The sequence below is a fragment of the Dromiciops gliroides genome, chromosome 3 (assembly GCF_019393635.1).
Source record: "Dromiciops gliroides isolate mDroGli1 chromosome 3, mDroGli1.pri, whole genome shotgun sequence".
NCBI lineage: Eukaryota > Metazoa > Chordata > Mammalia > Microbiotheria > Microbiotheriidae > Dromiciops > Dromiciops gliroides.
The window spans coordinates 407550084-407694262 of record NC_057863.1 but is presented as its reverse complement, the minus strand read 5'-3'; the positions used below and the strand labels follow the sequence as shown (position 1 = coordinate 407694262).

Sequence of the window (144179 nt, the reverse complement as noted above, 5' to 3'; positions counted from 1 at the left end):
TTCTCATCTATATTAGTCTATCTGGATTTTTTGATCATGGGAGTATAAGTAATCCAATCAGATTCTTGGATGCCAGCACCAGAAAACCAAAGGACCATGTAGCTTAGGCCAAGGGAAACCTGCATTTTGTTTGCACTTGAATCTGGACCTCTCAGACATCAATCTACCTGGCACTTGATTTTGCTAATGTGACAGGCACATAACCATTTTAGTCATGAAGAGTTTAGGGTTTGGTCATACCAGCTCCTATTCCTCTTTGCCTGTCTCTGTTGTTAACCTCTCTTCCATAAAACTTCCACTGTATTATTCATGATGTGTTTATAATGATGAAAAACATGAGTTCCAACGTTTTCTCCTTATAATTCCCATTCATACTCAACAATACATAAAACCAAATAACATGGAGTCTTAAAATTATTTAGCAACTTTAAGCTTATAGGGTGATAGGTGTTATGTAAACACAAAGTGTCTTTTTGTGATTTTTTATATTTTATAAACTAATATTTCATTTCAATGATTAATAAATGTTATCACATATAAAGGACACTTTAAAATTAAAATCCTTTGTGTTTTTAGTGTGTGGAAAAAAAGTTTATCCAAGTCCTCTTTAAATGTGTATACTCCTCAAGAGTACAATACTTGAGAAAGCAAAAAGTACTATTGGTAATTTGTAAATTTTTCTCTTTTGGCTGTCTTGTTCCTATATGCATACATTTGCAGAATGTTTAAAAAGCTGGTGTTTAATAACATTTTCATTTTATTTTGTATTTATATGGTGCCTTTACATCTTACTTTGTACTTTCAGTTTGAAATTTAATAAAACTTAGATCCCAATGACAGAAAATATTTGAGTGAAAATGAAAAAAATGACCAAGAATGTAAAATCCAAAATATTATTTTCCCAGTTCCCATTGAATTTCATGGTTGAATTAGACAACTGGCTCTGAAATATAAAATAGTCTAAGGTAGTCAACAAAAGATGTAAAATAGATGAAATGTACCTTTAATGATCTTTCTATATCTTCTTTCAAGTGTTCTCCACCCCTTTACCTATCCTTCTTACCTGTCTTCCTTCTCTCAGCTGTCTTTTAGCCTTATGATACTCCCAAGTGGCTCAGAGTCTCCTGCCTATGTCTGTTCCCAAGACTTTTCCAGTCTTCTTTGACCACTACATCAAATAATTAATATTTGAATTTACATATTTAAATGTATTTATATTTAGTTAATTAACATGTTAATTGGCATTGATTCTTTATTCTTCTACCAGATATATATTCAACGGAGTTTTCCTTTACCCAAAGAGTGACTCTGATTTGGGAATTTCAACCCTGGTGTCAGGATCCTGGGGATTTCTTTGTTTATTTTTAGAGAATCAAGCCATTTTTTATTCTAGATGTTCATAGAATGGACCTGGCATATACTCTATAGTTTTAAGTCTCCACAAGTCACATCTCATACATTTGCCAGCTCCCAACTACCAACAGACCACCCTACAAATGGTCATTCCTTCATTTTGTTGCTATCTTCCTATATGAGTACTTATAACATCTCAGTCCCTTTAACAGAGTAAATGTATGCAATGTTGAAATCTTGATATTATTATTCATTAAAAGGAAAATTCTTCCCTTCATGTCCTGGAAGTCTTTAATTGTAATTGTATAACATAAATTTTCAGGGCAGAACAAAGAAATTCCATTTCCTAACGACCTTAAATTCCATCCATATCCCTTTTGGTTATGGTAAGAGTTTCATTTTCCTGACAAGGGAGCTTCTGGTGTACTAGAAGGACCTTTTGGTCTAAAGAAGGATCTTTAATAACTAGTTGGGCAAAGAACAAAATGTTGGTATTCTTTTGAATGTGAGTAGCAAGCATTTGTTGGAGCATTTCAAATCATATGCTATGTGTAACCAAAATGTTGGAAAATGGTATTAACATATTTACTGACCTACAGGGTAATTTTGTGTCCTAATCTAGTTGGCTATAGTTTTGTATTTTTAAGGGTGAGTTAGAATTAAATTTTTTAAATAATTAATGTGCAGTTAAATTTTCCCCATTTATAACTACCGTGCAACTCAGTTTTCATGTCCTACTTTCAGTTTGTGTGGCTATAAAGATGAGGAAATTCAAATTGTGTGTCAAGCACAATGCAATTTTATATAACACTGAACTAAGAAAGCTTCATTTTTTCTTTTGAAAATATGTGGGAACTTCCATTTTAATGTATTTTTTCTCAAGTGGGATTTCCAAGGTCCCTTTATGAGACTATCTCTGGCTGAAGATTATATATGTTTGAATAAAGATGAAAATTCAAAGGTGCTTTTTTAAAAACCACATACTGTAATTATGCCAGTGGGCTAAACAGAGAACATTGGAGACAACTTGCCTGGAGGCTTTAGATCCTAGAATACCAACTCTAAGAGAGACTAAACACTGTAAACCACTCTTGGTAATGGATGGGCCAAAAATGGGACAAATGGTAAATAGCGATGAAGCATAATTGGAGATCTTCCTTCAGCATTGATTGGTGAAATGCCAACAAAAATGAGACAGTTCCAAATGACATGTTTGTGACATCAAAGAATCAGTGCTAACTTTCTATTTTGCCTGTGACAGAAGCATTTGTTAACTCAGTAGTCACCACAGGAGGTCCCTCTGTGACCAATGTCAACAGAAACATTTATTTTACTCAAAAATATATACAAATAACTTATGTGCATTTTCTCCCAGCAACTTTTATTTGTTTCTCTTAAGGGCATTTAGGTATTTCTCAAAAATAATAATGAACAAGTCACTTCAGTAATACAGATAGATTCAATCTAATTATAGTATTTGTACAAACAGTTTTTAATGTTATTCTTTTCAATTTATAACCAACCTAACTGAACACTAAACTGTTATGTGTCTACAATAGTGCTAAAGTTAATGATAATGTCAGAAATTTTTCTATGACACTCAAGTAGTGGAAGTACTCATAGATCTCCATTTGCCAAATTTTACTCATGGGAGAGAGGGAAAATGTTGTAAGAGATAGAATATTGGACTTGGATTTGGGAAATCCTGGATTCAGATCCTGCCTCAGACAATCATTAGTTGTGAGACCATGGGCAAAGACAAGTCTTTTAACTTCTCTAAGCCTCAGTCCATTCTAAGAGTTATCTACTAAGGAATCAATTGAAGGAGAGAGTTCCTTCATTAATGAAATCACAGGTCCTTGGTCTATAGATTCAAATTTAGGCATCGGACAAAGATGTGGAGTGAGATAACTAAAAATCAATAAAATACCTTGACTGATGCTTCATTTGAAAGAGTACATTTTGAAATTTACTCCCATTTTGTCACACGGGAAGATTGTTTTTAGAGTGCCACAAAATCAGAGAGAACTTAAACCATTAATCAGTTGAACCATAAACAAGAACATTAATACAGGATCTAAACACACCTATTAGCAACCAGAATTCCACAAATCTGAAGATTACTTTAATATCTTATAAATGGAATATTTTGTGAGTGAGAATCCAGATAAGACTTCCTTGAAAAAATGTTAAATGGATAAGAGGCAACTATAACAACAACTCCAGAAGACTTTGGACCTTGGTTTTTAGTTGAATTAATCAACAAACATCTACTAGATACATATTATGGACTAAGAACTATGCCTGGTTCTTTGGGTGGTGTTGGTACCAGAGAAGTATTGTATGATATCTGTACTCAAAGAGCTTATAGTCTCACTCAAGAGACAAGATTATCATTTATTAAATTTTAGTAATCTGTATGAGATAGTGTGAGATCAAATCTTGTCTCTGAGATTAGTTGAGTACCTCAGCTTCTTCATGTATAAAATGAAGGGGCTGGGCTTGTTGACTTCTAAGTTCTCTGAAAGTTGTAGATTTATGATCCAATAATAATCCATGTATGGGGGCAGCTACGTGGTTCAGTGGATCAAGCACCAACCCTGGATTCAGGAGTACCTGAGTTCAAATCTGGCCTCAGACACTTAACACTTACTAGCTATGTGACCCTGGGCAAGTCACTTAACCATCATTGCCCTAAAATAATAATAATAATAATCCATGTATGAGCAGTGTTTCTCAATTACCTCACTCAGTGGGCCAGTACTTATTTACATAATATATTTTTACCAGTGCACAATAATTTTAACATAAAAGGTTTTTACTATTGAAAACCTTTACATTTTAACTGACTTCTGAACATATTCTATTCCTTTCACTTTTTTTGTGGATCCTAGGTTCAGATCCCCAGGTCATAAAGAATTTAAGTAGCCATGGCAGGAAATTTATATATGTTCCTTATCTGTATTATAGTTTATATTAAATTCACTTAACCCTTCAACAAAATGCAAGAGTATAGAACTATTTGACAAGAAGGCAGAAGTTGGGGAAGGATTTATCTTAGAAGTGGGGCTTGAGTTGTGCTGGGTCTGACTTAGGCTAGTCTACTCATAGTTTATATTCACTGATGGAACAAAATGAGACACCCATAAGTCACTCAACATTTAGCAAAATAAGATTTACTCAGTCACAGCAAAAGGAAGATATTTAGCAAAATTAGCATTGAGGAACCCTTGAGCTGATTCAATTGAGTGAAGGTATCATCAAGATACACTAACTGACCAAGCATATGAGAGTCTCTTAAGCTCCAAAGTGAATGCTTTGTACTCAGACAATGAGGAAGTGAAATTAATATTCTAAGTCCTTAGTTCCTAGAGTTAACCAAGTCTGAGGGATGCCTTAATGCCTTCTAAGAAAAAAACCACACAACTAGCTTAACTTGCATTGGAGGAGTGTTAGAATAAATCTCCTACCACAGGTGTGGAAATGGTATGGAAGGTTTATAGAGAAGCAAGAAATAGTAATAATTTTAATTATAGCAACATCCAAAGCCAATGTCCATATTATAGTTTAATGTTTGAATATTACATATGTTTCTTACATATGTTATCTCACTTAACTCTTGCCCAAACTTAATGAGGTAGATGATATTATTGTCCCCATTGTACAGATGAGAAAATTGAGGCTGAGAGAGATTAAGTTATTTCCTCATGGAAACACAGCTGGGAAATGTCTAAGGCAGTATTTGAAATAAGTTCTTCCTGAGTCCAAGCCCAACATCGTATCTACTGAGCCATGTAGCTTCAGAGAATATTCGTGGACAGTAGAAAACTATCCTACTTGAAAAGGAAAATCTCTTTGAAGAGTAGAGGGAGATCAGGTTGGATAGGCAGAATGAGGCCAGATGATTTAGGGTCTTCAAAACCTCTTATCTGGTGCAACAATTATTTTTGATGAGAGATGCCAGTATAGTAACATTTGTGTGAAGCCCACTAAGAAATCTGACAGATGCGCTACATCAACCCTCAAATACTTTCCGCTTTATCTTGGGAACAAACACTTAAAAAGAATAAGTAGAAATGTAGAACAGTGGACTTGCTGAATGTAGCACATCTGAAACTGATTGTGTCCACAAATATAATGTCTACAATAGCATCATTTCTTTAGGAAAAGTATAAGGAGTCATCGTTGGGAAGAACATGATCCTGGAATCAGAACTGCTTTGAGTTGAATTCTTTGGGTTCCCTCCAGGGGAAATGTAGAATACTTCTCCAGGGGTTTCTTTCTGTAACAATTTTCCTAACCAGGAACATTAGAGTTTGGTAGATGCCTATTCCAATAAATGCTGAAAATGAGATAATTTTTTTTAAATTAAGAAAATAGTTCAGCTTTCAGATTGCTTCATATGCAGAACAAAAGGGTGTGCAGGAGCTTAAGGCAGAAACAGGAGGTAAGTGCTCTATGCAATTAAACAACATTTTCTTTGATTTTTATTATGGTACTATGCTAAGTTCTAGGATACATGAACAACCATGAAACTAGCTCTTGGCCTCAAAGAATTCTCTTCAGAGGATTTTGCAAGTTATATTCTATGTTCTAGGTGTGACTTAAATTAGTAGAAGAAAACTAGTTTATAAGATATTTCTTATCACAAGTTATTTAGCAGTCTGTTGCTGCTGTAGTATTATAACATCATGACAAGAACATAACACTTTAAAAAAAATAAGTATTTTTATTTAAAGTTTTCCCTCCCTTCATTCCCTCCCTCCCCTCTCTTCTCCCTTAGGCAGTAAGCAATCAGATATAGATTATGTGTGTACAATTATGTAAAACATTATCATATTAGTCATTTTGTATAAGAAAACTTCAATAAAAGAAAAAATGAAAGTGAAAAGTAACATGTTTCAGTTTGTCTTCAATCAATATCAGTTCTTTCTTTGGCAGTGAATTGTATGCTCCATCATTAGTCTTTTGGGATTGTCTTGGATCATTGTCTTGCTGAGAAAAGATGTCATTCACAGCTTCTTCATCAAACAATATTGCTGTCAGTGTGTGCAACATCCTCTTGGTTCTGCTCATTTCACTATGTATCAGTTCATACAAGTCTTTCTAGGCCTTTCTGAAATCATCCTGCTTATTATTTCTTATAGCGCAATAATATTCCATCACCATCATATACCATGGCTTATTTAGCCATTCCCCAACTGATGGGCATTCCTTTAATTTCCAATTCTTAGCCACAACAAAAAGAGCTGTTATAGGACACTCTTACAAAGAACAATTCACTAGTATATGATAAAAAGTCCCCTAAGTATGCTCTTTGTCAGAGAGTCAGAGTTACAAAAGAGACTCAGAGTTACATAGGACCACAGAGATGATCTAGTCCAACTCATACCGGGTAAAAAATAAGAAGCCTGTACAGCATACCCAACTAGTGGTCATGCAGTCTTTGCCCATTACTTTTTTGGGGTGAGGGGGCAGGGCAATGAGGGTTAAGTGACTTGCCCAGGGTCACACAGCTAGTGTCAAGTGTCTGAGACAGGATTTGAACTCAGGTCCTCCTGAATCCAGGACCACTGCTTTATCCACTGTGCCACCTAGCTTCCCCAGCCCATGACTTTCTAAGGCAATATACTCCTCTTTTGTATAGCTGTAATTGTTTGGCGTTTTTTTGTTTTGTTTTGTTGTATCTTCAATTTCTTCCCATTCACAATAGTTCTGTCTTCTGGAGTCTTGAAGGATAAAAAAAAAATCCTCTTCCATTTTTGAAGATGACTTGCATTATTCCCTGCTAAATCTCTACTTCTCTAGGTATAAAGAATATTCTTAAAATACTCTATTACTTTCAATGTCCTCCAAACTTTTGTGACCTTATCAAAATGCAGGGTCATACTGACACTGCAACCATTCATTTTTATAATGTTGATGAAATATTAGTTGGTTATCACGTCTTCACTGAGTCTTCTAGTCATGGGTGAGAAGCAAAGTCCTGTCACTATTTCACTAAGTGGAATACTAACTGATATAAAGACTATTAAAAAGGGACCTTCAAGAGTCTCATCTCATCATACAAATATCACTATCACTGATTTAAGTAAGAAAAATGCAAAGTATTGTGATAAAAGTTATTCTGAAAGTACTTCGTCATAGTCAGTAATATTTAATGTTTCTTTTGTTTACCAGCAAACAGATAACATATTTAGGCCCCAGGGTGCATGCTGTGAATGGGGTGCTTGAGCATCTGTTTCCCCAGAGAATCCAACCAGTTTCCCAATGAAGCCAGGGGCTCTAGTAAAGAGTATAAGCATTTTATCATACAACTAATTCTGATCAGCATTTCCAGATGGGAAGTGTGGATGTGGCACACAGGTTAAAATCACATTCAAGTAAAAATTAGTGGGACATTCCCTAGTATATTTATTGTCATGAAGTCGAATGCAAACAGAAGGAATGAGAGTGTTCCAATTATAAAGTCACATGAGAGGGACAAAATGATCCACTCAAAATTAGAGTAGGGAGGCAGTCATCTCTAAATATTTTTGCATCTTTCTCAGTTATAAGAAAAATGCATGTATAAGTAATATATGAATATTTATTTATAAAAATATATCTCTACTGGGGCAGCTGGGTGGTGCAGTGGATAGGGGACTGGCTCTGGATTCAGGAGTACCTCAATTCAGGTCCAGCCTCAGACACTTGATACTTACTAGCTGTGTGACCCTGGGCAAGTTACTTGGCCTCCATTGCCCCACAAAAAAACAAAACAAAACAAAACAAAACAAATATATATCTACTGCTATACTAATAATTATACACGTTTAGAAAACATATAAAATGCCAATTTTTAAATGTTGGGATAGTTTTGTTTTTTTTTTAATTATAAAGTCAATAGGGAACCATTGGAGTTTATTGAGTAAGAGTATAACCTTGTCAGGCTTGTGCTTTAGGAAAATTACTTTGGATTTGATAAATGGAACAGGTGAGAGAAAGGGATAGATTCAACAGATGTGGAAGTAGAAATGATAAGATTTGGCAACTAATTGGATATGTGGGGTGAGGGAGAGAAAGGACTTGAAGATAACTCTACAATTGTGAATCTGGGAGACTTGAAGGATCATGGTGTCTGCAATACTAATCTATATGATACGATGTAATGAGATCTGAAATCTATTGTAACCCATCCTTGCTTGTTCATTCTGTAAAATTCACTGTCAAAATGAAAAGGGAGAAGGTTGGATTCTTACTCTTCCTTCAGTGACATGGGCCACTTCCTCCTGAAGGGCACCTGAACAATCTGGAAGGTGATCTAGAAATGTAGGTGAGTTTTGGAGGGGTGCTGGATTCTTTTTAATGTTACCCACACATAAACTACTATGAATGCCTCTATAATAATTATAATAATCGTCTTGAACAACTGACTGATTGCACAAGAGAGGAATGATGTGGAGTGGATACATTTTTGGATAAGAGTAGATATCCTTATATTGCAAGTTGGAGAAATCCCCATGGTTTGCTCTCATGGAGACAGTAGTATGTGACCTATCTTTTCACCTCCAATTAGTTGATTAAACCTTTGGGAATGTTCCTGCCCCTACTTTGAAGACTACTCTGTTAGAGGATCATCATTTTAAACTGTTTTTTTTTTCTAAGACACATCAATCCTATATCATTTGACATGGGGATACTAGTGGGGCCAAAACCCAATGCTTATTGTGATGTATTTGTGATGCATTTAAATGCTAACTATCTTAAAGGAGTGAGAGATTTTGGCATAGAAATCCATTAAGCTTGGAAGGAAATAGGTTCAGGGACAAAGGAAGGTTGGGGAAGAGTCTAAGAGAGATGGCAGAATAGGTAAGGAAACAATCATAAACAAAACAAAACAAAATATTGGAGAGAGGAATGTGAAGAAAGAATAAAAAGAAAGAATAAAAACCTAGAATAAGGATGGGATTTGAGAAAAGAGTTATCACAGAGGGGAAAAAATGCATGTTTCATTTGTGCTATCATAAAGTTGAGGGAATCTTCTCTTGCACCTACTTTTCCTTACTAGGGAAGACATGGAACAAAAAAAAAAACACAAGAGGGGACAGGGTGGAGGAAAATACACAACTTACCATCATAAAGGTAAATGTGGATGGAATAATCTTATCCACGAAATGGAAGCATATCTGAGAATGAATTAGAAAGCAAAATCCAACAATGTATTGTTTACAAGAAACACTTGAAACTCAGATTCACATAAAATTAAAATGAGAAGCTATGACTAAATATATTAGTTTTCAGCTGAACTCAAAAAGGAAGAAGGTAACAGTCACAATTTCAGAAAAGGCTAGGTTAAATATGAATATGCTAAAAAAAATTAATTGGAGAAATTGCATTATGATTAAAGTAATTAATTAGCAGATTGATTAAAATAAAGAGCAAAATAGAAATTATGAAAATTAAAGAAGTTATTAATGCAATTAAAACCATTGCATTGATATTTAAACTCAGTTTTGGGGGAGTGAAAAAATGAATAAAATAAATCACTAACCTAATTTTTAAAAAGAAGAGAAAACAAACTTCATATGAAAAATCAAAAAGGAGAACTTAAAATAATTGAAGAGGAAATAAAGGAAATCTTCAAAAAAAATTGCCCAGTGATATCTTAATAAATTGATAACTTAAATTAAATAGATGAATACTTAGAAAAATGTGAAATAACCAGATTAGCAAAAACAAAAGGCAAAACAAAACACTACTACTTAAAAACAGAAAAGAAAAAGAAATTGAAGAAATCATAAATAATCTTTCAAAGGAAATAAAAAGCCCTTCAGGCAGGACCAAATTGATTTACAAGTGAATTTTATCACACATTCAAAGCATAATTTATTCCAATACTGAATGAATTGTTTGCAATAATAAGAAAACAAGGCACCCTTCCCATCTCTCTCTCCTTTCTTTTCAGGGCAATGAGGGTTAAGTGACTTGCTCAGGGTCACACAGCTAGTAAGTATCAAGCATCTTGAGACTGAACATGAACTCAGATCCTTCTGAATCCAGGGCTGGTGCCCTATCCACTGCATCACCTAGTTGCCCCTCCAATCTCTTTCTATGATACAAATATAGTCTTAATTTCTAGAACAGAGAGAGAAAAAGCAGATAAACTAATGACCAATATTCCTAATCAATAGTAACATAAATATTCAAAATAAAATTATTAGTAAATAGGTTAGAATAATGTTGAAGGATTATATATATATGATCAGACTTGGCTTATATCAGGAATGCAGGATTGCTTTAACATAAGGAGGAAAATTCATGTTAATAATAAAACTAAACTATCATTATATCAATAGATTCTCAAAAGGCTTTTGACAATAGAGATTTTAAGACTAAACTGGTCTTTCCTTAATATGACAAATAATATTTATCTAAATCAATAACATACTCTCTATAATGGAGAAAATAAAGGCTTTTTCAGTAATATCAGGGTTAAAGCAAGGATGCCTATTATCATCACTATTATTTCATATTCTCACACTGTGTTGTGTGAAAATTAAAAATATGAGAAACATAGTTTCTGGGTAATTTAATAGTTTTATTAATAGGTTGGCAGATGATTAATAAAAAGGATAGTCACTTAGCTCTCTCTCATACCAAAGATCTCTAATGACAATGGGGTCTCAGTTCATATACCCTTCTAATTGTAGAAGGTCCATGACATAGCGATCAAATGTAATTGATTCGGGGCAGCTAGGTGGTACAGTGGATAGAGCACCAGCCCTGGATTCAGGAGGACCTGAGTTCAAATCTGGCCTCAGACACTTAACACTTACTAGCTGTGTGACCCTGGGCAAGTCACTTAACCCCAACTGCCTCACTAAAAAAAAAAAGAAAGAAAGAAAAAAAATGTAATTGGTTGGGCAGCTAGGTGGGACAGTGGATAAAGCACTGGCCCTGGATTCAGGAGGACCTGGCTGCACAAATCACTTAACCCTCATTGCCCCACAACAAACAAATAAACAAATAAATAGATAGATTAATTAATTAATAAATAAACAAATGAATAAATGAATAGATAAATGAATGAATAAATAAACAAACAAATAAAATCTAATTGGTTGACATCATTTGAAGTGTCTTATCTTAAAATGAAGTCTTGGATACTGACTTTGGTCACTCAAAACTTGGTAAGAATGACATAAGAGAAAGAATGTAAGACCCCCACCCAAACTGATTAGAGCAAAATAGTTTCCATCTAGGTGTGGTTGTGCAGGTCAAATCTCATCAGTAAATTCCTTCAGCTATCCAGACAAAAGGATATGTCTCTACCCAAGGCTCCTTTATAAATTCAGGTAGGATTTTATCCAGATGAATCTTAATTTCAAGGATAAGTTTCCTTTGGAATGTGGTAGGAGATAAGGACTAAAAAACGAAGGGGAGAAATCTGGGTCCTCCAAGATTTTGGTTTTTAATAATTATTTCTCACAATTACATATGGATAGATCAAGCCAATAAAGCAAAAATGAGACTACTTAAATTAATTTACTTATTCAGTGCTGTTCTAATCAAACTACTGAAATAATATTTTATTGAACTAGAAAAAAATAGCAATTCATCTGGAGGAAAGAAAGTTCAAGAATCTTAAGTGGAAGAATGGGAAATAAAAGTGTGAAGCAAGAGGGTCTGTAAGTACCCAAAATCAGACTATACTGTAAAGCAGTAATCATTAAAATGATTTGATACTTGGGGACAGCTAGGTGGTGCAGTGGATAAAGCACCTGCCCTGTATTCAGGAGGACCTGAGTTCAAATCCATCCTCAGACACTTGACACTAGCTGTGTGACCCTGGGAAAGTCACTTAATCCTCATTACCCTGAAAAAAAAAAACAAAAGGATTTGATACTGATTTTTTTAAAAAAAGATTTATTATTAGAACAGGTTTAGGTATACACTATATAGAAGAAATCAAATACAATAATAGAGTGTTTGATTAACCCAAAGAGCCCAATTAGTGGAAGAAAGAATCAGTATATAACAAAATAATGCTATGAAATTTGGATAGCAATGTAATGAAAGTCAGATTTAGACCAATGCCTTCCATTATAAACCAAGCTCTAAATGTACATATGAATTAAATGTAAAAGGTGACATCACAAACAAATTAGAGGAGAAAGGGAGAATTTGCCTTTTTGATCCATTAAGAGGAGAAGTATTGGAGAGGATGGCACAAGATAAAACTGAAAAGCTTTTTGCAAAAAAGAAAAAAGTCAAATGTAACAAAAATTAGAATGGATACAGTTAGCTAGGAAACATTTTTGCAACATGTTTTTCAGATAAAGGTCTTATGGCCAAATAAACAAGGAAATGGTTCAAATGTATAAGACCAAGTCATTTCGCAGATAAATATAGAAATCCAAGAAATCTAAGCTATAAATATTCATATCCAAAAAATGTTCTAAAATAATTAACAATTAGGGAAATGTAACATAAAGCAAAGAGAAAATGGCAAATATTGGAGAGGATGTGTACACAAACTATTGCTAGAGATAGGAATTTTAGAAAGCACTTTGAAACTATGCCCAGAAAGTTACCTATTGTGCTTTATGCTAATGTTGCTATACCATTACTAAGTCTACACCTCAAAGAAATCAAAGAAAGAGAAAAATGATTCATATGTACAAATATATTTAGAGCAGTTCTTTTTGTGGTAGACAAAATAGGCTGACTTCCTATTGGGGAATGGCTAAACAAATTGTCATGTATCAAGTTAATAGGATATTATTATACTATAAGAACTTATAAAATGGACTATTTCAGAGAAAGCTGGAGAGATCTTTATGAACTGATTCAGAGAGAAGGAAGTAGAAATATTTATAGAACTACATATATGTGTGTATGTATGTATATACATATATGCATATATATATAAGTTCTATAAATATTTCTACTTCTCTCTGAATCAGTTCATAAATGTTTTTATATGTATATATATACATACATATATATATATATATATATATATATATATATATATATATATATATAAAATATTTAGAAAAACAACCTTTGGAATGTGTTAGAACTTTGATCAATCAAAGAAATTGCAAAACATGAATCATCAAAAATGAAAATGAAACATGGCACTGACCTCCTGACACAGAGGTGATGAGCTTAAAATGTAGAAATCTATATATACGTTTAGATATGACTAATATTGTAATTTATTTTGCTCTACTGTATAGCTTTGCATTCAGAGATTTCTTTTTCTTTTTTAATTTATTCATTTGAAGGTAGTGGGAAGGAAGGATTGAAATACTTAATTAAAAATATTTTTTTTAAAAAATGAATGAGAATTTGTTACAAATCTGTAATCTATATGACACTCTGAATGAGCCATTTCAATATAATTAAAAAGTCACAAATCTGAGACTACAATGAAGAAATTATAAATAAGTAGATTTTAGGTAGTTCTAAGAAGGAATGAATTATTTGAGCTACCCCCAAAAGGAATATGTTATCTCATAAAGTGTTGTTTTCCTTATAATTGGAAATGTTTTGCCAAAAGGCAACGCTTGCACTGGTTAGAGGAATTGTAGAAGGTTGTTGCTTTTCTATCTCTGATGGGGAATTTTGATTTCTTGACCACTATGGTCATTTCTAGCTCTATGATTTTAGGATTTTTTTTTCAGACACTTTATGCGACAGTTCTTCCTTCTATTGCCAAAGGCAGCATCACTTAACCTTTTGACTGACATGAAAATACATAACCTGGGGCAGCTAGGTGGTGCAGTGGATAAAGCACCCACCCTGAATTCAGGAGGACCTGAGTTAAAATCTGGCCTCAGAAACTTGACATTTACTAGCTGTGTGACCCTGGGAAAGTCACTTAACCATCATTGCCCTGCCCCCCAAAAAAGAAAATACATAACCTATCTTAAATTTGAAGAGGTTTATTATTCTGTCTAGTCCATCAACACTTTTGGGAAAAAAAAAAACTTGTTAAATATGCTAAGAATGGTCTCTGATAGGATTCTAAATTTAGAACTGAAAAGGGGCCTAAGAAGCCATTGAATCTAAATCTCTCCTTTTATGGGTGAGGAAATTAAATCTAGGCTCACACAGCTTATACATATTTGAATCCATATTCCAACTCAGATCTTACTGAATCCAAATCCAGTTTTCTATTATGTAAAGGCAGATCATTTAGTATTTAAGATATTATGAATTCCTTTTGATAAATACTCAGAATTAAAACCAGAACATTTATTCCACGTATACTTTTTTTAGCGTTAACAAAAAGAAAATTAAACCTATGTTTTTAATCACTCCCAAAGTGAATTCAAGAACCAGCAACTAAAAAACCTATTAATAAACATCTTTTAAATGTTAATGTATCTTTTGTCCTTTTGTAACTTAGGAAACTTTATTTGTTCAGTTGTGTCTGACTCTTTCTGATTCTGTGAAATAACTTTCCCCGGGCCTTTTTGGGAATGGTTTGCCATTTCCTTGTTTATTTTACGTAAGCTGGGGTTAAAGCGTCTTGCCCAGAGTCACACAGCTAGTATGTGTTTGAGTTTGGATTTGAACTCTGGTCTTTCTGACTTGAGACCCAGTACTCTATCCACTTTGCCACCCATCTGTCCCTATGTAGACGATAGCAATATTCAATATTTTATATTTGTTCTTTTTAAAAATTGGAGTGGTTGTTTCTACTCTATAACTGGCTTCTGCACAAATTCCATATGTTTTTTTATGTGGACACATGCTTCATCAGTACTTTGCTCTAATTCTCCAATTAGAATTTGACCTGGAACAAGCTGGGCATGAAGCAGATTTCATATCTGCAAATAATACCAGTGGGTTTAATTTCAGAGAAAACATTTGAACTTTTCTGTGAGTGATTCACACAGAGACTGTATTTCTAGCCTCGGGAAATGTTTAATTGTATGTCTTTTTAAAAAATTAATAAATGTGTGTGTGTTTCAAATGTGTCTAGGAACACTCATGATCTGTATAGTGATAGATAAAAATATAATTGCTTATGGTCAAAAGAAAAAAATTAAATTAAGCAGATGTTGTTCATGTATGCTCTATAGGTCAATTTCTTAGGGCAATCTCTTTTAGACCAGTGTTTATAGTATCAACAACACTGTGTGTTGACTAACTGTGATAGACTTGACTCTTCTCAGCAATACAATGGTCCAAGATAGTTCCAAAGGACTCATGATGGAAAATGCTCTCCAAATCCAGAAAAAAAGAATTATGGAATCGAGATGCAGATTGAACCATACTATTTCTATTTTTTTATTTTTATTTTTTGAGGCTTTTCCTTTTTGCTCTGATTCTTCTTTTACAGCATGACTAATGCAGAAATATGTTTAATGTGATTGTACATATATAACCTATATCAGATTATTTGCTGTCTTGGGGAGGGGGGAGGGAGAGAGAAAAATTTGAAACTAGAAATCTTATAGAAACAAATGTTGAAAACTCTCTCTACATGTAACTGGAAAATAATAAAATACTTTTATAAAAAAAAAAGAATAGTGTTTAGAAACCTCAAGGTAAAAGGACATGTCTGCTTAAAAGAAGAATTAATATAATGAAGATATCATATATAACTGTGGTTTGGTTTATCAAACACAAATTAAAAAGGGGATCGATCCTTTCAATTATCCAGTTAATCTCAGATGTGTAGAGAGCAAAACTAGACCATTTATGTTACTAAATCATATAAGTTTTATTACCTATACTCATCAAATAAATAGAATAATTATTAATAATAAATACTATAAGTATTAAAAACAATAATCAATAATAAGTAGCACAGTGTATAATCTAATGGGATGTTGGGTAGGAACTGGACTTGGAGTAAGGAAGACTTAAATTTGAGCTTTTCCTTAGATACTTCCTAGTTTTGTGACTCTGGACAAGGCAATGAACTTCTCAGCCTCAGTTTCCTCATCAGTAAAAATGTAATAATATGATAATAATAATAATAAGCATCAGATGAGATAATATATTTAAGGTGTTTTTCAAACTTTACAGAGATATGTGTATTTCTTATTCTTGTTCTCCTTTTCTTCCTTATTCATCTCAACTTCTTTTTATTCTTGTTCTTTTATTGTTTTTGTTCTGGTTATTTTGCTATTTCTTCTTCCTTCTTTTCCTCCTCCTTTTCCTCTTTTTCCTCATTTTGCCCATCATCCTCTTGATCCTTGTCCTTCTCTTCCTCCTCATCCTCCTTCTTCATCTTCTCTTTCCCTCTTCTTTCTCCCCTTCATAATTCTTCAAATCCTCTTAACTTATGTCATTCTCATGTTTATTTGCCCATTCCTTTTATTCCTTTAACATTTCATATATATCCAAGCCATGCTTGAGCTGTCCCTTCCTAGATCACCAGTCTACCTCAAATCTTTTTTTTGAAAGTAATAAACAGGGGTGGAGCCAAGATTGTGGAGGAAAGGCAAGTGACTTGCCTGAGCTCTCCTCAAGACCCCTCCAAATACCTTCAAATAATGCTATAAGACAATTCATGGAGCAGTAGAATCCACAAAAGGACAGGGTAAAATCATTTTCCAGTCAAAGACAACTTAGAATGTTGGCAGGAAAGGTCTGTTGTACCAGGATGAGAGTGGAGCACAGTCCAGTGCAGGCCATGCCAGCACAGACCCAACCCTAGCATAGACCCAGCACCAGTGAACCAGGCCTTGGAAGCCTCTGAATTGGCAGCTGCTTCTGGAAATCAGCCCACAGACAGTGAGGGGGTTTCCAGGGGTCTCTTTGCTGGCACTGAGGTGGGACTCTGTTGTTTTGCCAGTGCTCACATCCAGATCGCAGCCTTCGGTGCTAGTTCCAAGTAGAGGAGGAACACAAGCACACTAGAGCTTGCAGCTGCAGTGGAACAAAATACTGTTTCTGGGTTCCAAGACAGAGAAGCAGGCCTGTGGTTGCTTGCAGACAAGAGCACAAGCCAGAAGAGTAGTAAACATACCTCTCCTTAAATCATACCACCTTGGAAGAACTAAAAAATCCTAGAAGTAATCTGAAAACAGCTGCACAAATTGCTTGAAGCTGGGAAGAGTACTCCCTCTACTCTGCAAAGACTGCCCCACTTTAACAAAGAGTTAAAAGTCAAGAATTAGGCTGGTAAAATAAGCAAACAAAAAATGCTGACCCTAGAAAGTTTCTATGGTGACAAGGAAGATCAAAATACATTCTTAGAAGATGATAACAAAGTCAAAGCTTCTACATCTAAAGCTTCCAAGAAATATATGAATTGATCTCAGGCCATAGAAGGGCTCAAAAAGGACTTTGAAAGAAAGTAAAAGTGGTAGAAGAAAAAATGGAAAGAGAAATAAATGAAGGTGATGCAGGAAAAGCCAAATTGGCCAAATGGAAAAGGAGATACAAAATCTTTCTGAAGAAAAGAATTCCTTAAAAATTAGGATTGAGTAAATGGAAGCTAATGACTTTGAGAAATCAAGAAACAATAAAGCAAAACCAAGAGAATGCAAAAATAGAGTACAATGTGAAATATCTCACTGGAAAAACAACTGACCTGGAAAACAGAAAAAGGAGAGATAATTTGAAAATTATTGGAATACCTGAAAGCCATAATCATATAAAAGACTCTAGACATCATCCTCCAAGAAATTGTCAGGAAAAAAATTTCCCTGATATTCTAGAAACAGAAGGTAAAATAGAAATTGAAATAATCAACTGATCATCTCCTGAAAGAGATCCCAAAATGAAAACTTTCAGGGATATTACAGCCAAATTCTCAAGCTCCTAGGTCAAGGAGAAAATATTGCAAGCAGCCAAAAAGAAACATTTCAAGTACTGTGGAATCACAGATCTAGCAGTTTCTATATTGAAGGATTAGAAGTCTTAGTATATAATATTCTTGAGAGCAAAGGAACTGGGATTACCACTAAGAATCACCTATCCTGAAAAACTGAGTATAATCCTTCAGGGGGAAATGGGAATTCAATGAAAGAGAGGACTTTCAGCCATTCTTGATGAAAACACCTGAGCTGAATAGAAAATTTGACTTTCAAATTCAAGACCCTAGAGAAGCATGAAAAGATGAACAGGAAAAAGAAATCATAAGAGATATCAAAAGGTTAAACTGTTTACATTCCCATATGGGAAGATGATACTTGTAACTCATAAGAACTCTCTCATTATTAGGGCAGCTCAGTAGGGTATATTTAGACAGAGGGCACAGGTGTGAGTTGAATATGAAAGAAAAATAGCTTTAAAATAAAGTTAAGGGGTGAGAGATGAAATGGGGTAAAGTATTTCACTTAAAAGAAACACAAAAATAGCTTATACAGAGGAGGGAAAGATTGGGGAGGTACTGGGGAATGAGTGAACCTTATTCACTTCAGAACTGACTCAAATAGGGAATAACATATACATTCAATTGGGTATAGTAACATATCTTACCCTGTGGAAAAGTAGGAGGGGAAGGGGATAAAGGGGGGATGAAAGAAGGGAAGGCAGATTGGGGGATGGGACAGTCAGAAGCAAAACACTTTGGAGGAGGGATAGGATGAAAGAAGATGGAAAATAGAGTAAATGTCATAGGAGGGAATAGGGTTGAGGGAAATACAGTTAGCAATAGTAACTTTTAAAAAATGAAGCAATTTTTTCTGACAGGCCTCAATTCTCAAACACATAGAGAACTGAGTCAAAATTGTTAAAATAAGAGCCATTCCCCAATTGATACATGATAAAAAGATATGAAATTTTCAGATGAAATAATCAAAGCTACCTATAGCCATATTAAAAGAAAAAAACATGCTCTAACTCACTATTGATTGGAGAGATGCAGGTTAAAACAATTCTGGAGTACTACCTCATACCTCTTGGAGTGGATAATAGGACAGCAGAAGAAAATGACAAATGTTGTAGAGGATATGGGGAAAATGAGACATTAATATACTCTTGGTAAAGTTGTAAACTGATTCAAACATTCTGTAAAGTAATTTGGAACTATGGCCAAAGGGCTATAAAACCATGCATATTCTTTGACCTAGTAATATCACTAAGTTGACATCTAAAAAGAGATTTTTAAACAGTTGAATTTGAAATTGGGGAGATGCTCATCAATTGGGGAATGTCTGAACAAATTGTGGGATGCAGGGCAGCTGGATAAAGAAATAGTCCTGGATTCAGGAGGACCTGAGTTCAAATCCAGCCTCAAACACTTCACACTTACTAACTGTGTGACCCTGGGCAAGTCACTTATCCCTCATTTCCTCAAAAAAAACCACCCAACAACTTTGGGATGAGATTATGATGGAACACTATTGTGCAATAAGAAATGATGAGCAGGATGCTATCAGAAAACTTGGAAAGGCTTCCATTAGCTGATGAAAAGTGAAATGTACTGTATACAATATAACAGCAATAATATAAGATGATCTGCTGTGAATGATTTAGTGATTTTCATCAATATAATGATTTAAGAGAACTCTGAAGGACTTATGAAAAAATCTAATCCATCTCCAGAGAAAGAACTGATGGTGTCTGACTACAGATTGAAGCATAATTTTTTTTAGTTCCTTTTTCTAAAGTTTTTTGTCTGTTTTCTTTCACAACCTTACTAATGTGGAAATGTTTTTCATGACTACACATATATAACTTATATTAAATTGCTTGAGTTCTTAAGGGGGGGTTGGGGAGGGAGAAAGAGAATTTGGAACACAAAGTTTTAAAAATTGACGTTATATTTGTTTTTACATGTAATTTGGGAAAAAATAACTTTCTAACTAAAAAAATAAAGTAATAAACATTTTATTTATACTTTTGTGTTCCAATTTTGATCCCTCCTTCCCTCTCTCCCCTCTGCTCTCCTTGAGGTGGTAAGCAATCAGATAGAGGTTATACATGTATGACTATGTAAAACATTACCATGTTAGTCATTCTATATATGAAAACTTAAATAAAAGAAAAAATGAAAGGGAAAAACAGCATGTTTCAGTCTGTTTCATCAATATCAGTTCTTTCATTGATAGTCCTTTGTTATTGTCTTGGATCATCGTATTATTGAGAAAAATTAAATCTTTTACAATTCTTCATCAAATAATATTGTTGTCTCTATGCACAATGTTTTCTTGGTTCTGCTGCCTTTACTTACATCAATTCACACACGTCTTTCCAGGCCTTTCTGAAATCATGCTGCTTGTCATTTCTTATAGCACAATAATATTCCATCACCATCATATACCACAGCTTGTTTAGCCATTCCCCAATTGATGGGCATTCCTTTGATCTATCTCATCTTGATCATATATTTTCTCAGTGAAATCCTTTACATCACTCTACACTGTATTTATTATGGGATAAATGCTGTTGCTTCCTTGTCTCTCTTCATTGACCTTTTGAGTTACATGAAATTTTGATTTTTCTGTGGTGCCTCAAGATTTATAACAATTTTGTATCAATGTGAGAATGTTGAATATTATTAAAATTATTTTGTTCCTGATGAAATATTTGAATTATGAAAAGCACTATGCAATTTCCCCAAAGTAATCTAGTCTTCTCTCTTAAATCTATTCCAAGCTGTGTACAACTTGTACATTTGCAAAGCTTTCACAAATTATATATATTGATATATTCTCATCTAGCTTTAAGTCAATAATTCTATGATCCTAGAAATCCAATGGTCTGTGCATTCAATTGCTTGTCATAATTTGGACAATAGACATTTTTCTTCCATTTAGTTTTTCCTGCATTAATTTTTAGGCTAACCTCTTAGGAGTGATCATTAATCTAATTATTAATCTAATCAGGGTCTCTATGCACTTATCTACAATTGCTTCCATAAACAATAGGTTCTTTAAACACTTTTGTTAAGCATCTATTTCCCTTTTTGTATACCTCACTTGATGCCAGTCATCAGTTTAGTAAATCTTTATATCCATAAGTAAAATACCTGTGATTTTATTGGTTTAAGAGAATTCTCTACATTTGTACAAATTATGCATACCACTGCATTAGAGAGAGTTGCTAAGACTCCTACTGGTAATGTGACTTGCTTAAGGCCATAGCTAGTAAGTATGAGATTTAGGATTTCTTCCTGACTCTAAGAATAGGACTTTATTTACCATGTCCTCCCTAGAAAAGCTAATTATAATTAAATTAGAATAGTAACTGTTTCACTAGGAATTTGCACAGGGTCAATGATGACAATACTCTATTACAAAAGTTCTTAACCTGTGTTTTGTGGTCATTTAAAATAAATTTTAGTAATAACTTGTTTACTTTGCAATCCTTATCCTATTTATGCATTTGCAAAATACTATGAGAAATGGTCCATAAGCTTTACCAGATTTCCAAAGGCATTCATGACACCAAAGAAGTTAAGAACTCTTGCTTTGGAGCCTCTATGTGATGCTCTCCTTAAGGAGTGATTCTCTGTTACACTGTTTTCTATGAGAATCCTTTGCTATTTTAGTATCTAAATCCAATGAATGGAATGCACAATAAATTGACCAGAGAGAGAGAGAGAGAGAGAGAGAGAGAGAGAGAGAGAGAGAGAGAGAGGATGAAGAGATGTAATAAAATTTTAGGAATTCTTGCTAAATTTTACCTATCAAAAGGCAATTCTGAAAAACTGATTCCAGATAATTTAGCATTTTACATTGATTATTTTTAACCCTATTAACATTGAATAAATACTTTCATATATCATAAATGGCTAGTAGCCAATTATTTTTTGGCTTTCTGTAAGATCTTAGTATCTTAGAGGTTGACTATCTGCCAGGAATATGTTTGGCCAAGCCTTATTCAAGTGAGAAAGAGGATATTCATGATTATGTGACATGAATATTTAGGATACGTTAATTTGGAAAGCAAACAGACATGCACTAAAACATATGAGACAACATAAATCCTTTCAAAAATATTATTAGGAAGTCTTAATTTTGACTTCCCAATATTTTATTGGTACAATATTATAATTGTTCTTTTTTACATGAACATGCATTAGTTATTTTTTTTCTCCAAAATATTCTTTGTTACAAAATCCCATGTGAGCTAAATATAGGAATTGCCACAGGCTAATCATTACCATTTGATGAAATTATATGGGAGGGTTTCATAGTATTGGCACAGTTATTCAAATATTAAGGAGATGAAGAATCAGAAGGCTATTGTAATAGCCAAGGAATTTGATGAAGAGGACATGTACTAGAGAGGTAGTAGAGTAAGAGAAAAAAAAGGGAGTATGCAAAAAAAAATGTTGCAAAAGTAGAACTGATAGGACATGGCTTAAGAAATAGTGAGGATGACTTTTGGGGCACAACCAAAATGGCAGAGGAGAGACTATGATTCCCACGAGCTCCCAATAAACCTGTCCACTCACTCCCAAATAATGCCATAGAAAAACTCCAAAGCAGCTTAACTCACATAAGAACTGAGTGAGACTGTTTCACCCAGGAACAGATGCCTCAGAGTCTTCAGTGCCAGCAGCCTCTTCTGAGGTTCGGCTCGTGGACCAGTGAGGGGGCTTGGGAGTTGGCCAGGGTGAAGTGGCTGTAGTCTCTGCTGGAGTTGGGGTTAAGCACCTTGGTTCTGAACCAGTGAGATGAATCAAGTGGTGGTTGCCCAGTGGGGGAAGGGCATAGGCACACCAAGCTTCTGACCATAGAGAATCAGATTTCAATCAGACATCTATTTAAGGCTTGGGATGAGTCAGCAAAGAAAACAGCAGATGATAGAGAGCTTCTTTGGGGGAAAGATAGACCAGAATACACCCTCAGAAGAAGATAATAGCAAAGTCAAAGCTCCAATATCCAAAGCTTCCAAGAAAAATATAAATTGATCTAAGGCCTTGGAAGTGCTCAAAAGGGACTTTGAAGACAAAGTAGGAGAGATAGAAGGAAGATTTAGAGAGAGGGAGGAAAGAATGGAAAGAGAAATGAGAGTGATACAGGAGAATCATGAGAAAAAAGTCAACAGCTTAAAAAGTCAAATGGAAAAGGAGATACAAAAACTCACTGAAGAAAATAATTGCCTAAGAATTAGGATTGAACAAATGGAAGCTGGTGACTTTATGAGAAACCAAGACACAGTAAAGCATATCCAATTGAATGAAAAAATAGAGTGCAATATGAAATATCTACTTGGAAAAACAGATGAACTGGAAAATAGATTCAGGAGAGATTATTTGAAAATCACTGCTCTACCTGAAAATCATGACCAAGAAATTGTAAGGGAAAATTGCCCTGATATTCTAGAAGAAGAGGGTAAAATAGAAATTGAAAGAATTCACAGATCACCTCCAGATAGAGATCCCAAAAGGAAAACTCCTAGAAATATTACAGTCAAATTCCAGAGATCCTAGTCAAAGAGAAAATATTATAAGCAGCTAGACAAAAAGGAATCCAAATACTGTGGGGTCAAAGTCAGGATAACACATGATTTAGCATCTTCTACATTAAAGGACTGGAGGACCTGGAATATGATATTCTGGAGAGCAAAGGAACTGGGACTACAACCTAAAATAACCTACCCAGCAAAACTGTGTATAATGTTTCAGGGGAAAAATGGGACTTCAATGAAAAAGAGGACTTCCAGTCATTTGTGATGAAAAGACCTGAACTGAATAGAAAATTTGACTTTCAAATATAAGACCCTAGAGAAGCATAAAAAGAGGTAAACAGGGAAAAAATCATGAGGGACATTAAAAGGTTAAGCTGTTTTACATTCTTACATAAGAAGATACTACTTCCAACTCATAAGAACTCTCAGTATTAGGGCAGCTGAAAGGAATATACATAGACAGAGGGCACAGGTGTTAATTGAATGTGAAGGGTTAATATCTGTAAAGCATTTGTCCTTGTTTTTTCTGGGGCAGGCAGAAGGGGTGGCTTATGTTTGGGGCTGGGTTTGGCCTTGGGGCCTCCTGGATCCATTGTCTAGGGGTCACCTAGACAATCCATGATTACATCTTTAAAATAGAGTTAAGGAGGGGCAGCTAGGTAGCACAGTGGATAAAGCACCGGCCCTGGATTCAGGAGTACCTGAGTTCAAATCCGGCCTCAGACACTTACTAGCTGTGTGACCTTGGGCAAGTCACTTAACCCCCATTGCCCCGCAAAATAAAATAAAATAAAATAAAATAAAATAAAATAAAATAAAATAAAGTTAAGGGGTAAGAGGAGTGCACTGGAAGAAAGGGAAAGGGAGAGGTGGACTGGGGAAAAGTAGCTCACATAAAAGAAATAAGAAAAAGCTTATGGAGTGGAAGGGAAGATGGGGAAGGAGTGGGGGAGTGAGTGAGCCTTACTTTTATCAGAATTGGTTCAAAAATGGAATAACATAAACACTCAAGTGGATATAGTAATATATTTTGCCCTGAGGGAAAGTGGGAGGGGAAGGGGAAAAGACTGGGGGGAGAGGTGAAGGGAGGGACAGCAGATTGGGGCAGGGGGCAGTAAAAAGCAAAACACTTTTGAGGAGGAATAGGGTGAAAGAAGATAGAAAATGGAGTAAATATCAAGTGGAGGGAATAGGATGGAGTGTAATACAATTAACAATAGTAACTGTGAAAGAAATGATGAGCAGGATGATATCAGAAGGACATATGAAAAATGCAAACCATCAACAGAGAAAGAACTGATGGTATTTGAATACAGATTGAAGTATAATTTTATTTGTTAGTTACTCTTTCTAAAGTTATTCTATTTTCTTTCACAACTTGACTAATGTGAAGATGTTTGGCATAACTGTACAGGTATGACATTGAATTGGATGGAGGGAGGAAGAAAATTTAGAAGACAAAGCTTTAAAAAAATCAATGTGAAGAGATGATGTGCAAGTGGATTTCAGAGAAATCTAGAAGGACTCACATGAACTAATGCTGAGTAAGATGATTAGAACCAGGAAAACATTGTACACAGTATCAACAACATTGTGTGTTGATCAACTGTGATAGACTTGACTCTTCTCAGCAATACAGTGGTCCAAGATAGTTTCATAGGACTCATGATGAAAAATCCTCTCCAAATCCAAAAACAGAAAAACTAAAACTAAAAACTAAAAACAAACAAACAAACAAAAACTTGGAATCTAGATGCAGATTGAACCATACTATTTCTACTTCTTTTTGTTTTCCTTTTTTGAGGTTTTCCCTTTTGCTCTGATTCTTCTTTTGCATCATAGCTAATGTGGAGATATGCTTATAGTGTGATTGTACATACATAACCTATATCAGATTGCTTGCTGTCTTGGGGAGGAGGGAGCAAGGGGCAGGGAGGGAAGAAAATTTGCAACTGGAAATCTTATAAAAACAAATGTTGAAAACTATCTCTACATGTAACTAGAAAAAAATGTTTGGTAGAATTAAAAAAAATAAAAACATAAATGCTAAAAAAATAAAAACAAACATTAAAAAAAGAAATAGTAAGGATTTGAGTATGACAACTAATTTGTGAGCCTGAGTGACTGAGAGAATAGTGTTATCCTTTACAATAATAGGGAAGTTAGGAAGAGGGGAGAGTTTTGGGGAAAGGATAATGAGTTCAGTTTTGGACATGCTGATGTAGGTTGAGATGTCCAAGAGTTATTTTAAGATGTCTGACTGAAAGTCAGGAGAGAAATCAGGGTGGGATAAGTAGATCTGAGAATCATTGGAATTGAGATGATAATTGAATCCCTGGAAGCTGATGATAGTCTAAGATGTAGTATACCCCTAAGATAGAGGAGCAGGAATCTTTTCTTCCCTGCATTATCTGGTAGCATGCAAAGTTGACAGATAAGAACTTATGAATTGTTAAGAGACACCAAACATATTTCATCTGCATATTTAGTGTGGTAGCTCCTTAGTGACTGTGTGCTATCCAATCTGTTCTTTGACTAATCCTGGGAGTTAGTTTTAGAAGATGGTTCTTCAGTTTAATTTGTCACTTTGTCTTAGAGGTGACCGCACTGGCTTCTACTCCATTCACATTTACACTACATCCAAATTTTTTGCTATATAGGACAGTTCTACATTACAGGTAGTAAGTTGCCTCTATGTAGACTTCACTTAGTATCTTCCAATTCCAGGTCATACCAAATTGACTAAAGACTTCATATGCACTAATTAAACCTTATTTTCTAGTTGTGTGTGTATGTGTATTTGTGTATGCATATGTACATACATATACACACATATACACATATGCAAATATATGTACAGACACATACATAGATTGTGTTTTGTACCAAATTGATAATTATTGACTTTATGGTAGAGGAGATTCTTCTGGGCTCTTGAATTGTAATGGATTGATGTCCCTTCCAACACTGAAATTCTATAACTGTGTGATTCTATGTGCTCCAAAAATATTTGCTGATTTGAAATATATATGGATTTGTCTTCCTGTGATGATTGGGCTATTCTCATGTTCATTAATAGTAATGAATAGGGTGATGTTTCCTATGGGAAGAATACTAGGTATTGATTTAAACCTTGTTATCACACTTTTCTCTACAATTTGGGACTTGAACCCCACACTCTAGTGGGAGGAAAGGTAAAACATTTTTTTGAAATAAAATCAAGAGGGTTGTATATAGGGCATTAATCCCATCTCTTTGTGTGAGTGAGCACAATCTAAAGCTCCAGCAGTATCATTTAAGGATGTTTCTATTCTTTTATTCTACCAGTTCCTGCCAGAACTGCTGGGGAAACAGCTGCTACCAACTCTGTATTCATTTCCCTGTTGAGAAGCTTATATGTCAGACCAAAAGGGCTGTTGAGGTGGAAAAACTGAACCATTGCAATGAGACCTTTCAGCTGCTCCCACTCTGACTTCCCATTAGAGAGCATGAATGTAGCTTTCTCTGTTACCTTCTGCAGAAGTATTGAAAAAAAAAAAAAGGAAAAGAAATAAGGAAGGAGGGAGCTATGGACTGTTACTGCCAAGCATCCTAGAAGATGATTCCTCATTTAAGTTATATTATACCAGGGAAACAGTGTCTGTTTGGGACATAACCTTTTGATTAATATTGTTTTACTGAATTATTTCAGTGGGGTATCATAGGATCATAGATTTGGGTCATGGAATAGTGGATAGAATAGTGGGGTTGGAGTTAGGAGACACATGGGTTTGAATTTCACCTCTGGCACATTTGTGTGGCTTAATCTTCTAACCTCAGTTTCCTCATCTGTAAAATAGAAATAATAATATGTTGTAGCAAATATCTCACAAGGTTATTATGAGGATAAAAGGAGATGTCATGTAAAAGTTTTTGCAAATGTTTTTGTTGTATAGTCACTTCAGTCATGTCTGACCTTTTGTGACTGGGTTTTTCTTGGCAAAGGTACTAGAGTGCTTTGCCATTTCCTTCCCCAGACCATTTTTTTAAATGAGGAAATTGAGGCAAACGAGGTTAAATGACTAGCCCAGGGTCATACAGCTAGTAAGTATCTGAGGCCAAATTTGAATTCAGGTCTTCCTAACTCCAGACCTGGAGCTCTATCCATTGTGCCTCCTTCTTGAACTTGCAAAACTTATAATGGTATATAAGGTACACAATTTTGTGCTATCTTCCTATGAAATGTTTAAAACGGGGAATACAAAGAAAGGGGAAAACATTCCCTGCTGTCAGGGAACATAAATCCTTTAAAAAAAAAACATACATATATATATATATATATATTGAGGGGCAGCTAGATGGCGCAGTGGTTAAAGCACCGGCCCTGGATTCAGGAGTACCTGAGTTCAAATCCGGCCTCAGACACTTGACACTTACTAGTTGTGTGACCCTGGGCAAGTCACTTAACCTCTATTGCCTGCAAAAAAAATATATTTAATAGTATTTTATTTTTTTCCCCAATTGCATGTGAAGATAGTTTTCAACATTCATTTTTGTAAGACTTTAAGTTCCAAAATTTTCTACCTCCCTCCCTTCCCTCAAGGTAGTAAACAATCTGATACAAATTAATAGTGCAATCATGTTAAACATATTTCCGCATTAATCATGTTGTGAAAGAAAAATCAGAAAAAAAAAGAAAAAACCATGAGAAAGAAACAAGCAAAAAAAGTGAAAACAATATGCCTCAATCAGCATTCAGACTCCATAGTTCTTTCTTTGGATATGCATAGAGAACAGGCAGTGCCAAGTCATACAAATGGGAAGGAGAATCTCAGAAAGTAGATCAAAATGGCTGGCCTAGAGAATGTGTTTGTGTGCACGTGTGCGTGTGCGTGTGCGTGTGCGTGTGTGTGTGTGTGTGTGTGTGTGAAAGATCTTAACATCACCAATAACCACAACAATGTGGTTACTGATTTAGAGCCAGAAATCCTGGAGAATGAAGTAAAGTGGGCCATAGGAAGAACTCCTAATAATAAGACTAGTGGAGGTGATGAAATTCCAGCTGAGCTATTTAAAATCCCAAAAGATGTTGCTGATAAAGTGCTGCACTCAATGTACCAGCAACTTTGAAAAACTCAACAGTGGCCACTATTTTGGAAAAGATCAATTTATGTCCCAATCCTAAAAGGCTATGCCAAGGAATATTCAAATTACTAAATAATCATGCTCATTTCACATGCCAACAAGGATATGCTTAAGATTTTTCAAAGTAGGGTTAAGCAATATGTGAACTAATAATTACCAGAAGAGTGGGTTGGTTTTGAAGAGGTAGAAGAACTACATACCAAATTGGCAATATTCACTGAATTATGGAGAAAGCAAGGGAGTTCCAGAAAAAAAAGAACATCTACTTTTGCTGCGACTGTACTAAATCCTTTGACTGTATAGAGCAGAGCAAAATGTGGCAAGTTCTCAAAGAGATGGGAGTACTTGATCATCTTACTTGTCTCCTGAGGTACCTGTATGTGGGTCAAGAAACAACAAAAAGAACTGAACATGGACCTACTCATTGGTTTAAGATTCAAAAATGAGTATGATAGGGTCATATATTGTCAATTTATTTAACATATGCAGAGTACATCATGTGAAATATAAGGCTGAATGAATCAAAAGCCAGAATTAAGGTGGCTGGGAAAAAAATATCAACAGTTTCAAATATGCAGATGATACCACTCTGATGGCAGTAAGTGAAAAGAAATTAACCCTCTTGATGAGGGTGAAAAAGAAGAGTGTAAAAGCTGTCTTGAAGTTTAACATAAAAAACCCCAACAACCCTAAAATCTTGGCAACTCTTATCATTTCCTGGAAAATAAAGGGAAAAGATATGGAAGTAGTTTCAGATTTTATATTCTTGGGCTCTAAGATCACTGCAGACGATAACTGCAGCCATGAAATTGACACTTTCTTCTTGAAAGGAAAGGTAGGGCAAATACAGATGGCATACTAAAAAGCAGAGATATCACCTTGCTGACAAAGGTATGTGTAGGTAAAGTTGTGCTTTTTTTTCAGTAGCAATGTATGAATCTGAGAATTGGTCTATAAAGAAAGTTAAGTGCTGAAGAATTGACTCTTTTTAATTGAGGTCCTCAAGACGATTTTTGAGAGTCCCTCGGACAACAAGGAAATTAAATCGGCCAATACTTAAAGAAATTAATCTGGCTATTCACTAGAAGGTCAAAAACTGAAGCTGAAGCAAAAATACTTTGGCCTCATAATGAGAAGATAGAACTCAATGGAAAAGACCCTGATATTGGGAAAGATTGAAGGCAAAAGGAAAAGGGGATGGCAGAGGATGAGATGGACAGATAGTTCAAAGAAGTAAAAAACATAAGGCTCAACAGATTTTGGGAGGTAGTAGAAGACAGAAGGGTCGGGTGTGCTATAGTTTATGGATACATGAAGATTTCAAAATGACTGAATGACTGAAAAACAATAGACTATATAGAGGGAACAAATAAGCAGGGTCATGAGGTATTTAAAAAAAAACAGACAGAAAGTTTATTTGATCCTAGAGGTAACAGAGAGCTAATAGGATTTGAGGAAAAAAGGTAAATGAATGAGGCTCTAATACTTTAGTGAATATTCTGCATCTTGTATGTTTGTTGTCTTCTTCCCAAATTTCATCCTTATATGCCCATAGGATGACTTTGCTTAGTTGGGTCTCTTTCAAAGTTTCTTTAAACTGAATTCTTCTTCCATTGCTTCTCACTGTTTTATGAGGTGATAATTATTCATAATCTGGCATACTTCTACACAAAATCTTACAAATGAATTTATATTCTCAACCTGTGTATACTTTGCCTGCCACATCTCATCAAATTTCTAGAATCTTTTGGCTTCTTCATTAGAAACACTGATTCTTATCATTTATACCTTTCAATGGAACTATTATAATGAATGTCATTTCCCCCCTTCCATTTTACATTTTTTTTCGCATCAATAACTTGACTAGATCAGGTTAAATTTGTTTTAAATACATACCGTATCTTTTGGTCATTTTTTTCTTTAGTGTTGCTAATTTTTATCTTTCTTCTAACAAGTTAGTGGTCTGATTGTATACAAACAACTAATGGAGGGATAACTCCCACTTAAGTAATGAATCATCTCCCATATGTTAAAATATAATTTCTTGGAGGATGGAGTGTTTTTTGGTTCCAACCGTGTCTAATGCTTCCTGATTCTCCTATAGAAAATATATTTGTGAGATATATGTGTATACATGTATGTATATATACATATATATGCATCTATATATTATGCATGTGTGTATATATACACATGTATGCATGTATATATGTATATATTATGCATGTATGTATAAGGCTTGAAGCTTCTGTTTAATGTATAAGCTATGGCCTCCTCTCATTCATTCACTCTAACTATGTTTTCCTTTTCAGTTTCTCAAAGTTTCCATTCCTCATACTTGTATTCAAAATTGTTTGCCAGCCAATACCTAGCATATCCTGTCTATGACATCAGAGATGAGAAACCAATCAGACACAACTGAGGGAAAAGATTCTCCCCTCCCTATATAGCTTATGATCTTTATCTCCCTAGGAAGCTTCCTGTTGTAAAGGTGATTGTAAGATAGGGATTAAATCACTGAAATGAGGAATGTCAGAGTTTGGCAGAGCTCAGTGTGACAAAACCAATAGTGATATCTTTAAAAGATTATTGTTAGGGGCAGCTAGGTGGCTCAGTGGATAGAGCACTGGCCCTGGAGTCAGGGGGACCTGAGTTCAAATCCAACCTCAGACACTTGACACTTACTAGCTGTGTGACCCTAAGCAAGTCACTTAACCCCAATTGCCTCACCAAAAAAAAAAAAAAAAAAGATTATTGTTGACTTCCTTTCTCCTCCTGTTGTGGCCCAAACAACCACATCAGATGCTCCAGCTCTCAGATCCCTTTGGCAAATGAGACCTTGTTATATCTATCCTCTTCTACTTTAGTAACTGAGACGTAGTTTTCTTCATCCCTTCTGAGGATTAAAATCCAGCTAAATTCTTTGCCCTAAACCATTCTCTTTTTATTGGTCCTCTCACCTATAATTCTGCCCCTGTGTGTTTTGTCTTAACGGTATAGCCACCTCTCTTTTGAACTACAACTGGGCTTCACCCTAAGTTAATACATCTAGTGCACCTAGCACATAGCAGGTGCTATATATTTAAATGTGTTTGGTTTTAACTATTTTCTCCTGCCTTCCTTTTCATTGAAGCCCTTTTTGGAGTGCTTCAATCCTTTCTTTTTATGAGTCAGGGTTATTTTAGACAATAATTAAGTTTAGGAATTTATCAGATTCTTCTTTTCATATTACCTCTTGTATTTGGTGACAACTATCCTAAAAATGACTAATTTATGATAAGATAATCACAATATCTTGGGGGAAAAGAGAAACTAGCCATAGGAAGAAAATGTGTGAATCCTAAGGAAGATTATTGAGGGATGTTCTTTGTTGTTAATAATGATTTTGGAAGACTGAATATGAGATAGAATTCTCTTTTGGTCTTTGTCTCCAATAGTGATTCTATTAGCTCTCTGGATGGTATTGAGGCCTGTGGTCTTAAGAGCAGGTAGTAGTAGGAAAAGAAGTTACCAGCACCTATCTTATCTCGTAATATCCAATCAGCCTTGTTAATCACACTTCATCAGTCCTCTCCACCCCTCTGAGGAGAGGAAAAAGGACTGATATTTCCGCAGACATCTCTTCACTTTCCACTTGACTTCTCCAACAACACTCATTTTAGACTTCCTTGGCTTCGCACTATGGTCTCCTTCTGGGCGCCTGCTTTCTTTTGATTGGGGGGGAGTATTATTTTCCTCTGTTAGATTGTAAGTTCCTTTAGTGCAGGGGTTATCTTTCTTTTTGTGTTTTAGGCTCACTGCTTAATATGGTGCTTGGCACAGAGTAAGGGCTTAATGAATGTTTATTAACTAGTGACTACCGTAGACTCAGAAGTTACTCTTCCCAAGTCTTTGAAACTTTGAGGTATAGAGGTGGGAAATGGTAATAGCTCATTCATATACAAATAGTTCACTACCTTTTTTATACTTAAGTTGTCCTCTAATATGCATTAGGGAAGCCTTATACTTTTTTTTAGTTCTAAGGCTTTTCAAAAATCATATTTCAACTTTATTACAAAATCATAAAGCACAACTCTTTAACAAATAATACACATTTGGACTTGCTTTGATACCCACTAGAAGTCGGAGAGAATCTCAATGTCAGTCATCTCAAGCAGTTCAGAAACTTTCAAAAGACTCAAATTCATACAAGGTAATGAAGCATTCATTTCTTTGCAGCTTTTTCTTAGTTTGGATCCATCTATACCACTAGAGTGTGAACCAGTCATAGAAGATATTAGCTGAATGGAATGGTTAGGGAAAGGATTCCCCTTAGCAAGCAGAAATATGTTGTCTTTAGAACAAGGAACCTAAAAATATACAACTATTTCACTTGGGTTGAAAGGAGTATTAACACAATTTTTTGAAATAGGAAGAGAGCTTCCCAACAATATAGACTTATAAAGGAAAGTAGCAAATGTTGCATTAATTACATAGGTCAGCCAAAAAGGAATCAGAGTATTTCAAGAAAGTTTAATTTTTATCTCTTATTAGTTTGACTAATATCTTGGGGAATGGCTTTGATAGTTGTTCATTGAGTGAAAAGACAATACTGTAAACCTTTGTTTAAGGACTGGTAACTTTCATTTCATATATTTATATCAAGCAATGTCATTTCATTTACTAGGATAATTTTGAAGCTCTAAAAGGTCCTAAATCATTGAAACATCTATATGCATTCATAAATAGAGACATAGAAATATATCTCTGTATAGAGATCAAGTATCATGGAACACATTGCAACAGTGAGTTTTGTTTGTCCTACAAGAATTGACTAATATCATAGTATATGTTGTTTTAATATGGAGAATTTTATCAAATTCTTCCTACAATTTCTCTCTCTTTCTCTGCAATTAATTTTGGCACATAAACTATAAGCTTCATTTCCTTTTGTGATGGTCTTTATGCAAATAATTATCTTAAGTACTTATGTATGAGATGATCAAATCTCTCATTAAATGAGGTGTCTTTTTTGACTTTGGAAGCATAATAAAGCTAACTCTACCAGCTATTTCTTTTTTTTCTCCTGTCAGTCAATCTTCTGCTACTTTCTTTTTACCTTCTTGTCAACATTTATAGAAAAATGATCAAAATGGATGAAATTCAGTTTTTTCTAGTAGGATGCTACTGTTGACTTTGTAATTTTTCTATATGTTTTCAAAACTGTGATAATTAATATGCTGTGACCCCTTTCTTCATTCTTCTATCGTCACCACATTGACAGAAAGGTACTAAATACACCCAAAGACCATTATATTTTTGTTGATATGACTGGTTTATCTAGCTGAAGAATGCATCACTAAGTGTTCAGTCAACTGTTTATGAACCTCTGTGCATTTACCCATGCCTTTCTTTGTTTTTGTTTTTGTCTTTTGGCAGGGCAATGGGGGTTAAGTGACTTGCCCAGGGTCACACAGCTAGTAAGTGTCAAGTGTCTGAGGCTGGATTTGAACTCAGGTACTCCTGAATCCAGGGCCAGCGCCTTAACCACTGCGCCATCTAGCTGCCCCCCTACCCATGCCTTTCTTAAAGAAGCAGAAATAGTTTGACCATATTTGAAACTTTTCCAGTATGACTGAATAAGTCCCTCAATTACTTGGTGCTCTTGGCATTTCTCTAAGACTATTATTTGAAGAGAAGATATTACCTATGTTGGTTGAAGGAATTTTATCATCCAAGAGTTCCCCATACCAATGAAATCATTAGTATAGTTGATATTTTATGGCTTCTATGAAGTAGATAGATGACATAATGGACAGAGTGCTGGACCTGGAGTCAGGAATATCTGAGTTTAATTCCCTTCTCAGACACTCAGTAGCTGTCTGACAAGTCAGTTAATGTCAATGAGCCTCAGAATGGGTATAAGAATGGCATCTACCTCACAGGTTTGTTGTGAGGATGTATTGATGCTGAGCTGACTATAAAACCTAGATGCTAGGAAATCTGGACTTCCAAACATTTGGACTCCCATTCTCTTGAACTTTATGACCTCATAAGTTCAGAGCCTCCAATCCCATTGCCTCAATTGGGGTTGTGGGTGGGGTTCCAAAACAAAACAAACAAACACAGAGGATAAGGACCAAGTTGCATTTCATTAGGCTACATGTGGTGGGCATGACGTAAGGCCCATCTCCTTACAATATTGTCTCTTACTAGACACCATCAGCAAAGGAGATAAAAGAATATACTGAAATTGAGCAGCTGAACAGACTGAGGGTCTAGTGTCTTTTTAAAGAGGCCCCTAGTTCTGACTACTTAGTTATTAAAAAGACTTCTCCTAATCTTGTGGGCAGCAGACGAGAAGCAGTTACAGAATATCTACTCATGCTTCAAGGTTTCTCCAAGGTATTTATATATAATTATAACTCTTTCAGAAGAAGGTTTGTCTCTCCTCCTATATAGGGAGATACTGTCAGAGGAACTCTGGACATGCCATATTCTCTGTTACACATGATTTCCTGAAATATGATATTCAAGATATTTATTTCATTGTATTTTTCTGGGAGGTCAATAGTTCCCCCCATTGTTTCAAGGCAATTTGTCCTTAATTTTTTTGATTAGTAGAAATCAGAAGTATTTTATTTTTGCTGTCTTTTGATTTTTTTTGGCAATACCTATTAAGCTTCAATTCAGCTTTTATACTCTTATTTCACCCTCATCAAGAGGGCTTCTTAATTCCTCCTTACTTTCTGCCATTAGAGTGGTATTCTCTGCATATCTGAGATTGTTGATATTCTCCCGATGGCCTTAATTTCAGCTTTTGATTTGTCCAGACTATCATTTTACACAACATATTCTGCATATAAGTTAAATCAGGTGACAATGTACAGTCTTGTTATACTTCTTTTCGAATCTTAAACCAATTGGTTATTCCATGTTTAATTCTGTTTCTTCTTGACCTACAGGTTCTTCAGAAGACAAGTAAGATTCTGTGCTACTCCTATTTCTTGCCACTTTTTGTTGTGATCCACAGTCAAAGGCTTTAGTATAGTCACTGAAACAGAATTAAATGTTTTTTTTTTTCCTTCTGCATAATCCAGTTAATGTTGACAATTTGGTTTCTAGTTCTTCTGCCTCTTTGAAAACCAGCTTGCATTGCTGGTAATTCTCAGTTCACATATTTCTGAAGTCTAACTTCCAGATTTAGGATTGGGATATAAACTAAACTTTTCTAATACAATGGTCACTATTGAGTTGTTCAAATTTGCTGGCATATTGAGTGCAATACTTTAACAGCATCATCTTTTAGGATTTCAAAAAGCTCAGCTGGAATTCCATAACCTTCTTAGCCTCATTGTTCATAATGTTTCCTAAGGCCCTCTTTACTTCATTCTGCAGAATGTATGACTTTAGGTCAGTAACCACACCATATGGTTTTCAGTGATGTTAAGATTTTTTTGTATAGTTGTTCTGTGTATTCTTGCCACCACTTCTTATTCTTTTCTACTTCTGGTAAGTCTCTACCATTTTTGTCTTTTATCATGTCCATTTTTACATGAAACATTTTCTTCATAGGTCTAATTTTCTTGAAGAGATTGCTTGTCTTTTCCATTTTTTGTGTTTTTTTTTTCTATTTCTTTCCATGGCTAATTTAAGACAGCCTTCCTATCTCTCCTTGTTATTCTCTGGAATTCTGCAATCAGTTGGTTATATTTTTCCCTTCCTTCTTTCCCTTTCCTTTTCCTTATTTCCTTATCTATTTGTGAAGCCTACCAGAGATGCATTTTGTTTTCTTTTTTTCCCTGAGTTTGTTTTTGTTGTTATTGCAGCCTCCTGTGCAGTATTGCAAAACTCTGTCTACAATTCTTCAGGCACTTTTACTACTACACATCCAATTCCTACATCTAATCTATTCATCACCTCTACTTCATATTCATGATGGATGTTATTTAGGCCATACGGATATGCTCTTCCCTATTTTTTTCAATTTAACTCTATATTTTTCAATAAGAAGTTCATGGTCTCAGCTGCAGTCAGTTCCAGGTCCTCTGACTATCTAGATCTCCACTTTTGGTTGCAGAATATATAATTAATTTGATTTTTATATTGTCTGCCTTGTGATATTCATATATCCATATATGGAGTCATTTTTGAGTTGAAAAAGAATGTTTGCTTTGACCAGAAAGTTGTTTTTTGGGTTTTGTTTGTTTGTTTGTTTTTAGGCAATCACAGTTAAGTGACTTGCCCAGGATCACCCAGCTAGTGTCTGAAGCTAGATTTGAACTGAGGTCCTCCTGACTTGAGGGCTGTCAGTAAGTTGTTCCCTCTGCCATTAAAAACTGAGTTGTCTTTGCAAAACTCTATTGGTTTCTGTCTTGCTTCATTTTGTACTCCAGGGCTAAAGTTGCCTGTTATCCAATTACCTTTTGATTTCCTATTTTAGCAGTCTAATCTTCTATAATGAAAGTGACATTCTTTTCATGTGTGTGGGTGGGAGGGTGTTATTTCTAGAGGACATTGTAGATTTTTGAATTGAGCAACTTTGCTTTGTATTAGTGATTGGGACATTGGCATATTACTATAATGTTGAATAGTTTGTCTTGGACGCAAACATATTCTATCATTTTTGAGATAATATCCCAGGACTGCTTTTCTAGCCCTTTATTGACTATGAAGGCTATTCTATTTCTTCTAAGGGATTCTTTCCCCCAGTAGTCTTTATAATAAACATGTGAATTAAATTTACCTATTCCCAAAATTTCAATGTTTAAACTTTCTATCTCCTGTTTGACGATATCCAATTTCATAGGTCTTACATTCCAGGTTCCTATGCAATATTGACCTTTATAGCATGAGACTTTCCTTTTATCACCAGACACACCCACAGCTAAGTTTTCTTTTAGTTTTGACTCAGCTACTTCATTTTTTCTGTATCTACTTTTAGTTGTCCTCCACTTATCCCCAGTAACATGTTGGGCACCTCTGACCTAAGGGGTTCTTCTTATTCTAGTGGCATTTCTTTTATCATTTAATTACTGTCCATGGGATTTTCTTGGAAAAAACTGTTGGAATCGTTTGCCATTTCCTTTACAGTGGATCACCTTTTATCTGAGTCATTTCAATTCAGTATAGCTTCTAATTAGAAAGATATATTAGATAGATATTTAGATATATGGGTATATGTTACATATACATTTTATGTTTTATATATACACAAATGTACACATACCAAAGTTAAAGACTTCCCCAAAATCAGCATTTCCTTACACACAATAGGAAAAATGATGACATGTATACATATATGCATGAAAGCATGATTTTCAATTTCATACCACTTGCTTTTATTTTAAAATATATAATAAAGCCTATTATTTTGAAAGTTTTTACTTCATTCTGAACATCCTTCTGTTCTCTTCTGTGCATTTAAAAATAGTAGTAGCCCTCTTTTTATGTATCACTATTTCTACCCCCATGCCCTAATTTCCCTCTCCCATAAAAAATTGAGAGAGAAAATAACAAGCCTATAACAAATAAGCACATTTAGGCAAGATAAATCCACGTAGGAACTGTGTCCAAAAATGTATAATCTCTGAATATTGAGTCCATTGCTTCTTTGTTAGGAGATGTGGGTAATATGCTTCATCATAGGTCCTCTGGAGACATGATTAGTCATTGAATTGATCAGAGTTCTTAACTCTTTTAGAATTGATTTTCTCTGGAATTGTGTTACATGTGTATGAACTGTTCTCTTAGTTCTGCTCACTTCACTCTACATCAATTTATACTATCCAGATGAATTCTCTAAATTCATCTCAAATGATTTCAATAAGATTACATTATATTCATAACTCTAAAGTTTGTTTAGTCAGTCATAAATTGTCTGAGACAATCCAAAGCATTCACTTAGATTCTAGTATTTTTCTTTTTTTCTTACTTCAATCTCCTATTTATGATCAAGAAGTTTAATTTTCTTGCATCTATTGCCCCAGGATTATCCTTCCTCTTACTGACCTCACCTCATTATTGCTTGTTCCTCTGTTGATTTTGATGTATCTCTACACCAAATCTGTGCATGTCTATGTATATGTGTATATGCGCTCAACCTTTTGTTGTGCATTTTGGAGTGAAGTTCATAATTTATATTCATTCCTTCCATCTTTTATTCCATGTTTATATATTCGCACACACCCTGATTATGAGAAATATCAAGTTCCATGCCTTTCTTCCTTCTTTCTATACTAGTATATTTCTTTCACCCTCCCTTCTCTTTTCCTTCTTCAAGTCCTCAAAGAAGAATCAATGTACCTCCTTTGTCATTCTTATTTAACCACTTAATAACTCCTTTTAAGACAGTAAGTTTCTGAAAGAATTCCTTGTTTCTTCTCTCCCTAGTAGATTGTTAGCTTTACATCATTGTATAGATCATTCCATTTACTCATATAAATTTAATTGCATGTTTCTCTGGTCTCTCATGTTTGCATTTCAAAGTTCCTATGCAGTTATACTTGAAAGTACTCTATTCCATTTGTAAAAAAAAATAATTATTAGCTAATCTAATCTGGAAAATTATGGAACTGTACTTATTTGAAAAATTATAAGTATATGAAAAATTATAACTTTAGAAAAATTAAAATTGGACAGTAAGTCCCTTCGTGCTTGCCATTCAAATGTAAAAATATTTTATTAACTAACTTGCTGGCCTAATTTGGGGGGACTAATCTGACTGGGGAGCTTATCTGGAGACTTTTGACTGACTGGCTATCGGACTGCTATTAATTTAATATGGGCCATTTAAAAAACTTCTCCATACTGCTCCCAAATTGATAAGCAAAAGATTAAGAAGCCTCTACCATTTTAACAGCAGAGGATTTATTTATGAGATACAATTTAAAATTAAGAATACAGGGAAATAAAATGTACAACCTGAGTGCTTTCCAGAGCATCTCTCTGCTGCCTTGGCTTGTGCTCAATCTTTGCCATCTAACTTCCCTCTCTGCACCATAGTGATGTAGCACCCTGCTTCACTCTTTAACTTTTCTCTAACTACCATACTCTCACCCCCAGCATCTCTACCTTCTCTGCATCACAGCCCTTCCTCGCTTTCTCTAACCTCCTGTACTGTCTCCAGTTCTGTCTGTCTGCCGCCCTCCCCCCCCCCTTACTGTCTAACTCCCCGGTATATATCTTCCTTCTAACCACTCAAACCTCAGGGCTCCCTGTGCCCTGCACACGCCAAACTAAACCACTGGCTGCCCTAGGGCTGCAGCCTGGGAGACACTTGAGCATCCTGTGTGTACCACACCTAGGGCTCCAGGGGCCTGTGCCCCCTGCTGAGTGCCTGGGACCTCAGCACGGGCTATACCAGAGCCCAGTTTGGACAAGCCCAGGGTCTCTGGGATAGATTCTCCCAGGGCAGAGGAAGGTGGGGCTTTTTCCCCCAGCCTTCTGATCTGGAGTCCAGTATTGGCTTTTTTTGGCTCAGCTGAAGTAGAGGGGGAGGGGCACCAGCCCCTCCCACACAGAAAAAACCTTGAGGGCCCAAGGCTTTCATAATCTCAGCCCAAAGGTAGGGTCCCCAAATAAAAATACATTTCCACACATTAAAGGATGCACTGGAGTGGGGAGAGATCAACCAGTAATCTATTGAAATAGTCCAGTCATGAGATGTTAAGGGTCTGTACCAGAGTGGTTGCAGTGTCATAGTTGAGAAGGTGGTGTATGTGAGAGATGAACTAATAGGACTTGGTCAACAATTGGTTATGGGCATGAGATACAGTGAGTAATCAAGAATATGAGCCTGGGTGACTAGGGAAAGATGTTGGTATCCTCCATTAGTAATAAAGATGTTAGGAAGAGGGGAGGGTTGATTTTAGTTTTCAAGGATTTTATTTCTTGGGTGAAATTTATTATTTTCTTTTCTAACCTACTTAATTTCCTTCTAAATTTTTCCTCCATGGATTTTGTGTCGTTTAAAAAAAATCTCAGTTCATTTCTTCTGGATATTCTTGAAGCCCTTATATGAAATATCTTTTCCACTTTTCTTTGAATCTCTGCTTGTACTTATAATAATACAATAATAAATAAATAAATAATAATAAAATAATTCTTTTCTGGGAGAGAATATCTAGATTTTTAGTAGTTTTTCAGTCTAGGTGGTGTTTTCTTTCATTTATTAATCTTTTCAGATTTAGTTTCTTTAAGTGGAACTTTGTACCAGGACTTTTTTTTTTTGGTAGGGCTATCAGTACTACTTGGTTTCAACTTTGGTCCTCTGATTTCTTTCTTTCCTTATTTTATTTTATTTTACTTTTGATGAGGCAATTGAGGTTAAGTGACTTGCCTAGGGTCAGACAGCTTGTAAGTGTCAAGTGTCTGAGGCTGGATTTGAACTCAGGTCCTCCTGACTCCAGGGCCAGTGCTCTATCCACTGTCCCACCTAGCTGTCCCTCCTCTGATTTCTAGCATTATTCTCTTCCTATTAAGGTTTGCCCTGCCTGCCTCATGGAGCTTTGAGGTTTAAAGCTTCTGTTATTTAGGCCTTCTCTGTGTTAGGAAAGAATATTAGGGACTTCAGAACTCATTATTCTGGGTTGTTCTGGTTTGAGGCTTGTGGCACCATGCTGATTGGCACTGTGCTACTAGTTGCTCTCTACTGCTGCTCCTAGGGGCTTCCATTGTTTCCACTTTATGGTTTTCTCAGAAGAGCCCTTTGCTCTTGCTGATTCTGCATACAGTCTTGTAGGCTACATGTTTTATCTCCTATCATGCTAGCTAATGAGAACTTTGCTGAAGGGGCCCTCTTTCTCCTTGTATTCTGTCTGCTGGTTGACTTTCTGTATAATTGCATGTTACAAAAAGACATTCACTGTAGTTTCTGTTTAAATTTCTTAATTATAACTCGGTCATAGGGGAAACAGAGATTTTAATGGAACAGACACATGAGAGCTCAGCATTCTGTCTTCAGTTTAGGAAACCATCTCAGTTGGGAATTTTTTCCTATTTCTAATGCTTTTCTCATAATATTTGGAGCCTCTTTGTGAGGCTTTTTTGAAAACTTTTGGGGAAAAGCCATCTTTTGAGTTCATTCAAATCAATAATAATAAAAAGCACTGATATTTGGATTACAACTACACAGGAAAGGCATTACAGCTAATATTATTTCCATTTTGTAGATAAAGAAACTGAGTCTCAGAAAGATTAAGTGTCTTTCTCATGGTCATCCAGTTCTTTTTTTTTTTTTTTTTTTTTAGCAGTGAGCCGGCTTTATTCTTTATTGTGGGCATTCAACCTTCTTGTGGGGCTGCTCCTCCTAGTCGTGCTTCAGGCTCGGTATTCTCCCAGCCCGGGCTGGGGATCGGCCTGCATGTGGTGCAGGGTGGTCAGGTGGTCGCCCAGGCGCTTCAGCGCTTCACCTCCTAGCCCAGATAGTGGCTCTCCAGGAAATCGCAGAGGTGTGGATGCCCTTGGCTGTAGCTCAGGGCGTGCAGCTTCAGGAGGGCCTGGTTCAGGCCCTTCTCCAGGCTCAGGGCAGCCTCCCTAGCATGCAAGCTGCGGTCCCACTCATTTTTTTTTCTTTCTTTTTTTTTTTTCGGGGCAATGGGAGTTAAGTGACTTGCCCAGCAGCACACAGCTAGTAAGTGTCAAGTGTCTGAGGTCGGATTTGAACTCAGGTACTCCTGAATCCAGGGCCGGTGCTTTATCCACTGTGCCACCTAGCTGCCCCCAGTCCCACTCATCTGGACCAGGTTTCTGCACAGCCTGGAGGAGGACCCGCCCCCCACGTTGGTTCTGGAGCTTCATTAGGCTCTTGGTGCCCTCGCGTTTGTCCTTCGCCAGGTCACGGAAAAAATGCGACACCCTCGGCAGAGCGACATCATCCCGGTTGAAAGAGAAACCCAGAGACAGGTAGGAGTAGGAGGCTTGCAAGTAGAGGTTGGTCAGGCGGTTGACCTCGGCCTCGGAGAAGTTTTGGCGGATCTGAGAGGTGGAGCACATGGCACCGACAGCAACGGGAGGAGGAGGCTGGCCCCGGAGCTGTTTGGTCTCGGAGGCCAGGGGCGGCTGGTCCCGGAGGCGGATAATCTCAAAAGCGGTGGTCGGGTGGTCCCAGGGGCTGGCGGGCTACAGAAGGACGAAGATCTAGCGCAAGGGGAGCTGGGGGAACCCCAGGTCTGTTCCGTCTAAACACTGTTGAAACAAGAACCAGAGCCAGGAGACGAGGTGAGATGTGTGAAAGATTGGATTCAAACCCAAACCTTGGGCTCCTGATTCCAAGTTCAGTACTACACTAGATTTCTAGAGATAATGTAGACCAAACAATTTATTCCATTTGCCATGTACTATAAAAATATTGTTCCTTATGCCCGTGGCTTAATTTTTCACTATATTCCTGATTTTTCTGTATCTTTAATTCTTCCCTCATAATACGTGAAGATTCAAAACTAAATATATTTAAATAATGTAATATCCTATTTTCAGCTTCCCCAAGTTGAAGGTTCTCACTAATTTTTGTGAAACCTTATTGTTTGTTTTCCCCCTGCAGGTAAGTTTGTGTTATCCTTCCTACCCCCTTTTTGGGAAGCCAATAAAAACTGAGAAATAAAGTTCAATGACATGTATAAGGTACCACAATTAATCTTCGACAGATTTAGGTTTAGATAGAACTCAACAGATTCTTACTCTCCCTGGAATATTCTATCTATTAGACCAAACTGCTTTTATTTATATTGTAAAGTTAAATTTTTTCTAATTTTTTTGCATAAAATTAGTTCATAAGACACTTTTGTTGAGCATGCCTTCCAATTTTCTATTCCACACTTTCCCTGTGATATTTACTCTGTGTTCTTAATAGATAGAATATGGTTTTTATCAGTTTCAAATATAGAAATCTCATGAAACCTGGTATTAAGAAATATTCTACATACTCTATAATAGTTTCATGCAATAAGTAGTTTTATTTAGGATAATGGCACATAGTGAATTTCTAAAAAATAAGGTAACACTATGAACTAGTGAATTTTGGACTCCTTACTCACAAGAAAAGTTTTGCATGACTAACAAATTCTGAGGAAAGGCTGGTTTTGTCTAAATTTAATGGAAAATGGAGTAAATCTAATTTGAAGAAAAATGCATTTTACAAAAATTATTTCTCTAGCTTCTTGTACACACATCAAAATTGTTTAAATTCATTAAAAACTACAGAAACAAATCCACTTAGATATTTTTTTATTAATAGCTACTTTATTTCACAATAATTGACTGAATCATAAATCAAACTTAGTATGTGTCTATCTTCTTATATCCTTTCCTGGTGTATCAGATTTGGTCCAAAATTCAAGCTACCCTTTCTATTATGAAATAAACACACAAAGACACATGCGAAAACACTATAGTGAGTGGACAAGTTGAAAAAGGAATTTTATGCTATTCGGTCACTGATTTTTCTACATCCATACAATTGTTTTTATAGTTTATTTTATTATGAAGGTACAATCATTATTTTAAGATCTGTATTTATAATTAACATTGGCTTACTATTAGAGTGCTTCAATATAAATTAATGACCCTATTCACAACATATGTATTGTTGGAAATACACGTTATCATTATTTCTGTATATTTTCTACCCCTCTCTAGACTGTAAGCTACATAAGGTCAGGAAGTGTTTTTTTCCTTTTTTTTTTTTTCCGGGGCCGGGAGAGGAGGGACTTTATATAGCTACAGGGATCTAGGATAGCACTAGATACAAAGGGTGCTTAATTATTATTTCTTTAATTGATTAGCTTTATGTACATCTTCTATATATACATATCTTCCCATTTATGATTTGTTTCCTAGAATCTTTAAACAGCAAAATTGGAGTACTAAAAGAACATGTCACAATAGAGGAAAAAAAAAGAAAATCTACGCTTTTGTTGAAATTAGATCATAATTCATTTTCTAATTCACTGTTTTCCCACCAATATTCCTAACTGAATGTGATTGTTTTTCCTCCATTATTTTAGTGAAATGCAAATTAGGAGCATTATAGCTAATCAATGCCACCAAAGTAGTTCTTTTAAATAACCGGGACATGAACTCTTTAACAAGATTCAGTCAGTTCTATTTATAGCTCCCCTAAGCTATGAACTATTTGTACACCCATGTTTCTGCATAATGACTTTTCAATGTGGTTTCAGTAATCATTCCAGAAGGCACAATCTCAAAATATCTATATGCATAAAGAATATATTTAAAATAAAGGCTAAATTGGCTGGCCGTGCATTAAACCATTTGCCTGTGAAATCACTTTGTGGAATGTCTCCAAGCAGGAGATGTTCCGGCTGAGTATAGGACACACACAGCAAGCTTAGCCCTTTTACCACATTGCATCATCAGACCATCTTTGGAAGTTTCTTTCACAAAAAAATGATGCGGCATTTCAAGGGAACTGACCTACTCTGGTCATCAGGAGGATAGGTAGAGTAGAAGTCTGGGTCACTGACTTAATTATCTTTAGTTAAGTTATAGGAACTATCAGCCTTGCTAATTAAATTAGAAAGCCCTTACCATTAGAATTACATTTTTTAGAGACTACTCAGAATAAAGAAAAAACTAAAATAACAGGGAAGGAGAGTGATTGGAAAATAAAACTGGACCTAAGAATTCCTTATTTCAATACAGATACAATTTGGAAGAAAAATGGCTATCAAGGGACAGGTTGTTCTTTCTTCAAATATTTAACTTGATTTGAATTTTTAAGAGGGACAACCTGGTCTGGCTTGAATACTCATGATTTTTAGTGATATGGTGGATGAAGTCAGCTAGATCATAGCTCTAAGAACTTCTTCTCAACCTCAGCCAAGCTTCTGAATCATTTCCAATCTTGTCTTCTCTTTTATTTTTAAATGTGTTTTTCAGACTTTTTTTCCCCTAACAAACAATACCATTACAGTGTCTGCAGTGAAGAGAGTTTTCCCTGAAATCACAACATGCACATGGAACATTTATCTAGAAAGGCAAAGGAAAAAAGATGATCATGTTTAACTCATCATTGTGTTTTATGCTCTGTAAGAGGATAAAAATTATAATTGGTCCTTTAAATTCATATTTACATTTCTGTTCAGAAAACAGTTATTCACTTAAATTCTTCTTTCTTAAGCATGTTTTTAAATTAAAAGAAATTTCCTCAAATATGTCTAAAAATTTTGTCATATATTTCATAATGGGATTAACAAAAAAAAAGGTTGTGTTTTTTTTTTTTACTCTGGGGGACTTTAATCAAAGCATGAGGCCTTCAAAATTTACCTTTTAGAAAAGAAGAGTACAGAAATTCATTGATGTAGTAATTGTTTTTCCTTTGCTGTGGAAGACATGTTTACATATTGTATCCCCATTGTCTACATGGAAATCTTTTTTTTTTAATGAAATTGGCATATGATCACATAGTTTTACAAGTTTTAAAAAAATACAAATTATTTGTAAGGAGTGGCATATGTATGGCCATTCAAATGAAAGTACCTGCATACTGTCTGTTTCAGATTGAAATAGACAAAGGCATATAATCCTCTTCATACAAAAAGTACACCTATTTTCCTTATATAAGCACATGATATCATCTTTTAAACTGAACCAATTTCTAAGCACCACAGCTGTTACTAGTTATTTAGAAGTCTAATTTGAGCAGAATGTGTCACGCCAACTTTACACACACACATACACACACACTCACTCACAGAGACAGTGCTCACATTAAAACTTTCACCTCTATTAAATAGCAACAGTTCTTAAAAAAATCCAACACCCCACTCTTAACAACTAAATAAAATATGCATTTATATTATTTTTTGTTTCTTTTAATGAGTCCTGTAATGACTAGATTAGTTTTGCTACTCTACTGCCCCTTAAAAAAATTTGTCAAGGCAGTCCACAATATACTGTCAGTAGGTTTTAGCCTCTCACTTTCATTGTTTTACTCCTTCTGAATTATGAGTAAATTTCTGTAACTGTTTTCAAATGAAGTGACATAGATATAGTCATCAATATTGAAATAGCCCTTTCCGATGCAAACAGAAGCTTTAATAGCCTCTACCAAGGTTTGCTCCTCTGGGAGTCTAAATTCAAAATGGCACCAGCCATCTGTTGTGGTGGGATTTTTCAACTCCCTTGTGCAGCACCTCACTTTATTTTTTTTCTTGGTTGTTTAAAAGTGACAGCTTTATAATCCAATCTTGAATTTTGAATTGACTAACATAAAAATACAACAGGTTCACAGTTCCTCATGTAATCTGCTCATAGAATAGGTGCCCAGTGCTCCTTGGGAAATTGAATAGGGACTATTTGGCCTAACTTTACACCTCATGTCTAACAGTTTAACCCTGAAAATTAATTCCTCAAACCATAAACGTCTTCAGTTTTCTTGGATCAGGGAAGTCAAAAAGGGCAAAATAAAAGAGGCAGATTTCCTTAGGGTGACATGATTCATTTCAATACTCTTTCATCACTTAGGGAAAGGCAAGCATTTTAATATATTGTTGGTGGATGTGTGAATTGGTTCAACTATTTGGGAAATAATTTGGAATCATGCCAAGACAGAGGCAAAAATATATTTATCTTTTCACTGAGAGATCTTAGTACTAGGAATACACTTCAATGAGGTTAGTAACAAAAATAAAGGTACATTTAACACCCCAAAAATTGTATTAACACTTTTGTGCTACTACAGCATAAAAGGAACTGGAAATGAAATGCTTCCCCTTATTTGGGGAATGATTCAACATATTTTGGTACATAACCATAATGTAATACTACTGAGGTATAGGAAATAAAAGTATGAAGAAAATGAAACAATGAATACAGAGATGTATGGAAAGACTGAACTGATACAAAGTGACGTAAGTAGAACCAAGAAAAAATATAAAAGATAAATACAACAATGTAACTAAAAATGACAACAACAAAGGAGTACTGTAAAATTACCAAGCTTGTTCCCAAGGGAGATGGGTGATGACATCTCCCTTTTTTATAGATATAGGGTACTATGGGTATGCATATAAAATTAGACTTGGTAAATAAGTTTGTTGATTTTGCTGTATTGTTCTTCCTCTTTTAAAATAAAGGATGGATCTCCAGGCTGTGTGTGTGTGTGTAAGGGTGGGTGGGAGTGGCACTATTGGAAATGCATGTGGTGGAAAAATAAAATACATAAATCTATATTTAAAAATATCAATTTTTTTGCATGTTAATTTGATATATAGAAGAACTTTTGCTTGGTTGTCATGAATCTGGCATGGTATCTTTCTCAAAAAAAAAATAAAACCTATTCCCTGGGGTTAGTCTCATTTGACTATTAGAGCGGATGAGGGAGAGTTAAAATAAAAGTGACTTTCTCTTCCACAACTGAGATGGCACTATTGCCTTTGAATAAATTAAAAGGTACAGGAAGCAACACCAAACTGAAAAACACTAGACTGAGAATGAGGAAACCTATTTTCTGGTACAAGCTTTTCCGTTAACTTGCTATGTAACCAGGGCCTTCCACTTAATATCTCTGGTTTTGGTTTTCCTCATCTATAAAATAAGTAGTCTAGATAAGGTCATATTTAAGGTCTATTCCTATTCTAAATTTCTGAGATACAATGAGTTATATGGCTAGGAAAAATCAGTTTAAGTCCATGAATTCATTTCATAAAATCTTAACAGACTACATTCCAGATCCTGAAAGAATAGATAGATAGAAATGGTGAATGGCAGCCAGTGATTTTTGAAATATCTGGTTAGATTACAAAAGTATCAAAGGACAAAGAAAGCATAACTATTAAACTTTATGAGAGAGAGAGAAAAAAACTTCTATTACTTCTATTACTGTCTAAAATCTAGCATGTAATATTGAAGAGGTTGTTGTTATTTGTCCTTCATTCTTATAAAGGGCCATGGCATCAGGGTGATGTCATGACTAACACTGTTTTGGATTTAAGTGCGGGAGGGCTGTGTAAAGTCACCAACCTCACTCTCTTCTTCAGAGTCATGTGGGTTCCAGTGGCAAAATACACATTAAGATGGCTGAAAATGGCCCTGGATATGTTGATGTGTTGTTGTTTTGTGTTTTGGGGGGCAGTTGGAGTTGTTACTTGCCTGGGAAACACAGCTGGTAAATGTCTGAAGTGAGATTCTAATTCTCAACTTCAAGGCCAGTGATCTATCCACTGCACCAATGAGCTGCCTATTAATATCTTAAAAATCCAGAGCTATCTCCAGTCATTCTGATATCAGTCTTGCCACTGGATTCAGATGGCTCTGGAGGAGAGAGTGAGGTTGGTGACTTTACATAGCCCTCCCGCACTTAAATCCAATTCACTGCAAGTTATAACCTGATGTCATGGTCCTTTTTGAGAATGGAGGACAAAACAATAACTATAACAAGCTAGGTGGTGCAGTGGATAGTGTTGTTAGACTGCAAAACATCTTCCTGAGTTCAAATATAGCTTCAGACTTTTGCTATGTGACCCTGGGCAAGTCACTTGACCCTGTTTGCCTTAGTTCCTCATCTGTAAAATGAGCTGGAGAAGGAAATGGAAAACCACTCTAGTATCTTTGCTAGGAAAATCCCAAATGTGGTCATGAAGAGTGAGACATTATTGAATAACAACAACAAAAAGTATTAAAGAGGTCGTTTGTAAATAATTAAGGAAAAGTGATTTAAAATATTATCATGCCTTTTTAGAAAAAAAATAAAAACCATGTTAAACGTATTTGTTTTCTTTTTTGACAGATGTTTGGAAAAAATACATCAGAAGAGTAAAGGAAAGGAGAGGGGAAGAAAAGGAAGAATCTACTATGTTTTTTAGGTACTGTGCTGTGTCTTATAAATATTATCTTTAATTATTTCTGATTATTGTATATATATGTATATATAATTTATTTTATCAATTACATGTAAAAATTTATCATTTGTTCTTTTTAAATTTTGAGTTCCAAATTTTCTGCTTCCCTTCCATCCTTCCCCTTCCTTGAGCAACAAGCCATATGATATAGATTATACATGTGAAGTGAAGCAAAATACTTTCCTTATTAGTCACACTGCAAAAGAAAAAACAGATAAATAACCCTCAGAAAAATAAAGTTTAAAAAGCAGGCTTTAATCTGCATTTAAACTCCATCAATTCTTCCTCTGGAGGTGGATAGAATTTTTCATCCTAAATCCCTCAGAATTGCCTGAGATTATTGTGTTGTTTAGAATAGGTAAACCTTTCACACTTGATCATCATACAATATTATTTTTATTGTATACAATGTTTTCCTGTTTCTTCTTACTTCATTTTGTATCAGTTCATATAAATCTTCCCAGGTTTTTCTGAAATCATCCTGCTTGTCATTTCTTATAGCACAATAGTATTCCATCACAATCACATACAACTTGCTCAGCCATTCTCCAATTGATGAGCATCTCTATCTCATTTGATTTTTAACAATAACCCTGTAAGTTATGTGCTATTATTATTATTCCCACTTTATAACTTAGTAAACTGGGGCATTATATTTTTTCCTTTCTTGCAATTTTTTTTAATGTGAATTAACAAACTGTCTTCTTTTGCCCAGTATTCAATCCAGTTGCAACATAATAATGTATAATTGAATTCTTAAGAAATTAATAAATTGAAATGTGGCAGCTTACAATGGTTAAGCAAGCTATAAACCTAGTGAAATTCTGAGACAATTTAGTGACTCATCAGAACTCTGGAACACAAGATAATCTCACAATTTCTTTCATCTAATCCTTCTTGGATTATATACCTCATAGAGCTCAATTTTTGAAATAGCTGTGCCTGACTAGAGAACAGGGGAGGTCTCAAACCATTGCTACTTTACTCTCATTTTCATTGGTTAATAATGTGATAGAGCAGAGGCACTGGTTGTACAATCCTTTCTTCTCCCAGGGAGATCAGAGGCTCCATAGCATGGCAACAGGTTTGCAGATACCTATACATCATGGTAATTGAAATAGAAGTCTTGCAAATATCATGGATGAGAACATCAAGAGACTTACATTGCCTCCTTTCACCAACTTGTCTTCATGAATATAGTCAGTAATAACCTTTCCAAGTCCCTGGTGACTATGGAGGGTAAGGACTACAACCAATGAGTTGTCCACCACAGATGTCTAGAACAGATAGGCAGCTGGGAGCAGGTCCAGCAGAAAAATACTGATGGTTCTCTCACTAGTCTGGTACTGAGATGCAACCTTAGAGATAGAGCAGTGGCTGGCAGACAGGTGGATGTTCAGTCCTTAGGGGGCAGGTCAGTCTGGCAGAGATGAAGGTACCCAGGAGCAAAGTTTGTCCCCTCAGGTGTAGCTCAGAAGGTTCAGGCACCCCATTGTCACAGCTGCTGCCAGTGCCATGTCTGCTTGAAGCACCCAAATAGATATTAAATGATTTGCTCAGGGTCACACAGTCAGTAAGTATCTTAATCAGATTTGAACTCACATCTTTCAGATTCAAAGTTCAGAACTCTATCTCTTGTACTACTTAGATGCCTCATAAAAATCAGATAAATAAATAGATAGATAGATAGATAAATGAAATAAAAGAATAGATGAATAAATGGATAAATAAATAAATGAACAAATAAATAGGTAATAGCTAAATAGATAAATGAATGGATGAATGGATGAATGAATGAACAAACAAATAAACAAACAAATAAATAAATAGATAGATAGATAGATAAATAAATAAATAAATAAATAAATGCGTGATAAAAAGTTGATGCAGGGGGGCAGCTAGGTGGTGCAGTGGATAAAGCACTGGCCCTGGATTCAGGAGTTCCCGAGTTCAAATTCGGCCTCAGACACTTGACACTTACTAGCTTTGTGCCCCTGGGCAAGTCACTTAACCCCCATTGCCACGCAAAAAAAAAAAAAAAAGTTGGTGCAGTTGGATTTTAGCCTAGCATTTTATAATATTTTATGCTATCCTTGTGGATAAGATGGAGAAAAACTATATGATGGCATAAATAGGTGGATTCAGTGCTGGTTGAATGACTGAAAGCAGAGAGTAATTGGACTCAATTCCAGATTGAAGAACTCCAATCTGAGTTGCTGATATCTAAGATCTTTGTAGAGTATCCTGGCTATGTGAACTTGTGCTGTTTAACTTTGTTTATCATGGGTTTAGAATAAATTGTAGGTAAAATGCTTTTTGAGTTTTCAGCTAATATAAAGGGAAGGCTTAGGTAATATTTGATATTTGATATAATATAATGTAACAAATATTGATAAGCTAAAGATTGGGCCAAATAAAACATAGAAGGAATGAGAGGTATTATAATATTATACATAGAGGACTGACCTCAAAGCCAAGAAGACCTAAATTCAACTCTCTTCTCTGATGCATTACTAGCTATGTGACCCTAAAGAAGTCACTGAGGGGCAACTAAGTAGCACAGTGGATAAGGTGCCAGCTCTGGATTCAGGAGGAACTGAGTTCAGGTCTGGCCTCATACACTTGAAACTTACTAGTTGTGTGACCCTGGGTAAGTCACTTAACCCTCATTGCCTCGACCCCTCCTCCAAAAAAGTTTTGAGAAGTCATTGACCTCTTAGTGATCTGAACAACTCTCTAAATTTTATAAAAGTGCTGATCTGCATTTGTTAAGGGCATTTTTTTCATCCAGATAGTTTTCCTGTTACAAGGAAATAACAGGTCTGGTCTCTATTCCCATCCTTATAGGAGAAAGGAACATAAAGTTCCATATCTATTTCAAAAAAATAGTGTTGTAAATATAGAATGGGAAAGACATGATTAGGCAATAATTTCTGTTAAAAAAAACATTTTGAGGTTTTGCTGATATGAAAGCTCAATAGTCAATTTACTCAGCAGTGTGTCATGGACTCCAAGAAAGCCACTAAAATAACATGCTGTTTAAAAAGACATGGCTTCTAATACTAGGAAAGTATTGATCTTATTACACTCTTCCCTAGTCAGACAATATTATATTAAGATTTATGATAAACATTTGAAGAAGCACATTGATAATTCATGGGATATTCAGAGCAGAATGAACAGAGTAGTGAAGTACTTCAACCTAATTCATACTGCTTGAAGTAACTGGGGATATTTATCCAAGAGAAGACAGAAACAAGGTTTCAGTTATCTTGCTAAACCCCCGAGGACCATTGAGGAACAATGTTTGGAAGACACAGTGAAGCAGATTTAAGCTTGCTATGAAGAAAATTTTCCTAATAATTGGAGTGAAAGTAAAATAGACTTTTTGGGGGGAAGGTAGAGACTTTCCCTTTACTAATGACATTTAAATAAAATCCCTCTCTTTTAACAAAGTAAAAAGTTGAACAAAAATGTGTACAACAATATATCTAACTTTTTGTATGAATATCCTGCTGCTTCTTGAATATGAGGAAAGAGGTATCTGAGATCATCAAGAGATGATCTTTCCCCGCCTTATTTTGTTAATGCCATAAAATAATGGGATTTGGTAGATACTCAAAGACCTACCTGGAGATTAATCTAAACTGATTGTATCAAGTGAGAGTAATTGACTGCTGATTAGTCTACTTCAAAGTTAACTAGATTGTAATCACACCTGGCTAGCCCTTAAGAAGGTATTGCTCTCAGAAGCTAGACTTTGAACTTAACTTGAGAACACCTTCAAGTTCAGTTAACCAATGGATTTGGAGGACACCAACCAATCAGCTTGAAGCAGTGTGTAAGGACCGCCTCTGTTCCAGAGGTATAAAAAGCTTCCACAATCAGTTTGCTAGTGAGTTTGTGGTTGAAGCAGGCTGGTGGTGGAGGACTTGAGGAGGAACCAGACCAGGCTGGAACTCTAGACTAGGTAGGCAATCTTTTTCTCAACTTTCTTAACTCTATGTGAATACTTGTATGCTTTTAATAAATGTTTAATACCCAAAGACTGGTACTGAAGCTTTTTAATTTAAGGCATCACACAATTTAGATTTTAAACATCACATTAATGTGTTTTAAGAGATGTAAGTTTTCTTCTGAGGACTACTTCAGATATCTCCCAAAAGTTTTGGTTTATTGCCTCATTGTTGTAATTTTGTTTAATAAAATTATTTATTATTTCTTTGATTTGGTTTTAAATGAACTTATTATTCAGGAAGTTATTTATTAGTGCCCATGTACTTCTATATGTTTTACTCATATTTACCTTATATTTTTTTAGTTGTAACATGGCCCACAAAGAATATGTGCATTTATTTCAATCATTTAGTGGCCAAATAACAAATATGTATTGAGTACCTTTCATGTGCTAGGGACTATGTTAAGTACTGGGAATACAAATACCAGAGACAGAGACAGAGAGAGGGAAAGAGAGGGAAAGAGGGGGGGGAGAGAGAGAGAGATAGAGAGAGTTCTTGCCCTCCAGGAGCTTACAATTTAATGAAGAAATACAGGACACAAAAGGAAATTGAAAAGGAGAGGGGTATATGGCACAGAGGAGCATGATTGAAGCTAATCCAAAATATTGCAGCCAGGTGGAAAAAGAAGAGATAGATATTATGGGAGCCCACTTTAAATGGAGGTTTGGGGAGGAGTTCCTTGTTTTGTCCTCTAGCCCTTTCTATATGTATTTATAATTCCTTTATTAGCTACTGCGTAAAAAAGATTTTGTAATGTTTCTGAGGTGCTAAAATATAATGTATTTTAACAAGGTTTTCCCATTCAGAAATTGTTACCAGTTAGTCACATTTAATTTGTCCAGCAATTTTTTTTTAGCTAAATAGTTTCCTTCTTTCTTTATGTTGAATTTATCCATCTCTGAGAGAAGAATTTTATAGTCTTTTATTATTCTTTTGGGTTGAAAGAGCATCTCCTGCAACATTAAATAAATTGTCTGAGAAGCTTTTGCAATTATATATCATTTCTATCTTTCATTAATTTTTTTCTAGTTTATTGTTTCTTCTGGTACAATCTATCAAATAGTTATAAGCAACGTTTCACTTATTACCTTCCTCCTCCAGAATCCTTGCTCTAGGAAAGTATAGTCCCTCCCCCCCCCCCAAATATTGGTCTCCTGGCTATTCTACAACCAAGACATTCAGTCTCTTAGCAATAAACATTTTCTCTGGCTGTCCTCTATGCATGGAATGCCCATCACCCTTCTCAACTCTGACAACAGTACTCCCTGTTTTCCTTTAAGTCTCAACCAACATCCTTCTTCTTGAGTCTCGGTGTCAATTTGACTCATATGCTTAAACCCTGGAAACTATTGGGATATTGTCAGGCAATCAATTAAAAAAACCCCTAATAACTAAAATAGTAGCTATCATAAGGCATTCAGGGCTATCCAGGGCTAGCTCTGAGGGAGACTATTAGAGAATAAGCATGTTGGAGACTGGAGTGGGAAGATAAAGATCTATTAAGCCAGACTTCAGGTTTTTTTTTCTATAAAAATATCTTCTTTCAGGGCAGCTAGGTGGCACAGTGGATAGAGCACCGGCCTTGGATTCAGGAGGACCTGAGTTCAAATTTGACCTCAGACACTTAACACTTACTAGCCGTGTGACCCTGGGCAAGTCACTTAACCTCAATTGCCTCACCAAAAAAAAAAATCCTCTTTCTGTCATTACTCAACTAATTGCACTTTTAGTTACTTATGTTACTTATTTGTTATAGTATAAAGTATGTGTGATAGAGGGATGGAGAGAAAGAGACAAGGGAGTAAGAGAACAAATAGAGCAAATAGAGAAGGGGGGAGATGGAAAGAAAAAAATTATTTAAGCTGACTGAATGGATGATTCTTCTTCTACAGTAGTTAATCCACTTTGATATATTTTCTGATTCTCCTCTTCCTCCCACCTCTTTACTATCATGGCCATACCAAAACTATGTTGTTACTGAAGTACATGTCCACTGGGACCAATAAGTAACTGTTCCAAAAGTGCAAGTCCTTCAAAACTAGCCCAAAGCATATGTCTCTCCACGCAGAACATATGTTTCATAGGCTCACACCTTTTACTCTTATATAACTACCTAATGTATCTACTAAATAGAATTTATGCTTCTTTTAGGCAGATTGTTTTGCATGCTTGCATATCTAGCTCTTAACACTGTCCCTGGCATATTGTAGTTATTGTTATTTAGTCATTTTCAGTCATGTCTGACTCTTTGGGACCCCATTTGGGGTTTTCTTGACAAAGATACTGGAGTGATTTGCCACATTCTTCTTCAGCTCATTTTAGAGAGCAGGAAACTGAGGCAAACAGGGTTAAGTGATTACCCCAGCGTCGAATAGCTAGTAAGTGTCTGAGGCCAAATCTGAACTCAGAAAGATGTCTTCCTGACTCCAGACCTACTACTCTATCCACTGTGCTATCTAGCTGCCCCCTGGCAATAAGTGTTTAATGCAAAATGACATGTTAGGTAAATAGCAGTATTATATAAACACTATATAAATTATTATGCTTCATTTTTAAGAAAAGGAAGCCAAAGCTTAAGAATGCATGTATGTGAGGATATATCTACACAGCATACCTTTACACATACACATGCACATATGCACATTTGTACATATTATATATGCATACCTCTAATAATATATATGTGCATCTATGTATGCACAGGATATGTATATGGGGTGTATTATATGCATGCCTATATCTGTGTATCAGTTAATCTATTTCTGTCTAACATGTGTAGTATAGTAATGTGAATGCATGTTGTATTGTCAAGTAGAATGTTAGCTCCTTGAAGGCAAGGGCTGTTTTATTTTTTGTATACCCATGGTTCCTGTCTCAGAAAATACTCATTGAATTGAATTAAATCATTATCAATTTTTAAAAAAAATGTTAAATAATAAAATGAATTTACCATTTCATTTATGGAGGTTTTCATTACTTTCATCAACACAATAATACAAAGGACAAATTCACATTCCTCTCAATAGAAAAAAAAGGAATGTTCATAAGATATTAAGTGGCCCTCAAGGGTAGGGCTTGTGGGATGACATGAACAAGAGCACAAAGGATAGGAAAGCATAGATCAGGTATGATGTGAACCAATGAAAGGTATGCCCAGATCAATTAGATCACTGGTCCTTTCTAGCATTTTTTTTTGCATAATTTCTTGTACTTTGTTCAAAAATGCAAAACAGCCTTGTACAGTATGGCCCTTTGGACTAGCCAAATTAGTGTAGTTTTAATGAAGACCAAGCAAGAGAGCTCACAGGAGCTCATCATATTTTACCATTGAGCATGTTTTATTTGCTTTTACTTTATCAATTAGGTGTCTAGGGGACCACCATGTTCATATACTAATCCTGACTTCCTGGAGTAGGAAGGAATGGAAAAAGGAAATGTGGGGGAAATGATGCAAATATGAAATGCCAAAAATACACCTATGCTCATGACTAATATTGTAAATGACAAGACTGCTGTCAAACATTCCCCTAAAAAGAACTAATGAATTATGGAATGCTATTAAGATATTTTGCTTTGCTTTAGAAATCATTGATCAGATTTGTGAACAAGAGGAATATTTTAAGGTTAGAAAAAGTCTGAATGGGAGGGCATGGAGTCAATTTTTTTTCTGCTAAATACAAATATTTATATGACATTTATTCAAGAAACTATATACTACATTTCAGTGTTTTTTATGGTATAAGCAAAACAATGCAAGTCATATCTGTATTCTTGTCACTTGACTACATGTTCTAATTGGTTATTGGGATTTTCAGGGCAAAGTTGGCTTCTCCAGGTAGAAGTCCCTTATTGGCATGCTATGAGCATCCCAGTGGTTAATCTCAACAACTTACATTGGCTGAGTTCCGTCTTCCATTTGATGGCTCAACTGAAGCTTGATGTTTATGGTGGAAATTGTCTTGATTTCTTTAGATGAGATGAGCATCCAAGGAGTTTGAAAATGTGTTTTAATTAAGATTCTGCTAAATTTTACCAGACACCTACTTGGAAAACAAAGCAACTGAATAATTAACTCTGATGAGAGCAGATGCTGCTCTAATGACAACCTGTTACTGCTCAAGTGCATCATTAGCTGCTTTACTGTGTTCTTTTAATATGTCCAGAGCTCCTCTGCTAATGAATATATCGGTAGCCATGTCCTTAAAATAGTTCTTCATTCTGGGCTGTTGTAAAAGATATTTCTAGCATCTGCAAAATTCTTCATTTAAATAGTTTCCTGTTCCCCTCCCCCCCCTCTGCCCCTCATCTATGTGGCATGTGTTTGGAACTAAACACTTCTTTAGTTATCCTTGTGGGATTATTTTAGCCATACATCAAGTGAAGCTTACAAATTGATGAGAATCTAATGATGCATTTATTTACAGATGTGCAGTTCAGTTCCCTGTTATGTTGTGGGGTAGAAAGAGTTTAAAGGCTTCTTCCCTTCCCCCAACCCATGTAATGGGAATAGTTATTCATTTGACAAAATAAGTAGAAAAAGACCATCCATTTGATCTTTCCCTATTACTTACAAAAATAAATTTGTATCAAATTCTCCAAAAGTGCATGGTTAATGCTTCAAAAATAGGAATGGTTTATTTGTGTCCAAATTGCTTTACTTTAATGATGCAGTCCTGCTATGTTGTGGTTTCCTATTATAGCATATATTATTTTTATATTAAAAATCATAGGTTTACCATTTTAACCTCAGGCACAGCACAGGCTGGGTCTGACCACTCTGAAATACAAAAGTGATGCAATATAACAAAATAATTCAAAACCTACCAAACCAGTGGAGATTTTGATATTCCCTTTATAGGTTTTTAGAAAAAAATGATAACCACAAAATGAATGCCTTCATCTGGAAATATTTAAAAGACTTTAGGGAAATCCAGAAAGGAGGTATCACAAACTAATGAAGGGTAAAGACGAGAAGTGTATTCTTTTAGGTCTCTTACAGTAAGTCCCTTGGAAAAAAAAAAAACCACAGGCAAGTTGCAGAGACTGTTTTTCAGAAGAGGAACATTGAGAAGTGGAAATGTGTTATTGGTCTCACTGTACTCTGGATCCTAATTCCATTAAAGTAGTCCCCCTGGAGCCATCCAGCAAATCCCAACGATGGAGCTGCCCTCCCTTAAAACTCTCCCACCCCCTCTGTGTATACACCAAACTCCTTCTAGTATCCAAGTAAGAGATAACTTTCCCCTTAAAGATGTAAAAGCCCTTTTAAGAGAAAGTATGTAAACCAAAGTCATCAATTTTATTAATATTCCCTATTTCCTTACAAAGAAATAAAGGTTTTCCTACCATGTTGAGAAAAGCCTCAAAATGAGACCTTGTGTTGGAAACAAAGCAAAAAGGAAAAGAGGCATTTTCCAGTATGTCAGGAATTTACTTCATGAAACGTGCTTTGGAGCTATTTTACACATTTGCAGTGATATACAACTCTGTGTAACTCATTAAAAAACCTGGTTGATTGCCAGACGCATTTTAGCATAGATGGTGTTGAGAAAGCTTCCTGTGTTGTTGCTTTTCCCTTCAAATCCATCTATGCCAATGCTGCTTTCCAAATCCAACTTCAAAGTGGCCAAACAGAAGCCCTGTCCTATTCCTGTCAAACAATTGTCACATTGCTTTTCTAGCTAGAGACAATAGGCCTGGATTTAGTAAGGTCAAGTATTAGTTTAATCTTTCAATATAAAGTGGCAACAATACAATCTGCAACCAAATTCTCCTATCATTTAGGTATTATCAATTAAGTATTAGAGTTGAAGGTTTTGTTTTTTTTTTTCCTTCCCTCATCCCAATATTTTTTCAGTGTGGTAAAAAGATCACTGAGCTGAGAGACTTGGGTTGTAGTCTCAGTTTTGCCATGCAACATTGAAGAAGTCGCTGGACCAATCTAGACCTCAGTTAACTGCTTTGTAAAATGAAGGGTATGACCTAGTTAATCTACAAGGCCCCTTCTCCCTTTAACATTCTCTGTATCTATTAATCACTTCACATATCTACGTATGCTATGTGAAAAAATTATGGATTTGGGGGATTCCAGAGACCTCACTCGAGCAATTGCCTGACCTTTTAAGAACTGCCCAGAGTCAGTCAAGTTGGACCTTGGACTGTGAATAGAGGCAAGAGAGGTTAAAACCACACCTACCTGAAAGCCTTTCCCTCCAGAGGGTCTGTCCCCTGGACTCAGACTTCAGCACATACTGTTCATGAACTACCCTCAAGTCGAGTAAACCAATAGATTTGAATGATGCTAGCCAATTAGTTTTGAACAGTGTGGAAGGGCCACCTCTCCTCTGAACCCGCGGGAAGCTTACACTTTCTCTCTCTCTGCCACCCTGAAAGAGGAAGGACATGGCCGACTATCTCGCCTTTCTTAACTTTCTGAGCTATGTGCTCTCTCTTTACTAATATTTAATATGTTTTAATAAATGCTTAATGCCCCAAACTGATGCTAAAGTCTCTAATTTATAAGTAGCAATATATTAGAAACCCCAGTTAAGTTTCCTAAAACTTGGGACAGAGATAGGCATCCCATACAATTTCAAACAACATAGCTGTTATGTCCCACTAACATACTGGGAAAACAGAAAAAGCAGTAACAATTTTGAGAAGGCATAAGCATTTTAAATCCTATTTTTGATGACTTTGCCAAGTCAACTAAGGGTATGTAGGAAAATGGTATATGAGTATGGGAATGGTTCAATACTCAAAGTTCTTCTCCTAGTTCTAAATTTCCTTTCTTCTGTCCATCCAGTTCTTCATCATTTCCCCTGAGTAACATAACCTTAACATAGTCTCCCTAATCCATTTTCCCCTACTCTGTTATGTTGTTCCATGGAGCTGCTGTGCCTTTTGTTAATAGTTAGGCTTGTACTCTACACAGATATGAATGTTTATGTAATTTATATTTGCTTTAATGTGCAGATATTGTTTTGCTCAAATAGAATGTAAGTTCCCTGATGGCAAGTACTACTTTGTTTTTGTCTTTTTTATTGCAGTCCCCTTAACCTCCACCTAATTCTCTAGTTCTGCCTGTTAATCAAGCAGCAGTAAAGGTAGGTGGGTTGAATACTCTGTTTTTCATTGCCACTTTCAGGTTCTTTCCTTATCTCTATCATTCCTCCTTTGAGGTTCATATTATTTATATCTACTACCCAATCAAAATACTGGTAGCTGTTGTCTACAGAGCCCTAGTTCACTCTTCTTCCTTTCTGAATGAATATAGTACATGGCTCATAATTTTCTTTTTTTCTCTTCTCCAACTCCTGCCCTTATACTAGGGAACTTTAACATACATATTGACTCACTCACTTCCCATGACCTATTTCTTCATCCCACCTCAGCTATACACAAAGATGTCACACTTTTGATTTTGCCATCACCAATAAATGTACCACTTCAATCTTCAAGAATTCTGAAATCCTCTTATCTGACCATTATATATTGGCTTTTCCTCTCTCTCTCTGCTTTCCTTATAAAATCCTACTTTTTTATACCATAACCTCCAATCTCTTACCTGTTCAGTTCTCTCCCAGGCCCTCTCCTTTACACTAGCCACTTTCTACTCTTTTCCCTATCTTGTTCCTTTGGAAGAACTAATATAACTCTACATTGTCCTCCTCTCTTGAATCCCTAACCCACCTCCCTTATCATTTCACTATTTACACTTTACCAAGTCTCAGTCTTGGATCTCTCCTAACATTCATTGTTTTTCACTCCTAGAAGTGGAGAAAATCATGCAGCTGTTCTGACTGGGTCTACTACAAATTTCTGTTACACTATCTCAGCTGGGCCCTCGCTGCTGTTAGGCAATCCTTCAATAACGTCCTTACCAACTTACTATCCCATTCTGCACAACATCTCTTCCAAACCTTTATATCTTTGCTTAAGGCTCCCATGTCTGCAATTTCCCCACCCTCTCTGCTGAAATCCTTGCCTCATATTTTGCAAGAAAAAAAAAATGAGGTCATTTTTCATGAGGTCCCTCTTTCGTCTTCCTCATTTCCTATCACTCAGGTGTCTTCTACCACTTTCTGTTTTTTCCATCCCTGTTTCACAAGATAAGGTGGCATTTTGCCACCTCTTTCCTTCCCACTCTTTCACTTAATTTCAGTCTCTCCTTGTCTATTGACTCATCTCCTACTGCCTACAAACATACCCATGTCTCCCTCATTTTGAAAAAAAAAAACTCATTTAATCTTTCCATCTCTGTTATTGTCTCATATTTTTTGCCCTTTGTAGCTTTACTACTTGAAAAAGCTATCTGCAATAAGTGCTTCCACTTTCTCTTCTCTCATTCTCTTCTTAACTCCTTACAATCTAGCTTCTGACCTTATTCCACTGAAACTGCTCTCTCCTAAGTTTCCAGTGATATATTAGTTGTCAAATCCAATGGCCTTTGCTCATTCCTAATTCCCCTTGACCTCCCTGCAGCCTTTGACACTGTTGATCACTCTCTTCAGCTTGTTTTTGGGACACCACTGTCTCCTGTGTCTCTTCCTACCTATCTGATCTTTCCTCCTCAGTCTCCTTTGTTGTATCCAGATCAAACCTTCTAACTGTGGGTGTGTCTCAGGCTTTTGTCCTTGGTCCTCTTCTCCCACTATTCTACTTCTCTTAGTGATCTTATCAGCTCCTTTGGATTTAATTACCATCTCTAGGCTGATGATTTTCAAATCTACCTATCCTGTCCCATCCTCTCTACTGACTTCCAATCTCTTATCTCCAACTGCCTTAAAAGATCTTGAACTAGATGTCTAGCAGACAACTTAAAATAAACAGGTGTAAAATAGAATTTATTATCTTTTCCTCTAAATTCTCTCTCATCCATCCCTACCTTCCTTATTACTGCAGAGGGCAATGCCATGCTTCTTATTCCCTCAGGATTAAAACCTAGAAGTCACCCTGGATTTTTCTTTTACTGCCCGCCCCCCCCCAAACTAATCTGTTGCTAATGCTTGACAATTTCACCTTTGTAATATCTCTCTCTCTCTCTCTCTCTCTCTCTCTCTCTCTCTCTCTTTTTTTTGCAAGGAGCAATTGGGGTTAAGTGACTTGTCCAGGATCACACAGCTAGTAAGTGTCAAGTGTCTGAGGCCTGATTTGAACTCAGGTCCTCCTGAATCCAGGGCCGGTGCTCTATTCACTGCGCCACCTAGCTGCCCCTTTTCCAGTATTCTTATACCTTACTTTCCAATGTACACTCTTCAACCTAGTGATGCTGGTCTCCTGGCTGTTCTACAACCAACACATTCAGTCTCTTAGCAATAAACATTTACTCTGGCTATCCTCTATGCATGGAATGCCCATCACCCTTCTCAACTCTGACAACAGTACTCCCTGTTTTCCTTTAAGTCTCAACCAACATCCTACCTTCTGCATGAAGTCTTCTTCAACCCCTTTTAATTCCAGTGCATTCCCTCTTTTAAATATATTCTATGTATTAATATATAACATTTTTTAAATATTTTATTTTGATGTTATCTCCTCCATTAGATGGTAAGATCCTTGAAGTCAGGGCTTGTCTTTTGCTTCCTTTTTAATCCCTAGTACTTAAGATAGTGCCTGGCACATGGTAGGCACTTAATACATGTTTATTCCTTTAAAAAAATTTTTTTTAAACATTTGTTTATTTTTACGGGGCAAGGAGGGTTAAGTGACTTGCCCAGGGTCACACAGCTAGTAAGTATCAAGTGTGTGAGGCTGGATTTGAACTCAGGTCCTTCTGAATCCAGGGATGGTGCTTTATCCACTGTGCCACCTAGCTGCCCCCATGTTTATTTCTTAATGAATTGATTAATTTATTGTGTCTACTGTGTGATGGGAACTGTCCTAAACAATTCAAAAGACAAGCATTAAAAAAACACCCTGCTTTCCAGAACCAAAAAAAAAAAATTGTATACAGTAACAGCATTATTGTTTTAAGAATGACTTTGAAAGACTTACATGAATTGATGCTGAGTGAAATGAACAGAACCAAGAGTACATTGTACACAGTATCAACAACATTATGTGATGATCAGCTGTGATAAACTTAGCTCTTCTCAGCAATCCAGTGATCCAAGATAATGCCAAAAGACTCATGATGGAAAATACTCTCCACATACAGAAAAAGAAGTATGGAGTTTGAATACAGATTGAAGTATACTATTTTCACACAATAGATTTACAATTCCATCTGAAATATTTTTTTATTATACTATGTTATGGAAATGCTTGTTTTATTCCAAAAATTAAAATTTTTTTTAAATACCTATGCTCTGAATGTACTTATATTCTATGAGGGGAGATAAATACTGATAGACATATGCACAGAATAAGTACCACCCAAAAAGATAAGCTCAATATGTTATTTAACTGAAAGAATACTCACATTGAAAGGTTTGATAAAAAAAAAAATCACAGAAAGTGATACTGTAGCAATGTTAGTAGAAATTGGGGATGCTGTTGGGTGGCTGTTAGTAGGGAGGTGTACTCAATGTAATATAGGTTTTTCAATATTCTACTTTTGGAGAGGAAGTTCTATGATATTCCTGGAATTGGTGTTATCTACACAATGTCACCCACAAACAGAAAAACTTGGAGGACCTCATCACCCATAAAAAAGCTCACTTCTATTTGGATTCTAAAAAAATCATCTTCTGTGACATTGAAAAACATTGATAAGCATAATAGTATACTTCAATCTGCATTCAAACTCCATACTTCTTTTTCTGTATGTGGAGAGTATTTTCCATCATGAGTCTTTTGGCATTATCTTGGATCATTGGATTGCTGAGAAGAGCTAAGTTTATCACAGTTGCTCATAATTTTATCTTCTTGCTTTATGCATCACATGACTGATAATCAAAAGATTGTTGAACAGTTATTTCTATGACTATTTCTGGTGGCCCTTCTCCTTGCCAAAGCAAACTGCTTTACATACACAAGCAATACATCTTCTCCAGGAGATTGTCCCCCTTTATCCTCATGCTTTCATTTATCTTGAATATCTCTGTCTGTTGTCTTCTTCTCTGCTACTTGTAAAAATGCCCAAGTTTCTTCAGCCTCCAAAAAGCCTCATTTGATCCATCCATTTTTGCTATCTCTCCTTCTTTGATGGCTAAACTTTTTGAGGAATAGTATACCATTACATTCATATACCAAAACTTGTTTAGCCATTCCCCAATTGATGGGGATTCCCTCAATTTCCAATTCTCTGCCACCACAAAAAGAGCAGCTATAAATATTTTTGTACGTGTGGGTCTTTTTTGCCTTTTTATGATCCATTTGGGATAAAGACCTCATAGTGGTATTGCTGGGTCAAATGGTACACACAGTTTTATAACCCTTTGGGCTTAGTTCCATATTGCTCTCCAGAATGTTTGATCAATGCACAGCTCCACCAACAATGCATTAGTGTTCCATTTTTTCCCACAGCTTCTCCAACATTTATTATTTTGCTTTTTTGTTATATTAGCCAATCTGATAGGTGTCAGGTGATACCTCATGGTTGTTTTAATTTGCAATTCTCTAATCAATAATGATTTAGAACATTTTTTCATATGGCAATAGATAGCTTTGATTTATTCATCTGAAAACTGCCTGTTCATATTCTTTGACCATTTCTCAATTGGGGAATCCTCCTGTCTTTCTTATTACTCTTTCTCTATCCCCTTTGCAAGATCTTCATCCAGGTTATTCCTATTAACTACATGTGTGTCCCCATGGCTCTATCCTGGACTTCACTTCTCCCTCTCTATTTCACTTTATGATCTCCTTAGTTCCCATGCATTCAATTTTCCTCTCTATGTCAATAATATCAGATCTATGTATCCAATTCTGACTTCTCTCCTGACCTTTTGGCTAACATTTCTGCTGCCTATTGTCCATTTTGAACTAATTATTCTGTAGACATTTTGAACTCAATATGTTAACAAAAATGAACTTCTTATATTTTCTCAACAACCCTCCTCTCTTTTTAGCTGTTCTATGACTTCTAAGAATGCCACCATTCTCCTAGGTATTGAGAATCCCAAACTGGATGCCATTTTTTGTTTTTGTTTTTGTTTTGTGGAGCAATAGGTTAAGTGACTTGCCCAGGGTCACACAGCTAGCAAGTGTCAAATGTTTGAGATTTGAACTCAGGTCCTCCTGAATCCAGGGCCGGTGCTTTATCCACTGTGCCACCTGGATGCCATTTTTAACACTCTCCTAATCCCTCAAGTTTAATCTGTTACAAAGTTCTGTTGATTCTATCTCTGCAATATCTTAACAGAGGAACTGAAACAGAATTGTATGAAAGATTTGAGGAGTAAAGGATGATCACTACCTGGGAATATAAAGGAAGGTTTGGTGCAACCGATGACATTTAATGTGGATTTTGAAATAATAGAAAGATTCATCAGTCAGTAATGTGAAGAGAATCCATTCTTTTTATGGGAAATTAATAAATACATTAAAAAATCTGAACATACATGCAATGTATCATACCCATTGCTTCTCTCATCTCTGTAAAGGTTTGGAGTTGGGGTATCTCTCAAATATTTTCTTTGTAGCAATGTTTGTTCTTTGTAGTTTTTTGAAATGACTTTTGATTGTTTTGTGGTCATTCTTTCCATTTATACTTTTATAGTCATTATATATATTGTTTTCTCAGTATTTTATTCTTTCAGTTCAAGATCTTCCATACTTCTCCATATTCTTAATATTCATAATTTCTTACATCATAATACTGTTCCTTCATATTAATATACCATGATTTGTTTAGCCATTTTCAAAATGATGAGCATTTTCTTTGCTTCCAATTCTTTGCTATTACAGAAAAAGGCTACTATAATATTTTTTGAGTATATGCTTTCTTCTTATGCATGTTTTTTGGGATACAAGCCTAGTAGTGAAATCTCTGGGTTCAAGGGTATAAACATTTTAGCAATTTTGTTCGTATAATTAAAAACTACCTTCCAAAATGGTTGTATTGATTCATAGCTCCATCAACAATGGCTATCTTCCCATAATCCCTCCAATATTGACTATTCTCATTTTTGGTCATCTTTGCCAATTTCAGGGTGTGAGGTGAAACCTCAAGGGCTTTAAAAAACATACATTTCTCTGATTATTTCTGGTTTGGAGAACTCTTGACTGTCATTGTTAATTGCTTGTAATTCTTTTGAGACTTTTGTTCATACCTTTGAACACTTAATAATTCTCCAGTTGTTAGTAAATGAAGGCCTACACCAGGGTCATGGTAGTTTCAAAAGAAAGAAGGAAGCATATATGAGAGATGTTACAAACCTAACACTGATAGGTTTTGGCAAGAGATTGACTGTGGAGGGGGTATGAAAGAGGTTGAGGATTTGAGGATATCACATAAGCTGAGAACCTAGGGAACTTGGAGGCTATAAGGTTAATGAGTCCAATTTTTTCCCCCCTGATTCTCCTTTGGAATATTCTGTTCCATTGATCTACATCTAATTTAATCAATATACTATGATTTTCATGACTGCTGCTTTATAATAGAGCTTGAGGTCTGGAAGTGTAATGGAATTTATTAATTTGATCATTGACAATGCTTTGCTAAGGTTTAGTAAAAATACAGCAATTCAAACAGTTAAAGAAGAGAATCCGGCTTTCCAGACCAGAGTCCAGAATCCAGTTTTTCCAGACCAGCATCCAGTTTCCTCCTGATGACATCTTACCACTTCAAGAAGACAAGAGAACTCAGAGACTTTATATGTTTTGTTAGTTTTTACTATCTCCTTTCTGTTATAATATACACTATCTGTAACATGTACTCTCTGCAGAGGCTCTCCCTTTGCAAGACTAATGTCAAAGCGTCAGTTCATGAGGACAAAAAAAAAATCGCCCCCTGGACAAAACTTTCCTCTCTTCCTTTTCTATATTGTTCACATATTATTAGTTAGCAATAGTTATTATATTATTTTTACTGTTCCGTCAAGGAAATATTTTGTTTCTTGAGGAACAAAAGGGGGGAATGTGGTAAAAAGTTTTAACAGTCAGTTAGATAATGGAGAGACGCCAGTTTTTTTTTAGGACCACCGTTTTGGGGAGGAGACCAACAGCATGAGTTACGCACACCAGTCTGCCTGCGCCGCATGCCAGATTGCCTGCTGAGCACTCGACTTCCGGGGTTCGAGCTTAAAAGGCAAGGAGAGAACGGAAGTGGGGCCTTTTTTCCTGCTCCGCTGGTCTCCTGGCTGCACTGCACAGACAGACGCTGACTGGAGTTTGACTCGGCCCGGCTCTTGGTTAACAGCACGCACTTGACTCGGTCTTTCTCTCTCTCTCTCCAAAGGTGGCCTTGGGTTTTGGTGAGTTTTATACGGAATATAGACTAAGCCTAGACTTAAGACGATTTGTATTGTATTTCTACTTTCCTATCCTTCTAATCAACATCACCTTGTGACTACCATACAATAAAAGCTCTAACTAGAAAACCAGAAGCTTCTTCCATTTACTAGTCTGGGAGATAAATTAAGGGAAAGGTTAAAGAGGGGAGATTTATGATCTAATATTCAATTTTAAACTCACAGTTGTGATATTCTTCCTTTTTTCATTATTTCTCTTGATATTGTAGACATCTAGACACAACTCATTCTTTCCTAGGCTGCGATACAGACTCTCCTGATTTTCTCTACATTAGCATGGAAACCTCTTTACACTGGAAGCTCCTTCTCTCCCTGAAATTCTCACTTCAAAAGTACCCTCTGTTCCTACATATTCTCTTTTTAGTTGTTTTTCTTCATATCTTTATGGTAATTCTATAATATGTCTTTTTACTTTTTATTTTTAGGTGAATTTCTTGCAAATATCAGGTTTTGTTTTTATGTCTACATGCCATCCTTTTTCGTTTTATTGGATTGTTCAATCCATTTACATTTAAAGTTATGAGAGTTATGTTTATATTTTTCTACATGCCTTTAATTCTGTTAAATTATGCTTTTCCCTTCTTCCTCTAGAAAGACAATACTTTGACTCTCCACTTATTTTTTGCTTAATCTAATTTAAATCAAGCTTATTCCTACAGGCACTTTTCCCTGCACCCTTAAGGCTATCCTTTTCACTAGTCACCCCTTTTCCTAGTTTTGTAGTTTTGCTTACATGTAAATTTTTTTCTTATTTCCTTTTACCTAGTTAACTAATTCTTCTATATTTTATTTCCAGTTAAGTAAAGCAAAATCTTTCTTCCTCTGTTTCAACTTGTTTTGTTAATTTTGTATTTCATTTCCTACAAATTTTTCAAAAAAATTTTTTCTTTCTCTTTTTCTCCTTGTAATTTTTCTTTTACTTTCTTCTTTTTTTAAGTTTTACTGGTGCATTTTATTTTTTGGGAGAATAATTTCTTTTTTACATTTGTTCATTTTATTTTTAATTTATGGAATAAAACAAGCATTTCCAGAACATAGTATAAGAAGAGTTGATTACACATGTATCTGCAAATCTACTATATATATGGCATGTAGACAAATATATAATAATGATATAAATTTCTACTAGACACAAATATGTGTGTATACATATGTAAAATTATTCTGTATATACTTCTATTTATCAATTCTTTGTATGCAGATAGCATCCTTATTGATATATACTTTTTGATTAATTTGGATATTTAAAATAGTAAAAATGACTTATTTGCAAATGATGCCAAGATCAGAAGAAAAGTAGAAAATTGGGGAAGATTTTACATTTTCTCAGATATATCTCAAATATCCAAATCTATAAGAATATGAGTTATTCCCAAATTGATAAATGGTCAAAGGATATGAACAGGAAGTTTTCAAATGAAGAAATAAAAATAATTTATAGTTATATAAAGTATTCTAAATCATTTTATTTTTACAGTACAAATATTTACAGATTATTCCCATTCTGTAAGAGGTCTCATAATAGTAAAACAATTAAACAGAACTAACAGCATGGCAACCTCATATCAAACTCATGCAACATTTCACATCTGTAATACCCCTCCAGTTCTATTTTGTTTTTTTACATATAAGGTATTTTATTTTTTCCGTTACATGTAAAGATAGTTCTCCACTTTTGTTTATACAAGCTTTACAATTTCAGGTTTTTCTCCCCCCCTCCCTTCCCTCCCCCCTCCCCTAGACAGCAGGTAATCTGATATAGGTTATATCTATATATCTATATACATATACATACATATACATACATATATATATACACACACATACATATACACATAATAACATTAATCCTATTTCTGCATTAATCCTGTTACAAGAGAAAAAATCAGAGCAGTGATGCAAAACCTCAAAATAGAAAAAAAAACAACAGCACCCAAAACAAAAGAAATAGTATGGTTCAATCAGCATCTATACTCCACAGTTCTCTTTTTTTTTTTTTCTTGGATTTGGAGATCCTCTTCTATCATGAGTTCCCTGGAACTCTTCTGTACCATTGCATTGGTGAGAAGAATATAGTCCATCACAGTAGGTCAATATTCAATGTTGATGATACCGTGTACAATGTTCTTCTGGTTCTGCTCATCTCACTGATCATCAGCTCACGTAGGACCCTCCAGGTTTCTCTGAACTCCTCCTGCTCATCATTTCTTACAGCACAATAGTATTCCATTGTATTCATATACCACAACTTGTCTAGCCATTCCCCAATTGATGGGCACCCCCTCAACTTCCAATTCCTTGCTACCACATAAAGAGCAGCTATAAATATTTTTGTACATGTGGGTCCCTTTCCCCGTTCCATGATTTCTTTGGGAAAAAGACCTAAAAGTGGAATCGCTGGGTCAAAGGGTATGCACAGCTTTATCGCCCTTTGGGCATAATTCCAAATTGCTCTCCAGAATGGTTGGATCAGTTCACAGCTCCACCAACAATGCATTAGTGTTCCAATTTTCCCACAGCTTCTCCAACATTTATTATCTTCCTTTTTTGTCATTTTAGCCAATCTGATAGGTGTCAGGTGGTACCTCTGAGCTGTCTCTCTAATCATTAGAGATTTAGAGCATTTTTTCATATGTGAATAGATAGCTTTGGTTTCTTCATCAGAAAACTGCCTGTTCATATCCTTTGACCATTTCTCAATTGGGGAATGACTTGGATTCTTATAAATTTGATTTAATTCTCTATATATTTTAGAGATGAGGCCTTTATCAGAAGTACTGGCCTCAAAAATTGTTTCCCAGCTTTCTGCCTCCCTTCTAATTTTGGATGCATTGCTTCTGTTTGTACAAAAATTTTTTAATTTAATATAATCAAAATCATCCATTTTGCATTTTATAATATACTCTATCTCTTGTTTGGTCAAAAACTGATTTCCTTTCCAAAGATCTGATAGGTACACTATTCCTTTCTCTCCTAATTTACCTATGGTATCACCTCTTATGTCTAAATCATGTATCCATTTTGACCTTATTTTAGTATAAGGTGTAAGATGTTGGTCTATGCCTAATTTCTGCCATACTATCTTCCAGTTTTCCCAGCAGTTTTTGTCAAATACTGAGTTCCTATCCCAGAAGCTGGAGTCTTTGGGTTTATCAAACAGTACATTACTAGTGTCATTTACTACTGCATTTCCTGAACCTAGCCTATTCCATTGATCTCCCACTCTATTTTTTAGCCAGTACCAGATAGTTTTGATGACTGCCGCTTTGTAGTAAAGCTCCAGGTTTGGTACTGCTAACCCACCTTCCTGTGATTTTTTTTTCATTATTTCCCTGGATATTCTTGATTTTTTGTTTTTCCAGATGAATTTTGTTATTATTTTTTCTAGCTGTATAAAATAATTTTTAGGTAGCCTGATTGGTATGGCACTGAATAAGTAAATTAATTTAGGCAGTATTGTCATTTTTACTATATTAGCTCTGCCTATCCATGAGCAATTGATATCTTTCCAATTATTTAGATCTGATTTGATTTGTGTGAAGAGTGTTTGGTAGTTGTGTTCATAGAGTTCCTGGGTTTGTCTTGGCAAGTGGACTCCCAAGTATTTAATATTATCTACCGTTACTTTAAATGGAATTTCTCTTTCTATCTCTTGCTGCTGGACTTTGTTGGTCATGTATAGAAATGCTGATGATTTATGTGGATTTATTTTATATCCTGCTACTTTGCTAAAGTTGTTAATTGTTTCAAGTAATTTTTGAGTTGATTCTCGAGGATTCCTTAAGTATACCATCATATCATCTGCAAAGAGTGATAGTTTTGTTTCCTCCTTGCCTATTCTAATTCCTTTAATTCCTTTCTCTTCTCTGATTGCTAAAGCTAACATTTCTAGGACAATGTTAAATAATAGGGGTGATAATGGACAACTCTGTTTCACCGCTGACCTTATTGGGAAGGCCTCTAATTTATCTCCATTGCATATAATACTTGCTGATGGCTTTAGGTAGATACTGTTTATTATTTTAAGGAAAGCTCCCCCTATTCCTAAACTCTCTAGTGTTTTTATTAGGAATGGGTGTTGTATTTTGTCAAAAGCTTTCTCTGCATCTATTGAGATAATCATATGATTTTGGTTGGTTTTCTTATTGATGTGGTTGATTATTTTAATAGTTTTCCTAATGTTGAACCAGCCCTGCATTCCTGGTATAAATCCCACCTGGTCATAGTGTATTATCCTGGTGATCACTTGCTGTAATCTCCTTGCTAATATCTTATTTAAGATTTTAGCATCAATATTCATTAGGGAAATTGGTCTATAATTTTCTTTCTCTGTTTTTGCTTTGCCTGGTTTTGGTATCACCACCATATTTGTGTCATAAAATGAATTTGGTAGAACTCCTTCACCTATTTTTCCAAATAATTTGTATAATATTGGAATTGTTCTTTAAATGTTCGGTAAAATTCACCCATAAACCCATCTGGCCCTGGGGATTTTTTCTTAGGGAGTTCATTAATGGCTTGTTCAATTTGTTTTTCTAATATGGGTTTATTTAAGGATTTTATTTCTTCTGCAGTTAACCTGGGCAGTTTGTATTTTTGTAAATATTCATCCATTTCATTTAGATTGTCAAATTTATTGGCATACAGTTGGGCAAAATAATTCCTAATTATTGATTTAATTTCCACTTCATTGGTGGTAACATCCCCTTTTTCGTTTTTGATACTGGTAATTTGGTTTTCTTCTTTCTTTTTTTTAATCAAATTAACCAATATTTTATCTATTTTATTGGTTTTTTCATAAAACCAGCTCTTAGTTTTATTGATTAATTCTATAGTTTTTTTTTTTGCTTTCAATCTTATTAATTTCTCCTTTGATTTTCAGGATCTCTAATTTAGTATCTAATTGGGGATTTCTAATTTGTTCTTTTTCTAGCTTTTTAAGTTGCATGTCCAATTCATTAATCTCCTCTTTCTCTTTTTTATTCATGTAAGCATTTAGAGCTATAAATTTTCCCCTAAGCACTGCTTTGGCTGCATCCCATAGATTTTGGTATGTTGTCTCATTATTGTCATTCTCTTGGATAAAGTTATTGATTGTTTCTATGATTTCTTGTTTGGCCCATTCATTCTTTAGAATGAAATTATTTAGTTTCCAATTGATTTTCATTCTACTTTTCCCTGGCTCTTTCTTACATGTAATTTTTATTGCATCATAATCTGAAAAGGATGCATTTACTATTTCTGCCTTTCTACATTTGACTATGATGTTTTTGTGCCCTAATACATGGTCAAGTTTTGAAAATGTGCCATGTACTGCTGAGAAAAAGGTATATTCCTTTCTATCCCCATTCAATTTTCTCCAGACATCTATCATGTCTAACTTTTCTAGTAATCTATTCACCTCTTTCACTTCTTTCTTATTTATTTTTTGGCTAGATTTATCTAATTCTGAGAGGGGGAGATTCAGATCCCCCACTAGTATAGTATTACTATCTAATTCCTCTTGTAACTCATTTAACTTCTCCTCCAAGAACTTGGATGCTATACCACTTGGCACATACATATTCAATATTGATATTACTTCATTATCTATAGTACCTTTAAGTAAGATGTAATTTCCTTCCTTATCTCTTTTAATGAGATCTATTTTTGCCTGCACTTTGTCTGAGATAAGGATTGCTACCCCTGCCTTTTTTACTTTAGCTGAGGCATAATATATTCTGCTCCAGCCTTTTACCTTTATTCTGTGTGTATCTCTGCTTCAAATGTGTTTCTTGTAAACAGCATATTGTAGGGTTCTGGTTTTTAATCCACTCTGCAATTCGCTTCCGTTTTATAGCAGAGTTCATCCCATTCACATTCACAGTTATTATTACTGACTGTCTATTCCCCTCCATTCTATTTACCCCCTTTGTACTTTTCCCCCCTTCTTTCACCCTATTCCTCCTCACCGACGTTTTACTTCTTACCCCTGCCTCCCCCAATCTGCCCTCCCTTTTTATCACCCCCCTCTCTTTTCTTTACCGTTTTCTCCCTTGCTTTTGTCCTCCCTTCTATCAGTCCCCCCCTTTCCCTTCCCCTTTTGTTTCCCTAAAGAATGAGTTAAGTTTCTTTATCCCAATGAACGTATATGTTATTCCCTCTTTGAGTCAAATCTAATGAGAATAGGGTTGAAACCATGTTCCCCCCTCCTTTCTTTCCCTCTATTGTAATAGGTTTTTTTCCACCTCTTCATATGATATAATTCATCCCATTCCACCTCCCCTTTCCTCTCCTCCCCATAGACTCCCTTTTTATCCCCTTAATTCTTTTGTATCATCACATCAAAGACAATTTATATTTATACCCTCTATATAAAGTCCTTCTCTCTGCCCAAATACATTTACAGTTCTTAAGAGTTATGAGTATTATCTTCCTGTGTAGGGATATAAACAGTTTAACCTAATAGGGTAACTTTTTTTTTTCTCCCCCTCTGTTTACCTTTTTAAACTTCTCTTGAGTCTTGTATGTTGAGATCAAATTTTCTATTCAGTTCTGGTCTTTTCACCAGGAAAGATTGAAAGTCCCCAATGTCATTAAATGTCCATCTTTTCCCCTGAAAGAAAATGCACATTTTTGCTGGGTAATAGATTCTCGGCTGCAATCCAATCTCCTTTGCCTTCCGGAATATCATATTCCAAGCCTTGCGGTCCTTTAATGTTGAAGCTGCCAGGTCCTGAGCAATCCTGACTGTGGCTCCATGATATTTAAATTGCTTCTTTCTGGCTGCTTGGAGTATTTTCTCCTTCACCTGATAATTCTGGAATTTGGCTACAATATTCCTTGGAGTTTTCCTTTTGGGGTCTCTTTCAGGAGGTGATCGATGGATTCTTTCAATGATGATTTTATCCTCTGATTCTATGATATCAGGGCAGTTCTCCTTAATAATTTCCTGGAATATGGTATCTAGATTCTTTTTCTGGTCATGGCTTTCAGGCAGTCCAATGATTCTCAAATTGTCTCTCCTCGATCTGTTTTCCAGATCAGTTGTCTTTCCAATGAGGTATTTCACATTTTCTTCTATTTTTTCATTTTTTTTATTCTGCTTGACTGATTCTTGGTGTCTCATGGATTCCTTATCTTCCAACTGTCCCACTTTAATTTTTAAGGCATTGTTTTCTTCAGTGAGATTATGCACCTTTTTTTCCATTTGGCTAAGTGAATTTTTTAAGGTATTGTTTTCTTCAGTGAGATTATGCAGCTTTTTTTCCATTTGGCCAAATGAATTTTTTAAGGCTTTGTTTTCTTCAGCTTCCTTTTCCAAGCTGCTGATTCTTTTTTCATAGTTTTTTTGTTTTGCTTTCATTTCTCTCCCCATTTTTTCTTCTACCTCTCTCAATTGATTTTTAAAATCCTTTTTGAGCTCTTCCAGGAAGGCTTTTTGTTCCTGAGACCAATTCACCTTCCCTTGTGAGGCTTCAGATGTAGACAATTTGAGGCTATTGTCCTCATCTGAGTTTGTGTTGGCTTCTTCCCTATTGATACAGAAGCTCTCAATGGAGAGGGCTCTTTTTTGCTTCTTACTCATTATTGCAGCTTATTTATTTATTCTTTAAGTTGAGGTCTGCTCTGGGGGCACCAGGGTCCCTGTTTTGGGCTTCTTGTGCAGGTGTATAGGTGCTGTGTGACCGGGCTTTTACTCTGAGGCCTTTATGGTGTGTGGAGATGCCCCGCCCTGCACTTCCTGTATGATTGTGCTCGGCCAGCCAGGCGCCAGACCCCGGCGTCTGATCCCGCCGTTCGTGGCCCTCTCGGCCGGTGCAGGTAAGTTTTTCCACTGTCCTTCTTGGCCACCAGATTTTTGAACCAGGTTCCGGGAGCCTCAGTTGTTCGGCTGTGGCCCGCAGCTCCTGCTGACTTGCCCCGATCCCCTCGGTGCTGGGTTGCTGCCCTGCGCGGGGCCTCCCTTTTGCCCGAGTCAGACCGACCTTTTCCTGAAGTCTTCTAAATTATCTCTGGTTGGAGGACTGTGTCTCTCTGTCTCTTTGCAGGTTCTGTAGTTTCAGAATCCGTCCAGAGGCTTGATTTAATGTTCGTTTTGAGGGAATAGAAGGAGAGCTCAGGCAGCTTGCTGCTTCCTCTCCGCCATCTTGGCTCTGCCCCCCCCCATTCATTCTTTAGAATGAAATTATTTAGTTTCCAATTGATTTTCATTGTACTTTTCCCTGGCTCTTTCTTACATGTAATTTTTATTGCATCATGATCTGAAAAGGATGCATTTACTATTTCTGCCCTTCTGCATTTAACTATGATGTTTTTGTACCCTAATACATGGTCAATTTTTGAAAATGTGCCATGTACTGCTGAGAAAAAGGTATATTCCTTTCTATCCCCATTCAATTTTCTCCAGACATCTATCATGTCTAACTTTTCTAGTAATCTATTCACCTCTTTCACTTCTTTCTTATTTATTTTTTGGCTAGATTTATCTAATTCTGAGAGGGGGAGATTCAGATCCCCCACTAGTATAGTATTACTGTCTAATTCCTCTTGTAACTCATTTAATTTCTCCTTTAAGAACTTGGATGCTATACCACTTGGTGCATACATATTCAATATTGATATTATTTCATTATCTATAGTACCTTTAAGCAAGATGTAATTTCCTTCCTTATCTCTTTTAATGAGATCTATTTTTGCCTGCACTTTGTCTGAGATAAGGATTGCTACCCCTGCTTTTTTTACTTTAGCTGAAGCATAATATATTCTACTCCAGCCTTTTACCTTTACTCTGTGTGTATCTCTCTGCTTCAAATGTGTTTCTTGTAAACAGCATATTGTAGGATTCTGGTTTTTAATCCACTCTGCAATTCACTTCTGTTTTATAGCAGAGTTCATCCCATTCACATTCACAGTTATTATTACTGACTGTCTATTCCCCTCCATTCTATTTACCCCCTTTGTACTTTCCTGCCTTCTTTCACCCTATTCCTCCTCACCGACGTTTTACTTCTTACCCCTGCCTCCCCCAATCTGCTCTCCCTTTTTATCACCCCCCTCTTTTCTTTACCCTTTTCTCCCTTGCTTTTGTCCTCCCTTCTATCAGTCCCCCCCCTTTCCCTTCCCCTTTTGCTTCTCTAAAGAATGAGTTAAGTTTCTTTATCCCAATGAACGTATATGTTATTCCCTCTTTGAAACAGATCTAATGAGAATAGGGTTGAAACAATGTTCACCCCTCCTTTCTTTCCCTCTATTGTAATAGGTTTTTTTCCACCTCTTCATATGATATAATTCATCCCCTTCCACCTCCCCTTTCCTTACCTCCCCAGAGACTCTCTTTTTAACCCCTTAAAAATTTTTTTTTGTATCATCACATCAAAGACAATTTATATTTATACCCTCTGTGTAAAGTCCTTCTCTCTGCCCAAATACATTTACAGTTCTTGAGACTTATGAGTATTATCTTCCCATGTAGGGATATAAACAGTTTAACCTAATAGGGTAACTTTTTTTTTTTCTCCCCCTCTGTTTACCTTTTTAAACTTCTCTTGAGTCTTGTATGTTGAGATCAAATTTTCTATTCAGTTCTGGTCTTTTCACCAGGAAAGATTGAAAGTCCCCAATGTCATTAAATGTCCATCTTTTCCCCTGAAAGAAAATGCACATTTTTGCTGGGTAATAGATTCTTGGCTGCAATCCAAGCTCCTTTGCCTCCCGGAATATCATATTCCAAGCCTTGCGGTCCTTTAATGTTGAAGCTGCCAGGTCCTGAGCAATCCTGACTGTGGCTCCATGATATTTAAATTGCTTCTTTCTGGCTGCTTGGAGTATTTTCTCCTTCACCTGATAATTCTGGAATTTGGCTACAATGTTCCTTGGAGTTTTCCTTTTGGGGTCTCTTTCAGGAGGTGATCAGTGGATTCTTTCAACGATGATTTTATCCTCTGATTCCATGATATCAGCGCAGTTCTCCTTAATAATTTCCTGGAATATGGTATCTAGATTCTTTTTCTGGTCATGGCTTTCAGGCAGTCCAATGATTCTCAGATTGTCTCTCCTGGACCTGTTTTCCAGATCAGTTGTCTTTCCAAGGAGGTATTTCACATTTTCTTCTATTTTTTCATTTTTTTTATTCTGCTTGACCGATTCCTGGTGTCTCATGGATTCCTTATGTTCCAACTGTCCAATTTTAATTTTTAAAGCATTGTTTTCTTCAGTAAGATTATGCACCTTTTTTTCCATTTGGCCAAGTGAATTTTTTAAGGCACTGTTTTCTTCAATGAGATTATGCACCTTTTTTTCCATTTGGCTAACTGAATTTTTTAAGGCATTGTTTTCTTCAGTGAAATTATGCACTTTTTTTTCCCCATTTGGCCAGTCAATCTTTGTGCTTCCTTTTCCAAGCTGCTGATTCTTTTTTCATAGTTTTCTTGTTTTGCTTTCATTTCTCTCCCCATTTTTTCTTCTACCTCTCTCAATTGATTTTTAAAATCCTTTTTGAGCTCTTCCAGGAAGGCTTTTTGTTCCTGAGACCAATTCACCTTCCCTTATGAGGCTTCACATGTAGGCAATTTGAGGCTATTGTCCTCATCTGAGTTTGCATTGGCTTCTTCCCTATTGATACAGAAGCTCTCAATGGAGAGGGCTCTTTTTTGCTTCTTACTCATTATTGCAGCTTATTTATTTATTTTTTAAGTTGAGGTCTGCTCTCGGGGCACCAGAGTCCCTGTTTTGGGCTTCTTGTGCAGGGGTATAGGTGCTGTGTGACCGGCTTTTTACTCTGAGGCCTTTATGGTGTGTGGAGATCCCCCGCCCTGCACTTCCTGTCTGGGTGCGCTCGGCCAGCCAGGCGCCCGCTCCTGGCGTCCGTCCCCACCTGACCTGTTCGTAGCCCTCCTGGCCGATGCAGGTAGGTTTTTCCACTGCCCTTCTTGGCCACCAGATTTTTGAACCAGGTTCCAGGGACCTCAATTGTTCGGCTGTGGCCCGCAGCTCCTGCTGACTTGCCCTGACCCCCTTGGCGCTGGGTTGCTGCCTTGCGCTGGGCCTCCCTTTTGCCCGAGTCAGACCGACCTTTTCCTGAAGTCTTCTAAATTATCTCTGGTTGGAGGACTGTGTCTCTCTGTCCCTTTGCAGGTTCTGTAGTTTCAGAATTCGTCCAGAGGCTTGATTTAATGTTCTTTGTGAGCGAACAGAAGGAGAGCTCAGGCAGTTTGCTGCTTCCTCTCCACCATCTTGGCTGAGTTCTATATTTTTAAAATTGTTTTTAATAAACACAAATCTACTTTATTTCTCCCATTTCCCCAATCCATTGAAAAAAGAGAAAGAAAATAAATGCATTGTGAAAAATATGTATTTTTCAGAAAAACAAATTTCTTCTTTAGTTGTATTCAAAACTACAGACATTTCATTCTATACCCTATAACCATCACCTCTCTGACAGAAGATATAGAGTATGTTTCCTCATCAATCTTATGGAATTATATATGGTCATCATATTGATCATAGTTCTTATAGCTTTCAAAATTGATTGTATTTACAATTTGTTATAATTGTATAAATTGTTCTTATTCTGCTCATTTTATTGTTTGTCACTTTATAAAAACTTCAATGCCATTCATTTTTTATAATATTGATGTTATAGCATACATCATTTTTCTATTTCTAACATTCACTGTACATGAGTTTGTCTTTCCATGACTCTTTGAAATTCTCTTCATTTCTTATAGTACAGTAGTACTCCATCACATTTATAAACCACAGACTGTTCAGCCATTCCTCAATCATTGAACATTTAATAATTAAAATGATGCCCAGTGATTGAAGAATGACTGAAACTAGTTTTGGGCCACCACTAAAAAGAACTCTTTTAAATATTTTCCTAGGTATGGGGCATTTACTTATTTCTTTGATATATTTTGTATATAAACACAGAAGTGGTATATCTGGGTCACAGGTCATACATGTCAGTTGACCCCAAGAGCTCTGACCCCTTTTCTCATGAGACAGATTGTTGTTCATCCTTCTTTTTTTTTTTTTTTTTTTGGTGAGGCAATTGGGTTTAAGTGACTTGCCCAGGGTCACACAGCTAGTAAGTGTTAAGTGTCTGAGGTCGGATTTGAACTTAGGTCCCCCTGACTCCAGGGCCGGTGCTCTATCCACTGTGCCACCTAGCTTCCCCTCATACTTCATTCTTAAAAAGGACCAATGACATCAACAGTGATGTCTTGACTTCTGCAAGAATTGGATACTGTCCATGAAGGCACATGCTATCAGAAGTACTAATCCCTCAGAGCATGAACTCTAAAGATTAGATCCTTTGTAAGATCCCTTTCTCTCATTAGATTATCTTTCCCCCACCCTCATGGATGTTTTTTTTTTTTTTTCCATTAGGACCCCTTCTCACCAATTAACTGAGATTTCCTTCATTTTTCCCCTTCTGTTTCAGTTCCTTCCTTTGTTCACTCCACTTTGTTTCCCACTTGTGTGGGCTTTCTTCTTTCTGAGAAATTATAATGTTTTTTTTTTCCCTTCGTTGTTTACCATTGACTTAATTAAAGTTTGTCACATATTCCATATTACTCTCTATTTTCTTATTTTCCTCTCCTTAGTGTCTTGTCTTGTCCTCGTCCTCCCTCTCCCTTCCTCCCTCCCTCCGTCTGTCTGTCTGTCTCACAACACACACACACACACACACACACACACACACATACACACAGAGAGAGGTTTACCTGTATTCAGAATGTGAGGTTCATTCTGTTATGTATGCTTCAATGCTTTCATCCTATTTCAAGTCTTTCACCTCTTTATTTGATTTCCACTTTTACCCTTGTCTCCTTTTATTATACTTTTAGAAAGAAATCTTATTGGTCCCTCTGTTGATTTTGTTGTTAATTCCAAAAAATTCTTTCTATTTCTACTTTCCCTCTTTTTTCCAGGGTAATTTTATTTCATTTTCTGTACCTGCCTAGGTTGCTATATTTGTTTACCTTTCTTCTATTTCTGTTGTCTGGTGTGTATGCAAAAGAATAAAAATCATTTGCTCAGGTTTGGTTTTCTTTGTAGTAATGCTTCTGATGCATTTTTATTAAACATCCATCTTTTGTTCATTGACCATGAGGATAATGTTTGTAGGGTATGTCCTCTTGCATTGCATATTGAGCTTCAGAGCATATTATTCCTTTTCATCCTTAAGATTATTGTGGGTACAGCATTATATTATTTAAATTTCCTTCCTATATATTGGAAAGTCTCCTGGTCACTTGCAAAATTTCTTGTCATTGGAATTGTTAAATTTAATCACTATATATCTTGAAGTTTGTAATATTTTCTTTCTTTTCTAGAGGCAATCCTCACTTTAATTTCTGTGTTCAGAAATTCTAGGTAGTTTTTTACTATTATTTTTTACATTATGGTATTTAAATTTTTTGAACCTGTTATTTTTTGGGGAGAATTATAAAGTTCAATTAATTATTATGTATCCTCTCTTTGACATCAATATGTTTTGTTTATATAAGGATCATTTTTTCTTTTAATGTTACTACTTTTTTCCTTCTATTCCAGACTCTTCTTTTCTTCTGTTCATTTGTATTTCCAGTCATGATTTTTTTCATTTGTTTCTTTTGTCAGATTTGCTATTATGAATTCAAATTTGGTCTATTCTGCCAAGGTTTTTTGCTGGGCAGGCCATAAATTCCACTTTTATGATTTTTTTCTCTCTTGGGAATATCCCGTTGTAGTTCCATGCTTTTTTGGGAATTCACAGAATCTTTTGCCTCATCAGTCATTGATCCATTTTCCTTTGTCATTATTCTTATTTTTCTGGATACTTTTACTTGATTTGAATATTCACTTCTGTTATTAATATCTTCTCAGTTTATCTGCTTGATGTGCTAAATTTCTTTAACTGAATTTTCTTTCTCCTGTGATCTTTGGTATTTGTAGTCCTTCCCTGTCATATTTCTCTATTGCTCACTTCCTGATTCCTGATGGTGGTTCTTTTGGGCTGGACCTCTGTATCCTCCCAGTGTCCACTTTTTACAAGCCTTAGTATTTGTCCTGACTTCTGGGGGACAGAAATGGGCTCAGCTATATACTAGTCTCCTTTATTTCTGGTAGAGCCTCCCACATCTGCTAGTGCCTGGCCTAAATTCCCTCTATTACTCAATTCTCTTCCTGAGCATTATTGTAGCACAGAGGGTTGCCATACTGCTATCCAAATGAGACTAAGCTTCTGGCTTTTAGTCCCACATTGGCCATACCCTCACCATTTTCCCTTCCATTATTAAAGCTCTTACTTGTGTGCAACTTTTATTTAGTGAAATTTTCCTCATTCTTCCTTTCCATTTCCTCTTCTCATAGAGCATCCATTTTTCTCACCCATCCATTTCTTTTTGCATTATCCCAACATGATCAATTCATTCACATACCCTATGTCTATATGGAATCCTTCTAAATGCTCTTACAATGTTAAAATTCTTAGAAGTTACATGTATCACCTTCTCATATGGGAATGTAAAGAGTTTAGCTTTATTGAGTCTCTTATGATCTCTCTTTCATGTTTACATTTTTATGTTTCTCTTGAGTTTTATATTTGAAAGTTAAATTCAGTTGTGGTCTTTTCATCAGTAATGTTTGAAATTCCTCTTTTTTATTAAATGTTTATTTTCCCCATGAAAGATTATTTTTTGTTTTGTTGGGTGGGTATGTTATTCTTGGTTTTAATACTTGCTTTTTCCCCTTTTATAATATCATATTCTGAGTTCTTTACTCCTTTAAGGTGGTAGCTGCTAAATATTGTGTGACTTTTTAATTGCTTCTTGATGTCTCATGAAGTCATTAGCCAATTGCTAAGTCACTTGCCCAGTTCTAATTTTTAAGGAATTATTTTCCTCAGTGAGCTTTCATATCTCTTTTCCCATCTGGCCAATTCTGCTACTTTTTAAGGAGTTTTTTTTTTCCATCAGTGAATTTTCGTAATTCTTTTTCCACTAAGCTAATTTTATTTTTAAGGTGTTACTTTCTTCAGTATTTTTTTTGTTCTTTTACTAAGCTATTATTTGGCTTTTTTTCATAATTTTCTTTACTCAATCTCATTTCTTTACCTACTTTTTACTCTACCACTCTCTTTTTTTTAATTAATAAAAGTATTTTTATTATTTTCCAGTTACACATAAGGATAGTTTAACATTTGTTTTCATGGGATTTTTAGTTCCAAATTTTTCTCCCACCCTCCTTTCCCTCCCTTCTCCCCAAGACAGAAAGAAATCTGATATAGGTTATATATGTGCCATCACATTGAACATATTTCTGCATTAGTCATATGGTAAAAGAAGAAAAGGAGTACATGGAAAAAACCTCAAAAAAGAAGGAAAAAAAAAACCAGCCCAAAAGTAAAAACAGTATGGTTCAATCTGCATTCATAATCCACAGTTCTTTTTTTCTGGATGTTGAGAACATTTTCTATCATGAAGTTCTTTCAAATTGTTTTGGATCATTACACTGCTAAAAAGAATCAAGTCTATCACCATTGTTCATCACACAATGTTGCTGTTACTGTGTACAGTGTTCTCCTAGTTCTGTTCCTCTCAGTCAGTATCTAAGTTTCTCTGAACTCCTCCTTCTCATCATTTCTTTTCACATTGATTTTTTAAAACTTTGTGTTCTAAAATTTCTTCCTCTCTCCCTCTTCAACCCTGCCTATGAAATTCAGTAATTACATGTGCAGTTATGGAAAACATCTTCACATTAGTCAGGTTGTGAAAGAAAAAAGATGAAATAACTTTGAAAGAGGAGCCAACAAATAAAATTATACTTCAATCTGTATTCAGATACCATTAGTTCTTCCTCTGTTGATGGTTTACATTTTTCATACATCCTTCTGAGATCATCCTGCTCATCATTTCTTTCACAGTTACTATTGCTAACTGTATTACCCTCCATCTTATTCCCTTCCCTTGATATTTACTCTATTTTCTATCTTCCTTCACCCTATCCCTCCTCACAAGGGTTTTGCTTTTTACTGCCCCCTCCCCCAATCTGCCCTTCCTTCCTTCACCTCCCCCCCCCAATCTCCTTCCTCTCCCACTTTCCTTCAGGGCAAAATATATTACTATACCCACTTGAGTGTCTATGTTATTCCCTCTTTGAGCCAATTCTGATGAGAGTAAGATTCACTAACTCCCCCACTTCTTCCCCATCTTCCTCTCTACTCCATAAGCTTTTTCTTGTTTCTTTTATGTGAGCTACTTACCCCCAGTCCACCTCTCCCTTTCTCTTTCTTCCAGTGCATTCCTCTTACCCCTTAACTTTATTTTAAAGATGTAATCATGAATGGAGATAAGCTCCCACTCTCTATAAAATGCTTCAATAGTGTGCGTCTCAAATAGCCTCTGACACCTGAAGCCCAACTCCTGGCCTTCTCGTGGCAGAACTGTTTCCACTAACAGGAGAAGGGGCGAAGGTGAATCACTGGCACCTTAAAACCAGTCACTTCGGGCAGGTGGGGCTCGTTAGTCTTGGCAGGCAACCCACCTAGGGGAAGGAAACTCTGATTTTAAACCTCCGCTGCCTTGCTGCTATACCCATATATGGGAAAGGCTTCAGGAGTTAACCCCGAGGAAAAATCAGGAGTCAGAGTCCCTTAGGCAGTTGGATGTTAGACATCAGATCCCTCTGGCAACTCCTGCAGTGGCACTGGTGCCAAACTATACTGGCTCTGCCTCTCCTTTGGATCCACCAATGCCTCAGAAAGGGAAAACCTGCTGCAAGGGCAACAGCTTGTTTTCCAATTGATCCACCTAGGCCAATGCCCTGGAGAGGACACTCCAGCTACTCCTCAGGGGTAGATATAACATGGGATGCGGCAGTTACCAGTTATAAGTCACTCAGGAGCTGTGGCTCCTGTATTGGACTATACAGCCACACTGTGGCATTGTGGCTCTTCAAGGTCCATGGTCATCCGCAACTGATAGAGGCCTACACACACACACAAAATCATAGATTGTCTAGGTGATACAGTGGACAAAGCACCAGCCCTGGATCCAGGGGGCCCTGAACCCAAACCCAGCCCCAGACATAAGCCACCCCACCCTGCCTGCCCCACAAAAAGCAAGGATAAATAAAAAATAAATGCTTTATAGATTTCATCCCTTCATATTCAATTTACATCTATGCCCTCTAAGTATATTCCTTTCAGCTGCCCTAATACTGAGAGAATTCTTATGAGATAAAAGTATTATCTTCCCATGTAGGAATGTAAGCAGTTAAACCTTTTATTATCCCTCATGAATTCTTCTTTTTTTTTGTTTGTTTACCTCTTTATGCTTCTCTAGGGTCTTGTATTTGAAAGTCAAATTTTCTATTCAGTTCAGGTCTTTTCATCACAAACTCCTGAAAGTCCTCTTTTTTCATTGAAGTCCCATTTTTCCCCTGAAAGATTATAGTCAGTTTTGCTGGGTAGGTGATTTTTGGCTGTATTCCCAGTTCCTTTGCCCTCCAGAATATCATATTCCATGCCCTCTGGTCCTTTAATGTAGAAGCTGCTGAATCCTGTGTTATGCTTATTGTAGCTCCACAGTATTCCAATTCCTTTTTTCTAGCTGCTTGTAATATTTTCTCCTTGACTTGGGAGCTCTGGAATTTGGTTATAATATTCCTGGGAGTTTTCCTTTTGGGATCTATTTTGGGGGTGATTGGTAGATTCTTTCAATGTCTATTTTACCTTCTGCTTCTAGAATATAAGGGCATGGGGCAGCTAGGTGGCGCAGTGGATAAAGCATCAGCCCTGGATTCAGGAGTACCTGAGTTCAAATCCGTCCTCGGACGCTTGACACTTGCTAGCTGTGTGACCCTGGGCAAGTCACTTAACCCCCATTGCCCTGCCAAAAAAAAAAAAAAAAACCAGAATATAAGGGCAATTTTCCCTGACAATTTCTTGAAAGATGGTGTCTAAACTCTTATTTTGATCATGGTTTTCAGGTAGTCCAATGATTTTCAAAACATCTCTCCTGGATCTATTTTCCAGGTCAGCTGTTTTTCCAAGGAGATATTTCATATTGCCCTCTATTTTTTTATTCATTAAGATTTGCTTTACTATCTTGGTTTCTCATAAATTCACTAACTTCCATTTGTTCAATCCTAATTCTTAGGCAATTATTTTCTTCAAAGAGCTTTTTTATCTCCTGTTCTATTTGCCTTTTCAAGATGTTGACTTTTTTTCTCATGACTCTCCTGCATTGCTCTCATTTCCCTTTCTATTTTGTCCTCCCTCTCTCTAAATCTTCCTTCTATCTCTCCTACTTTCTCTTCAAAGATCCTTTTGAGCATTTCCATGGCCTGAGATCAATTTATATTTTTCTTGGAAGCTTTGGATGTTGGAGCTTTGACTTTGTTATTATCTTCTTCTGAGGGTGTATTCTGGTCTACTCCCTGCCCTCCCCCCGCCAAAAAAAGCTTTCTATAGTCTGCTGTTTTCTTTGCCTACTAATCTCAACCCAGAAGCAGATGTATGACATCTGATTCTCTATTGTCGGAAGCTTGGCATGCCTGTGTCCCTCCCACACTGGGCCACCACTACTTGATTCCACCCACTGTTTCAGAACAATAGTGTTTCAACCCAACTCTAATAGAGACCACAGCCACTTCACGGTGGCCTTTTGCAAATCTTAAAGAATGAATGATAGTTATTATAATTGCTGTTATTGTTGTTTTTCATTGTCATCATGATATTATCATTATTTGCCGAATATTTTGATAAGCAAGGGAGATACAAAGAGAAAAAATGAAACAATTTCTGTCTTCAAAAAATTTCATTGTACTAGGTGATCACTTGTCATATATATTGTAAAAAGGGTTACTTTTAAAATTTTGCATTAAAATAGATCTTTACTGTGATCCTTTCAAATGTCAAGATTTTGTAATTCTAACTCCATTTTTCAGCATCATTTTCACCATGAATTTTTGTGCCATCTTTTACATTTAAGTAACTGACTTTCTAGGTATATTTTTATTTAATTTGAAGAATTTTCTTAAATTCTTCATAGAATTTCTTAACTTTTTGCTCCTCTATATTGGATGTTGGTGCATTAGTTGCAGGAATTTTTATGATTGTCTGTTTCTTTATGCTCACTGTCAAGCAAGATGACCCAGTATTGTATGAAGTCATGTTTCCTGTTGTCTTTGGGAACATGATGAAACCAGTTCTGACAGCTACTTTATTTGTATCTTTGAGGGGTGTCTATAAATTGTCCTTCACTTAGTTCAAACTTTGGTGTGTCTTCTGATTTTATTTATGTCCAGAATGTTTGAAATCAAGTAGTTCAGTTCCTTTGGGACAAAGATCACATGTCAGAAGTGTCAACAGTCTGATATATGTTTATGGATAATATCAGAACTGTATTTTCCATAACATTTCCTATCTTCATTTTATCAATTGCTTTACCAGTATGGAAGTAAAATGGTCCCTTCTTGTTTGAGGACATCATTGGGATCCCATGGGCAAACATGATTCACTATGATGGTCAATTTTCCTGTTGTGGTTCTCTCTGCATGACCCCGGGCAAGTCACTTAACCCCAATTGCCTAACTAAAAAAAAAAAATCCTAGCCGCATTCAGTATATTTTTTAAAAAAATTATAATACCTCAAAACAAATTTTGTAGAAGTATAGCCAACAATAGGTCAGAAACATCCTTTTAGCCCAATACAATATAGTAGTTAAAAAAGAGGGATTAGTAATGTGGGGTATAAGGCTGACCCAGAGCCCACATGGTGGGAAATACTGGTGGTGGAATTAGGAGGTAGTAACAGAAGCAACAGCAACATTGGGAGCACTCAGTCCAGAAATGGTAAAGAGACCTGGCAACTGGTCAGAAAGAAATTAGAGTAGTCCTGTGCTAGCACTAGACACAGAATCAGATGTTGTTTGCCAATTTTATTGTCTATAACCACTTTTGGATCGTAGTTTAAGGGTGGAGAGGAGCTCTTTCAGTCAAGAAGGAGTGGAAGCCCTGAAAGAAAGTATCACTTCTGGCCCAAGGTGATTAGGGATCTGGAGGAACTGCATAGGTTCAGGTCCCATATGAGAAAGAACCCTGAGGAGCAGTATTGAATGGAATCCCAAGGGATCAAGAGACTTTCCTTGATAAGTACCAGAGAACAGACAAAGAAAGCAGTGATCACATCTTCCCATATCACAGCATGGTTGAAGCACCAAAAACTTCCCAGTCTTCACAACTAGCTGTGAAAACAGCAATGAGAAAAAGGCTGAGACATGAAACAGAGCCCCTCCACCCCATGCCAGAAGCAGATCCCAACACAAACATAAAGTTCCCCATCAAGAAATAGGGTGAAAAAAAATGAGCAAACAACAACAACAAAAAGAACTTGAACATAAAAATCATCTACAGTGACAGGGAATATCAAGACACAAACTTGTAAGAAGACAATGAAATAAATACAGCTACAAGCAAAGTCTCAAAAATGTGAATTAGATACAAGCCAGACAAGAATTCCTGGAAAGTTAGAAAAAGATTACATTTAAAAAATAATAAGAATAGTAGAAGAAAAGTTAGGCAAAGAAATGAGAATAAGTAAAGAAAATCATGAAAAGATAAATAACAAGTTGGTATAAGAAGCAAAAAATACTGAAAAAATAACACCTTAAAAATAGAATTAATCTAATGGAAAAAGAGGTACAAAAATTCACCAATGGAAATACTGGTTTAAAAAGTAAAGTTGGCCAAATGGAAAAAGAGATACAAAATCTCCTTGAAAAAAATAATTCTTTAAAAATTATAATTGAACAAGTGGGTTATCTCCTCTCCTTGAAGAGGAACAAAATGACATCACTACGTTGGGGTCAAGGTATAGTGGGTCTAACTATAGCTGCTCAGACCAAGATGAGCTCAGAAGGTTGTAGCTCCGGTTGGGCACAGCTATTCCACATAAATATTTAGAATGGAGATGTCTCTACATTTGCATGTCTCATATATTTTTTTTGAGTTACTATAGTTTTGCTTCACTCATAGAGCACAGGTCTTTCTTTGATGAGGACACAGCATGCTGAGTGATTCTGTGCCAGTGTACACAATTGATTCCAACGTTCTTCAGAGAGATCTTGAGAGTGTCCTCGAATAACTTCTTCTGACTTCCATGTGAGCACTTGCCTTGTGTGAGTTCCCTGTAAAATAATCTTTTAGAAAAATGTATGTTTCACATTTGGACAATGTAGATAGATCATTAGAATTGCACTCTCTGCAACAGAGTTTGGATGCTGGGCAGTTCAGCTCAAGAAGGTACCTCAGTGGGGCCGCTAGGTGGTGCAGGGGATAAAGCACTGGCCCTGGATTCAGGAGGACCAGAGTTCAAATCTGGCCTCAGACACTTGACACTTACTAGCTGTGTGACCTTGGGTAAGTCACTTAACCCTCATTGCCATTAAAAAAAAAACAAAACAAGAAGGTACCTCAGTGTCCATACCTTATCCTGCCAGGTGATCTTTAGAATCTTCCTAAGACAATTCAAATGGAATGAGGTCAGTAGAATGGCTCTATAGACCTTCAGTTTGGTATGCAAGCCAATACCTCTTCTCTCCTATACTTTCCTTCAAAATCTCTGTAACGATTGGAATGATGCCACCTGCTGGAGAATTACTGTAGAAAAGCTCCGCCATGAGGTGAAGGCCTCTGAGGGCAAGCCATGTGGTCAAGGTCCTTAGCATCGGGAAGTGATGTTTGCTCGTGGGTACTGTCTATCAAGGCTACCAGCCAATCAACTTGAGGAGCCTCCCATTTCTGGGAGGAGGACACGAAGTAGGAAGCCGACGCTGGGGGAGGGGTTATATCTCTTTTGGTTCCTGGCCTTGCCATGGTGGGTCAGATGATTGGGTCTCTTAGAAATAGTTAGATTTTTACCTTTCTCTCTGATCCTCATGTTCTTTAATAAATACTTAAACATTTAAATACTCTCGCTAAAGCTTATAATTTATTGGTGACCACTCATTAGATTTTAGATAATATAGCTAGAATTTTGGCCCCTTACATCTCCCAAACACTGAGCTAGCTCTAGCAATGCATGCATTTACCATGTCATCTTTGTGGACATCCCTGGAAAATTTACTGTCAAAATAAGTGAACTTATCCACAGCATTCAAAATTTTAACATGTGCTATTACTGATGGTTCCATGTATGATGATGTGGTGCTGGTTGGTAGAGAACCTCTGTTTTAGTGAAGTTAATTGTGAGGCCAAAATTAACACAAGTGGCAGAGTTGATCCATACCCTGATGAATCTCAGCCTTAGAGGCTGCATTGAGTGCAAAATCATCTGCAAAGTCATGAACCAACTCTCCCTCCCCTTCATGAGGGGAGGGGAAAGAGGCAGAGAACCTGGAACTGCAAATTAAAAGAATATATTAAAAATGCTTTGTAAATATTTGGGAAGTATTTAATAAAAAATAATTTTTAAAAAAAGAGACAATATGGTACCACGTGGGTTCACCCTGGAGTCAGTTAGAAATGGGTTTAAATTTTAAGATTCACATATAATGATTTTATGACCCAGGGCAAATCATTTAACCTTTCAATACCCCAGGGAACTCTTATGTTACACATGAGTGGCATATATGGTATAAAGAAACAAACAAAAATAAGCCAACACACATACACACACACACACATATATATGTATGTATGTGTGTGTATGTGTGTGTGTGTGTATAAAATTCCATGTCTAGAGTTCCCTTTAGAAATGAAATCATAGGCCTGTACCTAAATATACTTATCTATCATTTATCTATCTATCTATCTATCTATCTATCTATCTATCTATCTATCTATCTATCTATCTATCTATCTATCTATATCTTTCTCTATATATGTCTATATCTAGTTATATATAAATATATAACATTATAAATGTATATATATACATATAGTATTTTAAATAACCTTTTATTTTCCTGGAGAGGAGAGTTAAACCTATTGAAAATTATTTGCATATTTTATGACCAAAATTTAGTTTAGTATTACAATTATAGATTACATGTAACTGTCTTATCTACAGGAAATATCTCAGCAGATGAGGTTATTTTCTTAACATGGAAAAATACTTCTAAGGAAATCACAAAGGATAGCATTTCACCAGAAATTGATTATCCTATTGTAGTGGTACCATTGAAAATACAATTGGGGAATCTGTAGGTAAGCAGAAAGGCAAAAGAAATAAGTATATGATAATGTACTTTCAGTATAAAAGCTCTTATTGTACAGTTCTTCATATATATATATATATATATATATATATATATATATGTATGTATACACACACACACACAGAGACATATATTATATATAATTTTTTTTTTGTGGGCCAGTGAGGGTTAAGTGACTTTCCCAGGGTCACGCAGCTAGTAAGTATCAAGTGTCTGAGGCCGAATTTGAACTTAGGTCCTCCTGAATCCAGGGCCAGTGCTTTATCCACTGTGCCACCTAGTTGCCCTTCATAGATAATATTTAAGGAAAGTCAATGTCCCTTAGAGGGGCAGCTAGGTGGTAGAATGTGTTGAGCCTGGAGTCAGGAAGACCCCAGTTAAAATCCAGCCTCAGACACTTAGCTGTGTGACTCTGGCAAAGTCACTTAACCTTATTTGCCTCAGTTTCCTCATCTGTAAAATGAGCTGGAGAAGGAAATAGCAAACCACTACAGTATCATTGCCAATAAAAAGGCAAATAGAGTCACAAAGAGTCTGATGTAACTGAAACACCTCAACTATAGAAGCCAGTCTTGGAATCAGGAAAACATGCATCCAAATCCTGTTTCTAACACTTGCTATCAGTGTTACCCTGGGTTACACTGTGACTCCAGGCAACTCTTAGGTTGTAAATTACCAAACAAGGGCAGATTTCTATTGATTTGTAAAACGGATTTCCTCCTAGGGAGCTACCTTTATTGATGAAATCACAGGCCAGATAAGATTTAATGCAAACATATGCCAAATCAGAAGTTTTCAATGCTTTAAAAAAAATCTACCAAAGTCTGAACATATGCATTTTTTTTCATGTTTTAGCAATTCCATATAGATAATTGGTGAATCTATTAAAATGTTCATGGACTTGAGTTAGTAATTGTTTTTATGAGAATCTGATGAAAGGTGAAAGGCTCTGACAGGTATCAGCAAAGGATCAAGTATGACCAGCTGCAATAAAGGGTAAAGGGGAAGGGGGGATTATCATTTCCTAGTGACTTTTACTTGATCCAGTAGTGAACAGCTTCTAACTTTGTGTGCCCTGAGGTAGAAGAATATGAAAAGGATGGTTTGAGAGAGATAGTTGGGGAAATTCACCTTTAAAAAATGCTTTTCGATGGGAAAAGCACAGTGAATATCATCATCATAGACCTGACTTAGTCAAACTCTATCTTTGTGGCCTCGGGTAAGGCATTCAATCTTTCTAAGGCTCAGTTTCCTCATTTGTAAAAAAGTGATAATAATAGCATCTACCTCTCAAGATTGTCGTGAGACTTATATGGGACAAATTTATGTAAAGTGCTTCCCAAACCTTAAAAGGCTATAAAATGTCCGCTATCATCATACTCACCATCCTCAGTAAAACAAAAGTCAACTTTTATTGAATACATGGTATAATATCAGTCTGAGGGCCAACGATTTTTAAAGCTATGCTTGTTATAGGAAAATATAACATAGAGGAAGGAAAAACAGGAATGTAGACTTTCTTGTAGTCTTTTTAAAAAGAAACCTGAGCCAACCAAAGTACCATTAAATAATTCTTCTAATTTCCACAAAGCCTAAGCCCACTTGTTGTTATGTAAATGCTTACTGTTTATTATAACTAAGAAATTAAATTATGTGCTGTAGGTCATCTTTAAAGGAGTACAATCTATTGTATGAACCATCAGGGTACATAGTACACTTAGGCTCATTTTCAAGGACTTAAAACATAATTTTGCTTTTTAAAACAATTATAGATGTATATAATGACATCTTTATTTTTAAAATGTACTTAAACCAAGTCTTTGATCAGGAATGTTGCCCCAAATAATAACAATATTGTCATAGGAAAAACATAACCCACTTGAAATAATTCACTTTATGACAGCTTTCAGGAAGATGTGGTGATAAGTGAGATCTGCCTGTACAGTCAAAGCTTCCTGATAAACTATTTTCCATTACTGTGACTGATACTTCCTCTCCCACTAATGTGGCTTTGGTAATGGGTCTCTTCTTATGTCTAATGCTACATGTCAGGGTGGCCCATTCACCACTGCACGTTTAATGTGATATGACTTAAATAATTCTAGCTTTCAGTTGGCCATGCTATATATGCATCAAGAATCTGAAATCAGCAGCCTGATTCTCATTTTGCCCTTTCCCCCCACTGATCTCCTTTAGGTCCAAAGTTGCCATCAACTTCAAAGGCAGCTTCCTACATCTAGGAGGTATACAAGACAGGAAGCCAAATGAAAATCAGTCTCATTATTTTAAAGATGTTTAAAATAAACAAGCCAGGACGGGCATGTTTTCTTTTAAAAGATTCAATTGTGATCTCTTTGTCAAAGCAGGGTGTTTGGGGAGTACAGACTCCATTATCTGATTCTGGTAGGAAGGGGATCAAACATTTTTCATTTGATGAAGCTGTGTAGATCTAGGGCTGAAATAAATTAAACTGATTGCAACCCCCTACTATTTCCAATTCTGCAAAAGACATCTGCCATTATCCCACTTTGTACTCTGTAGAAACATGCAAGGTAGGGGGCAGATCAGGGGATCAGTGGGTAGATGAGAAAAAGGCATATATCCAAAAACTCGGAATAGTACCCCAGCCACTTGCTTTTATAAGGAATACAGCATGGTGACTTTATACTAATGTTGAGAGAGTGTAACAGTATAAAATTTACATTCATATTCTTGGAACATGAAGGGATTAAACCCTTAGACTAAACCTACTGTATGCAAGTACCTAAGTAAGAGCCTAATGGCCCTTACTCAGGGGATCAGGGAATGAGCTTGTACAATGGGCCCCAGATGACAGAAAAATAACTTCCATAGGTCACCTTTCCCACCTAAAAAATAGAGGAGCCCTTTAAATTTATGGAGCTCACAGATGAATGTTGTGGCTTTTATGGAGACCTCTTTGGGTCTGATTAATTAGTAATTGGGGCGGGAGCTCCGCACTTCAGTAACTCTTGTTGCCTCGATTGTAAATCGCAATCTGCTGCTAAATCTCAGCAGGTCACATTGCTGTTTTTGCTGTGCCCTAGTGACACAGCTGATTAAATCTGTGTAAACAGCATTATGAAAATATTTTCGTTAAAGGGATGAGGAGTGGCATCAACACATTTTTTTGGATGAAAATTAAAATTATTTGTGGGAGTTTTCATATGTTTTCATCAATTGTCAGTCATCCCCATAGAACATGTAATGGAGTAACTTTTCATTTTCACAGAAAAAAAGCTCTCAGACAGGAGGGGCTTTGAAACTGACAATTATGATAATTATATCATTATATCATGAAGATATTTGGAATAATAGGAGAAGAATCTGAAAGAGATAAAGTTAATAAATTAAAGAGGAATTGTGGGAATTCTTCTCTGAAATAATCATTCTTCTCTGAAAAGTGATTATTTAGCATGAAGATATAAATTTTAACATGAGGACATGAGGCAGTTTACCACAGAGCAGGGGGTCAGGAAAGTATTTGTCCATATGCAGAACTTAGCCTGGCTTTGTTCACCCAGTGAGCTAAGAATGCTTTCTTATTTTTTAATTACAATAAAACTATATTTAAAAATATAAAAATATATATTCTTAACTCACTGGGTGATCAAAACCAGGCAGTAAACTGGATATAGTTTATAGGTCATAGGCTAGTAGACAGATGATTGTTCCTGGAGTCAGGAAGACCTATGCCTTTTATGGGATGATGGGCTTGTAATAATTATATATGTGTGTATGCATGTATATATTTATGTATCCATGTATCTTAAAGTATAACTTGAAGCAATCCTCTTCTCTTCCCAGGCTCCTTCCTCCTTCCTGAGATTACCTTCCATTTGCACTACAATTGCATAAACACACAGGCCCTTGTTCCTACACATATGTTGGTGAATGAAGGTGGAAAAAATCATGCAGCTCTCCTGCTGGGTCCACTACAAATTTATGTTACACAACCTCAACTGGATCCTCACTGTTGCTAGGCAATTCTACCATACCTTCCTTATCAGTTTGCTATCTCCCTTTCCACAGTGGCTTTTCCAAACCTTTTCATCCTTCCTCAGGCTTCTCATGGTTTCCCCTTTCCCCCAATCTCTCAACTGAGAACATTACCTCATATTTTAAAGAAAAAATGGAAGTCATTTGTCATGAGCTTCCTCCCTCAGCTTCAACACTCAAATGCCTTCTAATACTATCTTCACTTTTCACCCATGTCTCAGATAACCTCTTACTCCTAACCAAGGCCAACCTGTCTAACTTTTATACTGATCTCATTCTTTCTCATCTCCTCCAACAGATTAACTGCTCTGTCATCCATACTCTATCACTTATTTTCAGTCTCTCCTTGTCTTACTGGCTCATTTCCTACTACCTACAAACATACCTGTGTCTCCTCTATCTTGAAAAAGTCCTCACTTGATCCTTCCATACCTATTATTCTTTTTTTTTTTTTTTTTTTTTTAGTAAGGCAATTGGGATTAAGTGACTTGCCCAGGGTTACACAGCTAGTAAGTGTTAAGTGTCTGAGGCCGGATTTGAACTCAGGTAGTCCTGAATCCAGGGCCAGTGCTCTATCCACTGCACCACCTAGCTGCCCCATACCTATTATTCTTTATCTCTTCTGCCCCTTATAGCTGAACTACTCAAAAAAGGCTGTCTACAACAGGTGCCTCGACTTTTTATCCTCTTACTCTCCTCTGAACCCCTTACCATCTGGCTTGTGACTTTATCATTCCACTAAAACTGTTCTCTCCAAAGTTACTAATGATCTCTTAGTTGCCGAATCTAATGGCCTTTTCTCAGTCCTTATTCCCCTTGACTTCTCTACAGCCTTTGATACTGTTGATCTCCATTTCTTCCTTGGAATTTTTCTCTCTAGGATTTCCAGACACCATGCTCTCATCCTTTTCTTCCTGCCTATCTGACCTCTCCTTCTCAGTCCCCTTTGCTGAACCCTCATCCAGTTCTACCCGTAGGTATCCCTCAGGCTTCTGTCCTGGGTCCTCTTTTCCCTTTCTATTACATCACTTAGTGATCTCAGCTCCCATGGATTTAGTTACCATCTCTATGCTGATGAGTCTCACATCTAACTTTCCTGCCCCAATCTCTCTGCTGACTTCCAGTCTCCCATTTCCAACTGCCTTTCAGACATTTTGAATGGAATATCTAGTAGATATCTTACTTAAAGTCAATATGACCAAAACAGAACTCATTATCTTTCCCCTAAACCCTCCTTTTCCCTTCCCCCTCCTACCTGCCCTATTAGTTTAGAGGGAACATCTCCTCTGATATTGCCACCACTCTAGTGTAAGACCTCATCACCTCATGTCTGGGCTATTGCAATAGCTTGCTGGTGGGTCTGTCTATCTCATGTATTTGTTCCAATCCATTCAGCCACTAAAGTGATTTACCTAAAGTGCCGGTCCAATGAGGTCCCAATGCCCAGCCAACACACACTCAATAAACTCCAGTGGCTCCCTATTACCTCCAGGAGCAAATCCAAAATGCTCTGTTTGCCATTCAAAACCCTTCATCACCTAACCCCCTCCTATGTTTCCAGTCTTTTTTTTTTATCTTACTCCCTAACATGTACTCTTATTTTATTTTATTTATTTATTTGTTTTTTGCAGGGCACTGAGGGTTAACTGACTTGTTCAGGGTCACACAGCTAGTAAGTGTCAAATGTCTGAGACTGAATTTGAACTCAGATCCTCCTGAATCCAGGGCCAGTGCTTTATCCATTGTGCCACCTAGCTGCCTCAACATGTACTCTTAGAACCAGGGATAAAGCCCCACCTCCCCTTTCCCTCCTCTCCCCTCCCAGCTATCCCAGGAACAAGACTGTCCATCTCTCTTGGCTTGGGCATTTTCTCTGGCTGTCCCATGCCTGGATGCTTGTCCTCCTCAACTCTGATTACTGACTTCCCTTGCTTCCTTTAAGTCTAAATTAAAATCCCACATTCTATGGGAAGCCTTCCCCAACCCTTCAAACTCTGAAGCCTTGCCTCTTTTGATTATTTCCTGTTTTTCCTGTATATAGCTCACTCTGTATATATTTGCTCGCATGCTGTTTCCCTATTAGATTGTGTTCCCAGTGCTTAGCACAGTGACTGGCACATAGTAGGTACTTAATAAATATTGATTGATGTATATATATATTACACATATGTACATATAGTCTTTGTATACACATGTACATATATACTATACATATGTTTAGCTATTTGCATATTATCTTCTCCTTTAGAATGTGAACTCTTTAAGGAAAAGTTTGGGGTTTTCATATTTCTTTATGTCCCCAGAACTTAGTACAGTGCTTGGCACATTGTTGTTGTCATTTGCTCATTCAGATGTGTCTGACTCTTCATGACCCTGTGGACTGAGACTGTGCATGGGGTTTTCTTGCCAAAGATACTGGAGTGGTTTGTCATTTCCTTCTTCAGTGGATTAAGGTAAACAGAGCTTAAGTGACTTGCTCAGTTAAAGTGACTGCAGGCCCAACACACTATCCACTGAGCCATTACATAATAAGCGTTTAATAAATACTTGTTGAGTGACAAATCACTTCATATATACTATTTCATCTGATCCCCATAACCCTCAGAGGTGGGTGCTATTCTCAGCCTTATTTTAGAGATGAATAAAGTGAGGGAAACAGGCTAAATGACTTAAGTCTGGTCTTCCTGACTCTAGGACTAACTCTCCATCCTTAGCATGAGCTGTTAGGTAGTGCAGTAGATAGAGAATCAGGCCTGGAGTCAGGACATTTCATCTGAATTCAATCTAGCCTCAGACACTAAATAGCTGTGTGATTCTGGACAAGTCACTTAACCCTGTTTGCTTCAGTTCCTCAACTGTAAAATGAACTGGAGAAGGAGATGGCAAATCACTCAGGTATCTTTGCCAGGAAAATCCCAAATGGGGTCATGAAGAGTTAGACATGACTGAAAAAATGATGCGACAACAACAGCAGCAATATAACTAATATTGACAGCCCCCCCCCATCCTCACCCCCACCCCCACTATGAAGCATAGTCCTGGCCTGTTTTCTACCTTTGGGGCAGCAGGGCTGAGAAATGTAGTCACAATTTGGTAAAAGCAGAGACACAAAGAAGTGCATGTGCTTTATCCTCCCTGGCTGGCTCCTTCTCATGGGGCATTAAAATGGCATTTGATGATCTTGCCAGTGACCCATGATTTCACCTCTGTTTGCTGAGGCTGGTGAGGAAGCCCAAGTAAATGGATGCTCTCCTATTTGCCTCATTTCACAGGGCACTTACTCACAGGGAGAAAGCATAAATGAACTTTAATCAAATGGGCCTATTAAGTTACTGAACAACTAGGCTTGCTGATCACCTAGTCGCCAGCAGCAAAAGCTAGGAAAGAAGGAGATCTTTTCTTTCTTCCTGTGAGTCTACAAAAATCATTATCTAAATATGGGGGTGGGGGAGGAGGAGGGGGAGATGAAGGTTAGCAAATCAAGGAATCAACTATATGCCAACTTCCAGACTTAAACAAAGAATTTGCTGTATATGTTTCAAATGACTGCTCTTATATTATCTAGGCTGAGCAAAAACAAAACAAAAACAAAAACAATTCTCCCTTTGAAGAGCAGAGGAATAATTTGTAATACAGCCTAATGCTCTACAGATGTTTCACAGGCTGTTGCAAAAGATAGGGTGGAGCCTCAGCTTATTTCGGATTAGTGAAAGGTTATTCATCACAGGGAAAATACCTAAAGTAAAATCTGGTAGCTGGAAGGGACTGTACAGGTTATCTAGTCCAATGCTTCTCTTTCATAGAGGAAGAAATAGAGCTCTAGAGAAGTGAAATGCTTAAGTAACTCATCCAAGTAGACGGGGGTCCAAGTGGTATAGATGGTCCTAGAATGAAAGTTTCCTGATTTACAAGCCAGAATTCTCTCTCTTAAACCAAACATCTCCCATAGAATGAAATGTAAGAGTGTTCTAGAAAAATGTGACTGCCTCATTACTAATTTTTGCAATGCCTTTTCTGAGGGCCCAGGCAAAGGCATTTTAATCTAGGGATGAGTTTGAAACACTAATGGATGTGCCATTTTTGTTATTATATTGATTGATACCAGAGGTCTCAAATGGCAAGATTATTAAGTATTATTTTAAATATTATGTGAGCTGCCTAGCCAAGGAGGATAGAACATTTAAACTATATTCTCTTTGTGATCTCAATATCAAATGGTTAATTTTAAGAGTTTTTTCTTTTCTTTTTGCAATACAGGTTAGGGTAATCTGCAACAGTTCCCATTCAATCAGTAATCAGTCAGCATATATTAAGTGCCCTAAAATGAGAATACAAAGAAAAAAATGAATCATATAAAAATGAATCATGTAAACTCAAGGAGAGTATATTCTGTTGGGGAAAACATCATGTCCATTCCTTATGTACAAAAGCATATATGTATAGACAAAATAGATACAAGGTAAATTACCCGTAGTGTTCTATGATATAAAATAATAGCATCTTGATTGGGGGGAAATCACAAAAGGCCTCATAGAAAAGGTGGTGTTGGAGCTGAAGCACTAAGGAAAAAGGAATTTTAAGAGAAACGGTCAGGAAAGAGTTTATTTTCATCATGTGAGATAACCAGTAAACTGGAAAAACTCAACTCAAACTTTAACCCTAAACACTCATAGGAAAGACTGGGATAAAACCCCAAATGAAATAGGAATGAATTGATCCTTAATGTCCTTTCACCCTAGGCCAAAAAACAAACAAATAAAACCAATCCCTACATATTAGGGAGGAAGATAAGGAAGAGTAAAAAGGAAACCAGAAGATTTTTATTTGAAGAATAGAAGGTGATATTAGAAGGCTAGAGTATTATTGAGAATAAACAAGTCCACTTCATAGTAACGGTGTGTCTTGGTGTGAATTATTTGCCAGATTCAACAATCAACCATGTATGTGACATAAAATGCCAAATAAAATGTCATCCCATCAAAAAACTCTTTTAAATAACAGCTTACAAACTGTGAAAGGTAATTTTAGAACATCATTGCAAGCAAAGAACATACTTAAAAAAAAAACAACCCACAGCACTTTAAAATAAACAAACAAATCCAAAGTAATCCTGATTTTAGCAAAGTAAGTAAAATCAACACCCTGTTCTAGTAGCTATTCACAAGATTGTGTCAGAGGCTGCAATCCAAAGATGCTATCACATGCTAGACACTAAATAACCCAGGAAAGAGCACTGATGTTAATCATCCCTTATATTTCTCCAGTCATTAATGCATTTTCTGAGCACTTTCACATCCATTATCTCATTTGACCTCAGGATTTGTTTTTTGTTATGAAAGGTACTTTATATAGAGATTTACAATTTCCCTCACTGCCAAACAAAGCAAAAGTTTCTGCAAAAAGTTTGCTTTCATTCTTTTTGCCATTCTTTTATATCTCACTTTTCTGTGGGGGGAGCATAGTGTGTTTTAACTCTTCTAGTAATTTCCTTTCCTGGATTAATTTACATACTAATAAAATTCTGCATCTGGGCTGTCTCCCAGGCTCTGTACTGGAGACCATGTGGCTTTAACCTTTATCCTCCAGTCTTTTTAAAAAGCTCCCACATGCTCCTCTTTTGCTGCTACAGCTTACTCCTTCTTCCAATGGTATTTACTATGTCCCAGGCACTGTGTTAATCCCTGTGTTTGTATCCCTAGGGATACAAAGAAAGGCCAAACCACTGTTCTTGCCCTCAAGGAGCTCACATTTCATGGAAGGAGGCAACATACAAACAACTATGTACAGACAAGATATATACGGGGTAAATGGGAGTCATCTCCAAGGAGGAGGCACTAGCAGTGGGATGCTTTAGGAAAGGCTGCTTGAAGAAGGTGAAACTTTAGTTGATACTTGAAGAAAGCCAATGAAGCTGGGATGGAGCAAAGATAAAAATGCAGAGCATTCCAGACATAAGGCACATCCATGGAGTCAGGAGATGGACTGTTTTGTGTAAAGGACAGCAAGAACACTGTGTCATGGAACACATGAAGAGTAGTATAAGAAAAATGAAGAGGTAGTTAGGGGCAGGTTGGAAAAAGCTTTAAATGCTAAACAGAGGATATTGTATTTGATCTTGAAAGTAATAGGGAAGGGGGCCACTAGGTGGCACAGTGGATAAAGCACTGGCCCTGGATTCAGGAGGACCTGAGTTCAAATTAGGCTTCAGACACCTGGCACTTACTAGCTGTGTGACCCTGGGTAAGTCACTTAACCCTCATTGCCCAGCAAAAACAAACAAACAAACAACAACAAAAAACCCCAAAAGAAAGTAATTGGGAACCATAGGAGTTTAAAAACTAGTCCCACCTGCAATTTAGGGAGATCTCTTTGGCCATTGAATGGGAAGATGTTTTTGAGTGGGAAGAGATGAGGTAGAAAATTCTGAGTCAGAAGCCAGGTATTATTCTCCTCACTTTACTGATTAGGAAAACAGAGGTCCAGTGAAATTACATCATTTGGCAAGGTTGCATAGAAATTTCATGTCAGAAGCAAACATCTTTAATTCCTGAGCAAGAGTGTACAGATCCTTCTATCTCCATTCGGAGCTGAAAGCAGAAGCAAGATTGCCAAAGGGCTCCTGCAGAGACCTCTCAGAACAAGGTGCCCATGGACCAGCCTGGTCTCATAGAGACAGTCAACAGGAGTAATAATTTGATTTATCTTGAACCAGAAAAACGGGATGGGCTGATCACAAAAGAGTCAGTTACCACATACTGAACAAATAGACTAGAGGCAAGTGGCATATCTATGGTCTTAGAACAGATTGGCATTAAATGCAAGAGTCAAAGGGACACTCAAGAAAATGTAATCTATGATTAGGCACAAAATTAAGAACCTGGTTGTCTAAATAGACTTGAAGTTTAACAGAGAGTTTGTGTAGTTCATGCTGTAATGCAGAGACTATACTAGTGTCTTTATGAGTCCTGGAGTAAAATTAATAATTAATAATAATAATAGTTAACATTTATATGGGACTTATGTGTAAGGCACTATGCTAAGACCTTTACACTTATTATAATTTGATCTTCACAACAACTGTAAGCAAGTAAATGCTATTATTATCCTTGTTTTGCTTATGAGGAAACTGAGGCAAAGAGAGGTTAAGTGACTTGCCCAGAATCACATAGCTAGTAAGTGATGAGGAGAGAAAGCACTCTAGGCATAGGAATCAGCTGATTTTCCCCAAAGAGAGATGTGGACTTTCCTGTGTGAGGGAGAGTAAGGATGTCAGTAATGTTGGATCATTGAGACATGGAGAAGAATAAAGTGTAAGAGGATTAGAAAGGTAGATAGAAGCTTGGTTGTGAAGGGCTCTGAAAGTCAAACAAGGGATTTTATCTTTGATCCTAGATGTCATAGAGACCCCCTAGAATTTATTGAGTAGGGGGTGAAGGGTAACATTGTCAGATTTCTCTTTGACAACTACATTTTATATATGTTGAGTATAAGACATTTACAGGACCCTCTAGTTTGAGATGTCTAATAGGGGATTAGAGGGGGGAGACTCAGGCTCAGGAGAGAGGTTAGGGATGGACAAGTAGAAGTGAGAGTTATCTGCATAGACCTGATCATTAAAAACATGGGAAATAATGAGATCACCAAGAAACTTGATAGAAGAAGAAGAGAAGGCAGCCCTGGACAGATTTTTCGAGGACACCTACGGTCAGTACCTATAACCTTAATGAAGATCTATCAAATCCTACTAAAGATGAGTCAGATATGGAGGAGGAAAACCAGGAGAGGGCAGTGTCACCGAAATCTGGAGAGGAGAGAGTATCAAGAAGAAGAGGGCTGCTGATGGTGCCAAAGGCTGCAGAGGTCAAGAACCATGAGGACTCAGAAAAGGGCAGTAGATTTGGCAATTAAGAAAACACTGTTAACTTTAGAGAGAGAAGTTTCATTTGAATGATGAGCTCATAAGCCACATTGTAGAGTGTTTAGTAGAGAGTTAGAGAAGAGGGAATGTGAGCATTGATCATAGATGATTTTCTCAAGGAGTATAGCCACAAAAGAGATAAAGGACAATAGTTGGGGTGGAGAGGGTGGATGGATCAAGGTGGGATTTTTTTAAGTATAAGGAAGACATGAGTGTGTTTGTAGACAGCAGGGAGTCAGCCAATGGACAGGGAAACATTGAAAATAAATAAGAGAGGGAGTTATTGGAAGGTTGGGGTAATATGCTAGAGAAGGAATGAAATGGGATCACTTTTCCATATAGAAGGGTTAGCCCTGACAAAGAGAAGGGCCACCTTTTCATGTGAAACTAAGGTTGAAGGAGGAATGTGAGTGAGTACTTTCCCCATAAGGTCAGAGTTTTCTAATATTTATTGAATCAACATCATCTAGAGAAAAGGTTAGAAATGTGAAACAAAATAAAACAAAACACTAACCTTTCTTCCCAAATTCCTAGGATATTTTTTTTCCCTGATACTAGTTAGCTCAGAATATCCAGAGGGGTACTGCAGCCTCTGGTATTTTGGTACTTGAGTTTCTAATCTGAGGCAAACCCAAAAGAAAAGAGGTATATAAAAAACAAAAGTGAAGAAGCCAACCTACAGTTCTATTTCAAAACTCAAAAGACATTGAGGTTTTGGCTTTCTTCCAATTCAGAGTGGAAGTTCAGGTCAAGTCTCATTTTACCTACAATGATTATCTCAACTATGGAAACAACTCAGAGGTTAGGACTATGGTGTATTTAGTGGCAACTAAATTTCAGGGAATAGGAACTAAAATCAATCATTTGAATGAGAAGGAAATGCAAAGATTTACTGGAGCTCCCCAAACCAGACACACCTAGAAATGAATAACACTCAGTTGTAAGAGGATGGCTTTTCAAGGGGTAAAGAAAAAAAATGGAGGAAACATAAATATCACCAATTCCAATTGGAATAGGAAACTCTTAACTAGATCAGGTAGTCAATTCACTCATAAACAATGATTTACTGAGTGGCAACATAATGTGGTAGATAGCATGCTGGGCTTAGAATTAGGAACAACTGAGTTCAAATCCTGTTTCAGACATTTATGAGCTTTGTGATCTTAGAAAAGTTGCTGCACCTGTCTGAGGATCAAATTCCTCATCTATAAAATGAGGGGGATCAGACTTAATGACCTCAACACTCCCTTTCTGCTCTAAATCTATGATCCCATGAGTCAACTGTGTGATCATCACTGTCCTTGGCTTTTACTTGGAAGACACAAAAGAAAAAGGAAACCACCCCCTTCCCCTTGCTGAAGATGTATTCTAGCTGGAGTTACAAGGTCTAGATGAAAAAACAAACAGACAAGAACATCCTTATACAACTGTAAAGAAATACATGCTGCCATGTGATGATCAGCTGTGATAGACTTAGCTCTTCTCAGCAATAACAATGATCCAAGACAATTCCAAAGGACTCATGATGGAAAATATTCTCCACATCCAGAAAAAGAACAGTGGGATCTAAATGAAGATTGAACCATACTATTTTTACTTTTTGTGGGGTTTTTTTTGAGGTTTTCTCCTTTTGTTCTGATTCTTCTTTCACAACATGACTAATGTGGAAATATGTTTAATGTAATTGTACATATATAACCTATATCAGATTGCTTGCCATCTTGGGGAGGAGAGAGAGAAGAGAGTGATGGAGAAAAATTTGGAACTCAAAATCTTATAAAAATATTTTTATCTTATAAAAAGATAGTTTTGAAAACTATCTTTACACATAACAGGGAAAATAAAATATTAAGATTTAAAAAAAAGAAATGTTATGAAGATCAAAAAGCACATTAGACTCATGGATAAGAGAACAAATTATGAAGAAATGAGATAGTACTGTGAGGTATGAAATGGATAATTTTGATTACATTAAATTAAAAAGTTGTTGTACAAATAAAACCAAAGTAGCCAAGATTAGAAGGAAAGAATACAATTGGAGAAATGTTTTCAAAAAAAAAATACATGTTGTAGAAGAAGAGGATTATAGTGTTGAATGAATCCTCACCTTCAAGTCAGGAAGACATGGGTGCAAGGCTTCCCACTGACATTCATTATCTTTGTGACATTGGATAAATTTTAAAATCTCTCAGTGCACCCAGAAGTTTTATAAGACCAGCCTACCCTGGTGAAGGGAATTTTAATCATAGGATCTGAGCTCTCAACAGTGATAACAATGAAAAATATACAAATTAAATACCAGGTAAAGGAATGACCACAATTTGTAAAAGTCAAGGAAGGTGTCTAAGAGGTCACATTTTCAAGGAAGTATTATTGGTATAAATATAAATTAATAGAGAAACTAGAGGTATTCTAGCAGTGGCCAAACACAGGAAGAAGCAAAATACATTTGGGAGACAATAAAGAAAATAACACATCTACAGTGATTTCATTTCCAATTATTTTGAAAAATGAGGATAAAGTTGGAAAATGTAGATGAGGCAGTTGATACATGGAAATATTATTTGAAAATGGAGTTAGCGGGGGCGGCTAGGTAGCACAGTGGATAAAGCACTGGCCCTGGATTCAGGAGAACCTGAGTTCAAATCTGGCCTCAGACACTTGACACTTACTAGCTGTGTGACCCTGGGCAAGTCACTTAACCCCCATTGCCCAGCAAAAAAAAAAAAAAAAAAAAAAAAAAAGAAAATGGAGTTAGCATTTAACCAGAGACCAATGAGCTTTCCAATAGTTGGTTGTAACTATGCTCAGTATTATTTAATCAATTAACAAAATTTACTGAACATCTATTACATGGAAGATATTATGAAAGGTGTTACAGGGGACACAAGCAAAGATGCGGTATCTTCCCTCTGGACCTCACAATTCAATTTTATAGATGAAACACCACAAAATAATATTATGTTTTATATGAATCATGAGTATCATCAGAGTTCAAAAAGGGAAAAATTACTTTTAGTTTGGAAAGATGAGGAAGTGATCTTGAAAGACATGGAACTTGACTCAAGGTCTTGAAGGGTAGGAAAATGTGATAGAATGAAATAATAATAATAGTTGCCATTTATATAGCATATTAAGGTCAGCAAAATTGCTTTGCATACAGGGGAAGGAATGGAATAAGTCTTTGTTAGGGCATGCTATGTGCCAGGCAGTATACTAAGTGCTTTACAAATATTCTCATGTAATTATACATTATCTGATTTGACTTTCACAGAAACCCCATAATATGAGATCTTGGGATATTATTGTGCCCCTTTTTCAAATGACAGAAATTTCAGATGAGACTTTGAATCTCTAAACTACTTAGGGGTCACACAGCTAGCTAGTTTCTAGGATGATATTTGAATCCACATCTTTCTGATTTTAAAAGAAGTCACTCTCTTTACTAGTCCACCCTGGGCATTCCAAAATAGAATGTTATAAGCACAGGTATAGATGTGGGAAAATCCATGAAAATGTTTGAATGATAAGAGGAAAATGATTTTATTGAAGTTAAGTTTGTATGGGTAAGTAGTAGCTGATGATAACAGAAAGAATAAACTGGTCCCAGAGCAGGGGATATCAGAACCACAGAGTGATAAAAACAAATTTATTTAGGCCATTGGCACAAATTAGGCCTGTGGGTCTGGTACCCCCATATGCCCCTGACCTGCTCTAGAGTTAAACCAGTAAAGAGACTATTCCCAAGTTCACTTTTCAATTCACTATTAGTGTCATTCATAGCAATGCCTTTCCTACCCCTCCATCAGATAGGCCTTTAGTGTCATTCTTGGTCTTTCTCTTCACCTTAGGGCATCTTGCCTCATACTCTGGAATAACTAAGAAGGCAGTTTTGTGATGGTGAAATCAAAACAATTTATAATCATATAAAAAGTTATCTGAATCATTGATTAGAGAAATGCACAAGTTGTATGTGATGATAATGGAATATTACTGTGCTTTAGGAAATGATGAGCTCCATGCTTTTAGAAGAACATGGAGAGACCTATATGAAATGATGAAGAGAGAATTGAGCGAAACCAAGAGAACATAATATACAGTAACAGCAACATTATTTGAATAACAAATTGGAGAAACTAAATAATTTTATTTTATAAATAACCAAATTAACTACAAAGGACCTATGAAGGAAGACACTATCTGCATACAGAGAAAGAACTGAATAATAAAAATATTTATAGAATACACACACATTTGTGTCTAATGATAGCCATCAAAGGGGGCAGGGTTAGGAAAGAAAAAAAATACATGATAAATTTAGTATAGTTTAAAAGAAATGGGGGCAGCTAGGTGGTGCAGTGGATAAAGCATTGGCCCTGGATTCAGGAAGAGATGAATTCAAATCCAGCCTCAGACACTTGACACTTACTAGCTATGTGACCCTGGGCAAGTCACTTAACCCTCATTGCCTTGCCAAAAAAACAAAAAAAAAAGAAATAGCAAATTATACATAATAGATTTGCAGTTTCATTGCAATCATCTTTATTCCCTATTCTACTATGTTATGGGAATACTTATTTTATTTCTTAAGTTCATAATAAAAAATAAATAATAAAATAGAGTCCCTCTTGGTCTTAAACAGGCCAATTCTGTGACAGGTCAGGGGTGTGTGTGTGTATGTATGTGTATGTGTGAACCTCAGGGTCAATGGTAATAGTGGCACACATGCCTATGTATGTGCTTATTCAAAGAAAGCTATTCTTTTTTTAAGACAGGAAAGTAACTATGAGATTTCATAGCAGCAGATACAGACTTTGTCGAACTCATGCTTATAGGGAATGAGTTACATTTTGCTTGAATTTTACAATTTATTCTTTGGTCATTTTTGTTCATGTATAAGGGTATAATTCTACACTCATTCTGATTAATCAATCAATCAACAGAATAAACTAGGCATTAATAACTTTTTCTTTGACTCCATCACCCTAAATATGGATAAGTCCTTCATTAATTTAAAAAGACCATAGGCCTTTAGCCATTGGATGAAAGGCAAATGATGCCATAAAGGAAACGTGTTTGGATTGGTTGAAAAGATCAAGCCATACCTCCTGGATTATCTATTAGCAGTTAGTCTAGATGTGAATTCATGAGTGGGTCAACATGACCCACACTTTGCTACATGTGTTCCCTATAGTTCCAGGGCAAGGCTTTGGTCTAATTATTCTTACTGCATCATCTTAATAAGTGCCCTTTGCTAAAAAGCTGCAATTGACTGATGATCATTGGGTAGCATAATAGTGGGGACTTCTGAATAAAATTACTAGGAACCCTACCTCTGAAGATTATCTCTAGAACTCTGAAACTACAAATAGTCAATTGACATCCTATGGGAACCCAAACCCACAGGATGAAGTTGTACTAGTGGCCTCAGAGGGGATGCTTTATAAGGTTTTCAGTAGTTGATATTATTACTTGGGGAGGGAAATGGAGGAAAGGAAACCCTACTCCCTCAATGATCCTACCCTCTTTCCAACATCTTCAATTGTCCCCTCTCCACTAGTGCCATTCTTTTTGCTTTCAAATATATTCAGACTTCTCTTATCTAGACAAACCCTTCTTCCCCACTTCTGTTAAGGCCTACTCAGAAAATTATTTTACAATATTTATTAAGTGATACATTACATATAGCCCAGTAGTTTTGTTAGGAGTATGGCAATTTGTTAGGTGTGTGTAGCAATATTGTAAATTGCTATATAATAACACAGACAAGCTGTATGTCAGAGAAGGGTGACTAGGATGCAATTGTAAAAAAACAAAAAAGAAAATCTTATTTTTGGCCAAAAAACTCTGTCCTTATGGTGACTTTGGGTTTCTTAGCACTTCCCAGAGATCCTTGTATGTGAAAATTATTTGGAAGGATAATAAATAGTCTTCTCTATTACAGTTTTTCTGGCCCTCTATGTATGCTTTTCAACATCAGAACCCATGTTAGTTTTTACTTCTATAAATTGAATGTCAATTCAGTTCCAGATATTAGTCATTCTTGTTTGTTTGTTGGAGAGGAGCAGCTAGGTGGTGCAGTGGATAGAGCACTGGCCCTGCAGTTAGAAGGACCTGAGTTTGATGTAGGAGGTGAAAAAAGGGTTAACATAAAAACCTAAGATCCAAGCTTTAATTCAGATATTAGCTCCAAAAGGGAGTTAGACCCCAGTTAATGGATAACTTACCAGGTTCTTTTACCCACAGTGATCAGTACCCATAAAAACGGGTCAGGTCAAATAACAATAAAGGAAACAACAAGGGTATTGAAATTCTAAAGAAAAATGATTATATTTTGAAACTAGCCATGGGAATCAGAAAGAGACATGCGCAGAAAAGGCCAAATTTGTCCCCAGATTCACCTTATGAAGTGTAAACCCCCAAAACACGCCTCCCCAAAAAGGTACCCATCTCTGGGGTTGGCTTAGGACCGTAGGAACTCCAAATTAGGATAAGCCCTCCCTTGTAATACCCCTAGGTGGAGAATATTATAATGAGTAGGACAGGTCCTCCCTTGTACCTCCCCAAGGTGGTGATTATTATAATGAGACTGATAATCAATTTATACTATAAATATAACTGTTTTTCCTTTCACTATTCAAGAGATACCTTTCTACTATTCTGGTTCTCTCCCTGTGGTCACTCACAGTATTGCAATAAAACTTGGGAAACTGAGTCACTGAGTCTTGTAATTCTTTTGGGACAACTCACTATCAATCTGTGAGGGAAAAATCCATCCTCTTCTCAATAATTCTCAGGAACTCAGCAGTGAGGTGACAAAGGCTCTTTATTTTCTTCTCATGAGAAGGAGTCACCCTAGTGTGCAGCTAGTGGGTGCCCTGAAAGGGGGCTTGCAGGCCCTGTTTTATACCCTTGTCCCTAAGGCGAATGGACCCTCCCCTTTTTCATCACTGGTCCGATTACTCAAGGGTTACAATCTACATGCAAAAACTAGCTAATCAGAACGCAGTATTCCCACACCTCTTCCTTGTATGGGCATAACTCAGGAGTGGACCTTATTGAGACCAGGGCTCCTTGAACCATGTGACCTTGCTAACCTGAGGGGGAGGAGAGGATCTGAGACCTTTGTCCTACAAACAAGTCAGGGGGAGTATGACTGACTGTTATATCCACATTGAGAGGAGACAACTACCCATTTCTCACAAATTTGACCCCAAATTCTATCCCACATGAAGCTCACATCTCACTTCAGACATTTACTATTTTTGTGACCCTGGGCAAATCACTTAACCCCAATGCCTTAAACATCCAGGGCCATCTCCACTTGTCCTGATGTATATCTTGCCACTGGACCTGGAGGGGAGAGTAAGGCTGGTGACTTTGCACAGCCCTCCCTCACTTAAATTCAATTCATTGCAAGTCATGATATCACCTTGATGTCATGGTCCTCTTTATGAATGAAGCATAAACAACAACAGAAGGACTTTTCTTGAGAAGGTCTTTATGGCATAGGACCTTTGTGCTTGGGGGAATGGATTAAAACCTCAATATATGCTATTTGGGTGGGTGTAAATAGGTTTTCTCTGATTGAAAACGTAGGATTTATTTTTTTTTTTTTGGTGGAGATTCCCCAACTGCAGAGCTCCCTAGAGGGATTTTGGAAGGAGATGAGAGGTCTTGCTCTTTGCTTTTAAAAAATACACATATGCATATGTGCATGTGTGCATGTGTGCGTCTCTTTGTGTGTGTGTGTGTGCACATATACATATATATGGAGAGAGAGAGATTAATTTAATCTAATTTAATTTTTTGGTGAGGCAATTGGGGTTGTGACTTGCCCGGGGTCACACAGCTAGTAAATGTTAAGTGTCTGAGGCTGGATTTGAACTCAGGTCCTCCTGAATCCAGGGCTGGTGCTCTATCCACTGTGCCACCTAGCTGCCCCTTAATTTTATTTTAAATAGATAACTCAGCAGGATTAGTTTCAAATTAATCTGGAGGTTCTCCTTTTTCCCCAGTTTATACTGTGACACTGAAATGAGTCACTGTGCTCATTAGTCAGGGTTTTATACAAAAATACACAAGGGATGGAATTGAACTGGTACAATGAGAAGACATGAAGTCAAATCCTATCTCTTTCATTTGCAAGTCAATTTGTGTCTCCTGGGCATCCTTCCTTCAATTGTAAATGAGAAAAGGATAAACTAGATAACTTTAAAGGTCCATCCCACCCCATACTCTATGAATGAAAGAGGCAGCATAGTCCAGTGGACAGAGTGTTATATCTGGATTCAGAGACCCAGGGTTTGAATCCTGGCTCTAGCCCTTGCTACCTGTGTGACCTTGGCCAAGTTACCCTCCCTTGGCCTCACTTCCCTCACTTTCCAGATAAGGGCTTGGACTAGATGATCTCTGAGGTGCTTTCCAGATCTAAAGCTATGCTCCTATGAGCTAATAAATCGATCTGTTCACTGTCCCAGTTTAGTAAGCCAGTCACCTGATACTTTTACCATCTTTAAGGAAGACAAATGTTCACAGTTTAAATATCTCTAAATATGTAACAGATGAACAAGCATGCTTCGGTGTGTAAATGCTGCATAGATTCAGAACCATCAAAAAGCCCCTCAAAAATGCCTTCCCATCTGCTTCTTAGAGCTACACATCAAGCCTTCTGGCAGGGCACTTTGCAGCAGCGTGAAAGGCAAGTCCAACGCCAACCTGGCAACATCGATTCATCCCGTTTTTTTTTTCTTTTTCCAAAAATGTGTTTCTTTGTGCATCTAAAGTAACAAACATAGAGAGAGATGAAGTGCCAACACAAAGAGGAGCACTTGTCAGGCCTTAGTCGTCTGAAAGAAAACTTGCTTTCTATTTCAACCTGGTATGTGACATCAAGCCACATCTTCATGAGCTACACAGAATCTGAGAGGCATCAAGTTCTGGCTTTCTAGGGAGATAGTTTCTGTGTTCTCCTGGTAAAATATGCAAGTTTCATAAACAGGTGTAATAAGGAATAGGTAAAAAGAGTCTGCTACTCTGACTTACCAAAATATAGAGGGCTTCTTATTTAAATGAATGAATGAATGAACTGACAGACAAACAATAAGTAAATATTCTTTGGCCTTTGTCTGGTTGGCCAGATGCAATCCTAAACTCTTGAGGTTTGTGACAGGAGAATCATGTTCTCTTTCAAAGAATTGCTCCAGTGTCTTTCTCGTGTTCTGCTTGAAACTGTGAACTTATCCATATTGCATAGCAGGGCAGCTGAACAACAGCTCAGTATGTTTTATTGGTTTATTAATTTATTAGTAATAACACCATTGGAAATACCTCAATTACTGTCAGTCTCTTCAAGAAACATATTTTCAAGTTTTTGGAGATAGTGATAAAAGTTTTAGGGGAACTTTTGGTTATGATTTTTTTTTCCATTTGTTAGGAGGTGATGTCAGTCATTCAGTCATTCAGTCAACTGGCATTTATTAAGCAATTACTAAGCACTGAGGATAAAAAGAAAGGCAAAAATTGTTTTATTCTCAGGAGCTAATAGTCCAATAACTTTAATTACATTAATACCGTAACTAGAAGAATAATTTCTCCTATCTGTACTCTAGTGGACAAAGAGAAGATGTAGGTCAAGTTTTTAGCAATCTTAGAAAAATAACAAAAAGTAATTTTAAATGATAGTATATTTTCTTTCCAAATTAGTCCATCCAAACTGAATTACTCTCTGTTTCATATGCATGTCTCTAAAAAGTTAAAATTTTGACAGATATGTGTATTTTTGTCTTGCTAATTTAACTTAATCTCAAAAATATCACATCATTAGGTCAGGCCTGCATAACATCCAACATGACATTAAGATATTTTCTCTCTGCCAATGGCATATTGCAATGTTAGGCATATCCAAGGTGTTGAGTTCTTTTGCTTAAGTAGTACTTTTTTTTTTTTTTGTAAAAAGAAAAGGATGTGTAGGGCAGCTAGATGGCGCAGTGGATAGTGCACCGGCCCTTGAGTCAGGACTACCTGGGTTCAAATCTGGCCTCAGACACTTAACACTTACTAGCTGTGTGACCCTGGGCAAGTCACTTAACCTCAATTGCCTCACTAAAAAAAAAAAAAAAAAAGTTTAAAAAAAAAAAAGAAAAGGATGTGTGTGTGTGTGTGTGTGTGAGAGAGAGAGAGAGAGAGAAAGAGAGAGAGGGAGGGAGGGAGATGGAGGAACAGGGATTAGAAAGAAATGTTTTTTGGGGGCATCAATAAAATTTTCTTTTTTACAAAAAGACATTTTGATGGAGAATGTATGACTTTTATCATAGCAATGGCAACATTTAGCATTTGTTCTAGCACTTAGCAAAGTGTATGGCACTTAGTAGATTTTTAATAGATGATTATTGACTGACTGACTGACTCATTATGCTGGAATAGCAGAAGATTAGTTAAAGCCGATTAATTAACACTCAGTTGTCAACCTTTCATGATTTTTATTTACACTCATACACATTTGATTTCAACTTGTTTATTCTAAAACCATACCTGAGAAATCCAAGGGAGGCTTCCTTATTTTATACTACTAGTCATTTGCTCTAAGATTTGGCAAAAAATCCATGTTAATCATAATCATCATTCCTGGTATAAGTGAGGAGCAGGCAACCATCATGTTCCTTCTTATATTATTCTTTTTAAATTTTATTTTATTATTGGGCGGGGAAGGGGGCGGGGGGGGGCAATGAGGGTTAAGTGACTTGCCCAGGATCACACAGTGTCTTAGGCTGGATTTGAACTCAAGTCCTCCTGAATCCAGGGCCAGTGCTTTATCCACTGCACCACCTAGATGCTCCCTTTCTTATATTATTCTTTGAAAGAATTCCCATTTGCCAGTGGAACATGTGAAGAGTTCTGGGAATATGAGAGCCTATTCAGTTTACGAGGACTGCATTTTCAGTTGCATGTTATATGATTTATTTTGGAAGAAGAAAAGGTTTGGACTGTACAATACATAAAATGCTAGTAAAATCCGAAGCAATAATCTGTGGCATGGTTGATAGAAGGCAAGACTTGAACACAAGAAATACCTTTTCCAAATTCTAAATATGACTCTGAAGTGCTATGACTCTAGGCAAGTCACTTAACGTCCTTGAACCTCAGTTTCCTTATCTGTAAAATGAGGTAGAGTTGAACTAGATGGCCTCCAAATACCGTTGTAGCAATCATCTTATAAACCGTGGTTCTTAACCTACAGAAATCTATATATCACTCTGTTGATGGCACAGAATACAGAGTAGCATATTACAATTTTGTGCACGATGAATATATAGAACCTTGTACTAGATGCTGTGGAAAGGAAAGTTATACCTCATGCTGGTCCTCAATGGTTTTCATGATAAACCAATGGTATTAGAAACAATATTGTATTGGGAGTCAGATGACCTGATTATTTCCATGCTGTGTTGCCTAGGACATATGACTTTCCAAGTCTGGTATTAAGTTTCTTTGTCCATAAAATGAGGGAGTCAGACTACATGATCTCTAAGGTCTCTTCCAATTCTATCTCCTATGATCATATTATCCTATCATATTCTGACTTGTCTTAGAGCAGTCAGATCAGTTTTTTTTTTCTTCTAAAATTAGAGAGGTCTGATGCAGTTATTAGTGTATTCTGAAAAATCTAGGGGAAGGGCAGTAGAGTTCAGATTTCTGAAGACTACTTCTTATGCCATAATTGATGTAATAAATATTCTGCAGATGTGTGAGTCAAGTCAACAAACATTTATTAAGCACCTATTATGTGTCAGACATTGTGCTAACTGCTGATAAAATGGCAAAGAAAAAAAAAAGAGGAAAGAAACAAAAAACAAATGATAAAACCCCCCAAAATGTAGTCTCTGCATTCTGCTTTCAAGAAGCTGATAGTCTAGTGGGGGTAGACAACATGCAAACAAGTATGTACAAACAAGATTTATACAGGATAAATTATTTTTTAAAATCTCTAAAGGAAGGAATCATAGAATTACAAAGGATTAGGATGTTTTGTAGAAGCCATGCTTTGATCTGAGGAAGCCAAGGAAACTAGAAAGAAGTGGATTATAGACATGGGGTGGGGCAGTCAGTAAAATTCTTGAAATAGGGAGGTGAAGTGTCCTGTGTGAGGAACTGCAAGGAGAGCAGTGTAATTGAATTGCAGAGTAGATAAAGGGGAGTAAAGTTGTTGTTTATCCTTCATTCTCAAAAAGGACCAATGACATCACAAGGAGGAAGTCTTGACTGGCTGGTGAATTAAATTTAAGTGAGGCAGAGCTGTGCAAAGTCATCAGCCTGCCTCTCTCCTCCTCAGTCATTAAAGTCCAGTGGCAAGACAAAAGATGACTGGTGATGGTCAGGGAGGCAGTGGATGACCTTGATCTCTCTAAATTAAGGTCTTTTCCAGGTCTCATTTTGTCTGAGGCAATTGACTAAGGGAGAAGATAACTGGAAAAGTAAGAAAGGACTAAGGAATTAAAAGTCAAACAGATGATTTCATATTTGATCCTGGAACTATTAGGGAGCTATTGTTGTTCATTTAATGGAGATGGGATGGTAGAAGTGACATGGTCAGACCTGTGCTGTAATAAGATTAATTTGAATTTGAGTAAGCAGGTGGTGGGAATTCTGCCTGGAAGTACTCAAAATAAGAAACAAAGAAATAGAGTCACAGACTAAAAAGGGAACTTAGAGATCATTCTGGTCCAATCCCCTCAGTGTACAGCTAAGTAGATATGGAGTTACATAGAACATTCTGTCTTAGAATGAACAGCTACTCCTTATGTACTCATCTTTTTCCATCTGAAGTCCTAAGCAGTGGGGAATGAGGAGTTCTCATTCAATTCTGTCTAGACACTTTTTTCCTAGACAACATCCTGGAAACCTAAGAATGGGCACAAAATTAAATGGATTGCATCAATGCCACAGAAAGGAGATGATGAGTTTCACAGTTCCCCAAGTGGGAGGCATGTTGATTGTAATTATCTAACCTCCCAATTCACTCATTTTAAGGTATCTCTGCTGTCAGAATTTGAAAGGGTATGGTCAGATTTCACCACAAACGTGTAACCTGTTTCAGTTGGCCTTGGTCCTACTGTAATTGGGGTGAGACAGAGGAGTTTAAAGGAAGAATATGCTTCTCCAGTGGTGGGTGGGAAGTGTGGAGTGTTCTACCTCTTCCTGATCAGAAATTTAGCCTTGCCAGTGCCTACAAAAGTGGGCCAACTTGTCTTCTTTGTAGTTCTGGGTATACTATGTTGGTATGCCCTTTGTAGGTCTGGACATACTGTGTGCTATAATCATGTCAATCAGTAAGTTTTTACTAGTATGTGATAAAGTCACAGTACATAGATATGGAAGATGACCAGACTGTTACATTAATAATATTGTTGTTTCATTTCAGTTGTGTTTGACTTTTCATGACCCCATTTGGGGTTTTCTTGGCAATGATACTGGAATGATTTACCATTTCCTTCTCCAGCTCATTTTACAATTGTGGCAAACAGGTTAAGTGACTTGCCCAAGGTCACATAGCTACTAAGTGTCCCGGGGCCAGAAAAGAACTCCGGGAGATGAGTCTTTCTCATTCCAGGCCTGGCACTCAATCCACTTTACCACATAGCTGCCCCATTACATTAATAGCCTTCATTTATTACCTTGCTGTGGAATAGGATAAGAATAACTATTTTATAGAGTGGATAGAACACTTGACCTGTAGGCAGGAAGGTCTGAGTTCAAATCTAGATTCATACACTTACTAGATTTGAGACTCTGAGAAAATGTTCCATAGCCTCCAAGACTGTTCTGAGGGTAAAGGGACTTAATATTTGTGAAATGATTTACAAATCTTAAACTTCTAAATAAATGCTAGCAATTTTTACTATTTATTATTTTCCAGGAATGTGATTTCTCCCTAAAGTTAATGTTGTACCTGGTTAATAGCATTCCAGTGTGTAAAAGTATTTTATTAACTAGGGCTAATTTGGGGGGGCTAATCTGACTGGGGTACTAATCTCGGGACTGTTGACTATTTGGCTATCTGACTGCTGTTAATTTAATATGGGCCATTTATAAAGTTCCACCACACTGCTCCACTCCCAAATTTATATGCACAGGATTAAGAAGCCTCTTAACTAAATAATCAAAGCAGAGTTTATTTATGAGATACTATTGAAAATTAAGAATACAGGGAAACAGTCAAAAGAACCAAAACTTCAGATTAAGGAATTGTCAAAGAGGAAATGAAGGAAATAAAATGTACAACCTGACTGCATTGCTGTGTGTCTCTTTCTACAGCATCTCTTTCCCACCTGCTGTGCCTCCAACTTTTTTAATACAATAAGGGCCTTAGCCGCGCCTCACCTCAGGGCATTCAGGTACTTTATTCTAACTCTGAGTCCCTTTCACTTTGTAAATCCCCCTGCTTCTAACTTTTCTCTCCTTACTGCCACTGCTGAAGCCCTGTGTTTCTCTCTCACCGACCTTCTGTCTGCTCTGTCAGTCTGCCCTCTGCCACCTTTGCCGCCCCTCTAATCTTGTCCACCTCTCTTAATCTTGTCTGCTGGCCTTTCCTCCTTGCTCCTGGTCCTGCGTTACTGTTTGTCTCATCCCCCCTGACAGATCGAACCCCCTACTGTCTAAGTCCCAGGTCTATATATACCTTTTCTTCTCTCCACTCAAATCTCGGGGCTTCCTGCCCCGCCACAGACCAAGCTAATCCTCCAGCCAGGGCTGCAGCTGGTTGGGGGGGGGGGGCGGTGCTTGAGCAGCTTGTGCTTCAGCACAGGCTATCTGGGATCTCTGATAGCTCCGCTCAGGTTGGAGGGAGCTGGGGGCTTTTTCCCCCTAGCTGTCTGAAGTCTTGTACAGCCCACTGGGCTCTTTGGCTCAGCTGAAGCAGAGGGGGAGGGGCACCAGCCCCTCCCACACAGAAGAGACCCTGAGGGCCTAAGGCTTTCCAATTTCAGCCCAAAGGTAGGGTCCCCAAATCAAAATAAATTTCCACAAGTGATAGGCAAGGGACTTGATTTTTCCATTGTTTCCTTCTCCTCCTTTGTAGAGAAGAGGTGTTAGCATCCTGTGTGACCCACCACACTCCCTTCCTGACATTGATTATCCTAGGAGAGAAAAAAAAAAGTTCTTTTTAATCATTACTTTTAAGAACTTAGGGAAGATGTCAATGCTAGATTGTTAACCAATATAATTTCTTTAAAAAAAGTTTTATTGTTTTGTTTTTATGCCAATCCTTTTCTTAATGCCTAAATTTGTTTTACTACACATTCTTACACATTTATTTTCTAGGGTGTTTTTGTTTCTTGTTATTGTTGTTTGATAGGTAGTGAGCATAGGGTCTTTTCTTCCTTTAGTTAAGATGGTGTTGGAATACAATATTCCTTCAACAAACTGCAAAAGGATGCTTTTTGTTCAATGTGAAAAGCCCAACATTACCCCTAATCCGCACCCTACTTTTTAGGTATGGTTAGGTAACTAGAACCAGTAATCCCGTAGGCCAGAGAGAGGTTATACACCATTGCAACTCTTTTCCATTATTCTACATCATAAATGAAGTGAAAATCATAGAATCAGTTGTGTTAAATCCAGAAAGATCCTTAGAACAGAAAACACTGAAAACAATTTAGAACTGAGTCCCTACTCCTTCGAATCATCCTGGAAAGAAAAGCATTTTTTTGTTTTTTGGCAAAACCAACAGAAATAATGACTTTGTTTGACAACCGATATACAAAACATTTTATATCCCTAGTTCACCAAACCTCTACTGAGAAGAGGGAGGGGGCATTTCAATATCCATTCACTGGGATTTAGTTACTATTATCAATCATGTGACAGTTAAATATTCTTGAAAGGAAATTTTCAGCATTACTATTTTTTTTTTTAGGGCAGTGGGGGTTAAGTGACTTGCCGAGGGTCACACAGCTAGTGTCAAGTGTCTGAGGTCGGATTTGAACTCAGGTCCTCCTGAATCCTGGGCCAGTGCTTTATCCACTGTATTACCTAGCTGCCCCACTCAGCATTACTATTAAAGTCTTTTCAAATATGTTGAATGATTTCTTAGCTCTGTAGTCAACTTAATAAATTATCTGAAGATATTTGATGGTGCCATAAGAATTTGGATTGTTCTTGCCTCTGGTTTCTCTCTTCTTCAATTCATGCTTCATCCATGGACAAAATAATCTCCCAACAAGTCTGACCATATCACTCTCTTCCTCAAAAACTTTTAGTGACACTCTTTGATTTCTCTTTGACATAAGAGAAAGTTTGAACTAGAATTCAAGATCCTCCCCCACAATTACACTCCAATGTACTTGACAGTCTTATTTCTCCCTTTTGACCCCTCCCTCCTCTCTCTCTCTCTCTCCTCTCTCTCACCTATCCATATCACTCTATAAATATATATATATATATAATCTTTCTAATTATCATCTAGCCATATCTATTGTATAAATCCATCTATATGCATATTACATATAATAGACATATGAACATATTTCTGTGTGTGTATATATGTATATATATATATATATGTTTACATATATATGTCACAATTATTTGGATACTTAACTTTTTTATCTTCAAAGTGTTTTTTTAAATTAGCCATAAGTAAAATAAACTTATTTTATTGGACTTAAAGATAGAAGTGATTTTGAAGATCATCTAGTGCATCCAATTTATTTGACAAATGAGGGATGTGAGACTCAGAAAAATAAATGACTTGAATAAGATAATGGAGCTAGTAAGTAGCAGTGGCAAGAACTTAAGCTACTACTTCTAAAAGTAATATCTGGTGTTCTAGTAGTAGCTAGGTGTCCCAATGGATAGATTGTTGGGCTTGGAGTCAGGAAGACTGTGTTCAAATCCCATCTCATAATTTACTAACTGTAGTGTGCCCCTAGGCAAGTCACTTAACATCCATCTACCTCAATTTTCTCAATTCTAAAATGGGAATAATAAGAGAACATACCTCAGGGTAGTTGTGGGAATCAAATAAAATTTTCTGAAATCATTTAGCACAATGTCTAGCATATAGTAGGCATTTAAATTAATGTTGTTCCATCTCCCTTCCCCTGCCTTTTTTCTTTATCATACTACCTCTTTCACTTTCATGCATGGCATATACAGACAAATAGGACTACTACCTGGAGTTATAACTAAGTTGGAACAGCTAGAGTTTTGCCCTAGGGCATCAACATTTAGAGGATGCTGACAGCATTTGTACCATAGCACAGTAGAAAGAATTGAGTTTAGCACTTAATTTAGCAAGAATTATTAGTCAAAATAGGAAGATACTAGATGTTCTCTTCTTCCTTTTGGCAAATACATCCCAGGTGAGTCCCTCCTAGCCTGACATGACCCTTTCCTCTCATATAAGGATATGACCTTCCCTGCATAGCATTTTCTACCAATAAGATCCAATCTACTGGGTTCTCCAGCCCCCTTATAGAGTTATGTAATAGAGTCTCTATCTACCCCCTTATATCTTAGGTTCTCTTTCATCTTGCCCAATGGAATTTGTCAGAAAAACTTTGAGGATTTGTTTGCCTTGGCCATATCTATGTTACTATTTATAACTCTGCTATACACATTACCCAATCTTTTCCTTCCATTTCTTATCCCAATAGATTTGTGTAAATGTCCCCAGTAACCAGAATGTGCTCTCTTCCCACTGTGATCTACTGAGATTGTTCTCTTCCTTTGAAGCCCAGATCAAATGCCACTTGTTCCATGAAGTATTACTTAATGTCCTGTTAAGGGTTAAAATTCTAGCTAAACTGTCTAAAATATCTAATGAGTGTTCGCCAATCAATTACAAGCTTTAGCAAGAGTTAGACTTTTAAGCATTTATTAAGGAGAATAAGAATTTGGTAAAGAGAGAGAGAAAGGCCTAGATTCCTATCTATTAAAGGGAGAGCACATTTCTAGCTCCCTTCTCCACCAGCGTCCTCAGGAAAGAGCCCCAGAGTCAGCGCCAATCTCTTCCTTCCTCCTCCCACTAGTCCGCGTCACTTCCTCCCGCCAAAGAAAAGACTCCTGGTCTTGCCCTCAAAGACCTTCGCTTCATGGGCAGAACTCTTCTACAGTAAGTATCCAGCAGGTGGCGTCATTCCAATCATTACAGTCCCCCCTGTTGTTCCTCAAGAAACAAAATGTTTCCTTGACGGAACAATAAAAACAATATAATAACTATTGATAACTAATAATATGTGAACAACAATATAGAAAAGGAAGAGAGGAAAGTTTTGTCCAGAGGGGCGATTTTTTTTTTTGTCCTCATGAACCGACGCTTTGACATTAGTATTGCAAAGGGAGGGCCTCTGCAGAGAATACATGTTACAGATGGTGTATATTATAACAGAAAGAGAAAAAAAAAACAACAAAAACAACAAATCAAAACTGTTCATTTAAAGTCTCTGAAAGTCTTTTCTCAGATGTCCTCTAGGTGTAGTCGTGGAATGGAAGTCTTTTCAGGGGTTGATGTGTGGATGCTGGTAATCAGCCAGGAAAATTTCCTACAAAATTGAGCTTAACACAACTTTAAAATAGCTTTGTCAATAATCAAATCAAACAATGAAAGTTCTCAAAAACATGTCTAAGGGAATTCAGAATCTTAGTTGTTACACATGAAACATATAATAAAACAAAAATTGAACCATTCTTTAAAATTATAATATTACTATAGTCCCCCCCTTATGGAGGGTAATTGAGAAGACAATTGCTGGGATATTAATTATTAAAAATAATTTTTTATCTTTGTTTCATCACTTTTTGCATCATCTGCCTAATTATCCTCATGCCATTATGAGAAATTTAAAATCTAATATAATTAGTAACAGATGTCAAGGCCAAATTCAACACTGTTATTTATCATGACACCTGAGATAATTATGGGGGTTACCATAAAAGAACAGAGAAATGATGGGATATGAGCATTCCCACACTTGAGCAATATGTACTGCCCATACAGTATGCCAGGCTTAAAATAGGTGGATGGAATATACGTCCATGCCACCGAACATATTGGAGGAAACTGAGTCAGACTTAATCAGATCCATGGGATTAAGATGTCCATGGCATCAGGCATATAGGAGGGAGCATAGAAGCCAGGTGTAGAAGTGAGATGGGTGGGATGAATACTTCCAGCCATCTGTACAATATTGTGGGGAAAAATAAAATAAAATATTAAACCAAGAGAATCCAACCTCAACATTTGTCAAAAGCCGTTCTCTCGGCCATACCTTGACTTCATGCATGTCTCCCCTCATGTGACAGTTCAATGTCTGCTCTTGCATGTATTCCTCTTGTGATTGGATGGCACCTTGGCCAACTGGCATCTGATAACTCAGAATAAAGGCAATTAATGTCTTAAATGATAAGTTCCCATAATCCAAGTCTCATATGGATTTAAAATTGAGGATAATAAATGATTGCAAAAAATGTGAATACATCTTGACTCAAAATATAATATATAATTATGCGACAATTTCAAATAATACCTTTTTTTTTACTTAGTATACAATCACTTTTGTGAAAAATCAGAACATACTTAAATACAAGTTAAAGCACAACAGAATCTCAAAGAACTTTTTTTTTTGAAAAAAGAAAACTTTTACAAATGTTCCCCTCTTTTTTTTTTCTGGAATATGCTTATCAAAAATAATACTTCTAGAATCAATTTACACTTGCCATGGCAAACAATTTGCCAGGGAAATGCTTTAAAGAGTTTGATCAAATAATCAGTTGAGAAAAAATAGCAAAAACAAATAACTCAGAATATGGGAGCACAATACTCCTAGAATTAACATTGTATTATGAAATCAAAACCATGTTTCAAAATTAGATAGATGAATGAATAGAAGAAAATACACGTGGAATAATAAAAGACAATGAAATTCAAACTAGGGAAATCTAAATGAATATGAACTTAATATTAATAAGAGTATTACAAAATATAAACTTGATCGCATGACTATAAAAAGCTTTTACAAATATTCTCCTTGTTTTAGAAACTAAGTATAAGACACAATCTCAAAAGCATTAAAATCTCTATGAAAATAAACCTATACCATTAATTCGTCCCTTCGTGGTCGCCATCTGTTAAGGGTTAAAATTCTAGCTAAACTGTCTAAAATATTTAATGAGTGGTCGCCAATAAATTATAAGCTTTAGCAAGAGTTAGACTTTTAAGCATTTATTAAGGAGAATAAGAATTTGGTAAAGAGAGAGAAAGGCCTAGATTCCTATCTATTAAAGGGAGAGCACATTTCTAGCTCCGCTCTCCACCCGAGTCCAGAGGAAAGAGCGCGAGACTGAGCGCCAGTCTCTTCCTTCCTCCTCCCACTAGCCTGCGGCACTTCCTTTTCCAAAGAAAAGACTCCTGGTCTTGCCCTCAAAGACCTTCGCTTCATGGGCAGAACTCTTCTACAGTAAGTCTCCAGCAGGTGGCATCATTCCAATCGTTACAGTCCCCAGCAAAAATGACCAAAACTTTATTCCTCAAATTTTTCACACCATTATGACTGATCTTGTTTATGTACTTATATTTAAATTTGCATTTAAGTACTTATGTATGTTACCCTCCCACCACCCCAAATACACAAACATACACAATATATGCACACAATAGATCAGAAGCTCTTTTTAAATTTCTTTTTCTCCCTATTATTTTGTACAGAGGAGCTAGGTCTTTAATAAATAGTCATTGATTTAAATTTCAATGAAAAGAATGGAATAGATCCCAAATTATTCATAGTGAACTTATCATGTTGTACAATACAACTTTACTTTTATTCATAAATCATGTACACAAATATATGTATGTGTTTGATATGAATAGTTATTCATTCCTTCATTCAATGAGCATTTAGAAGGGCCTACTGTATGTTAGGCACTGTGTTATGAGCTAGAAATAAAAGGACAAAACCCCCAAAATACTTACTCTCATGGATATTACATATATTGGGAGGAAACAACAAATACGTAGAAAATAAAATAAAAATATACACAAAGTCATTTTTTCGAGGTTGGCATGAGCAACATGATGGCTCAGGAGGAGATTCTTGATTGAGATAGCACTTGAGCTGAGCTTTGGAGTAATTCAGAGTTTCTGCAAGGTGCACACAGGGAGGAATGGTCAGCTTGTGCAAAGTTGGAGAGCAAATGTCCTGTGGGAGGAAGAATAAGCAGGTCAGGTTATCTAGAATGCAGAGTTAGCAAAAGAGTAGAATATTCAAGAAACCAGAAAACTTGGCCAGAGGTACAGTTTGAAGGATTTTGAAAATCAAATGGCAAACTTGTATATTTTCCTAGAGGCAAGAGGGAACCATTGGACCTTCTTGAGTAGGGAAGTGACATGGTTGATACTATTTTTTAGAAATACCCACTTTGTGGACAGCTAGGTGATGCAGTACATAAAGCACCAGCCCTGGATTCAGGAGGACCTAAGTTCAAATCAGACACTTTCTAGCTGTGTGACTCTGGGCAAGTCCCTTAACCCTTATTGCCATACACCACAAAATATCCACTTAGTAGCTGTTTGGAGGACAGATTGGAGAAGGGAAGGACTGAAGCCAAGAAGATCAGTTAGGAAAGCGATATTCCACTGGCCCATATAAGAACTGATGAGGACCTAAACAACAAGAGTAGTATTGTGTGAGCAGAGTTCAATCGAGAAGACCTGGCAATTGATAAGATGTGAAAGGTAGTTATTCAGTTGTTTTAGTTGTGTCTGACTCTTTGTGACCACATTTAGAGTTTTCTTGGCAAAAATACTGGAATGGTTTGCCATTTTCCTTCTCCAGCTCATTTTATAGATAAAGAAAATAGGGTTAAGTGACTTGCCTGTGGTCAAATAGGTAGTATGTGTCTGAGGCCATATTTCAACTCCTGAAGATGAGTCTTTCTGATTCCAAGGCCAGTGCTCCATCCACTGTGTCACCTAGCTGCCCATATGAAGCATTAGGAAAAGGGAAAAGTCAAAATGTTGTGAACTTAGGTGGATAGAATGGTGGTGCTCCCAAAAGAAATATGAAAATTCATAAGATGATAAGGTTAGGGAGAAAAGATAATGCCAATACTGTTGTTGTTGTTGTTGTTGTTTTTGGTGAGGCAGTTGGGGTTAAGTGACTTGCCCAGGGTCACACAGCTAGTAAGTGTTAAGTGTCTGAGGCCAGATTTGAACTCAGGTACTCCTGACTCCAGGGCTGGTGCTCTATCCACTGTGTCATCTAGCTGCTCCATGCCAATACTGTTTTAAACATACTGAAGATTAGATGTTAATCCAACATGATAACCACTTTGAGATATCTAATAAATAGGGCAATGTAGGACTGGTGATGAAAAGAGACACTGATACTGGGTATATAGATTGGGGAGTTTTGTCAACATAGAGGTTACATAATTCAATCATTCAGTAAGCATTTATCAAGTACTTATATGCTAGGCATAGGCTATTTCAGTAGTATGTCTACTAGGCAAGGATATACTTAGAGAACTAACTACTAAGTTAAAGTTCACAGACAGGTGAAAAACTTTCTTTTTCTCACTTTTGCCCTATTTTCTGTCACTAATCACAAGATGGCATAGGGATTGAACAAGGTTAAAATCCACATTATATAGTTTTTTATTTCATGGGTGGCTGTGGCCAAATAATTCATCACCAAGTGGTCAGCCATACTTACTGAGTCTGGTTTTCCAATAGAAGGCTTAGATGAATTTTAGAGACTTCTTGAAGCCTTGCCATCCTGGCAGAACCAACCCACGCTTTCACTCCACTGGTGTAACCCTCAGGAACCCAGAGTTGCTTCCACTCTATGATGAGATATTAGAGTGACTCTTTCTGGAAAAAATTCAACTGGAAAACTAAAGGAAGTTACAGCTATATATAAGGATATTTCACAGGATTCTCTTGAAAAGGGCAAAAAGAATAAGTTGGCTGGCAAGGCTGCATCAATTTTCTTATATGTCCAGGGAAAGGGAAACATCATTTCATTGGACATTTAGTCATATCAGCTTTTAGTGCTCATGATAAACATTAGCTAAAAGACTACTATGAAAATAATTGCATTTTATGTGCCAATATTATAACACAGATGATTAAAACATAGGAAGAATCTACAAAGAACTCAAAAAGACACTAGAAATTAAATTAGCATTTATTTGAATACTCAGTAAGTTAAAAACAAAGGTAGATATAGGAGAGGATGGAAAACAAAATGTTAGCAACATAGTTGCAAATTAAGAAAACCTCCTTTGGGCTATGGCTTATACAAAGGTTTGTATTCTATATTTTGAACAATTTCTTCCAGAAAAGAGAAAGAAAAGGCTAGATATAGTGAGCATCAACTAACATCATACAGAGAAAAGAAATTGATTGTATTTTAATAGGCAGAAAATAAGTGGACATCAATGTGGAAGATGGGAGTCATTTCATAATCAGTTGTCCGTATAATATGTCCATTCATTTGTTAGAGCAAAGATCAAAATCAATACCGAATTAAAATAAAGAATAAAAATGGGAATGTCTGCTACATAATTGAAGCTATGTAATGTTTCATCTGTCCTCACTTGTATAATAGGTAGAATAAACACACACATAGATATAAATACACATTATATGCTATTAGATGTTTTTCAGTCATGTCCTATGCTTCGTTTGGGGTTTTCTTGGCAAAGATACTGGAGTGATTTGCCATTTCCTTCACTAGCTCATTTTTTAAAAGATGAAACTGAGGCAAATGGGGTTAAGTGATTTACCCAGCGTCACCCAGAAAATGTGTCAGATTTGAACTCAGGAAAATGAGTCTTTTTGACTCCAGGTTCAGCACAACTGTATTCACTGTGCCATCTAGTGTGTGTGTGTGTGTGTGTGTGTATATATATATACACACACACACACACACACACACACACACACACACACACTGGGTGGCACAGAATATATCATATCATATGTACACATACATGAGCATGTATATATACATATATTTGCTGTGCCACCATGTGTTTATACATATAATGTCTTTGCATGTATACATACATATCTACATACATACTAGGTGGCACAGTAATTACATATACATAAATACATATATACATATACACATATACATAAAATCTCAGCTATATATACACACATATCCGCTGTACACACGTACATATGTGTATTTGAAAATATATGGTATGTATAGACATGTGTATATGTGTTTAAATATACACACATACATGTTTTATGCATATATAGGTGTGTATCTATCCAAATGGATAACATATATACATACATACATATATATACATATACACACACACACACACACACACACACATATATATATATATATATACATTGTGCATGTATTCTCTATATATTCATACTTACTAACATACCAATTTTATAGTCCATCATACCCTAACAGGATTTATTCTTTAACTACTTTGCTTTTCCTATGTAAATAGTTAGCCTTAGCTCTTTTCTGTGATTATAAATTTTATCTATAAAGGATTTGCCATGCTCCAAGGCTCAATGCAACCATGCAATATTATTTGCAAACTAGAGCTTCTGAAGAACTGTCTCTAGGGGATGTCCTTCCATTTGGATTCTACATTAGAAATCTTTCCCCAAGTGATTATCTGTGATTTCTTCTGTAGAGTATACTCCAGCACACCCCATCCACACAGATGATACACACATAAAATATGTTTGTATATTTATGTGAAAATGGGTACTAATATACTCATTTATCTGTGTATATGTGTGTACATATATGTATACCTACATATACCCACATATACACAAATACACACATGTATTATGTATGTGTGGATTTGCATGTACAAACACACTTTATTGGTATATTATGTGTATGGATGGGGTTTATTATAATGTATTTGGCACAGAAAAAAATCACAGGTCATCAAAGTACAGATAGAATGGAGAGAGAGAGAGCATTCGATCATCAGAATCATTAATCAATGGTTATTAAGGGCCTACTATATAGCAAATACAATGCTAAGCACTGGAAATGAAATTCACCCAGATTTGTGTGTGCATGTTATGTATATATGTATATATCTGTGTGTACACATACACACATGTACATGTATGTCTTGTACACACATATCATGCTATTTAAAACTTATTTTAACCACTTTTGCAAAATGTGAGTTAGAAAGCAACTTACTACATATATATTGTCAACATATAATATGTAAAGTGACATAAGGGATATATGTATGCAATATAAACATATATACATAAGCACAAATATGCAAGCATCTATTTGTAAATTTATACATAGATACAATGATAAGATGTAATATGTGTGATATGATATGTATGATATGAAGAAATACAAAAGATAGAGGGTTGGCCTTGGGTTCAGGAAGACCTGTGTTCAAACCCTCCCTCTGAAATAAACTGTCTGTGTCTATGTGTAAGTCACTCGTCTTCCCTTTGTCCCAGGAAGCTCTCTAAAACTATAAGCGACAGACAGCTTGTTGTTTGGAATCAAAGTTCAGACTTCCCGAGTGGGAATTTCTTATGCCAATGAAATTACACTTCCAGATTAAAAAAAGAAGAAAAAAGTATTGGTGTATATTTTGAGGAATATGTATAGATACATATATGCATGCATAATTGTATGTACATACATACAATGTGATATGTGGGTTACAAATTTTGAAAGTTTTTGAGATTTCAAGTAACATGAAGGAAGACATGAAATTTATGGTTCATCTGTCATTAAAATCATCACACCATTTGGCTTTCCATTAACACAGTTGTCTGTTTCCTGTTATCTGAGGAAATGGATTGGAGTATTAAAGAAGTCTTTATAAAATTACGACCACACCTCTCTGTCTGTGACTCTGGAAATATTTTCTTTCAGTAAAACCTGGAAAGAATCTTTTTGTCCTATTTGGGGTTTTCCTTGATTGCCAATGTAGTCTATCGTGCTTCATTGCTCTAAGTACTTACCCAATGGATTTTTGCCAATGGTTGATTTGATTGCATTCACTGCTCAAATCAGGTTCTTGAGATTCATTTAGCTCTCCCTAAAAATATAAAAAACATAAATTAAATTGAAAGTTTGCTATTGATAGCCTTTGTGAATTAGACTTCTCATCAGCCCATGAACTTGGTTCCAGGATACTGATATAATACTATCTGGCTGAGAGAAACTCAAACCAGAAGTCAAGGTCAAACTCATTTGCTATTTACTAAAGAAAGAGCGATACCCTTCAAAGTATTGAAATATTTGTTTGGGAAAACATTTCCAGACATCCTTTATCAAACTATCTTATATCAAGGTGGCTCTTGGATAATTTCCTATCTTTCGTACAAGATAGGTAAAAAACTTGACCTCATTATTATGAAAGTCTATCTTCCCAAGTGGAAATTTCTTATGCCAATGAAATCAGAACAAAAAGAAAAAAAGGATGTTTGTATAAATACATATATACATGTTTTATACATAGATATACATATTTGGGTATATACACACATATATATGCACACGTATACACACATTTACAATATAATCTTACTGGCACAGCTGAAACCTGTTTGGCTATATGCTTATAGCACAAAGTATGAATGAATTAGCACAGACTGTAGAGCCCAATGGTAGCTCTGAGTTAATGTTTCAATTAAAACTTAATAAGCATGCATGGGTTGTATTTACAGTGTATATTGAGTAGTGGGAAAAAAAACTTGTTTTGCCCACTTTTGCAAACTGGTAGATAGAACATATTTGTTTACTTGTAACATGATAATTCCTAGAGGTGTGAACACTGTGGTATAAAAGAGGTGAAGAGAGAAACATTGTAACAGGTATTCTGCAGAAGTGTCAAGAGATGCAGAATGTTACAACACAAACAAAAGATGGTGAATTGAAAATGATCTGTCCAGGGGTTGAATTAAATGGCACAAAATCACGTTTTATTATTTGCTTTATGTAAACTCAGAGGAATTCAAGATGGCTTTGAGGAGGCAGGTTAAATGGTTTAATTTTTAAGAGTAGCATTAACTCATTATTTTAGATGCTGGTTTCATGTGCTTTTAAATGAGGAGAGTGCTGCCTTTCTCTTCTTTTCTCAGAAGGAAAAAGAAAAGGAGCAATGGATTTATGCTAACTTGTTAAGCTAACAGGAAAATTTCATGTCATTAATGGAAACAATGATCTCCTCCCCATAGTAAGTAAAACATTCTACTTATTTAAGTGAAACACATAATTCAGGAGAGGGTAATTTAACTGCATGACACATTACATTTGGCTACACAAGAAAGTCATTTTTATCCTTGTGATGTGGTAGGTAGAGCAGCTATTTGCAAAATCCCTCATTTACTATCATTGGCTTTCATTTTCAACCTATCAAACATGAACTTTTTTTAGTCTCACAAAAATCTATTAAATAAGCTAAAACAAGTCCTTCCTGGCTTTTACAGTATCACCATATTAATTGCTTCAGTTACTTTATAGATGTCTATTGAAGGTACAGAACAAGTGGACCCTGGGCAGCTTCCTGAAAGATAGGTATCCTGGTATACTTGGGGGAAGGAGAGTGTGGAGAAAGACAGGAAATCAACAGGCCCGAATTTAAATCTCAGCTCTACCTCTGACTGTGGGTTGGCAGTCAAGTCATTTGCTTTCTCCTGATCCCAAATTTCTTATCTACAAAATAAGTAGTAATCTAGTCATACCATTTAGCTTAGCTGTCTAATTATTGATCTGTACTCCAAGGAGATAAATGGGAAAAGTAATCCTAGCACCACTCTTTGACATAGTAAAAGCAAGAAATAAAATGTGTACCCATTTAATGGGGAAATGGCTGAACAAATTGTAACAAATAAATAGCAACAACATGATGCAGTCATAGAAGACCTGCTTTTAAATCCTGGTTCTGCTACTCACTAACCGTATGACCTTGGCCAGATCACTTAATTTCTCTGGGCCCTTTTTATCAAATATAAACATAGGAGCTTGAACAAGATGGCCTCTGAAGTCTCTTCCAATTATACACCTTTGATCCCATTATAATATTATTTTCTGGTAAGAACTGACAAATATGAGAAATTTAGAGAAACATGAGAAGACATAGGAAGTGCTGCAGAATGAAGGAAACAACAAGAAAACATTAGTCATAATGACAGCAATAATAGAAACAATAATAATGCTAATAAGCACTAAAACTGATGAATTCTAATAAAAATTCTCAGTCTTGGAGAATTTATGAGGAAATGCATCTGCCTTAGTATAAGAGAAAGGAAGAGAGGTATGGTGTTTTGATGGATAGGAAGTTATATACATTGCTAGACACTATTCCCATGTCAGTTGTAATTCGTATTGGGATAGTTAAGGGGAAATGACTATGATGCAAAAGCATAAATTTATAATAATGATTTTTTTGTTGGGCATTGGGCATTAAGTGACTTGTCCAGGGTCACACAGCAAGTAAGTGTCAAGTGTCTGAGGCTAGATTTGAATTCAGTACTCCTGAATCCAGGGCCAGTGCTTTATCGATTGTGCCACCTAGCTGCCCCCCAATAATAATGATTTTGTTTTGTTTTGTTTTGGGGGCAATGGGGGTTAAGTGACTTGCCCAGGGTCACACAGCTAGTAAGTGTCAAGTGTCTGAGGCCAGATTTGAACTCAGGTATTCCTGAATCTAGGGCCAGTGCTTTATCCTAATAATGATTTTTAAAAAAATCAAATATAGGTCAAAATGAATGAAATATAGTTAAATAGAGAGACAGAGGCAGACAGATGATAGATAGATGGATAGATAGATAGATAGATAGATAGATAGATAGATAGATAGATAGATAGATAGATAGATAGATTAGATAGATGTGTTTGTGTGTGTGTGTGTGTGTGTGAGAGAGAGAGAGAGAGAGAGAGAGAGAGAGAGAGAGAGAGAGAGAGAGAGGAGGGTGGTTAGATTAGTTAATCTCTCAAGTATCTTCCAGTCTTAATGTTGTATGAAATGAGATCATTTGATTCATTCTTAATTTCTAATCTCAAGTCAGTTAAATAATGCTTAAGAGTTGTGGATTTTTTGTGGGTTTTTTTTGAAGATGAATAATGCCTAATTGTCCTGTGTTTTTTTTTTGTATTTTTGAAGATGACTTAAAGAAATTATAATTTAATTTTCTTTGATGCACACAATAAGTTCACTGTACAAAGGAATGCTTAAGGTAAGAGGATAATATTTTACAAATGCAGATGGGCATGTTTAAAAGAAACTCCACAAGGAACAAAAGTTTTTTCCAATAAAATGAAAATTCATTATTACCTGCTATAATTTGGTCTTATTCCTCTGGTAGGTAGAATTATAGCATTTCAAAACATGGACTGTTCAAAATTTAATGGTAAATTGCTTCCTAATTCATATCTGATGTTGGACTGCTCAATTTAAAATAACACTGTGGCTGTTCAATGCCAAAATGATTCAATGGGGAAAAGTACAAGCTAGTAGTTGGGCAACATCTAGACAGCAACCAGTTAATTAACTGAATTTTTCACTTTTCAACTTGTTATTTTGGCATAATATGAACCAAACTAAAGAAACATCTAGAGAGAGGAAGACTTTTTATCTTGGAATTAGGAGATCCTTTGGAGTTTGCTTTATTTATTTTAAATCCCATTTTGAAGAAGCTCTTATTTTCTGAGGCATTTAGGAAACTGGTTATTGTATCTCCCCTTTTTAAAATGTCAATGAAAAGGAAGAATGGAGCTAGTCCTAGGATAGTAACACTGCTTAGTTATAGTTGAGTATAAAGAGCCTTGGCTTGGTAGAGTATAAACCTCAGACTTGTATATTGATTGACTCTACTAGTAACCAGTGTTAGCCCATATATGTCAAAAGCTCTCTAGATCAAGTTTTCTCATGTGGAAAATGAAGTGTTTAGAAGATATGACCTTTAAAGATCTTTCTAGCTCTATATAGAGGTTCCTGAGTAGGAAAATATAACTCTTAATTGCTATATTATATTCCATACCAAAGGAATAATATAAAACAGAAAGTAATGAGACCTATGGCACCTCATTGAATAGAAAGACACATTTTTTTCCCTCTGTCTATGGTTGAGGAGGGAGGGAGGAAAAACAATGTAGAACAAAGAATTAGCTCAGTGACCCTGATCTCATTGGATTTATCATCAAATTTTAAAATGACTTTTTGTGACGTAAAACACCTTTTGCTATAATTACAAAACCACAGAAAGATGGTAAATTTTGATCTTTAAATATTTTGTTATAGTGAATTTAAAGTTGTCCTTAAAGCCTCATTTTCTCATTGCTAAAATGTCTTTAAATGACAATTGTTCCCAATAAATTGTATATTAATACAAATGTAATATCATATCTGCATATTACTAAAATAATTTAGTTTTATTATATTCATGATTTTATTGTAATTTTGTTTTATTCCTTAAATACAGACTCAAATTAAGTCCTTTCCAATCCCATGAAATTAAAAGTGAAAGGAATAAGAATAAAATGTATTTCATAGTTGTAGACACTGATAAACCCTCACTAATCATAATTTATGAAAGTATGTGTTAACTCAAACAAACTCTTCTAGATTTAGCTAGGATCAAATTTCAAGATGCAAGAATATAAACAGAAAAGACTGTATTTGTTTCCAATAGGAATGGCAGTCTTATAATAAAACTTAGACTTTCTATTTCCAGAGCTAAGGCCCAGCAACAAGGTGTGCCCTGAGTTAGACAGGACAACAATCCTTTGCGATAACCCTCTGGACAATCTCACCCTCTAAGCTAGTCACACAATTTACCAGGTGTTCTCTGGTCAAAGAAAAACAATGGACAAAGTCAGAACATCCTGCCCTAAATCTAACTTGTCACATGCTTGCTGCTCCTTCATTGTTAGGGCTACAATTCACTGAGCAGTCACTAGTATAAGTATTGAGAATTCTCCACACTGAATTGGGTCTGGGACTCATACATATGTGTCTATAGCTCCATCTTGCTTGCAAACCTTTTTCCTCACTTAAAAAATAAACTTTATCTTTAATTCCTGAAAAAAAAAAAGAATAGCAGTCTGCTCAAAATGTGACCAGTTTTTTAACCAAAATTGGAAATCAGATTCAGATAGATCAGGCAGATTAGTGAAGGAGGTATTATATTTATGTAATGTCAACCAAATGAAGACTAGATAACCTGGTTTATTTGGACAGTCATATGGCATCTTAATGGTAATATTAGAATGAATATTTAACACCATCTTTCTTCTTCTTCTTAATGGTAATATTAGAGCAAATATTTAACACCATCTTTCTTCTTCTTCTTCTTTTTCTTCTTCTTCTTCTTCTCCTCCTCTTCCTTCTTCTTCTCTTTCTTCTGTTTCTCCTCTTCCTCCACTCTCCCCATCTCCTCCAAAATATATCTATCATACTTCTCACAAGAGCTGTTTGAAATCTCTTTTCCACTGCCGTTTAAAAAAAAAGTTTTATTAATGTGTTTTTGTTTTTGCATTACATTTACAGATCAATCCCACTTTTGAGTAGTCTCTTGTAATAAAGAAAAAAGGTACAACAAAAAATAGTGATTTCATCTGAATGTACTTTCATCTGAAACTACATTCAAAATTTCATCTCTTTGTCACCCCCACAGAAATCTATTTTCTCTTCCTCCTACCTCTACTTCAGTTAAAAAGGAAAAAAGAAAAAGAAAAAGAAAAACAATGTAATATAAAAAATTCTCTCAGTGGCTATATGCAGAAATATAAAAATATATATCTATATCTTAATTCCATCACCCTTTTGTAATGGAGAGCATGTTTATATGGTCAGTCCTCTGGAATCATGAATGGTCATTGTATTTAGTTCTTACAGCTTTCAAGAAAGATTTTTTTTACAATATTATGATTATTACAAAAATTGTCTTCTAGTCCTGCTCATTTCATTCCTTATTAGTTTATAAATATTCTCAAAATTGTTCATTTTAAATAGACATTATAAATTGTTCTTCTGGTTCCTCTTATTTTATTTTGGATAAATTCATATAAGTCTTTTCATGTCTTTTTTAAATGATCTATTTCCTTAGTTCTTATTGCACAATAATACTCCATCAAAGTAATTCACTAACTCATATATTTATTCAGCTATTCCTCAATTAATGGAAACCCCCTCAGTTTCCAGTTGTTTTGGGTTTTTTTGCCAACTCATAAAGAGCTAGTATAAATGTTTTTTGTACATAAAGGACTTTTTTCTTTAATTTATTTTGTGTATAGACCTAGCAATGGTATATTGATCAAAGACATTCCCTGTTTAGTGATTGTTTATAATTCCAAATTGCATTCCAAGAATAGTTGTATGCATTCATTAGGTCAATGAACTGTGAATCAGTTTCCCTGTTGCCCCATAGACCTTCAAGCATTTATCGTTTTTATTTTTCTGTCATCTTTGCCATTCTAGTGGGTGTGAGGTGAAATCTCAGAATTTCTATAATTTTGATTTTTCTAATGAGTAGAGATTAGCAGCATTTTTTTTTCGTATAGTAACAGATTCTGGGTTTCTTCCCTTAAGAATTTCCTATCCATGTCCTTAGAGCATTTTATTTATTTATTTTTTGCAGGGCAATGGGGTTTAAGTGACTTGCCCAGGGTCACACAGCTAGTAAGTGTCTGAGGCTGGGTTTGAACTCAGGTTCTCCTGAATCCAAGGCTAGTGCCTTATCCATTGCGCCACCTAGCTGCCCCCGAGCATTTATTAATTGGGAAATTTTTCTTTGTCTAATAAATTTGAATTAGTTTCTTTTGTATCTTTGAAATGAGAACTTTATCAGAGAAACTTGAAAAGATTTTTTTCTAGCTTGTTTGTGTATAAACTTTTTAAAATTTTATGTAATCAAAATTTATCCATTTTATATTTTATGAGTTCCTTGTTTGGTCAAAACCTTTTATTCCTTCCATAGATCTATAATTTTTTTTCATTTTTCTCCAAGTTATTTATTATATGACCCTTTATATTTAGGTCATGTATCCAGTTGGAGTTTATCTTGGCATAAAGTATGATGTGTTTGTCTATGTTTAATTCAACTTCTATTGCAACTGGTACCACAGAAAAGTAGATTTTTGTTGTTGTTATAACAATAATAATTGTTAGAGTTATTATTATCAACAATGATGATAACTGTTTTATATGGTGCTTTAAGGTTTACAAAGGCAACCTCTTCAGAATAATTCTATGAAGCAGGGAGTAAAAATGTAATTATTCCTTTTAAATTTTTCTCTGGTCCTATAATTCCATAGTATAGGAAATTTCCTCCATCAATGAAGTTCATCAAATCATCCATAACATAGTCTTTTTTTAAAAATTGATTTTTAATTAATTAATTTTTTTTAGTGAGGCTATTGGGGTTAAGTGACTTGCCCAGGGTCACACAGCTAGAAGTGTTAAGTGTCTGAGGCCGCATTTGAACTCGGGTACTCCTGACTTCAGGGCCAGTGCTCTATCCACTGCGCCACCTAGCTGCCCCCATAATATAGTCTTAAAGGGTTGAGTAGAAGCCTGGAGGAAGGGAAGAAGTGACTTCTCAAAGGGCACACAACTATCATGTGTCAGAGTCTTCCTGATTCCAAGGCAGCCTTTCTAGCACCTATGCCAACATGTTTTTCATGCCCATTTTAAAGATGAAGAAATAAAAAGACATGGATGCTAAGCAACTTATTCATAGGGGATCATATGTCTAGCAAGTGTAGGAGCCATGATTCAGACTAATGCAATTCTATTCAACATGATTCAGTCACATTTTCTTTCTCTCATAGTCCCCCATGTACTTACTGTATGGTTGGCTCAGAGCTTTTGGTGAGTGACAGGCAGTTCATAGCCACAGGTCACCTTTATAGAAGCTGTCTCATCTCTTCTGTCTGTTTTTCTTCTGGGACTTGTTCAAGCTTCTACTTTAGGCTCAAAGAGTTTTCCTTTGATATCCCTGTATTTAGTTAGGGATCCCAAGACACCTTCCTGTCAACACATTCACATAGCTAGCAGCTTCCCAGCCCACATCATTACTGTCAAGTTATTTTACTAACTTCCAACAAGTCTGAGGTATCCAGCTACTCTGCAACTGGGAAAGAGGAATTTTCTTATTTGTGTTATTGTGTATTCAGCCTTTCTACACAAAAAGGGAAAACGTTCTGAAACCTAACTGAAAATTCTGGGAATTGTTGTTGCAGTTAGACAATATGCTTCCCTTTCCTCATGAGGTACTAAGTTATTGCAAGATTTGAGCTAGGTGAGGAATTTCTATCACTTCAGGAGAAAGGATAACTCATGGTGGTGGCCAAGAAGAGAGTAGTTGAAAGTGGTAGTAATGACAGAATCACAATGGTCATCAGAGAGAGGTAAGCCCTGTAGGCATTTTAAGAGAAAAGTAGATGAGTGTTGCAGGCTGGCTACAGTGTTCATGTTTACACTCTATGGAATAAAGAACTCTGAAGAGTATACATGGGACTGGTGCCTGCAATGGATACTCCTTGGGTAGTCTGCACAGGACATAAAATATTTATCCCCTTTCCTGATTCTTGTCATTGGTAGGAACTATCTATATTTGTTTATGGTGTTTCTATTTATTAACTTTCTTTAATATTAAAAAAACCCACCTGCTTTATGATGTATATCTGTAAATTGCTTACAAACAGGGCAATGGAAGATGCCATTGACCATCTGAGATACACAGAATTGAGACAGGACAGGGAGTTGCATCTTAGTCTAAAATAGCCAGGCTTTTATGTTGGCTTGTGACCTCTGAGTTTTAATTATGAGATACTTTTATGGTTTTAATTTATTACGTTTTATAAGTTTTAAAATAGCAGAGAGTCAACCCAAGAAAACTAGCATCATATTAACCCTAGGCTAAAGAGGTTTTGTTTTTCTTTTTCAAAGAGAACCAGGTGTTATGTAGTGCCTAGATATTCATGGAAACTTCAGCCTCTGATACAAGGAGTGGCCTGGAGCTAATAGAAATTGTGAAGGTGGAAGAGAAAGCTACCACTTAGCCAAACCTTGCTTGACAGTGACACCTGCTGGTTAGATTTGGAGAAATGATCTTGCAGAGCCTGGGCAGCTCTAATCTGGGAAACATCTTATTGTGACTGAAATTTATATTTACCATTTCATGATATGCTAGGGTCTACTTGGTGGCATAGTGGGAAGAACTTCAGGACTAGAGTCAGGGAGACTCATCTTTGTGAGATCAAATCTGATCTCAGACACTTACCATCCATGTGACCCTGAGAAAGTCACTTAACCCTGTTTGCCTTAAGTTTCCTCATCTGTAAAATTAGCTGGGGAAGGAAATGGCAAACCACTGCAGTATCTTTGCCAAGAAAACCCCAAATGAGGTCACAAAGAGATGGAAACAACTGTAAACAACTGAACAACATGTCCTCCTTCAATACTTCATGAGGATAAGGGGGTGGCCGTAGGTTTTTATACGGTTATATCCAGAATATAAGTTTTGGTAGATCTTGCCCAGCTAGAAACTCAATTTCTATCTTCTATATAAAGCCTTTCCTTATCCCTCCAGCTTCCAGTGCCTCCCCTACCTTTCTAAACTGTCCTATATCACTTTTGTTTATAGTTTATATCAGCTGTCCCAAAAGCCTCTGTGTAGTTTTAAACTTTAATTAAGCTCTTGAGCTTAGTAGCTTAAACTGCATTAAGAGTTTTGGAATTTTCAATATTAGCCTATATATGTGTATGTTGTCTCCCTCAAATGAATGCAAACTTTTTGACTTTTGCCCTTGTATTCCTAGCACATTGTATGGAACTTGGCACATAGTTGGCATTTAATAAATGCTTACAATATGGCATAGCAACAGATCTGGAACTTCCAAAGATAACCCTTTCAATGTCTAGGGAAGCTTTGTGATAGAAAGTTAGCCACCAGGTCATGATTTTATTTTTAACCCCAGTAAGTGGTGAAGATTTTGTGGTAAGGTATTGAAGGGCTATAATATGTCTAGGCAGACAGAGCACTAAAGCGGCAATGGTATAACATCTTATAGCTTCTTGTGTGAATCATGTGCCTTTCACTACTTTCAAAGCTATTGACTACATTGTAGCGAATCATCTCTAGTTTTATACAGGAAGCAATGTCTGGGTGGAGGAGGAAATGTGGAGTATAGTTTAATTTATATCTTGGAAATAATTTGAAAATATTCCATAGGAGAAATAAATGAAGAATAGCTTTTTAAAAAAAAAAATCTACATTTCTATTGGTTGTCCTACCTGTAACCACTGAATTCAAAATGAGCATCATCATTATCATTATCCTGGATCTTTGATTTTGTTATTATGTTCACCTCCACTGATACACACCCACAATTTATTTGTGGCTTACAGTCTTAGAGACATAGCATTATATTTTACATCACATGTTGATCTAGGCTCAAATCCTACCTCTAATTAGCTATGGAACCATAGGCAAACCATTTAGCTTCTCTGAGCTTCTATAAACTCTGTAAGACTAAACTACTCAGTCACATCCAGATTGTGATCCTGTTGGTGGAGAGAGTATCCATACGTGGGAAATAACAAAACTTTACTGACACCTCTATTAGTACTATTAGTGTTATCTGGAAGTGATATTAGTCTTTTTGTTAACACTTGCCTTTACAATATTAATTCCTATGTCCATTTTAAAACGAAATCTTCTAATGTTAATTGTTGTGGGGAAATAGGGTAGGGATTTGGGATAGGGATAGAGGTTGGGGTAGGGGTTCTAAGGAATTCCTCTTTAAAGAATCACACCCTCTTGCACCACAAAACCAATAGAGTAAGATAATAGTTTATCTAGGGACTGAGAAGGGAAACCAAGAGAGAAATCCTTGGACTTCTTTTCACTGGGAGAAGGCATGGCACAGAGCGTGGCTCTGAGATACCAATTTCCTCAAGCAGGAGACAGGCAGACACTTTTATAGAGGTGATCTTCTGACTGTGGAAAGTTCCCCCATTGAGGGAGGACCATCCCCCACTGGTGGTGGCTGGAGGAATTGGGTGAGGGGTGGCTGTAGATCTCTTAAGCCATCTCTCTCCTTCTCCTGGCACAAAGGCAGCAGCCACACCCAATCTTATTTCCCCAGGAGTGAGGGAGACTGGAATGAAGGGTGGTGGTCCAGGAGCTAGCTCAATCCAGATCTGGTTCCACTTATCTCTTTCAGTGTGTCTGTCCTTTGGTTTAGTTTCTCAAGGAGAAGGTTCTTTGATGTACCCCAGAGAACTTCTGGGGTGCTAGGCCCTATAGATTAATATAACCACATTTAAGTTCCTTGAAATTAGTATTTTGAACAAATTATTAAAATTCTTTGAAATGAATAAGTTGAATAATTTTCTATGGTATTTGGAAAGCTATCTTTTGCTCTGAGAAGCCCTGGATTCATTTAGGTTGTGTATGAAATACAAAAAGTTAAAAATGAGTCTATCTTCACCCATTAGTCCTCAAAAAAAATCAGAGTGCATATTTTCAATTATTCTTAGGGTCCTTATTGTAGCATGATCCAGTATTGTTTTGGAATCAAAAGATTTGAGTTCAAATCCTGATTTGCCTACTTATTATTTGTACGACCTTAACTTTAGAGGAGATTCCTTCACTTCTCCAGGCCTCAATTTCCTTATCTGAAGTGGGTGGGTTGGGCAGTAACTTCTAAGGTCTTTTCTAACTCTAAATCTACTACCTAAAATTTTGTTCAGGAAATAAAACTGAGGCTAGTACTTTTGAGGTCTATTTACTTTCAGTGTTTGAAAGTGTGTATTCTTGGGAACTTTTTGCTAGATTTCCAGTATAATACTCTCTCTGAAGTCAAATGATTTCTCTTCTAAACTCTTGTCAGATGAAGCCTAAATTGCTACATGCAATCATCAACCTTGATCCATAGGTCATCTACTAGGAACAAGACAAATATTCTCTTTTAAATCAATTCAGGTCATCCAGTACAGAGTGCCTGCTTTGTGCTGGAGGTCTCTGCCCTCCAGCATACAACCTTGTTGGGGAAACTCACAGGCAACTATTAAATAACAAAGAACAAAATGAGATTAATGGCCCAAAGGAGCAGTACAAACAATAAGTGCTATTGAATTTCAGAGAAAGGAGAGGTCACTAGAGGCTGGAGTGCTCTGGGGAAACTTCCTGCAGAAAGGAAATTCAAACTAAATTTTGAATAATGGGCAAGACTAGGAGAGATAGAGAGACTGGGTGTGAGGGTGGGGGATTAGAAGAGTTTTTCCAGCTGGTAAAACTGCAACAGGTGGGTAATTTTGAATGAGAATGTCATAAACTGAGGCTAGTGGAGGAGATGGATTGGTAAAAGGAGAATGGAGAGAAAGTCATCTTTCTGTGATAACCCTTTGAAAGGAGATACCTAAGTGATGCTAATTCACACAGACCTTCCTCAGTAAAATAAATTGAGTCTACTTAATCGTAAGAAGGATGATGACACAGATAGTGGCACAGTTCTTCTAGAATAAAGGTCTTTAACTTTCAGACCAGTGAGTTATCTGAAATATTTGTGGGCTGGAAAGGATATTTCTACTTTAAATCTATTTCATTAAAGTATATTGCAAGACCAAATTAAGCCAATACTGTGATAATTTTCCAAATAAGTAATCTATTGTTTACATTGATCAAGTTTTCTGGGAATTAGAGATGCTGAAAGTGAATCTTTTTCTTACTCTATCTTCTGGTCCAGTTATATATTTCAGGAAGGTTTCAAGAAAAGTACATTCTGGTAAGACAGTAGTTCTTATAGTTTGTCCCTTTCTCTAGGACTTTATTACTTGTATTGATAGGACTTAGAAAAGCACTCTATTTGTCCAAAGTCATGGATTGAAACAACAATCACTACTACCAACACCACTACCACCATCACTACCTTTTTCCAAAGTATTCAACCCAATACCCAAGGTAAAGTGGAAAGGTGTTGGGGAGGGGGTGGAGAGGAAGGGATGATAAGACCAAAAAAGTAGACCTTTCATTCTGCATGATCTGAGGTCCAGTGGACTTGTGCTGTTCAAGGCAGGGAAATCCAAAGACAGAGTTGGGTGATATTAGGAAAAGAGTCTTAGCACATTTCAGTGACAGTGAGGATTCTGTGCACAGGGAGAGACTAGCTCAAAAATAGTTACAGTTTCTAATTTAGTTCCCAGATTGTCACTATCTGGTCTTGCATAGTGGTATAGAAGAGATGGCAGCATATGGGGCCCAAGACATTCCAGCCAAGCCCTGTCAGGAAAGACAGCAAAAGCAATGACAGCCGAGCCAGTAAGGTTTGCAGGAATCGACATGTTAGTCCTGCTCAGTAGCAGGTAGCGGCATGAGGCAGCTAGGTGTCTTGCCTTCATCTTTATGGAGTTCCACTCCATATGCCATGAAATACTGAAGCCCCTTCTCACTCTGCCATATGCTTTACAACACTGCCCTCCCCCTCCCCCCTAACACACCCACACACTCTGTATTAACATTCTTCTGGGCTCCCTCAAATAGGATGCTCCAAATCTGCAAGGTAAAATGAAAATGGTTGTTAAAATGGATGATTTTTTTGAAAACATGGCCTAATGAGCGGTAATAGTGGTCAGCAATGTCCTGGTAAAAGAATCATCTCTGAAGACTCTAGGATTAATTTCAAGGCAATAGACATTTATTAAGTGTCCTGGGAATACAAAGGTGTTTATATACCATAAAGGGATTAATGGGTGTTAACACCTTATTAATTCTCCATTACCTCATATCCTGTGACAATATTCTGTGCCTACATTAACTGAAGTGGGAGGAGCACCATCTTTGAATACACAAAGATGAAAAATAAAAATTCTATGTCCTTAAATAACTTACATTCTACTGAGAGAAATAACATGCCATATACAAATGTTTCCAGTGTACAGGAGTGGCCTTTTATATATGTGTCACTAACCCTTTTGGGAGACTGGTAAAGCCTATGAACCCTTTCTCAGACTAATGTTTTTAAATGCATATAATAAAACGCATAGTGTTATAAAACAAACAAAAAAACAAAAATTAGTGAAAATAAAGTAGTAATTTTTCCCTTTCCAAAGTCAATATATGAACTCTAGGTTAAGGTTCCTTGTTCTAATGTCTTCATAGAAGTACTGACTGGAGGGTGGGGTAGAGTTCAGTAAGTTACAAGGGGATGTACTGGGGGGTTGTATACAGACTTAAAGACCTTAAAATTCCCTTTGCCCTTGAAAAGGCTTCCTGCCAATAGTTTTAGGATGCATGAAAGAAAGAGAAAGAGGAGAACTCTGTTCACCATGCCAAGCACAGAGAGCTATTGGCAGCTGTGCTGAGGACTTTTTCAGCATGGCTTCCTCTGCAGCAGTGACCTGGACTTCGCTACCTGTTATGACTGGGACATTGAAAAAAAAAGTACCTTCTTGGTCTTTTTTTTTTTTTGCAGGGCAATGAGGGTTAAGTGACTTGTCCAGGATCACACAGCTAGTAAGTGTCAAGTGTCTTTGGCCGGATTTGAACTAAGGTCCTCCTGAATCCAGGGTCGGTGCTTTATTTACTGCACCACCTAGCTGCCCCTTGTCTTTTTAATAAAATAAAATATATGTGGCTAGATTGTGGATTGTCTATGGAATTATATGAAACACAGAGGGTTGGTTGTCTGGAAAGAGATCAGATTTCTTGAGTAGGAGCCGAGACAAAGAGATGAGACATTTTCTTGTCATATGACTTTATCATTAAAGAACCCAGGACTTTTAGCACCACCCCATCATTCCCAACATTCCAGGAATTTGTGGCAATGGGAATAGGGAACAGTTTAGAAGCTTGTATAAGCAGCCCTCTTATGAGCAACAGGGAAAGCCAGCACACACATTCACATTAAACACCTTCTGATGCAGCCACTGGGCTACCTGGTTGTGAAAATATATTGTGTTCTCCTTAGCTATTTAATAAATTAAATAAATA

At 36.3% G+C, this 144179-nt stretch overlaps 1 pseudogene; it reads right to left on the bottom strand.

The window, feature by feature from the left end:
* Positions 1–42096: 42096 nt before the first annotated feature.
* LOC122747713 lies at positions 42097–142531 on the bottom strand (annotated as a pseudogene).
* Between the last annotated feature and the right edge of the window lie 1648 nt (positions 142532–144179).